General features: G+C 38.0%; 2 protein-coding genes across 4 annotated transcripts; one reads left to right on the forward strand and one right to left on the reverse strand.

Annotated features, from left to right (window-relative positions):
• Positions 1-2,668: 2,668 nt before the first annotated feature.
• WDR37 (WD repeat domain 37) lies at positions 2,669-72,944 on the reverse strand. 3 transcript variants are annotated; one of them, XM_081299641.1, is made up of 15 exons: positions 72,879-72,944; positions 72,703-72,766; positions 56,831-57,008; positions 51,876-51,972; positions 48,772-48,867; positions 48,391-48,455; positions 44,787-44,922; positions 42,902-42,973; positions 40,675-40,719; positions 38,420-38,496; positions 28,092-28,332; positions 26,561-26,702; positions 9,215-9,349; positions 8,562-8,676; positions 2,669-5,575 (listed from the first exon to the last, which is right to left on the reverse strand). In XM_081299641.1, the coding sequence occupies exons 3-15, from the start codon at positions 56,966-56,968 to the stop codon at positions 5,444-5,446; spliced, it is 1,491 nt and encodes a 496-aa protein (XP_081155767.1). In that variant the 5' UTR covers positions 56,969-57,008; positions 72,703-72,766; positions 72,879-72,944; the 3' UTR covers positions 2,669-5,443. The 3 variants fall into 3 exon arrangements, with proteins under 3 accessions (XP_081155767.1, XP_081155766.1, XP_081155765.1); XM_081299640.1 differs by having other exon boundaries at positions 72,852-72,926; XM_081299639.1 differs by lacking the exons at positions 72,703-72,766; positions 72,879-72,944 and adding an exon at positions 72,133-72,335.
• A 43,312-nt stretch (positions 72,945-116,256) lies between these two features.
• Positions 116,257-123,542, forward strand: IDI1 (isopentenyl-diphosphate delta isomerase 1). Its single transcript, XM_081299324.1, has 5 exons — positions 116,257-117,458; positions 119,221-119,393; positions 120,210-120,302; positions 120,870-121,000; positions 122,961-123,542. The coding sequence occupies exons 1-5, from the start codon at positions 117,328-117,330 to the stop codon at positions 123,276-123,278; spliced, it is 846 nt and encodes a 281-aa protein (XP_081155450.1). The 5' UTR covers positions 116,257-117,327; the 3' UTR covers positions 123,279-123,542.
• The last annotated feature ends 20,637 nt before the right edge of the window (positions 123,543-144,179 follow it).

Below are 144,179 nucleotides of genomic sequence, written 5' to 3' on the forward strand. Positions count from 1 at the left end.
CACATGACCTGCTAAAATTGAATCAAGAGAACATAGAAAATCTATATAGACTAAAAACTAACAATGAGATAGAAGCAGTAATAAAAAGTCTTCCGACAAAGAAAAGCCTATGACCAGATGGATTCTCAGTTCAATTCTACCAGACCCTAAAGGAAAACTAATGCCAATGCTCCTCAAATTATTCCATGAAATATAAAGGGATGGAATATTTCCAGATTCATTCTATGAAGCCAGAATCACTTTCAGACCAAAGCCTGATAAGGACATATCAAGGAAAGAAAACTAGAGACCAATATCCCTCATGAACTTAGATGCAAAAAATCTGTAATACTAGCAAATTGTATTCAACATATTAAGATGACTGTATATCATAACCATATTGATTTTATTCCAGGGTTGCAAAGACAGTTTGATATGTGCAAATCATAAATATACTTCACCACATAAGTACAATTAAGGACAAAAATTACAGTCATCTCAACAGATGCTGAGAAAGGCTTTGACAAAATTCAGCACCCATTCATGACAAAAACACTGAAGAAACTAGAGATAGAAGGAACTTACCGCAATATCATAATGGCTATATATGACAAACCCCAAACCAACATCAGAGTGAGTGGGGAAAAACTGAAAGCATTTCCTTTAAAATCCAGAACAAGACAAGAATATCTGCTCTCACCAGTCCTATTCAGAACTGTACTAAAAATTCTAGCCAGAGCAATTAGGCAAGAGAAGGAAATTAAAGTGATAAGAATAGGAAAGGAAAAGTCAAATTACCACTGTTGGCAGATGATATGATCCTGTACTTACAAGATCCAAAACATTCCACCAGAAGACCACTGGAACTAATAAACTAATTCAGAAAAATAAAAGGTTACAAAATCAACCTACAAAAATCAATAGTTTTACCTAGACACCAAAAATGAAACTGATTAAAAAAATCAGGAAAACAATCCCATTCCTGATAGCCTCAAAAAATAATAAACAAATAAAACAATAAATCAAACCAAGGCAAGGACCTCTACAATGAAAAACTATATATAGAACACTGCAGAAAGAAACTGAAGAAGACACAAGATGGAAAGATCTTCCACGTTCACTGATTGATAGGCAGAATTACTATTGTCAAAATGTCCATATTACCAAGAGCAAAATACAGATTCAAGGCAGTTCCCATCAAAATACCAATGACATTCTTCACAGAACTAGAGAAAAGTCCTAAAATTCATTTGGAAGAATAAAAGACCCAGAATAGCCAAAGCTTTCACCTGGATGCCTCCATGGCCTCCATATCTGATCTTCACCTTGTACAGTTCACACAGAATAAAATCCACCCTCTTCCCCAAGGCCTCTGAATGAGATGGTGCCTGTCCATCACCCCAGCCTCATTCTGGACCCTCCACCCTTCATACTATGCTCTGGCTGCACTTTTATTTCAGTACCTGCAACATGCTAAGTTCTCTCACCATTTTTGTATGCAGCTTTCCCTTTGCCTGGAATTATTCTTATTATTCCCTGCATACACCCAACAAGTTTTAGGCTTCTGTTTAACTGTCATTTCCTTCACCAAACTATATAATGCAGCTCCCTCATGATTCTCAATCTCAGCTCACAAATCGTAAATGGATCCTCCCCCAAAGTTTATCACGTCTTTCACACAAGTTCTTACAACTCCAATGATCTGCTGAGTCTGTTTTCATTTTGACCACATGCTGCTTAATTCAAAAGGTATTTTAACAAATTAATTTAAAATTACAAATTTCATCTGTGTTCACTTTCAGCTTTTTCTTACCATAATACGGACTATATATCACTTGTTGCACATAATAAATAAAATGTTTACAATTTTTAAAATATTTTTTTAAAAATACAAAATCATTAGAAAACAAAATTTATGGATAGTAAGGGAGAAATGTTTTTGCAGCATTTTGATGAAATTATAGCAATACAAGTCTTCTCTGTTTTATTCCTTATATTAATATAACATGAATTTTTAACTGAAAGTGTAAATGAAACTTGGAGAATCACATGCTATGTGAGGAATAAAAAAGAAGTTAAACGGGAGAAATTTCTCACTTTTGCCTATGTGATTTAGGCAGTGAAATCTGCCAATAAGAAAAAAAACCCAGAACCCACTAACAAGCAAGAAATATCTAGTCGTACTTCAACACCTTCTGAGGTTTCTATAACATCCACAATGCCTCATTCACTTGAATTAGAATATAACAATGTACAAGTAAACATGACCAAATCCTGATTTGCATTCTTCCAAAATGGTGTCCAACTTTCTGAAACTGCAATTTTAACTCTCACACAAGCTTACTGTAATATGAACAATAAAAGCATTTTGATACTCTGAGAAATGTCACCTAAAACTTATATTAGGTCACACTGTTAATCTTTCCAGAAGAGTTTGGGGTGGTAATGGGAACAAACAAGCATAATTATGCATCATTTAATAAGAAATGGATAGGAAACATAACTCAATTGGGTTTTTAAATCTAAAAATTTTTCAAATGGGCAATATTACAAATAACTTGCTTAAATGCTAGGCAACTGTAATTTTTATATAATTAATAATAATGATATTTCACAAAGGAAAACATGAAAAAAGTAAAAATAGTAAAGAGACTCCCAAATAAAAAAAACTGTATAATAGTAATTATGGAACATGGATGTTTTAATGAATTTCATATTGCAATGTAGACACTGAACATTTAAAAACAATTACATTGATACAATAAAAATAAATGATTCCACAGAACACTTACAGATGCATACTTTTTCCTCCAAAGAAACTTGTTTTCACAGACTTAAGTAACAAATGATTTACATAATCTTCAGATTCCAAAATATGTACAAACTTTTGACTCTACAGAAACTGATGTGCAGTGATTGAGAAAAAGAATGTTGCTTTATCCAACAACAAATCTCTTGTGATTTTTTGTATCAACACACATATTTTCCTTCCATTATTAAATGAAATCCTGGACACGTCAGCACATAATAGTGTTCCTATTTCCAAACACTATTTCAAATGAGATCCCATGTGGCTGATAACACAACTTAATTTCAGCCACATGAGCACGCGCACACACACGCACATATTAACCACCCCCAACTCCTTGAAAATAACACTTGTGGCCACAGCAGCAGTAGGATGAGATCACGTTAGAAGATGACACAGTAGTTAACAGTAAGTCACATCCTGCTCCTGAGAACTCTGCTCAAGCACCATTAGGGTCTTCTGCCCTCATGAAAATGAGTGAGGAGCCTCATTTCTGGTGTTAGAGGCTGGTTCCTCCAGTTAACAAGAGGTGAGCAGCTATTGGCAGTGAAGGTCACTAGTCTCCATAGAACTAGGTGGACATTATACATATATATTTTTAAAAGCTTCAAATCTTTTTCGTCTAGCAAAGACTGCATCTTAAATTTGATTTAGTTATTTGTGTACATTTTTCATGGTTTCTAACTATCATTCTTAGACATCTAGATTTTCAAACTAAAATATAAGAAACCCAAGAACACAGCCTGTGCAGCTCATCAATGCCCTTGCATAAGCAGATGTGAGAGGGGATCTCTCACTGTAAGGTAAAATTAGGCCACAGTGAATATTTTGTTGCAGTACTCCATCAAGCAGAATACACTCAGGATAGCACAAGGTTGAACTTGAAATTCTAACCAACCACAATGACCAGCCTGACTTCAGTTCTCAAAAACACTGTGGTCAGACTTGTGATCAGAACATGTTGGACTTTAAACAGTTCGGCTTAAAAACTCAAATCATTCTAAAACGTTTGTAGTTTGTCCCTTAATTATTGGTTATTCTTGGGTCATTCCTTCCTGGCTGTTAGTCATTTCATAATTACTCTAAATGATTCAGCTATGAAGTTCCTAAGATCAGCTCCTGTAGGACCCAAGTAAAAGGTGCCAACAATGAGGTGTTCCTCACTGTTAGTAAGCTCCACCAAAGGACACCTGAGCATCCTATGTACTATACCTTGCCAAATGGCTATCTATCCATTGCCAGCTCAGGTGTCCTCCTACATTACCACAAAACAGGGGGAAACACAAGAAATTGGGGGAGAGAACTATCTCCAGGAGAGTTTTAAATACTATCTTCCTGTGCCTCTCCAAGTGATTAGCCTCCAAAGGGCTGTATGTAAAGGATTAAAAATGTGAGGGGCAGTAACTGAGATGTCTCTTTATCAAAACTGTAACTCAATAAGAAACATAAACTTAACAAATATCAGATGAACAGTAATTTTTAAGAAGGCAAGGATAACAGGCTCACTCGTGCAGTAGTAGGATTGGCACTGAGAGGTATCCCAGCTACTCAAGACAAAAGCATCTTGTTACCTTTGAACTATTTGTTATGGTTATCATCCTATTAGCCTAACTGAAGAACCTTTTACCTTCAGGATACATTTGGTAGGATTGTCTTTCTTGCCTTCTAAATTTAATTCAGTATTCCAGCTATGAATCAAAAAGTGCTTTAGCTAGGCAACATTAAGACTCCAAAGTTTTCCAAATATTTATTTTTGAGGTAGTACTCATTTATTTGCATTGTTGGCTCTCAAATACCACCAAGGAAGTGAACCCATTTAGATATATGCAAATCAATGATGTAGAAAATAAATAAGATTCTGTTTTCAGGTAGCAGGGCCTTCTTATAAAGGTCAAGTCACATTCAATGGATAAGTCATTTGAAACTTCTAAAAACTGTTTATAACTACAGCTATAAACTAAAGTGCTTTAAATTTTGCTTAATATCTAAAATCAGTGATTAGAATCATTATATTTTAGAATTTGCTAGTATGAGACCTCAGGCGATTAAAATGATTTTCTATAAAAAGAGCAGAAACTTTTTCTTTTCAAAAGAAACTCTCTGAATGTTGCAAATCCAGGCTATTTTTACAGAACTGTAATAAAAATTAAAATTGAATTACACAATAGGACATGCCAAAACTTCACACAGAAGTAGATATGCCATCTTTGATCATTCCCGCCACTCATTAGCCAATGCAAATGCAGCTCTGTACTCCTCCCAGTACAAGGTAGATATGTATAATTATTCCAGAAAATGTAACAGACTGATTATGCCTCACACTAAGTACATAGGTTCACATTTAATTCACACAAATGTAATGCCCTACTGTTCATCTGTCAAATGTCAACAACTTACAAGCATTTTATGTACTGCATGGGAGGTGAGCTTCACTTCTACTGACCAGAGGATACCAATATATACACACGAGACAAAAATAAAAAATATGATCACACATTTTTCTGTACATTTCATGCAAGCTGGGCACAATGTGAAAAGAACATATACAAAGCACCCTTCTCAGGGTGAAACTCTCACAAAAATGGCTGATTAATATGCAGAAAAGCCTGCATGAATCAAAGGTCCATGGCAAACCACCAAACTAATAAGTTGACCTTATTTTTCTTGTAACAATGCAGGAATGTTGATGTTCCAACCGATGGCTTGCCTATCAAACCCACAGGTGAACAGGTTGCAAGTGGGGTGGTCTTCACTCCATGCTGAGCAGCATACCATTCTTCTGTGGCCCTATTAACAAACCAAAGTCAGTGTGTTATTCTTGAAACAAGATGCATACAATTCATCCAAATTCACAACTACACCACTCAAAATTATTGTAACAAAACAAGGAGCTGAGTGCAGTGGCACACGCCTGAAATCTCAGCAACTCGGGAGGCTAAGATAGGAGGATCACAAGTTCAAAGCCAGCTCAGCAACTTAATGAGGCCCTAAGCAACTTAGCAAGACCCCTCTCTAAATAAAATATAAAAAACACATCTGGAGGATGTAGCTCAGTAGTTAAGCCCCCATGGGTTCAATCCTGGTACCAAAAAAAAAAAAAAAAAGATGGAGGAGGGGATAGCTCACAGGATTAGCCCAAGTAAGAAAAAATTTTTCACATTGGCAAGAAGCTTTCAAGTGACAGACTGGTAAAGCCATGATGAATGAAGGAAGTGAGACTCACATCAGAAACACTTTATGATACTTTAAGAAAATAAAAGATTATAGTCAGAACAAATAAATAATCAAATGATCAACTTGAAATTTTTAAATGAATAAAGGAGGCTTATGTGTATGTGTGTATGTGTTAAGTGAAATTACTTCAAGTACCTACCATTTTAACAAATAATTGATTCAGATAATAAAGAAGCTAGAAAAATACACTTAGTGACAAATAAAGACAAATAAATGGCCTTTCAGGGAGATTCCTACCATCTTCAGGAATTCCAATTAAATACTGGAATATTGGGGAAATTACTGCAAAATACTTAATAATTTAGTGAATATGTATATAGATGCAAATACTTGAGATAATGCCCAATATGAGAATGTCTGAAAGCAATACCTTAGGAATCATGCATACTTTCTAAATTAACATGATAGCTCTAATTGTTATTATTATATCATCAATAAAATACAAAAATTACTATTAAGTAAAACTATAAGAGATTAAGTAGAAGAAACACTCAATGGTACAAAATATTCCTCTGCAAAACATTCACATTGAAGAGAGAAATAAAATAGTCCACCCCCCCCCCAAAAAAAAAGGCGTGGGGAAAAAAGACCATATAGCAAAGGGTTTCAATAGCTATCTTCTATTATTTCTTTGTTAATAACCCCCCCCCCCAAAAAAAACCTGTTAACTGGCAAGAAACCAAGCCTTTAAACAAGAACTATTTGAAGATAAATGCAAAGTGTTCATTGTAGAGACACTGAAATCATGTGGTTAGCAAGTGACAACATTACCCTGGACAAGCAATTCAGCTTCCTGAGGAGTTGGGGAGTTTAGAAGCGTTTGTTAATTACTTTTTGTTAGTTACTTTAATTTCATGAAGAATTTTTCTATGATGCACACTCGAAGAATAAAAAGCTCAATAATTACTGTCAAATAGTACACTGATATTCCACTGGGAAAGGGGAGTATGACTGAGTTGCAGTAAGGACAGTTAGTTTTCAGAAACTGCATGTCACTAACAGAAATGGTGTTGTTATATTAGTGGCAAATTCCCACTTCACAATCTCCATAATCACTCTTAAGACTGTAGTTTTCAAAGTGCACCTCTAGTGCAGAGATGTTCTGGGGCTTAAGAACTGTTCTGTGAGATTTTAGAATGAAATGAGACTGGTACCAACAATAAGGAGCAGCCAAAAGGCAGCAACAATGGGGAATGCTGTACAAACTGGCAGCAACGCTCAGAGATGAGTGCACACACAAGCACAGGCACGTGGACTGGTGGGACTGAGGAACAGATGGTTTGTTTATTTCTTTTTGCAGCACTGCAGATTGAACCCAGGGCCTTGCACACCCTACACAAGTACTCTGACACTGAGACACATTCCCGTCATTCAAGGAATGAATTCTTAAACAGAACCAACTGGCTTTTTCCTCACACAGATATCACAATGACCTTCAGAAAAGATCAAAAGAAAACAAAACAGTGATTGTGTTGTGGGGGCTCAATTAAACACAAAAGCTTGAATAAATGCTGCCTTCACAAGCCAGGGAGTTTTTATTTATTAACACTTATTTCTGCTACATACCAACTATTCAAGAGGCACTAACCAAAGTTATCCACAGCTAAGACTTAGGCCCCAACTTCAAAGAACCTAGAACCAACCAGGTTATTATCTAAATGCAGGCTCCTAGGTGTTGCTTTAGAATATTCTGATTTCATTGGGCTGAGCTAGTATCACAAAATCTTGACTTATACCATGCACTGCAAACAACTATGGAGGTGTTTTGATACCACCCATCTCATTCCCCTATGCACATCTGAAATCAGTGAAGAGCAATCCCTTAATTTATAAGAAAGTAACATTTAAAATGGGATTTCTTCTTCTCATGACAACCTGCCAGTGAAAGGAGTTTTTCTACTTAGAGGTAGAGGTAGGGATCCCATCTCAAAAAGCTCCTGCAGTAGATAACTAACATTGCTCCTGCCTGACTACAGTAACTACTTATCATTTCAAACATTTCCATTCTGTACAAATTCAACTGAAAAATATATAAGACTGTGCCTTTCAATATGGCAACCACTAATGCATGCTGATGAGCTTGCCAGATGTGGTTACCAAAACCAATGAACTGAACATTTGATCTTGTCTAATATTAAACCTGAAAATTTAAACTCAGGGTAATGGGAAACACTAAAGTAGGTTTAGAACAACTTGAGTATGCTGACTATTTTTTCAACTTCAAATTTTATAAACTTGAAACAGATTGCGTACTTCCAATAAAATTTAGCATCCAAAAACTTAGTAAGAAAACACAAATGTAAAACAGCTCTAATGTTTTAACAATGATTGCATGTTGCAATTATATTATTTAGGGTATAATTGATTAACGAAAATATGTTAACTTATCTTTTTTCTCTCCTTTCTTTAATGTGACTATTAGAAAATTTAAAATTATATATGTGGTTCCCATTGTAGTTCTACTGCTAGACAATAATGGTTTAAGGTGTGAAATTCCATGTTCTCCTCTAATGTGATTCATAAACATCTTAACTGTTACCTGTCGACTGCTCCGGGGAAGCCGTGCTAGTCGCACTCCTGACATATCAAACAATCGCACTTGTCGGTTGTCATGGGGGAGGGCTATGATTTTTTGGCCAACACATACATTGATCCTGCAAAAGAAGAGACAGAGAAAAAAAAAAAAGAATTGTGTTAAAATAGTTAAAACATAAATTTTTGAATTTACACATAATGATGTAGTAGGATATTGCACATTATTCACATTTCAGACAAACTAGATTAGCAAACCACAGGCACTACCTACCTATGGCATTAGAATAGAGACCAAGGTACTTACACATAGCTGCAAGACTATACACAGACCCCATACACATATGCACAACACAGGCACACTGTAATCCACAGTAGACAGAAACCCACCCAAAACCAAGATTAACTCCCTTCTCTTTTAGTAAGTAAACAAAAGCCCTACAACATCTGGTCATAAATGACCCATTCTTATTATTATAAATCTTATTATATCAATCTGACTTCATGCTAAGAAAGTTAAGTTCATATGGAATTTATGAATTTGCATTAAAGGATCAATAAAATACATTTTCCCAGCTATCAAAATCATTTTTCCCAAGGCCATATCAACTAAATCCTAAATCTATGTAAATAAGGCATTAAATTACAATCAATCCTTACCTGTTAATGGCAGAGTCTGTGCGAATAGTTGCAATTGGAGATCTCATGTTTTTTAAATCCCAGACTTTCACTGTACGGTCATCGCTGCCTGAAACAACGTTGTCTCCCACAGTGAACACGGCAGAGGTTACAGTACTACAAGTAAAGGGTAGAGGATCAGACCCTCAGTAGAATAGATACAGGATGCACATCTTCCCACACAATACAATAAACACACAGCCCTCCTTCTAGAGATGGCAAGAGGGGCAGAGAAAAGAACAGAGACATGCAGGCTTACAATGGTATTCTACTCTATAACCTGCTCCTAACTCTCCCCATAAGTGTGCTACGTAACTTACATATTTTTTCCTTAGTATAATAGAAAAATACAGTTTATTCTACCATATCAAAGCAATGGAACAAAGAGAAGTTACTAGAAAAACATGGATTAAACAGAACATTTCAAAAATCTGATCGCATCTTTGAAGAAACTCAATCAAAATCTTCAAAGTAAACTGTGTCTCTCTACTGGCTGAGGCTGTCTCAATCAGTGATGCTAACCAGTAATGTTAACCTTCCTCTCAAAGGAAAGTCACCCTCACCGGTTAGAAAATAGTTAAGGACTAAAATAATATAATAGCATTTGAAGAAGAAAGGCTGAAAATTCAATCATCTCTCTGCTCACTGGCAAAGATCAATAAGAAAATATGATAAAAATCTTACTTTTCCAGTCAACTTTGGACCAAGATAATTTGCTTATGCGTGAAAACATGATCCGCTGTAATGGAAGAACACTGAAAAGGCATACTGGATCATTTTCATTATAAGCAGATGAGTTCCCATTTTTACCATGCATCTCTTCAACAGGTCTCAAAAGGACTTGCTTCTTGCCTAGTGCAGTGCCAGGTGTCCATTTTATTCAATATGTTAATAATAAATCACCCCAGGACTCATCCACCCCAGAAGATACTGCCCAATTTCAGGCCAGAATCCGTAGACACAAAGATGTGGGGGCAAGAGCTTCTCACAGAGACACAGGCCTTAGCTTTACCACTAACTGGGGTCACTCACTCTGCACAAAGCCTTAAAACACATTTCAGTACTCACCGAAGCATCTAGAACAAGTGTATAAATTTTTACCTATCCATGAAACAAGATGTCCTCTTATCTTCACAAATCATTAATTTGCATGGGTAAAAGCTTGATTTCTACATCCTGAATTTACATCTATCAACTGCTTAGAACTTAATAAGTCCAATATAAATGCCAGTTGTTCCTGTCACTGAAGCTCTACTGTTGAGATGTGATAGTGTGTTCTATTCAGACACCTGATAATATGAACACTATCCAGTCACTATGCCCTATTCATGAAAACCCTCTTAATTTCAGACATAAGATTATGGACATAAGTAAAGTTCTAATTAAGCTCTGCTGCATTAATACAAGGTTTTTAAAAATCCATCAAAGTAGCTACTAGGAATCCAGGAGTCTCAGCAATGCCTGAAAACAAACTACGACATAACGCTGAGCCCCATGAACACAATCAGAAAAATATGATGGTGATGACATTTTCACAGACTATCTGTCTTCTCCAGACAGTCTTTGTCACAGCACACATTCTACAGCCTGAATTTGCTAATTCCCCATCTTGGAACTGACACTGGGTGAGAGCCTTCTCTGGTGGGGCCTCCTGTGCTCTGCAGGGCTTGGCAGCCTCCCTGCCTCCATTCAGCAAGTACCATCATGCACCACCTCCCCACATGTGACAACCAGCAAACCCACTGTACTGCATGTACAGGGACATAAATGAAAATACCATCCTGCACACAGCAATAAACAACAAAGGGAGAAGTGGGCAGAGACAGTAAATCTTTAAAAATGAACCCATCTGAATTCTTTATTTAAAAAAACAACAATGTATGGACATGACTATAAATTAGGTCTTACTGTTCCTTGAATGCAAAGGTTACAGTAAGGTTTCAAGAGTTCCAACTACTAGTAGACGTTTGAGAAGAGGAAGGTAAAGATGCCCACTGACTTCTCTTTGGACTTACAGTCTTCAGGAGGCTTGGGCCAAGTTAAATTTCAGCTAACACTCTGCTAAATCAATGGGGGGGAAGCCTCAACAAAAGATCATCTAACCTTATGTTAATGAAATGTTAAAAGACATTAGGTTTTAAATAAATCACAATCTTGACAGGTATTGTAGGGACATCAAAAGAATAAAAAAATTGGCACAGAGGCAGTAGTTTTAAAAGCACCCTTAGACCATGGGTCCCACAGGGAGGCTGGTGAGCTACAACTGCTCACTGGAAAAGCTTCAGACTCTGCCAAACTCCAGCAAAACTCATTTATCTTGTCGTGGAAAGCAGCAGAGCATGTACTTCCAGCCGACAGTATGGTACCTTCTCACCACACACCACTGCCCGATCTGGAACATTCTGCTCCCTCCGTGGGTCTCAATCAATGGAAATACTGTAATGCTAGCACTCCTCATTAGGACTAACAGCTGTCTTCCTAGTCACACAGAGACACAAAACTGCTTTGCATAACAATCTGCCGAAATTTCACAGCTACGAAAAAAATATATGATGTGGAAAATGCTGGACCATGAAATGCTAATGCAGTGTTTTTCTGGCATGTCAAAAATTGACTATAGAATTTCCATTTCTTATTTTTTAGATGTATATTCCTACAAAATAATCTTTTGATAACTAAAGAGCAGACCAGTGTGTTCATAGAGAGCAAGCACTCCCTAACTAGAAACAAGCATATGAGCCTTTCCTTGAGGCACAGACCTGTCGTTCAAGGTACACAGACATCATCTTTAAAAAGACTACCTATGAAGATATCATTGGGACATTATCACTTTGGCCAGTCAACTGTTACAAATATATTCCAGTACTGAAATACAAGTGCAGGTACCACACCTAGCTCCTCCAGTAGATGCTGACCTTCAAACAGCACTGTGTGGAACTGGAAACCAAAACGTGCTCCCATGGGCCAACCCAGAGCCAGCTAAAGCACCTGCACAGAGCACTGCACAATGCAAGGAAGAACGAGGCACAACTGCAATCCTTATTTCACAGTACTCAGACTGCCAAATTCTTTCCTCACTATCCTTTTCCAAACTTATATAAAACCAAACATCCAACAGACAAAACAAGTCCTCACCCTGAAGTAGCCAGACAGCCTCACTAAGCAGACATTCCTAGAATCTTGGTTCCTTTTCTGTCACATATGCTTATCAGAGTTGAAAGAACCCACACAACACCTGTATGTTAAGAATCCAGATGCCTAACTATTGAAGTCATGTCCAAATGAAATACCTTTATGAATATTCCTTGGTGGTTAACTCCTCTTAGGGGAAAAGAAAAAAAAAAAAAGATGCTGAGAAAAAAAAAAAAACACAATCAAAGGAAAGGTCAAACATAAATTTAAAATTAAACTGTTCCCTGGAAAAATAATGAATTCACCTAATGTGTGGCACTACCTCAATATCCTCACTTGGTTACAACACTCTCTAATTCTTCTTTCTCAGGAAAAATAAGAAATTCCTAATCTAAATCAATGATAAATCTGTCCTACAGAACTGTTTGCTCAACAAATATTTACTAAGCACCTACTGTGGGACTGGTCCCTTCTGTTAGAAAACATGCATCAGAGAAGATGGTAAAATTGCTGCCAATGAGCCCTCTATTACAGCAAAGAAGACAGCAATGTTCATCCTGTTTTTAATCAACTAGCCAATAAGTGACATCACACAGAACAGAGAGTAAGGGTTAGGGCCCTTGTCTCTAGACGGTGACTTGTCCCAGGGTCTGGGAAAGGTGATTTCTTCATTAGCAAAATAAAGACATTGACCTGAAATGTTTCTCAAACTTGAAAATGGGGCAACTCTACTTGTCCAACACTGGATAGCATGTGTCCAAGAGGCCTCACAGCTTGAGAACCAAGCAGGGAATAAACTCTGTCCACCATGAGAATGCCTGTCATGATATGTATTGTGTACAGTTACATATATACTTCTGTGTGAACATGATAAATAAGCCATAACTAAACCCCCACTGACAGAGAAACAGATGCTACTGAGAAAACTGTGCTAAGGAACACTGTTTATTAAAGCAGGATATACCTGATTCTGCTATTCACTGAAGGAGGATAAGAAGGGAATAGTAGATTGGCACCAGAAGGCACCCATAGTTTCCACATTTAGGTGAAGCAGGCAGAGTGAAAGTTAAATGTCACCTAAAGGTTCAGAATAAGTTGTTATCACAGTCTTCCAACATAAGGCATTTTCTTCGAGTCACCCAAGGGACAGCTTACTGCTTTTCTCCTAGGATGTATAGAAATCATGCTTTGTATATGTCTGGCCATCTGGGACTAGACATTTGAGGAGTACAGTTATATAGAACAATCAAAAGACCTCTGTACTTTACTACTCTGGGGAGGTCACAGGTAGGTCAGTGGCCCCAATGTGCTTCAGACCCCACAGAAAATCAGACTGCTAACAAAAACTACCAGAAAAACTACCCCTCAACCTGGAAAAAGAAATACACCTCCATTCACAAACCATCAGCTTCAGATTGTTATAGTAATGGTGGAGGGTTTGACTGGATGGGAAAATGGTTTTTACTGCTTAAGTTCATCAAGTGGTGGCCAATATACTCCTTCTAAACTATTGTAACATACGATTCATCAAGGTCAATCAACCCTCTAAATTCTGCCAACTTTCTTCTCTGTCATCTTCTGCATTAGACAGGTGCCCACCAGCACTACCAGGAAGGGAAAGGGAGTCATGGTACCACTGTATTCTTAACCAAAAAGTTCCTGAGCCTGGCCCATATTTAGATCAGATTCCAAGGTCAACTTAATAGTTGTAGACAATCACCACAGTCACACCCAGCAAATGTTGTCAGTGTCCTCAGGACTGCTCCGTTTCATTTGAGTCGCTTGGGAAAATATGGACCTAGCTTAGCCAACTCTGCATACTCCACACTTGCCCCTGCAAAGCTGCCCACAGCCTTGCTCTGAGCTCCAGGCCTGTACCAGGTCCCATGCTGCCCACAGTTCTCAATGCCTACATGACATCTGCTCTTTCATCTTTCACCTGAGGACACTTCCAACCTCCAGAAAAATAAAAACAAAACACTGCAGGCAGCAGAGATTTACATCCACCATCACCTGCACAAATATCTCCCCTACCTCTCTCTGTCCTTTGACCAAGGTCAATGGTCAGGATGACTATCTCCTCTCTTCTCTCCCAACACCAAGCACTCACCTCCACTGAATCCTCCCCACACCTCCCTATCTGAAAAAGAATCTCCTGGACCCTTTTCTCTAGGCCCCTCTGAAGCAAGCCTCCTCCAGAAGGCAATGCCTGCCCAGGAGTAACTTGGCAGGGGCCACTGTTCCCATCTTGCCACTAGGAAAGCTGTATGAGACCCTCCCATGATGCAGCCGCACTGATGGGACCTAACGGCTCAGGGTGACAGCTGACCTCTGGATTCCCCTCCTTCCCTAGGCTGCTCAGCTCCTCTTACCTCACTGACTATGCTTGCCCATCACATGCCAGGAGGAATTAATATTTTTGATTTATTCTTTTTAAATGGCAACTCATGATCATAACATATTCATCAAAAAAAATGTTTTTCCTTAAGAAACTATAGGTGTACACTAGATGTGAGATTATATATAGTTACATATCACATCTATTAAAAAAACTATACATGGGCTGGGGATGTGGCTCAAGCGGTAGCGCGCTCGCCTGGCATGCGTGCAGCCCGGGTTCGATCCTCAGCACCACATACCAACAAAGATGTTGTGTCCGCCGAGAACTAAAAAAAAATAAATAAATATTAAAAAATTCTCTCTCTCTCTCTCTCTCTCTCCTCTCTCACTCTCTCTAAAAAAAAAAAAAAAAAAAAAAAAAAAAAACTATACATAGTTTTGGGGTTTTTTTCTTTTCTTTTTTTTTTTTTTTTTTTTTTTTTTTTTGGTACCAGGGACGGAACTCAGGGGCACTGGACCACTGAGCCACATCCCCAGTTCTATTTTGTATTTTATTTAGAGACAGGGTCTCATTCAGTTGCTTAGTGCCTTGCTTTTGCTGAGGCTGGCTTTGACCTCGAAATCCTCCTGCCTCAGCCTCCTGAGCTGCTGGGATTACAGGCATGTGCCACCGGGCCCAGCTAGATGTGATATATATTAAACCAACTCACTTATTATAAAAGGCATTGGTGCAAAAACAGTACCTTAACTCACCATCCTATGTAGAATTAAAAACCTGGGACTCAACGGGTTCATTTTGTAAGTCTCCTTCAGCAATTGTTACTGGAAAAACTAGAATTCTAATTAACACCCTACAACATATGATGCCTTCTTTTTCAAATCATACAAACACCATTTTGAAAAAATCTTTTTTGTTGTTAACCAAGTTAAGTTGTCTTTATGAAATTGTTTATACTTGCTATTGTGGATGCCTAAAAACAAGGTTGTATGGTTGTGTCCACTGAAACTGTGGACACAATAAAAACCTCTTGACCATTATATGAAAGGAAGTGCTCACCAAAGAAATGCCAAACTCTGGTGCCTGTACTAAGTAACATAGCACTCAACTCTGTGCTCTCTACTCTAAGGCAGCACTCAGCTAAGCTCCATGTTTTCCGGACTATGTAACACAAGACTCAGCTCTGTGTTCTCTAGTCTAAGTAACCACACTCAGCTAAGCTCTGTGTTCTCTGAACTAAATCACACAGCACCAGCTCTATGCACTCTAACTAAAGCGCTCAACTAAGTTCTGTGTTCTCTAGACTAAGAAACACAGCACTGAACTCTGTATTTTCTTTATTTGCTCTGTTTCATGTGCTGGTGTTGTCCTCCCCAAAGTCAAGGCTAGTTAAGGACACATACCACTTTTTATAACTACATGCATGTGCAGGGGCTTATACATTGATGTTTACAAACGTATGCTCTTGGATTATCTTGCAATATGACCTTGCAGAATATATAAGGAAATTCCTAATTTGCATACACTCGTGTTCTTTCTTTATAAGAACGTTCTTTAGGCTTTTATTCAGGGTTAATTTTTATTTTTATATCACCTTAAAAATACCAAAAGCAGGCTGGGGTTGTGGCTCAGTGGTAGAGTGCTCGCCTAGCATGCATGAGGCACTGGGTTTGATCCTCAGAACCACATAAAAATAAAATAAAGATATTATGTCCACCTAAAACTAAAAAAATAAATATAAAAAATACAAAGAGCAATTACTTAGAAAAATTAAAGATCAACAGAGAAACACCATTAGACCCTAACATGAAATTAGGGTCTAAATTCAACAACTGACTTCTAGAGAAGCCAAAACAAAAACAAAACACAAAGCAAACACAAAACTTAATGTACAGTCTTTGGGGAACATTTAGTGTTGGCAAACAATATAACAACATACACAAGATTCCTGAAAGCATCCATATTCTCCTTTCTTTGCACACACCAACATACACAGAGCTTAGAAGAGTTAAAGTCTTTTTTTTTTTTTTAAGTTTTGGTTCTTGGGGGATTACTGGAGAACTCAGTTATGCGGAACATCTCACTCCCCGAAGATGGCAGTTAAATGAAGTGTTACTCTGCTCTATTAACGAGTGTCAGAACCCTGCAGCTCAGATGCAAAGCAGAGAATTCAGGCAGCAGCTGAGTGTGACAAGTTGTGAAAGCAGCTGCAGATGCGACCAGGTGACAGCCTCACCTCAGCTAAGCATGGAATGCCCATCCAGCATTGGCCATACTAGACTAAAACACACACCACTATTATTACCATATTTTTCAAAAATAAGCTAACCCTCCAGTAGGTTGCTTTTTCCCACTCTGCTGGTTCTATACAATACACAGTGGATTTCTGCCTACGCATGGAATCTGATGGAGAGACATCTATCATCTGTCTCAGTGAATCCATTCTGTATCTCAGAAAGTTTCTAGTCTGTGTCAATAAAATGGCTGCTGATTTTTAGGTCATCTCAGTGAAAGGGATGAATAGCCTGCAACAAACAAAGCTGTCAGGGAGAATAATTTAAATGCACAAATTTTCTTGAAGGCTTTGTTTTTATTAGTTCCTGAACAGTCCTTCTTTAACAAGGAGTTTTAAAAGCGGGGGTGGAGAGGTAAATATTAAATCTCTTTACTTTTGAAAACTATGTTATAAATTGGAAGCACTTTAAAATATATCTAGCAGGGCTATGGCTGTGGCTCAGAGGTAGAGCACTTGCCTTGCACATGTGAGACACTAGCTTTGATCCTCGGCACCACAAAAAAAAAATAAACAAAATAAAGGTGTTGTGTCCATCTACAACTAAGAGTGTGTGTGTGTATAAATATATATATATATATATATATATATATATATATATATATATATATATATATACATACACTCCGTAAATTACTGTCTATTCAAACTACAGAATAGTAAACCAAGAAGTCGGTAGCTCTGCAGAAGCTGACCAAAAAGAGGTGTCAGTGAAATCAATGATACTTGCAGAACAGTGTCCCTTCACTCTAAGAAACATCTGTGCACGCAGACTTGTGCACTGCATGCTTCCATGGCACACTCTAACAGCCCCTCAGTTGTTTCTGTAGTCACAAACTGTTCACTAATTAATACAAAAGAAACACCCAAAACACACTTGAACACAACACTGAAACATTGCATTTCTGCCAGCTACTGCCCCTTATATGCTCTATGAATCTATGCAACTTATCTGGGCTAATAGTTAATAGGGCAGTACATTAGAAGTTTACGTCATTAGTCTATTAATCCTTAGTTATCCTCAGCCTTGATTTTACGATACCCTTAGATATTGACCAACTATGGCTAGGAATATATATATGTCTATAAACTTCCTCAAAAGAAAATTACTTTTGCTGGACACAGTGGCACACACCCATAATCCCAGCAACTCAGGAGGCTGAGACAGGAGGATCACAAGTCCAAAACCAGCTTCAGCAACTTAGAGAGACCCTGTCTCAAAATTTAAAACAAAGGGTGGGGGCTGGGTAGCTCAGATTCACCTGAGGGTATGTACTCCAGGTTCACACCCCAGTACAAAAAAACATTACTTTTGCCCACCTAAATTAAAAAGAAGATAAACCATCATGTTTCAGGTAAAGCAATGCGAAACTGGGATGACGTTTTAATTCAAGGGCAGAAGATGTGGTTTTCAGGCCATTATTTTATTTCTCAAATAACCATTTCCATCCTGGGAGGCACTTCTGGAGTTACCCTTCTGTCTCCAGAAGGCAAAGCTCAGGAAATACCTCTTTTTCCTCCTCTCCCCTCCTCACAAAGGAGGGGCTTAAAACACATCACAAAAACTAAAACAGAATTATAAATCTAATGCAGTCTTCCAAAATCTCTACCCCAGCACCATCCAAGGAAAAGTTGCCCACCTCCACATGGCCTATACACAAGGATTTCCTGTATCCTGACTGACAAAGCACAAAATTTGGTTATAGCATCTAAGTTAAAAAAAAATGTCATTTTCCAAGTTTTTTCTCTTTTAAAGCATAAAGAAAATTGTTAATATTATGACATAAAATTTAATGTATTTTTTACATTGGTGAGCATATAACCTAGAATTTAGTATTTAGAACCAAATATCTCCCCTAGGTATCTGGCAATAAAAGCATATGAAAACGTTATATGTTCAAAACAATCATTATCATTTTCGAGCTGATTTTTTTTTTTGTTTTATTCTATTGAATGTGTGTTTTGTTTTCTTTAGAAGAAAGCATTAAAGTTCACATTCTGAGGACAAAGTCATAATCGTGGAAAGAAAACAAAAAAGGAGGAAACAAAAACCTTTGCATTCTCTAATATTTTATCCATGTTGAGCTAATTTCAGATTTTTTCAATGCCAAAGTTTATTCATATTTGTAAATAAATACTGTCAGCCGGGTATAAACTGGAGTCATCTGCCACCCATGGAGGAAGCTTAATGACCAGTGACTACATCAACTGTCATTTCCTTTTTATAGTAACTGAAACAAAACAAAACAAAGTAAAATGGGGAGCAGGGTTGAGGTATAGGGAGAGGAGGGGGTAAAAAACTACCAATTTCCTACTGAAGGCAGCAATGCCAAGTTGGATCAGAGAGATATGAAGGTAGGATCCTTCTGTTAAGAACAATCCAGATGCGCATCTCTCATATTCCTTTCAAAGGACAGCTAGGGAATTTAACCTAAAAATAATTTTTTTTAATGCTAAGAGACTCTTGAAAACATGTGTACTATCCATAATCCACACAGTGAGAGCCACACTGCAGGATTTGTGTGTGGAGTCCAATTTAGTCCAAGTGTGCAAGACACAGGAGAGGAGAAAGAGCTGGCATGTGGAGCAGCGGCTGAGCTTACTGAATTACACTGTCAGTAAGAAAACACATCAACATATAAGGACCTAGCTCAATTCAGGTAAAAAGCACTGAATTGTAAGTTTGAGCTCTTGATGATTAAGATAGAAATATATGAGAGATAAACTGTCAATAGGTGAAATTCCTGAGATATTCTAAAATTCTGAAACATTTCTATTATTTGCAAGAATAATACACACTACAATTTTGCATTTCTGCTATAAGACAATGTTATATAAATTGGTACACACTGGGCTAATAACACCTAGTCAAATAATAACAGCTACACAAGTAGCCAGACCAAGTAAACACTATTATGGCAGAATTCCTATTAAATGAAGAGATGTCATGAACAGAGTGAAAATAAATGAAATACATCAAAAAAGAAAAAAGCTTTAGTCCTTTCTAAAAATTTATGATAAAAGCTTTAAGCAGAGCATACATCAAGGAGCCCTATCGCTATCCAGCAAAGATAATGACAGTACAAATTTCAAGGGGACCCATTTGGCTATAGTTTTTTATCTTACACTGAAATACTGCATCTCAAGCTCTAGTTTTTTCAAAAAGGCAGAGAAGCCACGTAAAAGTATAGGGATAACAGAGAAAATGAAAAAGGGAAAAATCTCTCTCATAGTTTCTAAAGAAATTAGATTACAAAACTGAGCTAATCATCCTGAAGCCTATTCAGTTACGTCTTGTCTTAAGAAAATCCAATGTACAGAAATTCAAATTAACTGGACAGTTAAGTCAATTATTCACATAATAAAAGATATTAGATTCTAATATATTTTGCTAGAGAATTTATACTGAGTTCCCCTAAGATAAAATTTTCAAATGAGAGCTCCACGTCATGTTAATGTGAATTAAATAAAAAAGGCTTTTGTAGCCACTTACATTTAAGAAATACTACCTCTTTTTAGGCAATGATTCACTAAAATACACTTTAAATACCCGCTTCAGGGCTATACTAACAAGGACAGCACACTTCTTACTGTAGGTCTGAGTTTTAAGTTATTCAGGACAAGAACTAAATTAAAGGACTCAAGAAAATCACCTAGAAAGCCAAAGAGTTACATAGACCAGAAGGCAATGCTGTAGGTCTAATAATTAACTTCTAGGAAAAAATTTCCACTTACTCATTAAGGAGACAGACACTATGCTAGATGCTAGACATGCAGGCAGAAGGTCTACTCCCCTTAGGCCACGGGGGGGGGGGGGGGGGGGGGGGTGTGATAAAACAGGAACACAATGGGGACTCATGGCTCTCTACGAGGATGCTGTGGACCACTGCAGAAGACCCTCAAAACAGAGGACCTGTCAGAATATTTAGGATGCTGGGAAAAGGCAGGAGATCCAGGACATGTTTTCTTAAGTCACAATTAGAACTTCATAGGTAAGCCATAAAACAGAAGACACACTGCAGACATTATTGACTATTCCTCTGCTTTTAACGAGGAATTGAATCCTCATGTTTGTGTTTAATAAAAGCATGCCCTGGCATGGATACACATCTGTAAACACTTTTAGATAATGTATTCTATAGGCTTTGTCCTACAGGCTTAAACCTATAGAATTCATAACAGAGACAAAATCAAAAGTTTCTAAGAAGATTCCTCAGATAAAACCTTGTAAAAGGCATCATTTTCTGTCTTTCTAAATTTGAGGTATTTCTAGAGGCTTGCTGCCGACATATTGTATTCAAAGATGTCTACAGCTCCATCTACTGACCAAGTCCTAAGCCTGCATGATGAAGGCTAGAAGGCACATAAGACCAAGTATACTCAGGCCCTGGAGACAGAAGAGAAAACTGAGCCTCCTAACTCCTCTCACATACTGCCAATTCAGAAAGGCCTAAAAAGTTAAAACTTCCCTTATTCTGACACAGAAGGGAAATTAGTACCAAAGAAAAACCTTTCTGAAACGTGTTTTTGGATCTATACATAAATAAGACATGCTAGTTCATGTTTAAATAAGAAAAAAATGCAAATAATCTATAAAATATAGAGTGACACTTATATCTATATTCTGTTTTCATTAAAACTTTCATTTATCCTCAGGGCTAAACTGAATCTAACCATTAACTTACATCTTAGAAGGGGTGGGTAGGAGAAAGGGTTCACATGAATTACATACCATGTTAACTCTAAGCCTACTGATTACATTAAAAGAAAAAAAACCCTAGATATCGTATTTATAACTCCTCCAGTTACATTACACATATCTCTCTAAAGAAAAATGCATTATTTATCAATCAACTGTAAAAATATAACACAATTAATATTTAAATATCACAGAAATATTCCCTATTCTTCAGAATCAGGACACAAATGAGAAACAACCTATTGTTAAATACCCATAAAAGCTAAAACATGCACTTCCATCAATTCCCAGTAATACAAATATATTCTCATCTCTTTTTGCACAAAAGTAAAATTTTCAATCAAATAAAGTACTGAACACAGAATGTGGTGAAACAGGCCTTTAAATAATATCTTGAGGAAATGTAAAGGATGTAAAGTGATTGTATTTCAGAATCACTCCCCTAGAGTCAAACTCCACTGAAGACTCTAGCAGCCCTCAGCAGATCACCTGACTGTCTTATGCCTCAGTTTCTCTCTCTAGAGCAAGGACGATGCTAGCCAGGCCTTGGAGGGTCACCAAATCCAATCTGTGAGATGTTTTCAACGCACCTGGCCAGGTACAACAAGGACTTACCAAACCCTGGCCTTTCTGCACCTCTCTCTGGTCACAGTGCTCCAGTCTTCCTTGAGTCCCATTTTTACAGGTAGCAAGCACAGTAGAGGCACAATGGCTGGTCCCCCTATGCTCACATCTGTTCCATCACAGGAGGAGTACAATTACCTTGTTCTTTACACATAAAACTCTCTTTGTCCCTCAACTCTCAAAACACTGAAGAATTCTGCTTGGTCTAGAGTACAGGTTAGCAGAATCAATTCAGAGAACAACTGTTGGCACTTTTTAGTCAGGGCATCTCAATGTACTAAGACAACAATGTTCAGAGACCAGAGAGTCACATGAAAAATCGACACCCATAAACGAGTACACTAAGAGCCAATAGTAAAATGACAATAAAGCATTATGGCTATAGAAATGGGGAGGGGGGACAGACCACAATCTAAGTTAATACTCAAAAAATAAAGTGCGAACTAATGAGTGCATGAAGAAGGGCAGAATTAGAAACATAACCTTTTTGCAATACTCCCTGTACCAAGAGGCAAAGATCATCATGGGTTTTAGACCCAGCAGGAAAAAAGGCTGCTGGAAATAAGATATTCTCCTATCTCAAAGTGTCACTTCACTAACTTTAAACAGGAAAACATGCCTTCCAATGGAGAACTGTGGCAGACACCATCTTAAACAAGGGATCCAACTCAGCACCCAAGAGCAGGACATCTGTTCTGATGGGACACAAAAAGCACATGACTAGGGCTGAGAGGCACTTTGGGCAAAAAAGGAAATCAAGAGAAAAATGCAGAATGAGGGGCATTGTACAAGAGTGTTGATTGCAATGGGCCCAGTGGCACACGCCTATAACCCCAGCAATCTGGGAGGCTGAGGCAGGAGAATCACAAGTTCAAGGTTAGCCTCAGCAATTTAGCAAGACCCTGTTGGAATAACTTTCAGTTCACAGCTAGTAGCTATGAGCAGCTCAGAGTGCTAGGAAAACCTACGCTTGTACAGGCCTGACAGGAACACCTGCAGGGTGGAATGCTCTGCTCTAGCGAGCCGTCTGTGAAACCACATCCTCAGTACTTGTGGTTAGTGTTGCCAAGCTACCAGACTACCAGATCAGGAGTCTGAGAGTCAGGTGCTTCAGGGCATGAAATCCCCAACTCATAAGGCCCCTCTCTCTTAGGGACAAAGACCCTTCCAGACTGCCTTCCACCACAACAGCAACATTTAGTGCTTCCTCATAGTGCGGTTACATTAGGCATAAGATGATTGGCTTATAGATGTTAAGATGCTTATGTGTGATTGGCAGGCATGCCCTACCTGAACCCTATAACAGCTGTATGCATTAAAAAAAAAAAAAAATGAACTTGCTGAAAGTGGACTGCAGTTTCTCATCAGCCAGCTTTCTCACTAAGCTCCAGGTATCCGTGTGTTGATTTGATACTGCGTCTCTACACCTACACCACCACCACCACCACCACCGCCCTCGACAAGGTAGCAGAGTGACCATTGGCCAGAAGTGACCAGAATGCATACAATTTGTACAAGACCCTGTCTCAAAATAAAAAATAAAAAGGGATGAGGATGTAACTAAGTGGTTAAGTGCCCTTGAATTCAATCCCTCATACCAAAAGGCAGGGAAAGTTGGGGAGAGATGGTTGCCTTGTATTCTTCACAAAAATAATTAAAAAGTCATAAGATATAACAAAAAATTTGTGTGGACAACTGCCATAGAATAAGTGGCCAAAGAACATTATATCTAACTGCAGTGAGTGAATCCTTATTAAATCCTACATCTTAAATAAAGTATCAAAGACATTTAAGGGAAAGCTGGATCAATATGAAAATAATCCAGACATTAGATGGTATCAGAGAATTTCAATTAATTTTCTTAAATTGATAATATTCTGCATAGGACAACATCTTAATTCTTCAAAAGATACATGCTTGGAGGGCTCAGCCAAAGAAAATAAGTGTGCATTTTATAAATATATAGTTTGTACATGTGTGCACAAGATAGAAAGGGAAAAAAATGGAATAAAAACAATAGATGGCTGGGTACGGTGGCGCATGCCTGTGAGCCCAATGGCTCAGGAGGCTAACACAGGTGGATTGCAAGTTCAAAGCCAGTCTCAGCAACTAACCAAAGCCATGAGCAACTCAGTGAGACCCTGTCTCTAACTAAAATAGAAAAAAGGGCTGGGGATGGCTAAGTGGTTAAGTGCCCCAGGTTCAATCCCCAGTCCAAAAAAAAAAAAAAAAAAATATATATATATATATATATATACACACACACATACACACACACACGCACACACAAACAAACATTAGGTGACTAGGTGAATTCAGGGGAAGGGTTAATGGGCATTTACTTCTTATTCTTTCAACTTTAGTGTAGGCTTAAAACTTTTAAAAATAAAAAGGATAGAAAGAATCTGCAGGCTTGCAAGTTAAGACTGGTAGGAATTCTCACTCCTGTCCTCTGAACCTTGGTTTGCCTTCACTGTATGCTCCAGGGAAGAACAGCACTACAGCAGGAAGGGCCCCCACTCCTACCCCCACACCAGTGTGCAGGACTGCCAGGTGCAACCTTTGCACGTGGATCCCCTCTGCAGGTACTGCACATCAAATCCAGGCTCATTTGGTTCGGAAGCAGTTGCTGTGGCCTCATCCCCAACCCTGAGTATGGCAGATAGGACTGAAGTCCACATGAGATGGAGTCCCACATTGGAGCTCTCGGGGGGTCAGGCTGGGCTAGGTTTACTCTGCAGTGTGATAAAGTGACAACACTGTTGTGTCAGTCACTGAGAACAGGAAGATAATTTCTATTGACTACCATTACCTGAGGTACTAGAATAAAAACCCATCTCACATTAGGATTAAATAATTCAAAACAAAAGCAGCTCCTAGAACAGACCAAGTCATATGAAAAGACCTCAATACACTTTTACAATACAATTCACAATTATAAACAATTCCTACACATCCTTGTTTTCTATCTCAAGCTTCTTTAAAAACTTCGTCCTATTTTCCTTTCAAATATTTTATTATCATTTTAAACAAGAAACTACAACTTAATATTTAACACTAAATATATAAAACAGACTTTTCATATTTTTCAGTAGCCAAATGAACAAGTATTCATTCATTTAAAAAATGGCAGAGTATCAAACAGAACAAGCACTGTCATCCATGTTGGAGACAGTGACATTGTAAAGGGGGGCAGTAGTACAAGGGGGAGCAGTGGAGAGGAATACTGGGGAAGTGTGCCTGGACAGGACTCTTTTATTTTTTTTAATCAGAGCAGTTTAGTTATATGTAAATAGGTTCATTTTCACAAAATTATACAAGCATGGAATTTGATTTCATTCCCCAGCACCCACTTCTCCTCCCCTCTACTCTACTGACCTTCCTTTCACTCATTTATTTTTGATTGGAGCTTTCTACACACACACACACACACACACACACACACACACACACAAAATTCACTATGGTATATTTATACATGCACGTAGCATGATTTTGTTACATTCATTCCACATTTCTTCCCCTTTCTCAATGGACAGGGTTCTTACTAATGGGCCAGGAGCGGGGTAACATGGAAGAATGGCGAAAGAGAGATTTTTTAAGAGAATCATCAAGAAATATTTCACGGTTTATGTCACAAGGAACTGGACAGATTGTCTCCTTGCTTACTGAGAAGGATCAAACTGGAAGAATGGGTTTGTGGAAAGAAAGAGTTAAGACATCCTCATGCTCAAGATGTCTGAGAGAAATCCAAGTAGAGAGAGACACATGCTAGTCTGTGTGTGTGTGTGTGTGTGTGTGTGTGTGTGTGTATGAGACAGAATATGTCTTTTACCAGAACATACCTGAAAAACACAAGTAATAACAGAACCAGACTAGACTAAGGAAAGCTGCACTAAGACAACCTGGGAGGGTCCAGCAGGAGCTGCAGTCAGACCCTCTCAATGGAGGACGAGACTGTCCTTCCCATTACCCATGAACAAAGCCTAGAGTGCTTCCTGGTTCTTCCTTCTCCCTCTGTCTCCTCACCACCCCATTTCATTCCCATCCTATTTCTTGACAGAATATTAAAGTCTTTCTTAATCCCCTAAAAATTCCTTGAAAATGCAGCTAAATATTTAGGAAAAGCACAGACGTTTGAAAAAGAGTAGAGGTGCAATTACTGAAAAATTTCATTAGAATTAAATTTTAATGGTAATTCATAAATCTTTTTTCATAAACAGTTAAGATCTCTGAACTCACTCCGTGTGTCCTTGGAAAACATTCACAGAGTGAATGGAAGGATCCCTGAAATCCCAGAGACGGAAGGTCGTGTCACGGGAGGAGGTCACCACTAGCCGCTGAGTGGGGTGTGTACAACAGTGAGTTAACTCCTGGTCATGCCCTACAATCAAAGATGACAAAAGTTCGAGATCATCCACCTGCAGATTTGCAATTAGAGTGAAACTTTTTGAAAATACGAAAACTTAAAAATACCTCTTTATAAACACCACTGCTAACAGCCAATGGAAAAGAAAACCTAAAGGAATCACTTAGTAACGTGTGCAGTCAGGGTGGGACCAGCTTTCTCAAAGTAGCTGGGTTCACTTCAGGCAGCCACTTTAAAGGAGCATACATAGATGTACATACAACTCATTTTTCTGATCCTAACAAGATGTCAGAGAAATCACTAATGGGCTGAGTACAAAAGCTTAAATCTTAATCCTTCACTTCTAGAATAATTTCTACTGGCCTAATATTCTGTCCCTCAGTAAAAGACATGTACTGTAACAATGCCCTTACCTTGCATTTGGGCAAAATCTTTAAATGAAGTATCTCCTGGTAATTAAGATACATTATAGACAAACAAAACTTCCTGATGTAATTAAGGTCCCTAGAAGGGTTGACTTTGAGTTAATCAAAAGAAAGCTTGTCCTGGGTGGCTTCATCTAACCAGGCCCTCCCTCTCAAGAGGTGGGAGAATTCAGCGCTCCTAGTGGCCTGGAAGAAAGCAAACTGCAACGTGAGGCAAGGCCTTTAGAGGGACCCAGAGCAGCCTCCAGCTGCTCAAAGCAGTCTCTAGCTGACAGCAAAATAATGAGGGACTCAGAAGAGGATCACATGCCCCAGTGAGGTCCTGCCCCCACAACACCCTCACTTTGGTCTGCAAGTCCCTGAGCAGAGGAGCAGAAACGATCCACCCAGAAACACAGACCAGGAAGCCATGAGAGTGGATTCCTGTTGTTTTAAGTCACTATGTCTATAGAAATAGAAATTTTCACAGAGAAATAGAAAACCAATACAACTATACTTCAAACATTGAGATATTCTATGCTACAATTAATATCCTAAAGATAAAATAAATTTAGCTATCAATAAATTTAATTAGGGGCTGGGGATGTGGCTCAAGCGGTAGCGCGCTCGCCTGGCATGCGTGCGGCCCGGGTTCGATCCTCAGCACCACATACCAACAAAAGATGTTGTGTCCGCTGAGAACTAAAAAATAAATATTAAAAATTCTCTCTCTCTCTCTCTCTCTCTCTCTCTCTCTCTCTCTCTCCTCTCTCACTCTCTCTTAAAAAAAAAAAGAGGTCTATCAACAACTAAAAAAAATTTTAAAAAATAAATAAATAAATAAATAAATTTAATTAGAAATGATCTCCAAAATTTACAATGGAAGAGCCAAGAAGACTAAAAACAATTCTGGCCAAAAAGTCATTTGTACAACAAACATAAATATGCAAACACAAACTGAAAGAACCAACTAGCAAGTTAACATGATCTATTAAGGTACCTGTCAGAGAATGAACAAGTTCGGACGTCTCAACATCGTACAGGTTTGCTGTTCTGTCCCACGAGGCTGTCACTGCCTGCTTCCCTCCAACTAGCCAGTCAGCAGCTATGACCACTCCCTGGTGGCTTTTAAGAGATGTCAGCGGAACCCGAATAGTAGGGCAGTCACTAGACACGTCTCCATCGATATCAGGCTCATCTTTATCAGAGCACTCTATTTCGTCTTCTCCAGATATTTGTTGCTAAAGGTAAAAATCACAAAAGAAAGATTTCTTGGGAATCTTGAGTTTTTTTCTGTCACAGTTACACAATCAGATTGGTCTTATCTATCCTAGGTCTTATTATGACCAATACAAACATAGTATCTAATACATAATTAGTGCTCAATGAATATTTATCAATTTTATGATTGGTTGAAACTGAAAGCCAAATATTAAAAAAAAAAACTACTGACCACTATGACATCAAATGAAATACAATCCATTTCTACTGACCAAGAAAATGACAAATAAAATGATTCTTGACATTTTAACTTTTTGCCACTTATTAGTAGAAATGTAATATAAAACTAAACAAATACTATTAAACATCACTAACATCAAAAATGCATTTCAATTCTCAGGAGTTAATACAAGCTTATAATTCTAAAATAATTATAGAATTCTACTGTACACTAATATGGGAATTCACTTTATTTTCCAATGGGATCAGTGAAGAATTTGTCAAATGCTAGAGATAAAACAGTCAGTCTAAGCTTGAAGAAAATGCTTATTCATTCAGCAAATATTCATCAGGTGCTTACAACAGACCGGGCACTGTTTACATGGCAGAGAAGGGGACAAATGCCATCTATCTTATGTAAGACTACATTCATTCTAGGTGATAAGAACGTTGGAATAAACAAGAATGACAAAGTCCTTGCCCTCACAGAACTTCTATTCTGACAAGGAAGAAACACATGCGCGCGCGCGCGCACACACACACACACAGTAATATGATGGAGGGCCAACATTCCAGCATATAGGCACAGGCAACAACTACCTCAAGAGTGCCCCTAAAGCTTAGGAAATAATGATAAGAGTTAATAAGTAAGATAAGATCAAATTTTAAAAACAAAAAACCTTCTTCTACACAGCAGAGGGAACAAGAATGTGAAAAGAGAACCTACATTTTACAGAATGAAACAAAATCTTATCTTCTGACAGAGGTTAATACCTAGAATGTATAAAGAACTCAAAAAACACCAAAAAGAACAAATAACAATTAATACATGGGCAAGTAAATTAAACAGACACTTCACAAAAGAAAAAACACAAATGGCCAATAATTATATGAAAAAAAGTTTAACATCATTAACAATTAGGGAAACGCAAATCAAAACTACACTGAAATTTCACCTCACTCTAGTCAGAATGGCAGCCATCAAGAATACAAAAATAATAAATGCAGGAGAGGAAGTGGAGAAAAAGGAACACTTTTATACTGCTGGTGGGACTGTAAATAAGTACAACCACAGTGGAAATCAGTAGTCAAAAGACTAATCATAGAACCACCATATGACCCAGCTATACCAACTCCTCAGTATTTATTTATCCTAAAGAATTAAAGTCATCATACTATAGTGATACATACATACCCATATTTATAGCACAATTCACAATAGCCAAACTATGGAACCACCCTAGGTGTCCATCAATAGATGAGTGGATAAAGAAAAGGTGTGTGTGTGTGTGTGTGTGTGTGTACATACATAATTAGTGCAAATACATAGTGCTCAAGAACACACACACACACACACACACACACGAAGTTTTATTCAGCCACAAAGAAAAATAATATTATGTCATTTGCAGGAAAATGGATGGAACTTAAGACCATCATGTAAAGTGAAATAAGTCAAAGTCAGAACATCAAGGGTTGTGTGTTTTCTCTCATACGTGGAAGCTATAGAGGAAAAAGGGAAAGAAAGGGGGGGTGTGTCACATGAAAAGCAAAGGGAGAATAGAGAAAGGAGACGAGGGGTGGGAAGAAGGGATAGAGGGGAGAAGCACAGGGTAGAGATACTGGCCAAATTATATTGCTATATTGTGTGCATGTATTGATATGTAACAATAAATGCCACCATTATGTACAACTATAATGCACCAACAAAAAAAGGAAAAATAAAGTTCACACTGAAAGCAAAAACAATTTTTGTCACATGTATATACACACACTAGTATAAGAATATATGTCACATGTGCATAAATATGCAAGGAAATATGTCATATGTATGTGTACTAGTATGAGACTATTTGTTATGTACATATACACAGTCAAGTAGTGATATGTGCTGTGAAGAAAAATAAGAGGTAGATAGTCAAGGGCTGCTAATTCACTCAGAATTATTGACAAAAGACTCTGACAAGGCAACACTTGAGTCAGATTGTGAAGGAAGAAAGGGAGTAAGCCATACCAATACTGAAAGGAACTGCAGAGCAAACAGTGTAAAGTCCTGTCTGTGCTACAAAAAAAAAAAAAAATGAGGGTGTCAGTATGGGGGGCGGGGGAGTAGGCAGACATAGGTAAAGTGGTGTAAAACCTGGTGTAAGACCATGAAAAGACTTTGGTTTTATTCTGTGTATTATGGAAAATCATCACAGTTTTAAGCAGGGATGAGACAGAATCTGATCTATGCTGTGTGAACAAGGGGAAAGTGAGAAGAGGGTAGGCAGCTACTATGGTGGGCTGATTCACATGCTGAAACCCTGACCCCCAGGACCTCAGAATGTGACTGTACTCAGAAAGAGGGCCTTTGAGCAAGACCATCATGGTGAGCTCTTATCCACCATGACTGGCATTGTTAAGAGGAGAGGAGAGCACAGACACACAGGAAGCACACAGTGAGCCAAGGAGAGAGGCCGCAGAAGACCTTGAACGTGCAGGCTCCAGGACTGTGATGACATAAATTTGTTGTTGAATCTGCACAGCCTGTAGTACTTGGTTATGGCTGCCCTGGAAACAACAGGGAGAAATTCAAAGAGTACAAAGGTGCAGGTAAGAGAAGGCAGCTTGGGCTAGAACAGTGGTGACAGAGATGAGACGAATATCCTCTGGGTAGAGCTTCAGGATTTGCTGACAGATTGATATACACTATAAGAAAACACAAGAGTTTGCAGACAATTTAAAAGTGTTCAGCCCAGCTGGGTGCCACGGTGCACACCTGTAATCCCAGTGACTCAGGAGCTAAGGCAGGAGGAGGATCCAAGTTCAAGGCCAGCCTCAGCAACTTAGTGAGGCCCACAGCAGCTTACTAAGACCCTGTCTCAAAATAAAAAGTGAAAAAGGTTGAAATATGGCTCACTGGTGAAATACCCTGAGTCCAATCCCAAGTCCCAAGAAGGAGAAAAAAAAAAAGGTGTATTATCCAAACCACTGGGTAGAAGGTGACATTTCTGAGATGGGTAGCACAACGAAAGGAACAGACTGGGGACAACATCCAGAACCCAATTTCAGTAGGTTGCAGTGCTATGGGACATCCAAGGAGAGATGGAGTGAAGAATCAGATGACTACAGAATTCTGGATTTAAAAAGAGAACTACATACAGTACACACTGTTGGGATCAGCAGCAACAAATAGTTGGTAAAGCCATGGGTGCTAAATGAGATCACCTGGCACTAGTGTGGGAGGACAGCAGGTGAGCCATGGAGTGTTAGGAGAAAGGAGACCCCGACACAAAGGTGAGCAGGCAGAGCATCCAAAATGAAAAAGAGGTGTGGAGAGGAAGAGAGCCAGACAGCAAGGGTCAAAAAGAAGGGAAAAAATTAGAGAAATATAGTATGAAGTGGAGACAGGATCACAGATAAGAAATAAAATGAAGGAGGCAAAGAAGCAGCCTGTAAACGTCCACTGGGTGGACAACAGGGAGAGATGTCAAAGACAAGGCTCAACAAAGTGGCAGGGGCACAAAGCTGGCCCAAGAGAACAGTGCCTCAGGAGGGAAAGGAGCACAGGTAACACTTCTGAGGTCAGCATGAGAAGGCTAATGGAGTGGTGGTTCTGGGTAGGCTGTGGGATAGATGTGCTACTGAGAAGGACCCAAGAAAGGAAACTTCTGATGACACAGGGCAGAGGGAATCATTGCTGGAGCAACATCCAAGCAAGAAGATGAAAACGAAGAGGACCCTAATGATGGAGGCAAGGTCATGACCCCTGACTTCAGGTCAGCTGGTGCCATGACACATAAGCAGGGGGAGGTGGGTACAGAAGTTCTTTCCAACTGGTTCCATCTTCTTAGAGAACCAAGAAGCAAAAGTTTCAGTTGCAGAATGGGGGCTGGGAAAAGGAATGGTAGCAGTGCAGGGCCACAAAATCAACCCAGATTGTCCACAGGGTGCTCACTGCTCAAGTCAGGAAAGGCACCAAAAAAAAAAGTAGATTTAGCCAGAGGTGGGATTTCTCCAGGAAGAGAGGATTCATGATCTTGTGACAGAGTTCAGCATAAATGATCATACAACACATTACCCATTTTAGATTACGCTAAACACCATAAAGAAAAAGAGAAAGACGTGTTGAGAATGCACAAGGGTGATCTAACCCTTTAAGGAAGCCACATCTGAGCAACATGTGCAGGATGAGGAGTTCATGTAGGTTAGAAGGAGGCACACTAGGAAAAGGAGAGAATGTGTTAAGTGCAGGGCAGCGAGAGCCACTGAGTTCAGTTGAGGGTGCAGAGGGAAGGAGTGATAGAATAAAAGGTTAGAAAGGCTGGCAAAGGGCCATCAAACAGAAGGGATTTTGAAAGGACTTCACCTTGAAGGCAAGGGGAAGGCACTGAAGTAACAGCATGTGCATTCTAGAAAGATCATTCCTTATGGACTACCTAAAGGAAGTGTCATGGGCAGCCACACCTCAGGCAGAGAGACTAGGTAAGCCACAACCACGTGATCAGGCTGGAAAAAGATAATGGCTTGTAAAACTGGAAGAGTAAAGGGCTGACAAAACCTTTTTCCTTCAGCAGGAAATGAGTGCCTCACTCCTAGGGCATGCTGCTTAAGATAAAAATGACACCAGGTAGATAAGCTGCATCCAAGCGGGGAGGAGGAAGTCCACATCATCTTAAATTCCTACTGGGAACATCCAGCTCTCAGTCTGGTGTCTGGCTGACTCTTGTCCCTGATGCTGCCTGTGGAACCATTCAGAAGGCAATGGCCTCTAGGCTGTAAGGCTTCCCAACTCCCACAGCTGCTCCTGAGCAGTCCTATTCATCTGTACCTGCATTGTCCCTGGATGGGGACATAGCAGGTGCTAGTGGACACTTCTACAGAAGCAGTATCCCAGGAACAGAGAAATGTGGCTTTAAGAACTGTAATCAGTAAGACTCTGTGGACTGTTTAGAAGTGAAGGAGGGTGAGGATAAGAGGAGTCTAATAGAATTCCAAATTTTCTGAGTTTTGTTAACCACCAGAACCCTGACCTAGAACAGTGAACCCAAGAGGCTACTTAAGTAAATATTTTTTGATGGAAGGAAATAAACAACTAGGTATACAATAGAACTACTTCCTCACACAGGAAACATCTGAGGGGGTTTGGGAGCAAGATCATGTTAGAGGTTTGGGTCACATTTAGTGTGAGGCACTTAAAAGTTCAACTGAGGGACTGAACATGCAGAGTGGACATGTGGGAGCTTGGAAGGGAGCCCTGGAGTTCCTGGTTATCAGAATCCCCTGTTTTAAAAGGTGAAACAAAGTTAACAACTTACACAAGTAATTCTTCCACTACACAAGATACTAAAAGGTACTGTACAGTATTAAGAATAATTATAAGCTCTTTTAACCTTCATTTGACAAAGCGCAGGGGCTAGAAAGAGTAGAAATTACATACATACATACACATATATGTGTGTGTTTTTTTTAACCATCTTAGAGCTAATTAATGTGTTTAATGGTTTTACTGACAGCAATATTTTAAGAAAATGTCCAGAAATTGCCAATGTAATACTGATAAAGTATCTACTAAGTCCTCAAAATCAAAGAGTCACTGAATCTGTGTTTTAACATAGCAAAGACCACACTCGAAGCCACTTAGTTAACTCCTTTCAATTCCCACTTTGGGTTGGAAAACATTAACCCTACTACTTAATGACTGAATGTCACAAAACAAATGTGTAACACCTATCTACTTGGTAATCTAAAATCTCTTTATTCTACATACCCAAATATTTCTTAAATAAATCAACACTGTGAATAACTCACAAATAAAACTCACTGATGCAAATTTTAAAGATAACATCTGTGGGAAAACTGTATTGATTCAAGACAAACACAGATTTTAACAGAGAGTCTGTCTTAAAATCTACGTTTAGAATTGCTAAGCAAATCTGAGTCAAGACTGGCCAGCAAAAGTTTAAGAAAACAAGCTGATTTCAATTAAGAAGCATCTTCATCCAGCAATAACTACAGAAGGATACTGCCTACTACCAAGGAGGTGAGGCAGGAGCTCACTGAAGCCATCCAAATATCTGTAACGCAGGCTCATCTTTAATTCAAACTGAGCTCCTCCCACTCCAACATTAGCCCCAAATATGGAGATAGCAGTTATCCAGGGAAAAAGCTGTCATGTTAAATGCAAGCAAAATAATGAAGAGAAAACAAAGTTATTTTAGAATTCCAAGTAAACTGTTAAATGCTTTTTAAGTACTGTTCAAAAATTTTCCTCTACCAATATTGGTGTTTTTCCAAATTTTATTTGGAAAACAATCCTGCTGATATTCAGTTTGTGAGTTTTCTGAACATTAATCCTCACCCTCATTTCTTTGCCTTTGTCCCTCAACAGTGCTTAATTTTTTTTCCCCTAATGCACAATGTAAGTATGCCACATAAAAGTTGGGAATTCCACAAGGAAGAAAAAAACTGTTAAATATATAACTGTCCTACCATATCTGAGGGTGATATGTTCCAAGAGGTTCTGCAGATTCTTTAACAGACTGTACTGAACTGTATAAATACTGTGTTTTTGTTTGATAAAGTTTAATTAGCAAAAACTAATAACAAAATAGAATAACAACAATGGTATTTTTTTTAAAAAAATATTTAAAATTTAAAGTTTATTTATGTATGGATTTCTCCATTTAATATTTTCAGATTGTAGCTAACCACAGGTAACTGCAACCTCAGATAACAAAACTGTGAACTAAGGGGGACCACTACATAGTCAATTAAAAATGAACTGTTAAGACCTTTCAACTGAAAGAAGCTCATTTATTGCCGGAATTAATTGCTTAACCTGCCTCCAAATACAATGATGTTTAGAATATTTACAAAGCAGAAAAGTAAATTAATATTCAAAGACAGAAATATAAAAACTAGATTACTGACATCCTCACAACAATCACAGCCCAACACAAACTGAAACCTCACAGACTTGCACTGACTACATAAAATCATGTGCTGTCACCATTTCAACCTGCTTATGCAGCAAAGAGAGAGACTAACCATGTGATGACAACATCACTAAAATTTACAGTGCAACAGAAACTAGGAAGGATAATTTTCATTCAAAGAATAATTAAAACCATCATGTGATCATATATCTACTGACTCAGAATGAAGTGGTGCAAAAGTAATTTAAGGACAGGTGGATTATTTCTTCTCAAAGTGCAATACCTTTTGTTACCTACATTAAAATTTTACCCACATAAAAATGATGATGCCACATAAGTCATTAATTGATGTGGTAATAAAATCCACAAAAGATTAACAAGGTGTCTATTTTTACATATATAATACACTAAGAATTATAACCTAAACATAACATTTAAAAGAATGAATAATAAATGTTTAATATTTGTGGAAAGTAAGGCTAAAGTAAGCATATCTTATGAAGATACTTCTTTTTAGGTCTTGTCTTGGCTTGAACTACCATAACAAAATAAAATATGCCAGAACATAACAAAAACAAACTGAGTGGCTCAAACAGTTTATCTTCTTAAACAGTCCTGGAGAGCAGAACATGACGACGGTACCAACCAGAGCAGTTTCTCTTCCTGGTTGGCACATTCTGCTCCTTGCTGAGTCCACACATCATGAGAAAAGTGCTCTAGTTGTCCTTTCCTCTCAGGACACTAACCCTAATGGATAGGGCCCCAGCCTTATAACCTCATTCAACCTTACCTACTTCCTAATTAAAGGCCCTTCCTCCAAATACAGCCACATTGGGGGTTAAGACACAGGAATTTGGGGGCAACACAAACCTCAATCCATAACATTCTACCCCAGTCCTCCAAATTTCATAACATTCTTTTTTTTAATATTTTTTTGTTGTTGATGGACCTTTATTTTTTACTTATTTATATGCGGTGCTGAGGATCAAACCCAGTGCCTCACACATGCTAGGCAAGTGCTCTGCCACTGAGCCACAACCCCAGCCCCTACTTCATGACATTCTTACATGGCAAAATACATTCATTCCATCCCAAAAGTCCCCCAAATCTTAGCTCTAATGTTAATTCCAGCATTAGCACTAAAGTCTAAAGTCTTAATGAAGTAGCATCTAAATTAGGTATGGGTGAGACTGCAGATAAAATTCTTCTGGAGGAAAAATTTCTTTCCAGCTATGAACTATACCAAACAAGTTTTATTTTTACAAAATAAAATGGTAGACAGGCATAGGATAAACATTCCCATTCCAAAAGGGACAACAGGTTCCCAACAAGTCCAGAACTGAATAAGGCAAATTTCCACGGATCTTAAGACCCCCCCAAACAATCCTTGTTAGCTCAATGGTCTGTCCTCCAAAACCACCAAGATGGCATCAACACCCCAGTCTCCTTGGGCCTCATCTGGGCAGCCCCATCTACGGCACTGGGCAGTGTCATCCTGGACCCCAGAAACCAAAGAAGTCTCACCCTTTGAGAAGATATTAACCCTGTCCCCTGGGCCTGTGGTACGAAAGTAGTGACCCTATTAATCTCCAAATCACTTTCAGGTCTTTCTTCCTCCCTTGTCTTGAAGGATGAGGAGCAGTTTACAGCCAGACAGCTCTATTTCAACAGTTTGAGAGCCTTCACTGATTTTATCTCATTTTCTCTATTTCCTTTACTCCCAGATGGCAGTGTCTCTACTAGTATAATCTCTGCTCTATTCCTAACTATTGCTGAGGTGGCTGACTAAATTTGCAGTTCATATCTACCTTACTTCTTTATCAAACAGTTGTTCAACCATGACCTTAATTGTCTCTTCAGAAAAAACTTTCTTGATTTTTGCATAGGGATAGGCTGAGAATATTCCAAATCTTCAAGTTCTAGTTCTTTTTTTGCAAAATAATTCAATTTTTCTCTCTCCCTCTCATGTTTTACTCTAAGTACACAGAAGAAACCAGGTCATACCTTTCATCCTTTCCATACAAATCCTTTCAGCTAAATATCCAAACTGGAAAATCTACCTTCCACAAAACTCCTGGCCACAATTCAGCCAAATTCTTTAGCACTTTGTAACAAGACTGATCTTTCCTCTAGCTCCCAATAATCTGTTCCTCATTTCCTCCTGAGACCTCACCAGAAGGGCCTTTAACATTGTGTGCATGGTGATGTATATATATATATTTTTTAAGCTTTCCTCTTTTCTTCCAGCTTTCCTCTTTTCTTTCCAGCTTTCCTCTTTTCTTCCGAGCCCTCAATGGAATTATCTTTAACATCCCTATTTCTGCCAACAATCCCTTCTCAGAAATCTAGACTTCTAGCAGGTACCTCAAAATACCTCCAACCTCTACCTATTAACTAATATTTTAATATTAGTCACTTAGGTATTTCTTACATCAACATAGCACTTCTGTTGCCAAATCTTAGTTAATTCCAACTGTCATACTGAATTGCCATAAGGCTGTGTGACATACAAACAACAGAAATTTATTTTCACACAGTTCTGGAAGTCAGAAGTCTAAGATCAAGGTTCCTGCCAATTTGGTTTCTAGTAAGGGCTTTCTTCCTGGCTTTCAGATGACTTCTCTCTCCTCAAATGATGGAGGAAAAAAAAATGACAGAGCAAGGGAGAGTGTAAGAGCACACTATGCAAGCACACACATGCTCTATGGTGACCTTCTTTGAAAGATACTAATGCCCTCAGGTTAGGGCTCCATGCTCATGACTTCATTCAACCCTTAATTACTCCTTAGAGATCCCAACTGCTAATACAGCCTCATTGGAGATGAGGGCTTCGACATATGAATTTGCAGAGAGATACAAGCATTCAATCCACACCAGATACTATAAATGTATTCTAAAATTTGCAAGTGTCCAGAACTGTACATTAGTAGGACCATATTGAGTTTTATGGGCAAGTAAATGAGCTTACACTAGTGTCGGCAACAGGCTGAGGTGTCGGCAGCTGTACCACATATCTCCAAATGTGAGCAGTCTGATCTCCAGAAGCTGAAGAGAGAAATTGGGGAAAATTACCCAATGTACACATCTTACATAAAATGTGCTCTTTGCTATGCTCTGGCTAAAAAACTTCAGTCAGATTTTTCTAATTTAGTGATTACTTGGTGCAATAAATATATAGTTAATTCACAGACTACACAATTCTATTCAAAGGAGTAAATGTACAAAATCAGGATTATGATTACTTATAAAAATACTTCCCCTTTCATTTTAGGGTAGAAAGTTTTGGAGGTTCAGAGAAAATTTACAAATATGTAGATTTTATTTTCTATCTAATAGGAATTTTATTACACTATAGCTTGTGACTAAAATAGATTCTGAGATGTTTTAGCAACCTAAGACGTTTTAATGCATTCATAATTTATAGGACTTTACAATTTGCCAGGTACCTGTTACTGTTACTTATTTGTGCTGCCTCCCTATTCTTCTCTTTTCCCCAAAGTTTGGAAAGAAATGCTTTGACCAAGAGTGAAAACAAAGGGTAGAACTACAAGACCCAGAACAGGCTCTCAGATTTACCAGAATGGTGTCGTCTCACCCCTCAAAAAAATCATTTGGGCCTTCATCTTCTCCTCACTGCTGCAGAGCTTCCTAAAGAAGCTACTACATATGATGACAGTAGCATATTTTTATGGCAGAAATCAACTTACTGCCCAATTTTTCTTCAAATCAATAATATACAGAATTGCAGTCTAATGCTCTTCTCTATCCCCATTACTTTAATTATCTCCATGTTTCCATCAGTACCTTTTTTAAGCATCTCTTGGTTTCACCCCTCCTTTCTAATCCTTTGGTGTATTACATCGAGACATAGCCAACACACTGGTCTCCTTGCCACCTTACCCTTTTTTCCAATCATACAACAACCCACCAATATAAATTCCTTGCCTACTTTAGTCTTCAAATACTTATTAAGGCATAAATTAGCTATGATGGTCTAGGCCTGTGAAAATTGTTCTCAGATTAACCTTCCCACCATATTCCCCTCACCAGACTGAATGACTTGCTCCATCTCACACATTAAAAGTATTCATATGTGGGCTCCCTGCTTAAACAATTCCACCTGCATGAAGCACCCAGTCATCTCAACTTTTGGGTTGAATCTTGGGATCAGCAAAATCTGGCCTTTGTGCCAAATCCAGGTAGCCATTTTGGTAAGTAAAAGGTCATCCCTTCAACAGTGCATTGTCTCTGCTGTTTTCATACAACAGGAGGATTGAGGAGTTTCAACAGAGACCCTCTGGTTAAAAGATAAAAATATTTACTAATTGGTCCTTTATGGAAGATTTGCAGACCTCTAATCTATCAAAAGCCTACATATACCCTTCAAGATTATCTACAGTAACCCCAAAATATCTGTAGGTTTCTTGCAATTCTTTTAGGAAAAATCCTCAGAAAATAATGCTACTTTCCAAAAGCAACAAATGTAATTATAATTTTTAAACCACTATTTGAAATATGAGAAATCCAAGTTACCACAGTATAAGTAAATTGTTTAGAAAGGAATGAAAATGTGCTGAGTCTAGAAAATTGCTATCTCATTATTATTTTTTCTCATTTCTTTACTTTGGATACATATAGGATTAGGAAATAGAGCAGTAATCACAGGGTTTCAAAATACATATATTACAATTTACTGTAAATTATCAAAGGCAATAATAAAATGCTTTATAAAAAAGACTTTAAGAAGATTACAAATTGAAGCACAGCACAGTAGTATACACCTATAATTCCAGCTACTGCAGGGGCTGAGGCAGGAGAATCCCAAGTTCAAGGCCAGCCTGGGCAATTGAACAAGATCCTACCTCAAAATGTGCAAATAAAAATAAAAAATTTGGGAATATAGCTCAGTGGTAGAGTATGCTTAGAAGTCAATCTCCAGTTCTGCCAAAAAGAGAGGAGGAGGAGGAAGGAGAAGAGGAGAAAAGGAAAAAAAAAAAAAAACGAACTAATTTTAATCTCACAATAAATTCAAGTAATTGAATCTGTGATCCACTACTGGTTTTTAAAAGTACTACTCTTTATTCATTTCTCATTTAACTCATAAAATGCCTAACTTTCATAAAAGCCATGGATAATTCAGATGCTACCAATAAAAGAATATTTATAGTTGTTTTACTATTATCAATAATTTTGTTCAATTAAAGAGAAAAAAAACCAACATACCAGTTAGAGCCAACTGCTCTGAGGGATGAAATTTTATAGAATTTACTGCAAAATAAAAATATTATAAACACAAGTTTAAAGTAACAAAACAATTCATCAGTACTTATTAGCCACATATATATTTGCAAAGCTAAAATTAAAAATTAAAGGCACTATGATAGTTCAATATTAAATCCTCTCACTCAATTAAATTATAAATAAATGTATTAGAACTACCAGATTGCTAAATATAGGAAACACCAAAAAAAGAACATCAATAATCTATTTCTTTTTAGTATTTAGAGCTAAAAATAAAATCAGGGTGAAAAAAGAAAACATCATTGTGACAACAGGCAAAGGCAAACTCCAGTGTGCAGACGCTGCCTACTGGTCCCCAAATGACAGGCCCCACTCTGTTCTCCTTCCCAGCATACAGAATCCCAATCAATTCAAGACAAATGGAGACCATGAGTGAACTCCTCCAATCCAGGGAAAGAACTGGGTTAAACTGTGATGATAACCTCTACTTTTTTCTTATTCAAGAGTTCAACAACATAAAAAGGGTAGTTCAATGAAGGTTTTCTGAGGAAGCTCTCATTTTCTTAAAAAAGTAGTTGAAGCCAAAAAAGAATCTCAGCACCTCACTCCCCTTGCTTTCTTCCTTGATTGCAAATGAGATATCTCAATGGGTGGTTAACAAGATAGCAAGCATAAGGACAATAACCCAGCACACTGAGGCCACAGTCAACTTAATAGCACTGCTCAGCTCCTAAAGCAATCCTGAGTCCGCCCACCCACTTAGGATTCTCTCCTCAAATAAATCCTAGGTCTTACTACTGACTAAAACCATCGCTAGTCAGTCAAAAATGAGCTGAACTCAAGTTGCTCTGGGAAGGTCAAACCCTCACTTCCACATCTCATAAAGAAAGTACAGTCCCTTACACAGAATGTAGTGGGAGTACCACACCTCAATCAGTTATCTCTTCCAATGAAATTTTGTAGCTATGCCATTAGAATTACTTTTCTAAGAAACTAAATGAAAAATGCTAGAAGATATTTTTAATCTCAACATTAAAATACAGATAACTGGGGGAAAGAGATGTTAAAAAGTGTGTATAACTTTTAAGTAATAAATTTAAGCAATGTATTTGCTAGAAATAAACAAATATATTTAAGGAATGAATTTGAGTTGAAGACACAGAAACAGAAAACGATACTTATTCTTTTACCAGAGTTGTGTTATATTTTGAGCACCTATTATATATATCCCAGGCATTGTGTAAGAAAATTGCAGGCCATGCAATAGTGCCACAGATGTAGTATGTGGGATAGAAGGTGGAAAGGAAAACAGGTAAGGAAGCAGCATGGAGAGAAGATGTTCACTATGGGAAAGGTATGAGCCTGTCTATATGTTGAGAAGGAAAGGCCCATGGCAAGAGACAGAAGACACAGGTGACAAGAGGAAGAACTGAAAAATAAAAGATCCTACGAAGGGAAGAGATGAGGGCAGCTCACTTGGAGCCCTGGCCTGGATGGGACCACTGAAGTGGACAGAAAGGCACCCAAACAAACCCAAGTGTGTAACTTTGTACAAGCTAAAGACAATGATAACTCTGGCTCTGTAGTCTCTACAAAGATTAAGGGTACAGTGTCAGCTGGCAGAGGTGGTGAGTGAGTGGCAGCCTGCCTCTGATGGAGGCTATCGATGAGGACATTCTAAGTTAGAAAGAAACTCAAAGGGCAGTTTGGAGAAAAGTGAGAAATAAAATTTGGTTGGGACGCTGGTTCATGCCCGGTTAAAACTGAAAAGGCAGAAAAGAGTTATTGTAGATAGCATTAACTACAGACACGAAGCACAATAATAAGGTGTATCCTTTATTTAGCCTGAATATATCCAAAATATCATTAAAAGTAAACTTCTAAAACAGATACATATTTTGTAAAAATGCATATATTAAATCAATTACAAAATTTCCTACATATGGTTTATACACAATATCAGATAAAATGTAGACTAATATACGACATGTGCTTTGTTTAGGGAGCTAGTCTTTTCCCTTAATTAAGTCCAACCAAGCTAAAGGCACAAAATTTTTCATAGTCTCAATATAACACAATGTCCCTGACAACCAAAATAGTAAAACTTTCTGTCAAATACATAACTTTCTATGAATATAGTTGACTTTATCATGAAAGATTTAAAAAAACAAATCCAAAAGTAACACTGCTCATTTAGGTAAATGTTTACCTGAACCCACGTGGCCTGTATATTTGACAAGGCATTTCCCTGTCTCTATGCTCCATAGCAAAGCTGTGTGATCTGCAAAATCAAAATAAAAGTGTCATAACATAGCCATCATCAATTTTACAGTCTTTTTTGTAAAAAAAAAAAAAAAAAAAAAACATAAGATACACAAAAAATAAAAGTTACACTACTACTACTATTTCTTGCAACTATGACTCTACTACTCTAGAATATTCAATGGAATATTCAATTCTCCAAATAAAATTTCAGAAACATTAGAATCTTTTCATGTTTTATTTGTAATATCGAAAGCAACATGAAATGCTCATGTATGAACATCATTTCAAATAAGAGACAGAACTTTTCTTCACTGATATACAAGTATATCATGTTCTATTTTACCTTTAAAAAGTAAAGTCAGAGAAATGCAAATCAAATCTACTCTAAGATATCATCTCACTCCAGTCAGAATGGCAGCTATTATGAAGACAAAAAACAATAAGTGTTGGCGAGAATGTGGGGGAAAAGGTACACTCATACACTGCTGGTAGGACTGCAAATTGGTACCGCCAATATGGAAAGAAGTATGGAGATTCCCTGGAAATCTGGGAATGGAACCACCATTTGACCTAGCTATCCCTCTCCCCAGACTATACCCAAAGGACTTAACAGCATACTACAGGGACACAGCCACATCAATGTTTATAGCAGCACAATTCACAATAGCTAAACTGTGGAGCCAACCTAGATGCCCTAGTGGATGAATGGATAAAAAAAAAAAAATGTGGCATATATACACAATGGAATTTTACTCAGCACTAAAAGAGAATAAAATCATGGCACTTACAGGTAAATGGATGGCGTTGGAGAAGATAATGCTAAGTAAAGTTAGCCATTCCCAAAAAAACATATAAGGAGGTTGACTCATAGTGGGGTAGGGAGGGGGAGCATGGGAGGATTAGATGAATTCTAGATAGGGAAGAGGGGTGGGAGAAAAAGGGAGGGGGCAGGGGATTAGCAAGGACGGTGGAATGTGATGGACATCATTATCCAAAGTACATATATGAAGACACAAATTGGGTGTCAACCTACTTTATATACAAAGAGTTATGAAAAATTGTGGTATATATGTGTAATAAGAATTGTAGCGCAAAAAAAATGTACATGTATAAAGGCATGAATTGGCGTCAACATACTCTATATACAAAGATGAAAAATTGTACTCTATATGTGTAATAAGAATTGTAATGCATTCAATAAATCTAAAAAAATCAATAAAACTAAAAAAAAAGTAAAGTCTAGTGAGTATTAAATTCTCACATGCTGGAAAATCATTTTCAAAAAACTGAGTACCATTTTAAATTTTGGCAATTTTTATCTGAAGGGCTATTATGTTATACCTATACCACCTTAGCTTTCCATAAAGTCTCTTGCTATAGTGAGAAGAAAGAAGTCTCTCTCTAACACCCTACCCCATGATTCACGCAGGCAAACCCTGAGGGACACCAGTCTCCACTGCCAGCTAAGCTCCCTAGATAATGTGCATTTCCCTGAGCTCTACTTCACTAGTGAAAAAAAAAAGAAATGTCAAATCTACCTACAAATCAGAAATATATCTGGCTATGAATAACAGGAACAAAGTCAACCAAAAAATACCTAACATTTTTTAAATCCCACTTATGTAGCAGCCATAAGTGAATATTGATTCCTTAACATGACACCAAGTTAAATTCAAGTATTTCCTTCCTCAGAAATTCAAGTCCACCATTGGCTGTCATCCTACTCATTGAACACAAAAAGGCCACTGATTCCTGACAGTCACCTACCTCAGTCAATTTACAAGCAAAGTCACATCTCGATAAGCCAAATGGATCAGGGTGCAACTCACCAGCAGAGGCGGTCCCAAGTACCACTGGCTGTGTCCTTGCAACACTGACATCCCAGATACCATCCCTGTGGCCGATATACTCCTTTACAAGCTGGCAGACAGCCCTTGATGTGGTAGTCTTAAAGCTGGAGACAATCTAAAATTAAGAGGGGAAGGAGCATTTTTAAACATTTACTGAAGTGAATTTTTCTAAGTTACAAAGGAAAAACAAAAATAATCTCTTGAAAAAAGCATAAATCACTTAATCATATATTGTAAACACTAAAGGAACACAACAAAAGCATGGACAGAACTGAAACACCTTGCATAGTAAGTCAGGCTCGTTCAGCTGGGTATCACAGAGAAGGAAGACTTCCCCCACTTCACTGGAGTCAGGTAAATAATTCTTACTACAGAAGAAAGGCGTAGGTAGGCATTTTAAGTCACTCTTCCACAAATATGAAACATCAGACAAAATTTCCAAATTCTTTTAAAAAAACAAAGAGCTAGCTAGCCAACCAGACATGAAAAAGGAAGAATACCTGAACTATTAATATTATTGTGCTCCATGAAAATCTTTAATTTTTTCTGTTTTTGATCATTTACACCAATCATATTTTATCAGAAGGGAAAAAGAGCCCGTGCTGGGAGAGGAACAAAAAGACGACACTTTTAACAGATGAGCAGATTTGTTTTAAACTGTTTATTGAGCACTTGCTCAAAGCCAGGCACTGTACTAAATGGAGGAACAGAGCTGAACAACACGTGGACTCCTGGCCTTTTGGAAGCGCACAGTCTAATGGGAGTCAAACATGAAAATAATACAGACAATGAGGTACACACATAGGAAGATATTATCTCATATAATGACATACAACAAACAATTCTCGTTTCCTCTTATAAGGAAAAATAAAATGAGTAAGGAAGAAACTAAAAAAGATGTCTTTGAAATTTGGTTTTTAAAGTGCTCTTAGATAAAAGAAAACCTTCTTAGCTTTTAAATAAATCAGAATATTGTAGATTATTCAGAATAATGAAATCATAAAACCAAGTGAAAGTCAAAAATTGATGGCATCATACAACTTCAACACTAGTTTGGCAAAGCCCTAAAAATTGTGTTTGAATTTACTCTTAAATAAACATAAAAATGCACAATCCACTGTTACATCAATTCAGGTATGTGCCATTCAAAGTATTTCCCTGATACAGTGAAAGACTAAAGCAAAATACTTGAGGAAGAATCTGACATTTTTACCAATAATATACACAGATTCCGTCTGAGTTAGTTTAAATTTGACAGATAATATAAAGACTTGCTTAACTTCATTTCTTTCTGAGAGTTGTTACCTATTCAATCCAGCAAAATGATCTCTCCACAATTTAACAAAGTGTTTTTGCTTACATAAAATGTCCTTTAAATACCAAATATCACAATATTTTAGTAGAGAGTGAAGTTAAAGACCACATACAATTTTCCCCATAGTAACTTGTAGTAAATTTCATTTTCCAAGTCTCTCACCATTTCTAATACAAATAATAGTTTTATAAGAAACCACATTTTTCACTTATCCCCTTCCTACAGTAAGAATAGAGGGGTTATCACTATCACCATGAGAGTCCAACTATATTTTTAGTGTTGTTTTGCAAGCAGAAGATAATGTGCTGTTTATGAATATTGTAACATCATCTCATGTGTATCTTCCAAAATGCCCACTATATTTTGACCATCCATTAACTTTAACTCTTTCTTTAAAACATTGACTTAGTCACAATCAAAAAGAGGCAACAAAACAGACTGAATTACTTAGAAGGAACATTCAAACTTTATAGTAAAGCAGCAGAAAAGCAACTAAATGATGCCTAGGCCTATTATCCTAAATCATTTCAACTAAGATGCAATCTAAAGCACTTTTGAAAAAATCAGAAAGGGTTTTTTTTTATTATTTCTACAATGAAAGATACTTTATAAAAATACTGGTTAACAATTTCATAAGTTTCTTTAAAGTAGTTTGCAGGTTAAACTATCTTACCTCCCTCCCAATGTAGCATTAGAAATACACCATTAGCCACCCAGGAAGGGGAAAAACCTCTTCTGGGTTTACTTAATACACTTGTGTTCCCACTATCTCACCAAACATGCTACTTGCCTTTCATGGCTCTGAGTCAGAAGGAAGGAAAGTAATGAATCTAGATTGTAGCATTTTTCTTGTTGCATTCATGCTTAGCTTTAATACCAAGAATCCATGCTGTAGTACAAATCAGAATATATTCTGTTACTAAATTATTTCTTCAATTTTCAGATAATGTTATTTCTTAAGATGAGTACACACAGTGTGCAAATGCTATTAAAAATCATTAGTATAATGTTTCTTATAAATTCAGATGAATTTCTAGTCCTTAAATGACTAAGTCTCTAAATATCTCCAATATATTTTTTAAAGCAGAGTATTATTGTACATATCCTTACCTTTGTCCAAACCTTATTTTTTATTGCTCATGGTAAAGAATAACTTTTTATAATTATTTCTTCCTCTACTTCAGAAACAATCAGAAAGTTTTAGAATTCTAAGATTGCACATTGTACACATACAACTGTTAAGCACCAGAATAAGCAAAGTCATTCAAGATAATGCAACAAGAAATCAAATGAGGAAAAACATAATTTCACACTTTATTTTGAAAAAAAAGTTAAATTTATTAAAAATTTCAAAACAATGTGGGCTAGATAATATAAGACCCCCCCCCAAAAAAATTAGCAACTTACATTCTAGGTGCTATCAAAGCAAAGAGTAGAAAATGTCAGCAACACTATTCCCTTTTAAACAATAATTACCAAAAACTTCTAAATAAGAAGAAATAATAGAAACACTGATTTTTCCCTATTCATTATAAGTAATGTCACTGTAGCTGTCATGCCATACAACTTTAAGTTCAGAGAACAAATTGGAAAAATAAAAAGCTAACAGTAACTATGCAATCATAGCAAATTTCAACTTTTCCCCTCAGGGTTAGCCAAAGGAATGTACATTCACCATGAGTAGGTAATTTATCTTACACACTCAAAATATTTGAAACTAGAGATGCACACAAAATTACCTCAAAACATTGCTTCATCATAGACTGACTTCCAAACAATTAAATCCTTACCATTTCAACATCAGCACAAATACTTTAAAAGCTAAATTCCCTGAACTTATGCCCTTTATTTTCCTCAGAGACAGACCTTTACTTCCTCATCTTTCTCTTACAAGATTTTTTAAAAGATAATGGTAACTTTAGCCCAAACATAATTTTAATTATCTTATATCTATTTATTTGCTTTTTCCAACTCAGAGCCTTTATGTCAAGCCAATTAAAAACAGAAAATATATTTTTCCTCTACAGACAATATATTTACTAATACATAACATATTGATCTCAGTAAGTATTAGAGTAACTTAGTGTCTATGTGTCTACTTTCTTTAGTTTCTTAACATGATATTCTTTTAAAGATTAAGTTTTCCTAGAAACCAGACATTTATCTTTTTCTATTACACATTTCTAATTGGAAAATATGCAATTTAAAGTACACATCTGCACACCTTAAACACCACATGACTGGTTCGAGAGCCAGAGCCCTGCATACCTTGCTGGTTGAAGCCTTGTAAGTGGTCTTTAGTTTCTGAGAAAGCTGACTGGTACTGTGACTGGCTGTAGAGACAGAGAATCAACAATCAAATACAATCAAACTACCCAAGGACCACAGCATTGCAAAGTGGATCTTTGTCTTACACAGAAAGAAAGTGAAAGCAGAAGGGCCTGTTTGCCCATGATGACATGGATCTCAGAGAGGAGATGGAACAAGGACCCAAGCACCCTGGTTTATTCCTCTAGACCACACCTGAATTACATATTTTTCTAAAGTTTTGCTGAGAGCAAAAAGCAAGTGAGTAAGTATCCTTCACTAAATCCCAAATTTCCTTGGTAAATGATCTATAAGAGAATACTTCAGGAGCATTCACCTTACCTTTTGTTTTGAGCTGGCCCTTACTCAGTTCTGCTCCATCAATCGCTTGTCCTTCAGCAGCTAAACGTTCATTAAGAGTATCAATTTCTCTACGCACTAAGAATGAAAAAAAAAAATTTCAAAAATGTAAAATTTTTTTATGTTTAAATGTTCACCACTTCTAAAACTTGTACACATAAAAACCTTACATGTTATTGTTGTCTAAATAAAGAGAAATAATACTAAAAAAGCAAGATCACAAATTTCCAATAACTCAAGACATCATTCCAGATACCAGTCCAAAAAAAAATAAAAAGTTCAGGAGGTGTGGTGATGGACATCTTAATTCCAGCAACTTGGAAGACTGAGGCAGAAGAATCACAAGTTCAAGGTCAGTCTCAGCAACTTAGCAAGTCCCTAAGCAACTTAGTGAGAGACCCTGTCTCAAAAAATAAAAAAGACTTGGAATGTTGCTCAGTGGTTAAGCACCCCTGTTCAATCCCTGGTACCAAAAACAAAATAAAATAAATCTCCTACACTCTTGCTACCCCATGAAGAGACGACTCTTAAGGGTCTCTCAGCAGAGTACCTGCATTTCAACATTGTTTTTTAACATAATTCCTTTGTGCTTTATTCTGTATACTTAAAAATATTATTCTGATACTGTCTGAAATTTAATGAAATAGTCTACCTGAAGACACAGCAAATGAGGAAAAAACACAATTAACAATGTAATTGATGGTATATAACACCACATAATCTCCAAGTAACAAATCACATATAAGAAATATTAAAATTCCTGATGAACTAGGAATTACAGCATAATGGGGTGTTAGGACATTTAAAAGGCAGGACTCCAGGAATAAAGAACAGGGTAAGCAAAGAAAAAAGAAAGAAATATGGATCCTCAAGAGCAGACCTGCATGTCTACACTTTTATTCATACTGGGGAGCAGAGAAGAGACTGGGCCAGGGAAGCAAAAAGTTTAAGGACACAAAGCTACTGATGTGACACACCTGGTCCACCCATCTCAATAACCTACATCCTTGCCACAACACAATGCAGCCTCCTAGGACTCTATGAGGAGACTGGTCTGGTCAAACGTTAGCAAGAGGTAAGGTCAAAACTAAGCTAAGGGCTGAAGGCTCTATACCACACCCAGTCGGAACAACTTTATCTTAAGGATAGTAAGGAGCCACCAAAACTATTAAGTGCTACACAATGCAAACTCAAAGTGCCTTTCAGTCTCAGTAATTTGTAATCATATAGTTTGTTTTATGATTTGGGGAGGCGAACCCATGGCATTGTGCATGCTAGGCAAGTACTATAACACTGAGCTAACCAGTCCCTTTTTCTATTTTATTTTGAGACAAGGTCTCAGTAAGTTGCCCAGGCTGGCCTTGAACTTGCGCTCCTCTGCCTCAGCCTCCCAGTAGCTAGGATTATAGCAGGTGTTACCATGCCCAGCATAATCCTATAGTTCCTTGTACAAACTACATGAATTTATAAAATACATAAGGCCTTAGATCACAATGGAAACTCAATAATTTGAGTTGAGTGCTAAAACTCTATCTAAAAATCAGACAGACAAAAAAAAACTCTTAGAATTAAGATGCCATACGTGGCACCTACTTGGAATCACTTTTCCCTCTACAAATTTTCAACGTGAATTAAAAAAAAAAAAAATCCAGTATTAAAACATTATATATTTTCCAACAGCAAAGTCTGAGTGACACAGGATTATATTCTCACTACTTATCTAATCAGTTTATTTAGTTATAAAGTGAACAACAGTTTAATAATACAAATGCAGCATGTTAATATTTCATTTTTGGAATCAACTTGTAGATAAACATGAAAAAATGAATAATATTTATACTGGCATAATAAAAATTTATAAACAGAAACTCTATGAAGTTTAGTTCCTAACATTTCATAATGAAAGATTAATGCAATCAGCCTTCACTGTGCAGATCTAAAACTAGAAGTAAATAACATATGTTTATAGAAATAATCACAGAAGAATTAAAAGTGAAAAATGCAAAACACAGTTTCCTTTAAAAAGTTCAATAAGGTCAAGGAAAATGGTAGATATCTTTTTTCTCTTTTTATTGATATTTTGTATGTATATGTAGACATTACTTCCAAACTAAAAATGAAAAAATAAAGTCAAGCTAATTAAAAATGTATTTGATTTATGTTTAATAGGTTAGGTACTATATGCATTTTAGGAAATTTATAAATGATAGTATAATAAAAACATGCATCAAAGTCATCTCAATTTAAGTTTACTTGGTGAGGAAAAATAAAATGCATTTATTTCTTATGAAATCACAACTTAGATTGATAGATAGAGTAGGCTGAAAAACAGGCCAGAGGGCTCAATCTGAAAACATCTTTATGAATGGAGGACATACAGAAGGCTGGGTCAGACAGACAACAAGAGATTCCATCACTAAGGGAGAGAGGAGGTCCTGTGAGCCAAGTAATTTGGCAAGGGAACTGAATCCTGTCACATACCAACAAATAGGAAATATTCATCCCTAGAGCCTCCAGAAGGGAACACAGCTCTGCCAAGACCTTGATATTAGTGAGAATCATGTCAAACCTATATGACTCTAAAACAATAAATTTGTGTTATTTTAAGCCACTGTTTGTTATAGTAGAATAGAAAATTAATACAGTGATGAACACCTATCCACAAATTTTACTCTCAAGATTTCTACACACAGAATTGTGCACCATGATCAAGTAGAAAAAAAAAGAAAAAAAAAAAAAGATTTCTACACACAGGTACAAAGTTATAAAAGTGTATTAAGGGGCTGGGATTGTAGCTTGGTGATAGAGCACTTGCCTAGCACGTGTGAGGCACTGAGTTCAATCCTCAGCAACACATAAAAATAAATGTCTAAAATAAAGGTGGGGTGAGGTTGTGGCTCAGCAGTACAGTGCTAACCTAGCACGTGAGAGGTGCTGGGTTCAATCCTCAGCACCACATAAATAAATTAAATAAAGGTATTGTGTCCAACTACAACTAAAAAAAAATAAAATAAAAATTTAAAAAAGTATTGTCATCTATACTAGAAAAATATATTTTTAAAAGTTTTTTAAGATGAGATACTCACATTCTAAGTTTTCAATATAAAGGTTTTCAAATTCTCTTTCTATTTGACCAAACAGTTCCAGAAGTGTGGTGCGAACTGAGGAAGGTAGTTTAGAATCCTGTAGAAGAGAAAGATTTTAAAATAAATGAATGAATGAATGAATGAATGTGAAACTGTAATACCAAGTACCAACATACTTTTTTCAAAGTAAATATCTTTTATCCTAAACTCTTATTTTATATAATATTGTATTCTATTTCTTAAACATAACATGTTTACAAATTTTAAAGCGTTGCTCAGTTTTAGTGTGCATGTTTAGCATGCACGAGGCACCAGGTTCAATCCCCAGCAACAACAACAAAAAAGCTTCAAATTTCCACAGAGAAAACAATAATCAAATTGTATAAATGGCTAGGGTAATATGAGATTTTAAAATAATTGCTTCTTCAAAATAACATAATTTTTCTTTTACAAGATAAAATCCTACCTATTCAAAAATTTTCCAAATTTGTAGAGAAGGCAATACCCATAGGTGAAATTATATTACAAATAGCCTTTAAGCTCTATCATATGCTATTATCAATGTATTTTAATATGTGCTTTATCATCTCATTAACATCCATTGTATTTCAAGCAAAATCAACTAGGTATGTCCTATAACTACTTAATTCCTAAAGGACTGTTACGAAGAGGGAAAAAAGGAAAATCTCACCTATAAGAGCAAAATGTCTATTAGTTAAGTGAAAACATTAACTTTTAAGTTCCCAGTTGGGCCACATTCTTCATGCCTTTGCATATCTTCTCTCATAACTCCAGTCTCTGTCTAAAAGTCAAGGGAAGGCAATGGGAAGAAGCAACATCTCAGCTGAATTTTGAGTAGGGTCAAATGAGTGAGTAGCATCGTAGACACCAAGTTAAGTACACAAAACATTTACTTTTCCTGAACCTTGCTAATAAGTAGAAAATTGTTGGATATCGTCTACACTCTAGTCTCCAGGGTAGGGTCTACAAGGGTCCTCCACTCACCCCAGCATTCAAGAATAATTCCCCTCCAAAAATTCTCAAGAAATATTTCTAAAATAATGTTCCAATATTTAACTGCTATCAGTATGATTTTCAAAGTAACTTCTCAAATTTATGTATAGCACAGATTTTAGCAAATACGTGAGTTACAAATTTTTACAAAAGATATGCTGTTTAATAAAATTCCTTCTTGGGTTAACTTTTTGTTTGGTTTTGTTTTGTACCAGGGATTGAACCCAGAGGCGCTTAAACACTAAGCCACATCCCCAGTCCTTTTTTATACTTTTATTAAGAGACAGGGTTGCACTGAATTGCTTAGCCTAAGTTGCTGCGGCTGGCTCTGAACTCAAGATTCTCCTGCCTAAGCCTCTGGGATTCCTTGTTGGGATTATGGACATGTACCAACGTGTCTGGCTCAGGTTAACACTTTAGGAAAATAAATTTTAGGGAAAATGATAACATTTTAGCAATATGAGTTTTGTATTAATCATATATTTCTCATACAAATTTTGTAAACCACTTAAAAATATTTACATGTAAAACCACTAATTTAAAACTTGAATCTGGCAGAACTGGTAATCGCAACATCCCTCTAAAATGTAGATAAAGAACATGAAATAAACAACAACAAAAAAAACTTAAAATTACAATGGAAATGTAAACTAAGCCCAATAACCACAAAATACAAAACATATGAGCTTGTACTGAGCTGAGAAGTGCATTTAATATTTATTTGACCTGCCTCAAGGTCTCTGTGTATTCCACTCACTTCCTCTGCTGGAACAGTCCCTCCCAAATGTTACCTTAGAGAAGCCATTCTGACTCCCATTCAGGGCCATATCTATTTTACACACACCAATTTCTACTCACCTATACCCATAATGTTTTAAAACCTTTGTTATGCACAAATTCCTTGAATATCAAATCCCTCTTAATATAAAAACAATTGGTAGAGAAAACAAAGCTGAGATGCATTTTGGTAAACAAATCATTAACCCCATTTTATCAGTTCTCCTTTTTTGTGCCATTTAATATCACTATCCCTGAAATAGGTGTTCCACTTTTGGCCCCAACTGAGAAAATTCAAGACAGAAAAGCTACTATGATTAAGTAAAGCTTTTAAATGAATGTGCACTTTATCATATCAACACTGACATACACCTGAAAAAGTAGTACAGATATGCAAAAAGTAGCTCTGCAAGCCACAGGCAATGTGGCATACAGGTAGATAAAGACAGAGACTCAGCAGACCTCTGTAATGACAAGACTCCCACAGATTAGAAGGCACACTAATCACTGCCTTTTAAAATACTTCTGATTTACAAATCTAATATCTCACTCAGAATAATCTTCACTTTTTTTTTATTCTGCTCTCCAACAACTGAAAGGGCATTATTATATAAGTTGCCTACACAGTGATTACACCTACAATTCAATTTACTGGCAATCAACAGCTCTATGTTCTAATCATTCTACTTTTACCTACCATGCCTACTGCATGCACCAAACACATCACTCTCTACCCTCCTGCTGCAAAAGGAAGGTAGAGCACCTTACACTGGCCACTAACAGAACATGCTGGTTGGTCCCACTCCAAATTACTGGCACTTATTCAACAAACAAGTAGTGTCTAGGTGAGAGACATGAAGAAGGCCATAGAGCAATAGAGGACTAAGTTGTTCAGCTTGCAGAATTCTGAATTACCTTCATAAGCGTTACTGTGATATGCAATTATTTCCTTGTATTACATCACAATGGACAACAAGAACACAAGAAGGCCAGGAAAGAATGCATTTATATTTACCCTGTGTGGAAAATAACTAGAATATACCAGCAAGAAGTTGCAGAATTCTCACTGCTTAAAGTGTAAGTAAACCAAAAAAAAATAATAATAACTTTAAAACTATCTTAGACTGTTTACCTGAACTGTCCAATATAGTAGCCACCAGCTCAATTTCACTGTAAACATCAATGTAAAATCATTAAAATTTTTTAAAAAGTAAAATTTCAGGTTCTAAATCACACCAGCCACTTTTCAAGTACCCAACTGTCACAGTTAGCGTTGTTACTCCCTTATAAAATACACAGAACATTCCCACCATCACAGAAATTCTCCTACATAGCTCTGGTTTCACTCTCTTAAATGGCTGAATTATGTCCCCCAAAATTCATATGCCAAAGATCCAAGCCTAAGGACCTCAGAATGTGACAATATTTCAAGGTGGAGTCTAAAAAAAAAAAAAAACAGTTTTTATAGAAGTAACTAAGTTAAAATGCAGTCACAAAAGTGGCCCCAATCCATTATGACTGGTGTCCTTATTAAAAAAAGGAGATTAGGACATGCAGTGAGGAAAGACCACACAAGGTCACAAGAAAAAGGTGGTTATCTATAAGCCAAGGATAGAGGCTACAAGAGAAACCAATCCTCTCTACACCTTGACCTAAGATTTCAGTCTCCAGGATTGTGAGAAAATAAATTTCTGTTGTTTAAACCACCTAGTTTGTGGTACTCTGTTACAGTAGTTCTAGCAAAGTTATACAATAAGAATACCATAGTTATTTTTATGATTTTTATTTCCATCATTACATTAAAATATAATCAATTTTTATGGAAAATAGAACTTGGCATAGTTGACCCTCCACATTTGCAATTTCTAGACCCCTGGATTCAAATAACTACAGATAAAAACCATCTGAATGGAAAAAAAAAAAAACTGCATGTATATAGAATATATACAGACTCCTTTTTTTCTTGTCATTATTTTCTAAACAACACAGTGTAACAACTATTTACATAGCATCTACATTGTATTAGTTAAGTATAAGTCATCTAGAGATGATTTATTAAAGTATACAGAAGATTATATGCAAATATTGTACAACTGTAAATAAGGACCATGGATTTTGACATTCTTGGGGGGTCCTGGAACCAATCCCCCAAGAATACTGACGGATAACCACACAAAAACTAAATATGCACTGATGATTTACTTTATGGCAGTAGTTACATTGGGTTCTGTATAGACACTACTGCCCTTTTGGAGGCTGTAGCCTAGAAATCCCAATCATGAAGTTATCAGCAAGGTTTTAACAAGACCCAATATTCACAAGAACCAATTTCTCAGATGTCTTATTTTCCTGCAGCAGCGTGTCTAATGAATTAATTATAGTTGTGAAAGAATAGTTATAAAATTACTATTTATATACACACACATATAAACATATATCTCTAATAATTTATTTTCATATAATTAACATACCTTAGACTTCACAATAACAATCTTTAAAAACTCAAAACATTTGCATCATCTATAAAGAAACTAGAAATATAAGCAAAATTTATCAATATGGTATTAATGCATTTAATCAAGGACAGTATACTCACTATAGCAGAGATAAAAGTAAAGTCAAATTAAGTTACTAAAAGAACTAATTCCAGTGCTAGGGCTATAGTTCAGTGATAGGGCACTTGCCTAGCACGTGTGAGGCACTGGGTTTGATCCTCAGCACCACAAAAAAACAAACAAATAAAATAAAGGTATTGTGTCCATCTACAACCAAAAGTATTTTTTCAAATGTTAAAAAAAAAAAAAGACCTAATTCCAAAACCTCCTCAGAGAACAAAAATTGCTAAAACTATGATCTTTTCTCCAGATAAAATGCAAAACTATACTGTCAATTAACCTGCACAGAGAATAAAAACTAATTCGTACAATCACACTTACTTCTTTTTGTTAAGTATTATCAATACATTAACCCAGAAATCTAATTCTATCTCTGTGTATGCTATTGTGTTTGACAGTAATTTTAGTGGATTCATTTGGGGAGAATTTTGATAAAGTTTTGATAACCCAAATCATTTTTTAGAAGCCTATTATGTATTTGGCTATATTTATAACATTAGAAACATGATCAACATCTTTAAAATAAGGTACTGATCAATGTTAACTTACCTGTCCTTCCAGCATTTCTCTTGGTAGTCCTGTCCTCTCCTGTTCCGAGCTGTTAGTTCTTCGTATGGAAAGGCTATGTGATTTGCGCTTTTGTTTTGCTTGGCGAGCAGTTGAACAACTTCCGCTTTCTGTGGGCATTACTTCTAAAAAGTAGTATCCTGATCACTCCTGCAATAAGCTAAACAACAGCAGAAAAAATGAGTACTTTATTTCTGATAAAGAAAAAACTGAAATAAAAAACAGTGAATAAGATAATTACTAGTTTTAATTACGAAATTCCTTACAATGATTAATATTCGTATATAATTTACACCACAACAGATTAAGGTACTTTAAGGTAGAGACAACAGTCCTTGTTAAAGAGGTACTTTTAAATCAAATTTCATCAACACTTAAAAAAAATCAGATGGCAAAGGGTTTAAAATAAAAACAACTCTCCCTTAATGCAACTTCCTCCAGACTTAAGTCTACTGCCCCACAAATATAACCAACTGTAATTGCACATTCTAACCTACAGTACATTCTAGAGTAATTCAGACCAAGAGAAATATAAGCTATATACATAACTTTTAATTTTCTAATAGCCACATTCCAAAAAGTAAACACATGTGAATTTATTTTTAATGATTTATTTTTACTCAACATATCTAAAATTTACATGAAGTGGTGTGGTGTTGGCTTGTCTTTAGAGGAGGAGGGATCAGTTATAGCAAAAAATAAGTAGGTCATGTTCAAAACAGGTTAATCTATAGTAGAAAAGGGTGTAAAGTGTAAACATACTATTTGAAATATTGTTAATATGGTGATATAATTATGTTGATAGGAGGAATGGGTAATAGAATAGCAGAAAACAAGTAGAAAATGTGCAAATGGTAAATTACAATGTTCAAATTATTTAGAGATTTGAATAAATCACATGTGACTAGTTCACACTGAGATGTGCTATGAATATAAAATACACACTGAATTTTGAAGAAGTAATAATAAAAACAACATAAAATAACCCTCCTCTTCTTTTTTCTTGTGGTTCTGGGAATAGAACCCAGGGCCTACGCTACGCAAGCACTCAACCACTGAGTTCTGTTTTTAACTCCATTAATGTTTTTTATATCGACAGAAGATATTTATGCAAATTATACTATTTTAAGATCACCAACTCTCTTTTCCTTTTAAACAAACTCAATTGTTTTGAAGGGGAAAAGTTTGTTCAAACATAAAGAAATATTATAACAAAAATAGGATATATTCACAGAAAATTTTAATATCTTTGAAACTAATAACATGATCAATGAGAATCTTTCCTATTTGGTTTATTAAGCATTCTAATTACAATCCTAATTTATCAAGTATAAAAATATTTCTTTACACAGGAGAACACATTGTAAACTCAATCCATTTAGATTATTTTTAGAGTACTATCATTAAAATAGTAGAAATCAATAAAAATAACCTTAGCATATAAGGAAGATTATAATTCATTCTTCTAAACAGTACTATATGAATGTACATTGTTTGCCTTTCATCATATGCTATTTAGAACTCTCACCAATATATCATGTTATTAAAATTTTTACAGCCAATCCTAACCCAAAAATATTGTGAGAAATATAGAAAACAGTTTGCCTATTACTTATTTAAAAGTCTTTTAAAGTTTTAACTCACTCATAAAGCTTTCAATAGCTCTTCACCAAAACTTTTGTGTTAGTTTTGAAGTTACCATTTTACTATCAGGATTACCTTTTCTTAACTTTATATTTTGAAATATTTGCAGATTTGCAGAAGTTACAAAGATGGTACCAAGAAGTGTTCCATATTTCCCCAATGGTTACATCTTAAATAGAATAATTTAATGATCAATTTGTTTATCTGTTAATCCTGTAGAGGTATCAGTTTGTTACATAAATTTTTGTAAATCCTACCATAATGAAGATGCAAAACTTTCCCATCTCTATAAAGAGCACACTCATGCTACTGATCAGTCATCAACACCCCTCAGAGCAATATCCTTAACTCCTGACAACTACTAATCTCTATACCCTCCACATAATTTTGTCATTTTGAAAATGTTATGTAAATGAAATCACAGAGTTAAGTGCCCTTTTGAGATATTTTTTCCACTTGGCTTAATGCTCACAATCCATCCAATTTGTGACATGTATCAATGATTATCTTCTTTACATTGCTAGAATATATGTTTAACTGTAAGTTTGTTTAACCATTCAACTATTGTTAAAATTTTTAATTCTTTCCACTTTTTTACTATTACAACGTTGCTATAAACAATAACATATAGGTTTTTTGCATGAATTTAAGTTTTCATATCCTTTGGAAAAAGAGCCTAGGAGCCAGTCTGTTGAGTTGTAGGGTACATTTAGTTTCTAAAGATTTCTTGAAATTGCACTTACATTTCCACAACCATTCCATACAAGTCAATATGGTGGCAATCTGTTTCCACTGGATAACTTCTAACCAAATACATGCATTACAATTACTTGCCCAAAACCTGGTACTAAAAGGAGATTTTTTTTCACAATTTAGTCTTTTAGCAACTTTCTAAATTCCGTGAAATCATTTGTCAAAGGTGGGGTCATAATGTCTTTGCCATACACTGTGGTTAATGTTTAAAGATTATTTGGCTAATTAAAATTTTGCCTCTTTCTATAATTTCTTCAGCTACTGTTCACCTACCAATTCTCCAAAATTAGTTCTGTGATTTTGTAACCTCTTAAAATTTTTTTCTTTTAATCCTTCTCTTTGTCACAATTTTTGCCTACAAATTTTCCTAATTTTTATTTTATTTTACTTTTGTCTCTACATTCACACCCTCCATCTTTTTTCCAGCTGTCTGCACTGGTCCTATCATCACTTCCTTTTACACCAAATTCATCAGAAAAAGTCCCTGACCCAAGAACTATAATCTAAAGGATACAAGTACTACTGCTTTTACCTCAAGCCATGTGTATTAGAATAAAAACTTTTAATATCTGATGTCATAAGAAGTTTAGGAGTTTTTTAGATTGGTATCATAAAAAGAGAGAGGCAAGGAAGTTGCAGATGTTTTTAAAATGAATACAAATTTACCACAGAATCTGAACTAGACAATCAAGGAAGTCAAAGAAAAAAAATTAATGAGACACTGAAGGTAAGTGAATGGATTAGCAGATCTACCTGCAGTTGAAAAACTATTACAAAGGTCTCTTAGGAGACTGAAATAAAAAGTCACTAATTCTCATAATTCCCTGTCAAATAGAATTCCCAAACCTAATTAACAGTCTGATAATATCTGATATACTAAATAATTTAGTAAAAAGAAAGAAAAATTTTCCACACTAAAAATAATGTACTTGGGGCCAGGGGGTTAGGTAAGTGGCACAGCACTAAGCTTAGCATTCATAAGGATGTGGTCTGATCCCCAGGAAACAGAAAAACAAGTAAGTATGGGCTGGGGATGTGGCTCAAGTGGTAACGCTCGCCTGGCATGTGCGGGGCGCTGGGTTCGATCCTCAGCACCACGTAAAAATAAAATAGAGATGTTGTGTCCGCCAAAAACTGAAAAATAAATAGTAAAAAATTCATTCTCTCTCTCAAAAAAAAAAAAGTAAAAATACAAACAATCTACTTTAACTCTTACACACTGTTGTGCCTAAATACAAACTAAAACAGAAACTAAAATTCCAAAAGAAAATTATTCTCCCTCAAAAGTATTCACATTAATAAGCCACAGCCAGAAACTCAAAGGTCAAATGTTTTCTTTTATATATAAAAGCTAGAGTAAAATAAAGGAGGAGGGAAGGATAGAATATCATCAAGATATAGTAAAGATCAGTAATATAAAAGAAGAAGATCAAGAGGCAGAGTGGGGGGACAGAAATGCAGAAGGAATTCTTTTAAAAATCATGTTATGTGCATATGTAAATATACTAAAGGTAATTTCATATATAAGTAAAAAGAACCAATCAAAAATAAATAAATAAACGAGCAAAAGGAAGTCTAGTGGAGTTGAGGAAGGAGAAGGGGGATTGTGAACTGAAACGAAATTCCATACATGTAGGATTTTGTCAAGATGAACCCAACTACTATGTATAACTTCAATGACCTAATAAGAAAATTCACATTTGCCCAATATTATAGGATAAACCACCACATTAAGTAAAAGACTATGGAAATAAAATATCCTCCTGGTTTTTTTGTTTTTTATTATGCTGTGCTGGGGGTCGAACCCAGGGCCTCCCACATGCTAGGCAAGTGCTCTACCACTGGGCTATACCCCCAGCCCCTCCTGGATTTTACAAACACCATTAAAAAGAAAAAAAAAAAAACTATAAATAATCCCTCTGAAAATCCAACCTCTCTATCCTGTCATTCAAATAAACATACTTTAATATAAACTCTCCTTCTTAACTCTTAACTGATTTATGGTCTCATTTGTTCTTATATGCTGCCACACATCATCCCCGCTATTGTTTGTAAGCAAGACAAAAACAACAGACACACAGCTTTGATGCAGCAGCGCTATGCACACAGCAGACACAGGCCAAATATTTAATAAATTAATGAAATTCATAAGCATAACAGTATTAGTTAGCAAGCAGAATTCCCACCTTTGTAAATGCTGTAATATTAAATATCATCAATGAATGTTAGAGTCTGTAAACAAGTCAGGATGGCACCTGGCATTTTGCCAGAGAAATGTTAGGGTCTGTAAACAAGTCAAGATGGTGCCTGGCAAAATGCCAAAGGGAGTGGTTTGTGAAGTAACGCCAGCAAGCTATTAAGTGTGGTGATTCCTTATTGGTTGACTGCTGTATCAAGTTTATGTTAATTAAGATAAGCTGTGTGAAATGTATAAATACCCCTCCTGTCCTACAATAAGCGGCTCCTACTCCTGCTGTATCAATCTACACAAGTTGTTCGTCACCCCCCAGTTACTTTGCTGCAGCCGTACTCTGGCAAATGAACACTTAGCCTTCAGCTCCTTTCAAATGGCTCCTTTTTTTAGTAGTCCAGATACTAATTAAACTGCCACTACTAAATTATCAGATTCTTCTAAGTACACATAATTTGAGGACAGTAGACAGCCAAAATGGTTTTCAAAAGCTACAACAAATTACTAATTTGTGCCTTTTTATGAAATTAAAAAAAAACACAAAACAATACTTTCTACTTCATATTCAGGGGAATTTTAAACATTTTTCTTTCAAGAAGAGAAAAACAAATGGTTAATTTCACAAATGTTATTCCTGTGCAAAGCAATGGTTAATGGACATTACATGCATGTGACATTAAAAAATATAAAATGTGACTAAATTTCAAAAAGTTCAAAAATTTTAGTAATATTTTACTGTAATAGCACTTATAGGTGAATTACTAGAGAGCTGGAACACCAAACATAATATTGGGAGGGAATGGAAAGCAACCTCAGAAATCTGTCATCAGTTTTAAGATGTTTTGTGAATGCATGCCTCTCAATTCTATGGATAACGCTGAGCTGGCAGACATCAGTAGATTGGATAAACGTCACTAAAATGTTTTAAAGATTTCAATAGCTAAAAGAATTAAAACAAGGAGTTAAAAATCTCCTTGTTTTGGGTTAAAACAATGCAAAATCTTTTCCTAGAAAAATCATGATAGGAATATTAAGAAAACTCTTAGCATCACCTCTGGGAAAAGGAATGAAGTACTTATATAGCTACCCAAAAAGAAGTGCTAAAAGAGATTGAAAGGAGAAGAAATAAATATTCCAAAGACCTCCTGCATCCAGCACTTTGCAAGAATGCTTGCTTAGCAAAAACAAAACTAGGTTGATTTAAAAAAAAAAAAAAAAAAAAAACATTTTAGAAGACAGGAAATGAAGACTTACAATTTCCTTGCCCCAAAGTCATACTTTTGTTATCTGTGGCCAATGTCTGTTGCCCTGTCTCCTATGAGCAGCATTAATAGAAGAGCAGTGTCCAAAGCAAGGGACTAAAAGTGCCACTCCATTTATTCCACTTCAGTCATATTTAAATACTGTGTTCAACTAGCCTAGTGCACACCCTTAGTCCCAGTGATCCCAGAGGCTGAAACAGGAGGATCACAAGCTCCTAGCCAGCCTTGGTAACTTAGTGAGACTTTTTTTTTTTTAAAGAAAAAAAGGGCATGTAGCTCTGTGGTAGAACACCTCTAGGTTTAACCCCTAGTACCACAATAAACACATACATATATACATACAGTGTTCGAGTATGTAGACCACATTTCAAATGGAATTCAAGAATACTCGAATTTGAACAGGAAAGTAGCCAAAACAGCAAGGAGGGTAGTGTGGTAAAGCGGGGGTTCTTTCTAAGAAGAGGAGAAAATATCCTAGCAGTATATAAGAAATATCTTGAGCTATCTTTTTTATTTAGAGGTAGATAATTCCTGGAATGCTCTGATGGCCATTAACTCATAGGCCAAAATACTGAATTTAAGGGAGATCCATCTGAGCTTAAATGAAATTTCCAAACAATTAGAAGACCATGACATCAGCGTCAACCAACCTCGCCAAGCATAAGGAATGTTGTAGAGTAAAAACCTCGATGACCATAATGTTGTGGTGTATTAGTAACAAATCACAGGGTCAGTCTTTTTTTTTTTTTTAAGAGAGAGTGAGAGTGAAAGAGAGAGAGAGATAGAATTTTTTAATATTCATTTTTTAGTTTTCGGCGGACACAACATCTTTGTTTGTATGTGGTGCCGAGGATCGAACCCCGGCCACACGCATGCCAGGCGAGCGCGCTGCAACTTGAGCCACATCCCCAGCCCCAGCAGGACATGAAGTTTTACTGCCAGCAGCCAAGATGCAGAGATCTAAATCTCTTGCCACATCTCAACCCTGACTGAGGGTAAAGAGAGGTTTATAAAGCTAAAAACCAAAAATAAAGGGGAAGCAGAAAAAGGAATCATAAGCAACGACTTTCTGGTGTGGTTCACACCTGAGTTCCAGAGTCTGGTGTGGCTTATGCCTGTAATCCCAGAAGCTCCAGAAGAGGACATAGTACTGCTTTTTATCACTTAATTAGACCCTCCTCTCTGAGGAGATGCCAGATCATTAGCCCAGAGATCCTGGTAAATAGACAGTGACAATGACAGTCTGGGGTCTGGGACTGGAGAGAGGGTCTGTCCCTTGTTTTTGTTCTTTTATTTGTTCTATGTGTTCATATCCATTTCCATCTGTCCCTGACACTGTTGTCTGACTGTGCTCCTTAGTGCATACCTTCCTTTTTATTTTGAATTCTATATTTTTTTGAGCTCATAATTCTGATCCAGCACACCTAGGTTAATGTGTTTTTCTGATCAGACCCATTTTATTGAACTATAAACTATAAAGGTTTTTAATACTCTGCTTCATTCAGAGGTCAATTTACAAGGGTTAGCTCTCAATCTAATAGGTTTTTAAAAATAAGCTACAAGGCCCTTGTTTGTTTTGTATATGTATGTACACAGGTATGTTGTCATGTCTCCGTGTGTTTCGGATCAAAACTGACACATAATATGGAGTCTTGCACTAAGATTTCAACGGCCTGAAAGACCAGACGAGTGTAGCAGGTCAGATTCCCTACAGGCATACCCTGAAATGTTGATGCTTGAAGTTGCTAGAATAAGCCAAAACTAAAATAGACATCCCAGGGATAAAGAGATGATAGTAAAATGAAATGTATGTTGAGGAAAGCTGCTGGTTGTGGACAAGAGCAATCCTGAGAGATAAGAGAGGCCATGTGGACTGCAAACAGCAAGACCAAAGGGACAGGATTGCAAAAGTTCTTTGGAAATCACATCTCATCACCATGTGCCACAGGATCTAATATTTACCCAGATGGATTTTGATCTTATTTTGATCCCATCCCTTCTTTCTATGTCCTTATTCCTCCACTTGGAAATGAAAATGTTTACTCTCCACAATTATATATTGAATATGTTACCTGATTTTGATCTTTACAAAGAGAAATGTTATGGTTTGGACATGAAGTATCTCCCTAAAATTCATGTATGAGGCACAGTTAGAAGTTAAATGACTAGATTATAAAAGCTGTAACCTAATGACTGGATTGCTCCATTTGATGGATTAATAACTGGAAAGGACTACTATACTGGGTAAAAACTGTAGGCAGGTGGGTATGGCTGGAGGAAGCAGGTCGCTGGGAGCATGCCTTTGGGTTTATATTTTTGTCCCTGATATCTTATTCTCTCTCTGCTTCTGGGCTGTCATGATCTTAGTAGCTTTTCTCCATTATACCATTCTTCCATGATAGTCTGCCTTACCTTAGGCAAAGCAATAGAGCCAACTGATCATGATCTGAATTTCTGAAACTGTGAACTCAGAAGTAAACTTATTCTCTACTGTTATTCTGGTGAAGTATTTCGGTCATAGCAATACAGAGCTGAATAACACAGGTATGGACTACCATACCCTAAATAAACTTTTCTCATCAAAAAAATATTGACATATAAGCTCATAAATTTAAAAAAAAATTTAAATGGATCCAAATACTTTTGGGTCACATGATTTAAAGGGTTCAATTTAAAATTTAAATCAGGTACAAATAAAAGTAAAGATGTCTATAAAATTATTTCTAGGATTTTTCTTCAACAAGGAAGAAACAGATAATACTGTTATTGAACAGTATTGTCTAGTGTCCTGCTTTTTAAAAAATATGTAATTTAGATTGACATATCTGAGATTAATCATAAATTGTTAAAAAGACATCTGATTAATTTACAAAGTTAAAATACTAGCTGTTAAATACAATATCAAGTATGCTTAACTTCTTAAATTCTATGGGGTGATATACTTGAACATTGTTTGTTTTCACAAATTGGCAAACAGACAAAAAAAAACTAAAAGGTTCTAGGTATAAAATATATTTAGTAAAAAAAGAAAAACATATCTAGGTAAGTCTTTATGTTGGTAAAGTTGTAATACAGCTAAGTAAACAACAAGAGGGTCTAATTAAGTGATAAAAAGATCTATGTAAATAAAGAGTAAATTTTAAAAGGTTTGTGTGTAACTAAGTTGGTTATATATAAGTAACACAAACAGAGCTATTCAAGGTTATTCCCTAAAGTCAAATATTAATGTACTGATATAATCAAAGTTTGATCTATATGTTAAAATGACAAGGATTTCTTAAAACATTAATTTACTCTTAACATTCTGTCTGTTAAGTTATATTCTCTAGAGCAACTAGTCTTTTTTTAAATATTTATTTAGTTATAGATGAACACATAGTATCTTTGTTTATTTTTATGTGGTGCTGAGGATTGAACCCAGTGCCTCACACATGTGAGGCAAGCACTTTACCACTGAGCTACAGCCTCAGCCCCAAGAGCAACTAGTTAAAAAAAATAGGGTTTGTACAACTCTTGCAAACCACAACTGTTATTTAGAGTATTGTATTACATCATACAATCTAAATTTTCTTTAAAAGCTAAACTTGGTTAATATAAAACATCAACATAATTGTGGTGTTATTACTCTTCTTTTGTATACTTTGTGTGTTCGTACCTTCCAGGTATACAAGTCTTTAAAGTAAAAGGTTTAAAAGAACATTTTATTAAGCTGGTGTTCTCCAAACTGAAGTTGCCCATAATAATTATTTCAGACTTATAATGATAATAAATTTTATTGGGCATTTATTTATCATTTAAAGTTCTGTAACCAAACCTAAACCTTATGTTACCTTTTACACTGAGATAAAAATGTAAATGTTGGGGCTGGGGTATGGCTCAGTGATACAGCCCTCACCTAGCATACGTGACACACTGGGTTTGATCCTCAGCACTACATAAAAATAAAATAAAAGGTATTGTATCCACCTAAAACTAAAAAAAAATTTTAATATAAATATTGATTCTAAAAGATAACCAATTTCTGATCAGTTTAAAGGTTAATAATAGTAAAACAAAAACATTTTGCCACTTTTCCACACAAAAGAAAAACTTAAAAGCTCTCAGTCTTTCTTTGATTCATGTTTTAAAAATATTATATTATGTTAACCAATGCTCATACAGACTCAGAAAACAATATATATAAACTTTATAAAATGATATTTAAGGAAGAGATAAAAAATTAGACCTGGTAGTGTCCGGATAGCCTGCCTGTTTACGTATCATAGCAGCCCCTGCCCTTTTAGTTAAGGAGGCTGATAAGGTAACTTAGCACAATCCCTCACAGTGACAACCCAACACTTTGTAGAGACCCTCCTAAATGGTGCAGTAGATAAATGGATGACCAACAGTATTATTATTCAATACCAGAGTCTGTTGCTTGATCATTCTCAGCTCACCTCTGCCCCAGCTCCGGCCATGAACCCCACCTCATTGATGCAAGAAGATGACTCACATGAGCCCCTCCACAACCATGGAAAAATGCTTGACCAGTTGAGCTCAGGAAGGCCTGATTTGACTGATGTTCCTATGACTGAGGCAGAAACCTTTCTATTCACAGAGGGCAGCAGCCAAGTCATAAATGGAACTTGAAGGGCTGGAGCTACAGTCACCACAGAAACTGAAGTCAGTTGGGCTCAGGCACTCCAAGCAGGAACCTCAACAGAGGAACTAATTGCCCTGATACAGGTTTTAAGGTGGGCTAAAAGTAAGAAAGTAAATATTTAAACAGACAGCAAATATGCCTTTGCTACTTCACATGTGCACAGAGCCATTTATAGAGGTGGGGGTTACTAACTGCTGAAAGAAAGTTCATAAAAAAATAAAATAAAGATGAAATATTAGCCCTACTTGAGGCAATGTGGTTACCTAAATAGAGGGCTTTTATACACTGCCGGGGTTACCAAAGAGGAGATTCACCGGTTATTAGGAAAACAATTTTGCAGACAAAACAGCAGAACAGATGGCCTAAGTCTCCAAACCAGCCACCAAGGTAACCCTGTCTTTATATCCTAAAACCAGCCTTCATTCCCACCACATTATCTCCATATTATCTCCACATTATCTCTTTAGAGATGGCTAAAGCAAAGGGGGAACCAAATTGGAACTTTTCCTGATTCCAAGATTGACATGCTGCAACCCACTGGGGAAAGAACAAGTTAACTGACTTTCTGTCTAAGGCCTATTATATGCCAGGACTAAAACAAACAGCCCAAGACATCTCTGTACAATGCCCAACCTGCCAACAGGTAAATACCAAACAAGGAAGGCGAACCCACCCTGGGATCTGCAAAAAAGAACTGCCTGGAGACCACCTGGAAGTCAATTTCACTCAGGTAAGGCCTCCTTTGAATGGTTATAAATATCTCTTAGTTTTTGTGGATAGTTTCTCAGGTTGGCCAGAAGCATGTCTTACCAAAAATGAAACTGCTTGGACTGTTATAAAATTTCTTGTCAATGAAATCATACCTTACTATGAACTACCAATTGTCATAGGTCAGATAACCTATAATGGCTGCAGCATTCACTGCAGCCATATCACAAGGAATATCACAGGCTCTAAATATAAACTGGAAACTCCATGTGCTTGCGATCCCAAAGTTCTAGGCAAGTAGAGTGCATAAACCAGACCCTAAAGTGTACCCTCATAAATCTGCCTTACAGACCGGTGCTAGGTGGCCTATGCTTTTGCCTGTCACTCTCTTGCAGGCCGATGCACCCCTTATAAGGGAAATCTTTCTCCTTTTGAAATCATGTATGGGAAACATGATTTCATCTTTTGCTTCCTTGAGAAAATGACATTCATTTGGCAGAAATCAGCCACCAACTTCTTGTAAACTACTTTAAGTCTCTCCAGCAGGTTCAGGAAAAAAACTTTAAAATTCCTGCAAGAGAACCAACCCCAAGAGACCACTGATTTCCAACATCTGTTCCAGCCTGGAGACAATGTCTACATCAAGCAGTTCCAAAAGAAAAGGACTGACTCCCAGCTGGGGAGGACCCCACTCCATCCTGACTACCCCCCACCCCAACAACCAAGAAGGTAGATAAACTTTTTTTTTTTAAACAGGAACTCCTTTATTATTGGAACCCCCAGACACACCTCCCACTTGGCCCTTCCAGGAACCACCAACCAGAAATCCCTCCACTTCCCCAACCAATGCGAACTCCCGGGAGAACTCCAAAGTACTGGGCCCAGGCAGACAGCAGGGGTCTAATATATAACTGAATACACAGCTTAACATAACCATCATCATCTCAATGGCTCGCTGGTGTCAACTCTCAACCACTCCCTTCTGGCACAAATGCCTTGTGTCATTCCGACTCCCCTGTGTCTCTCAGCACTCATAACATAAGTGGATGCTAACACACAGTAAGAAATGGGGGAGGAAAGAATAGAATTTCTTTTTTTTTTAATTTTTTTTTAAGAGAGAGAGAATTTTTTTTAATATTTATTTTTTAGTTATCGGCAGATACAACATCTTGGTTTGTATGTGTTGCTGAGGATCGAACCCGGGCCGCAGGCATGCGCTACCGCTTGAGCCACATCCCCAGCCTCGAAGGTAGATAAACTTACAGAGTAGATTCATCACACCCGAGTCAAAGCAGCAAAAACATCACCCATGGAGGAATGAATGGCTCACAGAGACCTGACCATCCTCTAAAGACAAGACTAAAAAAAAAAATTGTTTTTCCTCTTGCTCGGATTGTGTTATAATGCCCAGGCTGCTCCTCATAGGTACAATTTTACCATCACTTCCAACGGAATGACAACTAATCTCTTTCAAAAGCTTCCACCCTTTTCCCTTGTACAATAGTAGGGACCCAATCTTTACCCCTTACTGCAAACTGTTCATCGGTTTATTAACCTATCATGGCCAGAATTGGCAAATGATTGCTGGCTATGCTTAAAAATCTAAGCCTCCTTACTATGTAGGGTTGGGTTCCACAGAGATGCCCACAGTATGGCCAAATACTACTTACTATACAAACTCTGGACCCAAGCTTACTTTACGGGTATATATAGAAAAAGCCACTTTTATTGGTTTTCCTAATACCAATATGCCTCCTAACTTTCCTGTGAACATTTACTCCTATAATATTTCTGGAAATTATACTATATCATACTTTGCTCCTAATGACACTTGGTTTGCCTGTGACACTGGTTTGTCTCAATGTACCTCTTTACAGCAATATCCCAACATCTGTATTGTAGTGCAGTGTGTTACTCCAGACCTACACCTACAGTAGGCCAAGAGGGGCTCCAAATCACCTATGTCCAGATAAAAAGGGCAGTTCCTCTCCGCGTTCCAGGCCCTTATGGGATTAAATGTAGCAGGAGCAATTGCAGTGGGTCCCGCAGCCTTAATAAAAGAGAACAGGGACTCACCTCTCACCCAGGAGGTAAATGACAATTTAAGCCACTTAGAGCAGGAAATCAACCATTCATATGACCAAGTCTAATATTTGGCTGACGTGGCACTTCAGAATCATAGGGACCTAGATCTCTTGTTCATGTCCCAAGGAAGGCTCTATATGACCCTAAGGGAAGCTTGGTGCTTCTGTGCAAATAAATCTGGAGTCATTAAAAGTTCCTTTGCCAAAATAAGAAAAAAGATACAAAGGAAAAATCAAGAGTTAAAACAAAATAAGTCCTGGTTCCAGAGATGGTACAAATGGAACCCCTAGTTGACTACCCTCCTCACTGCAGGGCTGGACCTGTAGTCCTAATATTCACAGGATTGCTCATTGGCTCTTGTCTTAAACTGGCTTATTAAATTTCATTGAACAACACATTTCCTCTGTTAAACTGATGTATATGTGCAGCCTCATACCCAACACAAGAATAATCAAGGATTTGATTGTCTCTAGAAGAGGGGGAATATTATGGGCTGATTTGAAAATCCTGACCAGACTTACCCCATTTTGTTCACTCACCTTACCTTATGTGAAGTTGGCCTCCTTCCATATGGTGCCCACATCTGCCCTCCTTGCCTCCTGACTGCAAGTTCCTGGTTTGGCAGTACCAATGTATAGAGACATGTCTCTTCTCCTTCCTCTAAGAATGTGATTTTTTAAAATGCAACTTTGTAACTTTTTTATAACCTGGTAATTTTCCACTTTTATGAACTGTATCTTGTGATAATGATTGCATCTTCTGCCTCCCCCGCTTTTGTGTTTCTTAGCTTTAAAAGCCTGTCCATACCCTCAATCAGGGTCAAGATGTAGTATGAGCCACACCAGATACTCCTTCATGGGCAAGGTCATATCCATTACCACAGGGGACCCAGAATCTTACAAGGCAGAGAGCTCCCACAACTAGAGAAGGAGAGTACCCGCCTCTGTGTTCAAGGCTTCAGGATCCCCGTGAGCCTGAGATCTCTCTAGGGCCTCCAAATGATGTGGCCTATAAGTAAAAAATCACCAGGTCAGTCTTGAAGCAGGACATGAAGCTTTACTGCCATCAGTTGAGATGCAGGAATCCAAATCTCTGGTCACATCTTAACCCCAACTGAGAATAAAGACAGGCTTACAAACCTAAAAACCACAAATAAAAAGGAAGCAGGAAAAGGAATCATAAGCAATCATAATCACAAAACACACTTCATAAAAAAGTGAAAAATGACTGGGTTACAAAAAGTTACAAAGTTGCATAAAGAAAAAAAATCACATTCTTAGAAGAGAGAAAGAGACACATCTTATTCATTGGTACTGCCAAACCAGGAATTTGCGGTCAGGAGCAAGGGGGGCAGGTGTGGGCACCATAAGGCAAGGGACCAACTTCACAGAGGGTGAGGTGTCTGAACAAAAATGTGTAAGTCCGGACTGATTTTTCAAATCCGCCCATAACATTCGGATGTTTCAGCTCACAAGGTGAAGGGCTTATTCATGCAACTTTGGAAGGCAGGTATATTACAGGTGCTGCTGTTTTATTCGGAGAACAGCTGCCTGGGCGGTGGCAGAGGACACGGAGGAGAGGAGAAGCCTGGAGAAGAGAAACCAAAAGCACTGCGCGGGGCAACCACCCTGGCATCCGCGCACAGCGCACTCCCGCCCCTCTCAGCTCCTTCCAAGCGGCCCTGCCAAGGCCCCCTCTTTGCAATCGTAGATCACCGTCTTCGAACAGCCTCCAAGTGGCTTCCCGCGCGACACTGGCAGCCCATGAAGGTGCCGCTCTGGGACACGAGAGGGAAAAGGACGCCGCGAACCCTCGTCCACCTCGAAAACCGGCCCATGCGACCCTGACACCGTCCCACGCCCGCCCTACCCCTGCCGAACGGCGATCCTCTTCTGCAGCATCCTCCCGTCCACCTCGACCCCTCCCCCAGACCCACTCCTCCTCCAGGTACCACGGGAAGGACAAGGAGCCCGACAGCTGGGAAGATGGCGGCACTTACCTGTCACAGCAGCTGTGCTCTCCACCGCCCGGAGCCAGCCCGGGTGGCACTCAGCCCGTAAGTCCCCACGACACGGCCCGCAGTACTGACCCGCAGACCTGCAGGACACCGGCCAACTCGGCACTGACGCGACCCGGCGACCCCAACTTTCCGTGCCCGCACTTCCGGCACCGCCGGAAGTTCCTCTTGACCACCGCCCCACATCCAGAGCCACCGGAAGCTCCGCCCAAGCGTGGCGCCGCCGGAAGTCTTGTCCTGGCTTCCGCCCCGCAGGCCTGGTTCCCCGCAGGTCTGTGCGCTTCGCTATGGTGCAGTCCCCCCGCCACCCTAACTAACCCTAGCGGGGGGCGAGCGGGGGCCGAACGAGTGACCTAGGGATGGGAGCGAGCATGGCGTCCCTGGTGACACGGGCGGGCTCGGACGCCGGAGGGCTGGAGCCTCGCGGACACGCCGGGACTTGTGCCCCAAGCGAGCCCAGCCCTACAGCCCCACGGCCACCCAGGCGCTCGGGCACCGCCTCCTAGGACCCCGGACGCCTCCAGTCGGGGAGAAATCACCCGAGCTACTCACCGCAGCAGGGGTTCCGGGGGGATTCACGGTCAGGCAGGTTTCAAATCCATCTGTCCTCTAAGAACTAGAGACGAGAAGGAAAATAGTCCTTTAAAATGTAAGGTCAAGTATACTGTTTATAACAATTTCGAAATCTTTCAAATCCACATCGTTTTATACGCTAATTTGCTGCTAACCGCTTAACTGGCAGCGCTCTGTGGTAGTCTTGTTATCTGCCTGCAGGGGAGCCTGATGGAGATAGAACTATTAATATTTCAGCTTATCTGCAGAAGATGACTCACCCAGTTTCCTTCTGAAATATTTGATCACCATTGGCTAAAAAAGAGAAAACAGAATCAGCTGTTCACTGCAAAAGGTGGGACTTAAGCTTTAATCTAGGTTGGAAAACTACATAATAGACTGGAACCATTACATAAACAGCCTTCTCTGCAAACAACTCCGGTAGAGTCTTTAAAGCTCACCTGGACTAAATCAAAAGTACGAAAGCATTACTTAAAGTATTGTTTTAAAATAATACTCGACCCCACAATATGTAGATCGGAGCCAACTTTTTCTTCTATCAGAGGCAGAGTCTCTGATTTGATATCAAGCTCCTTGATCCATTTTGAGTTAACTTTTGTGCATGGCGAGAGAAAGGGATTCAGTTTCATTTTGTTGCATATGGATTTCCAGTTTTCCCAACACCGTTTGTTGAAGATGCTATCCTTCCTCCATTGCATGCTTTTAGCCCCTTTATCAAATATAAAATAGTTGTAACTTTGTGGATTAGTCTCTGTGTCCTCTATTCTATACCATTGGTCTACCCGCCTGTTTTGGTACCAGTACCATGCTGTTTTTGTCACTATTGCTCTGTAATATAGTTTGAAATCTGGTATCGCTATACCGCCTGGTTCACACTTCCTGTTTAGAATTGCTTTTACTATTCTGGGTCTTTTATTTTTCCATATGTATGAATTTCATGATTGCTTTATCTATTTCTACAAGAAATGCCTTGGGATTTTGATTGGCATTGCATTAAACCTATAGAGAACTTTTGGTAATACCGCCATTTTGATGAGGTTAGTTCTGCCTATCCATGAACAGGGTATATTTTTCCATCTTCTAAGATCTTCTTCTACTTCTCTCTTTAGGGTTCTGTAGTTTTCATTGTATAAATCTTTCACCTCTTTTGTTAGGTTGATTCCCAAGTTTTTTTTTTTTTTTTTTGAGGATATTGTGAATGGAGTGTTTTTCCTCATTTCCATTTCAGAAGTTTTGTCGCTGATATACAGAAATGCCTTTGATTTATGCGTGTTGATTTTATATCCTGCCACTTTGCTGAATTCATTTATTAGTTCTAGTAGTTTCTTTGTAGACCCTTTTGGGTCTTCTATGTATAGAATCATGTCATCTGCAAATAGTGATAATTTAAGTTCTTCTTTTCCAATTTTTATGCCTTTAATTTCTTTCTTCTGTCTAATTGCTTATTGTGGGGTCAGGCTCCAAATTCCTTAATAGGACACCCATAGCACAAGAGTTAATAACAAGAATCAACAAATGGGACTTAATTAAACTAAAAAGTTTTTTCTCAGCAAGAGAAACAATAAGAGAGGTAAATAGGGAGCCTACATCCTGGGAACAAATCTTTACTCCTCACACTTCAGATAGAGCCCTAATATCCAGAGTATACAAAGAACTCAAAAAATTAGACAATAAGATAACAAATAACCCAATCAACAAATGGGCCAAAGACCTGAACAGACACTTCTCAGAGGAGGATATACAATCAATCAACAAGTACATGAAAAAATGCTCACCATCTCTAGCAGTCAGAGAAATGCAAATCAAAACCACCCTAAGATACCATCTCACTCCAGTAAGATTGGCAGCCACTATGAAGTGAAACAACAACAAGTGCTGGCGAGGATGTGGAGAAAAGGGTACACTTGTACATTGCTGGTGGGACTGCAAATTGGTGCGGCCAATTTGGAAAGCAGTTTGGAGATTCCTGGGAAAGCTGGGAATGGAACCACCATTTGACCCTGCTATTGCCCTTCTCGGACTATTCCCTGAAGACCTTAAAAGAGCATGCTACAGGGATACTGCCACATCGATGTTCATAACAGCACAATTCACAATAGCTAGACTGTGGAACCAACCCAGATGCCCTTCAATAGATGAATGGATTAAAAAAATGTGGCATCTATACACAGTGGAGTACTATGCAGCAATAAAAAATGACAAAATCATAGAATTTGCAGGGAAATGGATGGCACTAGAGCAGATTATGCTTAGTGAAGCTAGCCAATCCCTAAAAAACAAATACCAAATGTCTTCTTTGATATAATGAGAGCAACTATGAACAGAGCAGGGAGGAAGAGCAGGAAGAAAAGATTAACATTAAACGGAGACATGAGATGGGAGGGAAAGGGAGAGAAAAGGGAAATTGCATGGAAATGAAGGGAGACCCTCATTGCTATACAAAATTACATATAAGAGGTTGTGAGGGGAATGGGAAAATAAACAAGGAGAGAAATGAATTACAGTAGATGGGGTAGAGAGAGAAGATGGGAGGGGAGGGGAGGGGGGATAGTAGGGGATAGGAAAGGTAGCAGAATACAACAATTACTAATAGGGCATTATGTAAAATTGTGGATGTGTAACCGACATGATTCTGCAATCTGCATTTGGGGTAAAATTGGGTGTTCATAACCCACTTCAATCTAATGTATGAAATATGATATGTCAAGAGCTTTGTAATGTTGTGAACAACCAATAAAAAAATGAAAATAAAAATAAATAAATAAAATTTAAAAAAAAAAAAAGAATGACCAACCAAGTCCACCTTCCATTTTATTTGAAATACAATTATTTGTTCTATTGAATAATAAGATGAATATCCTGGCAAGTCTTTGCCATGTAGGTAGTTCTTGCTGAGCATTTCATTTTTCTTTTCTGTATTTTTTTAGAAGTTTTAAAACTATACAACTGAAATATCTGGCATACCGATTTAATACACATTTCAAAAATGCAAAAAAAAAATAAAAATAAAATAAAATAATACTCGAGATTCAGATTCAAAAAACAGTGATATGTTTTTGGAGAAGAAGCAAATTTAATGTGCTTGAGGATTCAAATAACCAAAGATATATGTAAAGTAAAACGTGAAGTTACTTCTGCAGTAAATATAAAAGCTTATCACTGGAAACAATTCTGCAAGATGAACTAAGATATGTGGATTTTTAGAGAAATCATTTCCAAACTTGGAGGTTGTCACAAATATTATTTAGCAACAAATATTATACAAGACATTCTGCTAGGCATAATAGCCCACATTATCATATTCAACTAACTCACATTCTACTAGGTGGTTTTGTTTTGCAACATAACATCCACAGTTTGTATGGCACTTAAGATACTGTTAATGATAGTAATGTTTTTCTTTGATATATTTAGGATTCCACAAAAGCCACAATTGAGTACATTATGCAGTATCACAAAACCAAAAGAAAGGAATCAAGTTTTGAGGGCCAGTCAATTCAAATAATTTGTAACTTCTTTAATCCCCAAGAACACAAAGTGGAAACTACTATTCTAAACTGAATTTTACCTAAATATGAGAACGTTGAAATGACTTCAAAAGTGAAAAAGACAGAATGCAGCACAAGGATTAAGATCCAGATGCCAAGGTCCACATTATCCCCACTGGGTATACTTTGATAGGGCTGCAGTAACAAAATCACAGAATAGGTGGCTTGAACAGAAATTTTCTCTCTTTAGAGTTCTAGAGGTTAGACCTCCAAGTTGTTGGCAAGGTTGTTTCATTCTGAGAAATATGAGAGTGAATCTATCCATGCCTGTTTCTGGAGTTTACCATCAATCCTTGGTGTTCCTTCTCTGTGGCAGTAAAAATTCAGTCTTCACATGGCATTCTCCCTGTATATGTCTGTTTCTTCATTTGGATGACTGATGAGGACATCAGTCAGTACTGACTTGCCGACCTAGGTCACCTGGACCTCATCTATGACACTGGAAGAAGAACTGATGGGTAAATGCTGCCAGTCTCTCGTTGAAAATATATTATCACATCCTCTGTGTTAAGTTTCACCCACCAAGTACTTGCCATCTTTCCTCATTCTAGTTTTCGAGTAGAGCCTTCGTTTGTGTCTTGTCCATGTGACAGACAAAAGGGAAAAGTATTCTAATCTCAACAAGTATGTTTGGTTTTCAGACTTTTTAGCAATATGTTTGGTTTGTATATAATAAAAGGAATATGCATGATTTTTGCATAAAGAAACAAATCAGCATTGTTCTCATTATCATGACACTTAGATATTTTCAAAATGAAGTAGTAATCATGGGAAAATATTGGAAAACTCTACCTAATTAATAATCAAACGTATATTGTAAACCTGTTCCAGATGGTGTTAGAAAACCATATCTCTGTTGGCAAAAGGTACATACAAATGAAAAAGAAGATACTTTAAATAACTTTATACTGGTCTCTAAGCACACAGTTAACTATCCTTTTGTTTATCAATACCACATAACTTGCAACCCATTTACATTATATAGCAATGCACAATTAATGAATGAGGTATTGTTACGCCTCTCTTATAGAAGAGTGCTTTAAGATATTTAGTAACTATCCCAAAGCAGCAGAATAAGTGGTTGAGGGGAAACCTTCTCCTGAGTCTCTTCAATTTTTATTACTGGGCTGGGGATGTGGCTCAAGCGGTAGCGCGCTCGCCTGGCATGCGTGCGGCCCGGGTTCGATCCTCAGCACCACATACCAACAAAGATGTTGTGTCCGCCAAGAACTAAAAAAAAAATAATAATAATAATAAAAGTATTAAAAAATTCTCTCTCTCTCTCTCCTCTTTCACTCTCTCTCTCTCTTTAAAAAAAATTTTTTATTACTATTAACTATATGAAAATAGCTGTATGAATCTAAATTGCATAAACAAGGCTATGTATACATAGTAAACTTTTTCTCTTTTGCATTAAGAATCCTGCATTTTTCTGTATTAAGATTACGCACAAAGATATAATGATGGAGCTATTATTGTGCCCAATCTGATGGCAACATTTTGCAGAACAAAATCTTCAAAGTAGAGTGTTGGAATACAGATATATATCCTAATACTAGGTCCATAATATTTTGTCAGGCCACTCTATATTATAAATCATAAAATCAAAGAGAAAATAAGTCTGTCTAAAAGACAAATATAAAATACAGACCTGTAATCCCACCTATTCAGGAGTCTGAAGCAGAAGGATTATAAATTTGAGGCCAACCTGTGCAACTTTACAAGACACTGTCTCAAAAAAGAAAGGATGGGGATGGAGATCAGTGGTAGAATGCTCCTGGGTCGGGGCTGGGGATGTGGCTCAAGCAGTAGCGCACTCGCCTGGCATGCGTGCGGCCCAGGTTCGATCCTCAGCACCACATACAAACAAAGATGTTATGTCCGCCGAGAACTAAAAATAAATATTAAAAATTCTCTCTCTCCTCTCTCACTCTCTCTTTAAAAAAAAAAAAAAAAAAAAAGAATGCTCCTGGGTTAAATCCACAGGACCATTAAAAAAAAGCATTGGAGATGCAGCTCAATAGTAGAGCACATACTTAGCATGTGCTAGGACCTGGTTAAATCCCCATTACCACAGAAATAAATAAAATGTAAATATAGGAATTCTTCCTTCTTGTCCCCTTTTTAAGGACTCGTGTTATTCATTGGGAGATTGGGAATTGTTTATGGGTTTTTTAAAATGGCAACAAATTTAAGGATATAATTGGCTTTTATTAGAGCTTCTAGAATTAGGAAGCATCTCATTCTAAAAAGAATGAGTGCTCCTCTGAGCATGACAAAAGAGTTGGTTTTTGTCAGGTGGAAAGAAGGAAACAATAACATAAAAAGTAGGTTGGCTAACATCAGTTTGCTACAGGTTACTTTTCTTAATAATGGTTAAAGGAGATAAGACTTCCTTATTAACATAGCTAGGGTTGACCAGGCCCTTCCAAATAGTTACTGTGAACCTCCTGTTTTCAGAAGAAACTGATATGTTCAGGAGGTTTACCTGGTTCCTTAAAACTCCAGTTTATGTGGCACTTAGCATGAGTAACACCATGTCAGTTTGATTTGTTGGGGCCTAGTATAGGAACTCAGTTCAAATGACAGCCTTCTATAAATTTTATTGAACAATGGAAAGAATGGAAGGAACTATAGAAGATATTATTGTTAAATGTTTACATGTTTCTTTGTGTGTGAAGTGTCTACTTGTGTGGTACCTTACTGGCATCATCAAGTCAAATAACAACAAAATCTTAGTTCTGAAAGCTGGAATGGTTTCTGCCTTTTCGCTGTTATACCTAATATCCTAAGTAGCCACACAAATTAAGAAAGAATCCTGGCTGGGGGTGGTGGATTGTGCCTGTAATCCCAGCAGCTTGGGAGACTGAGGCAAGAGCATAGTGAGTTCAAAGCCAGCTTCAGCAATATAATGAGTCTCTGTCTCAAAAAATAAAAAAGGTCTGGGTGGTTAAGTGCCCCTGAGTTCAATCTCTGGCACCTAAAAAAAATAAAATAAAAGGATCCTGGCACCAGTAACATTTCCACCAGGAACTATTACTTATTTAATAGGCATTCATTTTCCCATAGCTACCTTTACACTGGTGAGAAGAAACAAAATGTGATCCCAGACTTCAAAGAAATTACAAGTCACTTAAGGCAAAACTAAATATGAAACAAAATAAAGTCCATTAAGCATGAGCATGATATTAACTATAAGTACATTCATAGTATAAAAAAAATGAGTACTTTTTGTTTGAAATAGTTGAAGAATGCACAAAGGAAATTTAAACTGAACTTTCAAGGCCAAATAAGACATACTGATTGGGCGAGAAATGGATGAAGAAGTGGCACATTTTAGACAGAAATAAAAAGATGGAAAGGATGGGTATAAAAGTGACAGCAAGAAAACTGGTGAAACCAGTATGAGGGAAGATTATGTTCCAGAGAATAGTGAAAAATGATTTTAGAAGACCAGAACATGAGAAGCCTTTAACAATGGAACCCCATAGTATCAACGAAATAGGTACTGAGGAGTCATTGTACATTTCTGAGAATGGAAGCATGTAAAGAAAGAGTAGGATTCCTCTCCAGATGTGCTCTCTCTGACTTTCCTCTTACACACTGGCTCCTCAGTAATCTACATGCTGCCCTTTTCTATTCCCACTCCACACTTTCTTGTATCCACTCTTGTAGTTTCACCTATAATGTGTATTTTTATAGATACAGATATCTACTTTCAGCCCACAACTGTCTCCCAAGACTGGGACTTTTTAGTCAGTGTACAGTATACCTTTACCTGAAGAGGTAGTTGAGCACGTGGCTAGACTCAGACTAGAGCTAGATCTCCCAGATTTTAATCCTGACTTTTGCTACTTACTGGATGTGTTATCTTGAGCAAGTTGTTTAAATACTGTGTGCTAACTAGTAAAATAGGGATAAACAATCTGCCTTTTACACTTGTGTATTAATCAAATTAATGCATGCAAAATATTTATACTAGTACCTGAGGCACATTAAATATTCAAATGGTGTTCACTTGAATCAACAATTGCATATATGTCAAGGTTTTTGTGAATGCAGGAGACAGCAAGGGAACTTAAAATTGATTAAGGAAAAGAGGAATTCATTGATTCTTCAAATGAAACTGAGAAAAGGAGTCCAAGTGACCAAGAAGACAAACTGAAACCAGGGACTCATTCCACCTCTATGCTTTACTTCTCTCTGCCTACGACCTTCAATCTCTTATACTATAGACCATTTTCCACAAGGCAGATTATCATCAGCTGGCAGTTGACAGGATAACATTCTCAGTTTGACTACCAAAGAGACACTGAAACTTTTCTCATTGTTACAATTTTGAAAATCCACTGGGAGAAATACTGGATGGCCATGTTGAGGCCTTTACTCACCCAACCCTATATTCAATGGGCTAATTTCAGTATCCTTAAAAAATCATATTATTAGGACAGATGGAGGGAATATTGCCCAAAAAAGGGAAAGTGATTGTGCATATTATATAAGAGGTGCACACTGTAACTTAGATTGCCCAGGCACTATAAATAAAACATATCAGAACTGTTCATATCCTTTAAACAGTTTGTCTATTTTGGTTCTACTGGTCCTCCCCATATATGATTTATTTGCATAGCCTCACTCACTTTCTCACACCAGGAACCCAGGAGTCACCCTAGACTTATCCGTCCTTCCAATCCAAGTACCATATCTTGTCAATCAACCTAAGATGCATTTTTGTTCATGCCTTTAAATTAGAGATTTGTCTTAGAAATGTGTCAGATTGTGTGCTTAATCTTTTGTCTAGATAAGGTTCCTTAATAGTAGTCACTAGATTTATTTTGGTATCCCTAGTGCCTGACATAAAGGAAACAAATACCTTGTTGAAAAAATAAACAATAAATGAAGGACAAAAAACGCAGAATACAGGAGGATTAAGCTTTAGGACTAGTAATGGCAACAATACAGAAAACAAAAATCTTATTGATCAGCTTTCATAGTAGGCATAATTCTGAAATGACCTCCTTTTCTAAGAGGACATATAAAATAATGTTCATTTCTAGTCCCTGAAACTAGTGAATATAGGAGATGATTCCATGGTTGTCTTATATGATGCAGTGAACTTTAAGTCAGGGAGATTTTTCCAAAGGGAGCTTTTAAAAGCAGAGTTACCTCCAATAGATGGCAAAAGAAATCAGGTTGGAAGTTGGACAAGGACTTGATGTACTGCTGCTGGTTTGAAGATGTAGGAGGCCTGCATGAGAAGAAATATAGGTGGCTCTAAGGAGTTAGTAGGATCCTAAGGGCATCTACAATATATTAAACATCATGCTTGACTCTTCACTTATACATTATCTCACTTATTTTCCATGAAATGCTCTGGGAATCTGTGGTGGCACTACAAGTTCATAGGGTAAAAGTTTTCTGCTGCTGAACTAAACCCAGGCAAGAGAGAGTCTGTGCTGAGATATTAGAACACATAAATTAACATATTCAAATTAATATACTCAATCTTCAGTGATACTTTAATACAAAGTTTGGAAGAATCAAAAACCCCAAGCAAATGACCACACTCCATGTAGAAATGGCTATGAGGGATATGCCCTCCTACGGCAAAAATTAGAATTAATGCAAAGGCTGTGGATACCACACCTATGAGGTATCTAGATGACTCTAGGATACTTTGGCAAGAAAAGGCCATATCCTAAAAAAGTGCATAAATAAGAGTGAAAGAGAATCCATACCAACAGATGTATAAAACTCAACAGAAGATTACAAGAAATATTTAAAAAACAAGTTGGCATGATGCTTCCTAAAGCACAATTCACCAAAACTGACTCCAAAGATATAGAAGTGGATGAAATATCAGATATAGAATTCAAAACAATGATTATAAAAAGGATCAATGAATTCTAAGAGAACCCAGAAAAGCAACTGAATGACTTAAGGAAGTCAGTATAGGATATGAATAAGAAATTCAGCAGGAGACAGATTGAAAAAGAAAAATATAACTCTTGGAAATGAAAGATCAAATAAATGTTCCATCAAAATTCTGATAAAATGAACTGCTGAGGGCCATTGCCAAGTAGGAATGACGCATCGAAATTTCCTTGCCAGCGTACCCCATGTTGCTTAGAGGACATTCGCTGGGACATTGCATGTATGCTTTAGTAAGGTGACCTTGCTCAAGGACCAGGGCGGATCCGGGTTTAGAGCTGATCAGGTTTTAGGGAGTATCCCATCCTTGGGTTTAGGGAAGTTCCAGGTTTAAGGTGTACCCTGCGGGGGGGGGGGGGGGGGGGGAGAATAGGGCGTATCCTGCTGCCTCGATCCTTGAGTTCCCGTTGAGTTCTCCTGAGATTCAGAAGTTATTTGGAAAAAAGCCTGGTGGAGTATGTGAATTTGGGCCCAGAACTGGGATTTCCCCAGAACGTGTGTGTAGAGGCCGGTGTGAGTTCGGGAATAAAGAATTGCTGTTTGAATCTACAAGGTGTGTGGTGGCTCGTGATTCTGTGCCCAGCCAAGACTGCAGCAGTAAACCACACTGAAGACAGAATCTCAGAGCTGGAATAAAAAGTAGCTGGCCTTCAACATTCAGATATTACAAAAGAAAAGAAAATAAGTAACCATATCCAGGATATACAAGAATTCTGGGACAACAGTGCTAGACCAAATTGTAATTGAAGAGGGTTGCAAGATACAGGGTGATGGCATGGAAAACCCACCTTGAAAATGAGACAGACATCCAGATACAGGATATATTGAGAAAACCACATAGAAAAGACCACAAAAGAACTTCTCTATGACACATTATAATTAAAATGCCTAACATACAAAACAAGGATAGAATTTTAAAAATCTCAAGAAAAAATATCAGTTTACATTCAGAGGCAAGCTGATCAGAATCTCAGCACAAACTCTAACAATCTAGGATGGCTTGGAATGATGTGTTGCAAGCCCTGAAAGAAAATAATAAAAAAAAAAAACGTTCCAAAATGAGTAGAAACTAAAAGAAGTCATGATTACTAAGCCAAAACAACAGAAAATACAACAGAAAAATAACACAACGAAAAAATCAAAAACAAACTACAGAGTTCATAAATGGACAAGTCTCATTTGAAGACTAGCTAAGTAAGTGAGAAACAGGACAAAATTAAACATTAGAAATTAACCAAATGGTAGGAATTAATGGACATTTCTCTATAACATTGAATGTAATGATCTCAACAATTAAAAGACTCAGCTGGCAAAATGGATTAAAAAACATATGTTGCTTGCAAGATACTCAGCTTACAGGCACAGACAGCCACAGGATGAAAAGTAAAAGATGGAAATTGATATACCATATTAAGTAAGCCTAAAAATAAGCAGGAGTTGCTACTCTCATATATAACAAAGCAGACTTCAAGCCAAAACTAATCAGAAGAAACAAATAAGGTCACTTCATACTGATAAATGGAAAAAACCAACAAGAAGATATAACAACAATAAATATTTATGCCTCAAATTTTGTATACCAAAGTACATAAAAAAAGATACTACACAAATTAAAGACTTAAATCCAGTACAATAACACTAAGCAATTTCCATACAGCTCTCTCACCAATATGTCATCCAGGCATAAACTCAATAAACTCTTTGGACCTAAAAAGTATTCTAAATCAAATGGACTTAACAGACCTCTATAGTATATTTTATCCAATAATACACAATACACTTTCTTCTCAGTTGTTAATGGAACCTTCCTAAAAATATATTTCACTAATAAATTAATTCAGCAGAGTAGTAGGATATAAAATCAACACACATAAATCAAAGGCATTTCTGTACATCAGTGACAAGTCCTCTAAAAAAGAAACTAGGAAAACTACCCCATTTACAATAGCCTCAAAAAAAAAAAAACCCTAGGAAATCAATAAAAGCGGTGAAAGACCTCTACAATGAAAACTACAAAATGCTAAAGAAAGAAATTAAAGAAGACCTTAGAAGATGGAAAGATCTCCCTTGTTCTTGGATAGACAGAGTTAATATTGTCAAAATGACCATACTACCAAAAGCACTATACAGATTTAATGCAATTCCAATCAGAATCCCAATGACATTCCTCATAGAAATAGAAAATTCAATCTTGAAATTGATTTGGAAAAATAAGAGACCCAGAATAGCCAAAGCAATCCTTAGCAAGAAAACTGAAGCAGGAGGCATCACAATACCAGAACTTAAACTATACCACAGAGCAACACTAACAAATACAGCATGGTATTGGCACCAAAATAGACTTGTACACTAATGGTACAGAATAGAGGACACAGAGACAAACTCACATAAATACAGTTATCTCATACTATACAAAGGCACCAAAAACATATATTGGAGAAAAAAATAGCCTCTTCAACAAATGATGCTGGGAAAACTGAAAATCCACATGCAGCAAAATGAAATTAAGCCCCTGTCTCTCACCATGCATAAAACTCAAATCAAAATGGATCAAGGACCTAGGAATTAGACCAGAGACCCTACACCTAATAGAAGAAAAAGTAGGTCTAAATCTTCCTCAGGCCAGATTAGGCCCCAACTTCCTTAACAAGACTCCTATCGCACAAGAAATAAAATCAAGAATCAATGAATGGGATAAATTCAAATTGAAAGCTTCTCAGCAAAAGAAACAATCAGTGAGGTGGAGAGAAAGCCTACAGAGTGGGAGCAAATTTTTATCACATGCACATCAAATAGAGCACTAATCCCTAAGATATATAAAGAACTAAAAAAACTTAAGACCAAAAAAAAACCCAAATAACCCAATCAATAAATGGGCCAAGGAACTGTACAGATACTTCTCAGAAGAGGATATACAATTGATCAACAAATATATGTAAAAATATTAAATATCTCTAGCAATTAGAAAAATGGAAATGAAAACTAAGATTTCATCTCACTTCAGTCAGAATGGCACCTATTAAGAATACAAACAACAATAAATGATAGTGAGGATGTGGGGGAAAAGGCACACTCATACATTGCTGGTGGGATTGCAAATTGGGGCAACCAATCTGGAAAGCAGTATGAAGATTCCTTGGAAAACTTAGAATGGAACCACCATTTGACCCAGCTATCCCACTCTGCAGCATATACCCAAAGGATTTAAAATTAGCATACTATGGTGACATGGCCACATCAATGTTTATAGCAGCACAATTCACAATAGCTAAACTGTAGAACAAACCTAGATGCCCTTCAACAGATGAATGGATAAAGAAACTGTAGCATATATACACAATGAAATATTAATCAGCATGAAAAGAGAATAAAATTATGGCACTTGCAGGTAAATGGATGGAGTTGGAGAATATCATGCTATGCCGCAGTCTGGCTGGGCACAGAATCACGAGCCACTCAAGCAGGAACAAAACTTTATTTTTGAAAATGCCGCCAATACCCCCGTACACGTCCGGGAAGAAGCCAGTCCACCCATGCGGTGGTGTTCTACCAGAACCCCGGGAACACAAGTTCCTCCCCCAGAATTCCCTCCTACTGTACTTCCCCAACCAATGGGAACTCTCCAGGAGTCCTATAGCAGGCCGAGGTGAACAGCAGGAGTCCAATATACATATGAATGCAAATCTTAACATAATCATATCATCACCTTACAACCAAAAGTGCCATGCATCATATTACTTGGCTGTGGCTCTTAGCATCTGCCCCCTTCTGTTTAATTAAGCAACAGGCAATGTGGCTAGGGACCGTGCCTGTTAGGTATGTCCAATTCAACATATGGTTCTTACCCGTCATCGGAAAACTGACCTCTAGGCGTCAGCCTCCTGTCTTAGGTTGATACCACTGCAACTGAATCATACCCGTCACTGACTACCGGTCCAGTATATAGCCATACCTGTGGATAGGCCTATGCACCAGTGGGGGGGTGAGGTTCTTTGCCTCACCTCTGTTGGCCCCCAAATTTGGCCTTGGTGCCAGTGGGGGGGTGAGGTTCTTTGCCTCACCTCAGTTGGCCCCCAAAATTAGACCATCACTAGTAGAAGGGAGGAGGATACAGAAATGTCACGACATCAAGTCAATAGATGGCTCTTTAGGAAAAATTGCATCACTGGTGACACATCAGCAAAGATACGCCAGCACTACCATAGTTCGCTGTATCAACAAATAGAGCACAATGCATACAAGTGATACATAGTCCAGGCAAGTTTTGTAAGCAGTTCAAAGCAGAGGAATCTATCAATATGTCCATTTCCTCCCAAAATAAATCGACTCAGTGATTGAGCATTACTTGTTGAGTTATTATTCATTGATGCATCAGTTTGTACAGTTTGTTGTGATAATTATTGAAGAAGTTGTAGTTTGGTTTCATCTTTGTCTTCACTGGCACTGGGATGAAAATAGGGATTTTGACAATGATGTTAAGAAAAAAAAAAGTAACATTTCAACAGGTATTAAGAAAACAATTTTTAGAACAATTTACATTATCTTGAACAGAATTTTTACATATAATGAAAAGGAAAGGTGAAAGTAAACAAACAGATCTGTTAACCTGCTTATTTGTACACATATTAAAACAATCTTCAACAGCTGTTTACCCAAATTAAATTAAACCATTAAAATCACGTGAATAATAAAAAAAAATTTGGATCCATATATTTATGAGCGCTCCTCATATATGATATATGGACATACGCACATACAGACATACAACACAAAACAGAAATGTGCACACGTAACATACAACACATAAGACAATAGTAAAGGCCTTGTAGATTTACCTAGGTGAAATCTCCATTGCAATGTTTAAAAACTCCATAGTCAAAAAAATAAAACTGATCAGAAAAACATTAATCTAGGTCTGTATGAGCTCAAAAATAAAATGGAACTTTATGATGTGGGAAAAAGCAATAATAAAAGAGATATTGAAAAAAGCATCCTGGTTAATCACTGTCACAGATGTAAGAATAGCCAAGCTGGAGTTCTGGATATCAGCTGTTATGGATTTGAGTCAAATCATCTTCCTTTTGGTCTGTAGAAATTGTTTTGGTTAACCTCTCTGGAATCCAAATCAGCTGCTGTTCCTCCTGTGGAAAAACACAGACAGAGCCCCGAATCCAGACTATCACTGGGTCCGGACCTTTCCATTGTCCTGTTAGAATATCCTTCCAAAGTACCTTAGGCTTATGTACATTTTTTGGATACAAATGTCTTTCCGCAGCACTAAGCCCTGATGAATCCAAATTTTAAAAGTTTAGAGTAAAAAGGGTTATTTTAAGTTTATCTTTGGGGGATATATACCCCTTTCCAATTCCCTCCTTTTGTTTTAATAAGTACATTTTAATAGTTTGATGAGCTCTTTCAACTATGCCTTGTCCTTGTGAATTGTATGGAATTCCTGTTATGTGAGTAATGCCAAATGATGAGCAAAATTGTTTAAAAGAGGTAGAAGTATAACCAGGACCATTATCCGTTTTTAACTGTTTTGGAACGCCCACAGTGGCAAAATTTTGTAAGCAATGAGCTATAACATCTTTAGTTTTTTCTCCGGCATGAAGGGAGCCCATCAAAAATCCAGAAGAAGTATCAACTGTAACATGTAAATATTTTAATTTTCCAAATTCTGGCAAGTGTGTGACGTCCATCTGCCAAATATGGTTAGGTATCAGTCCTCTAGGATTGACTCCAAGATTAACTTGTGGTAAAAATGTCACACAATTTTGACATTGTTTTATTATATGTCTGGCTTGTTCTTTAGTTATTTTAAAATGCTTTTGTAAAGTATTAGCATTGACATGGAACCTTTTATGAAAATTTATAGCTTCTTCTATTGTGGAGAAAATATGTATGTCATGTGTAGATTTATCTGCTAGTTCATTGCCCAAACTAAGGGCTCCAGGCAATCCTGTATGTGCCCTGATATGTCCTATAAAGAATGGATCTTTTCTGTCCCAGATTAGACTTTGTATAGTGGAAAACAAAGAGAAAACAGTAGAAGAAGGGGAAATCTTACCAGCATCTTCAAGGGATACTATAGCATTAACTACATACTGACTATCAGAAAATAAATTAAATACAGAATCTTTAAACATCATAAAAGCGTGTAGTACTGCATTAAGCTCTACCTTTTGAGCTGATTGTTTGGGTACTAGAAATGTAAAAGTTTGATCAGGAGTAACTACTGCTGCTGTACCATTGTTTGACCCATCTGTGAATATATTTGGAGCGTTCATGATAGGGGTTTTTCTTGTCATTTTTGGAAAAACTACAGGATGCTTAGACCAAAAAGACAACAAAGGATTAGATGGTAAGTGATTATCAAATGAAACACTAGATTTACACATGATTATTGCCCAAGTATTTAACTCATTAGCTAACTCATCAATTTGATCCATAGTATATAGAGTAATAATTTTATTGGGAGAAATCCCAAACACCCCCTTGGCTGCTTTTATTCCTTTGAGTATTAATTGTCCTACAGCCTCAGGATATCTAGTAAGAATAGTGTTAGGAGAATAAGATAAATGTATCCACAATAATGGACCTTCTTGCCAAAATACTACTGTAGGAATATTTTTTGTTGGTAGTACAATAAATAATAAAGGCAAACTTATATCAATTCTATCCAAATGCATATTTTCCATATATGTCTCAATGATTTTTAATGCTTTTTTTGTTTTAGGCATTAACATGTGGGGTGAATTTGGATCTGATGGACCTTTTAGAATATCAAATAAAGGTCCCAACTCTCCTGTTGGTATGCCTAGATAAGGCCTTATCCAATTTATGTCTCCCAATAACTTTTGAAAGTCATTAAGTGATTTGAGTTGATCTACTCGTATTTGAATTTTTGGTGGACGGACCATGGTTGAGGATAATAGAACTCCTAAATAATTAATTGGAAGATTTAATTGTACTTTATCTATTGCTATCTCTAGATTATAATTTTTCAATAAGTTTGTAAGTGTGGCATAACCTTCTAGCAATGTGTTTTTATCTTTATGTGCCAATAACACATCATCCATATAGTGAAATATTTGTAGTTCAGGATTTTGATTTCTAAGTGGCTGGATTGCTTTATTAAGATAAATTTGACACATAGTTGGACTATTAGCCATCCCTTGAGGGAGTACTTTCCATTCATATCTCTGATCAGGACCTTCATGATTTAGTGCAGGGATAGTAAATGCAAAATGTGGACTATCCTCGGGATGAATTGGAATTGAAAAGAAACAATCTTTAATATCTATAGCTAAAACATACCAGGTTTTTGGTAAAGCAGACAATTGGGGAATCTCTGATTGAGCAGGCCCCATAATAACCATCTCATTATTAATGGCTCTTAAATCTTGCAATAATCTCCATTTACCAGATTTCTTTTTAATGACAAAAATGGGAGTATTATGGGGAGATACAGAAGGTTGTATATGTCCCTTTGCTAATTGTTGTTTGACCAGGTCATGGGCTACTTGTATCTTTTCTTTAGTCAGGGGCCACTGAGGAACCCACACTGGTCTTTCTGATTTCCAAGTAATTTTGATTGTCTCAGTGGCCCTTTCTGAAAACCCAATCCATGTTTATTTATCTCTTGATCTATTTGAATTGGTGCTGTCATACCTTGTTCTTGTTCTCTTAATCTTTTTTCTTTCCTAAAGCCTTGTCTAGCCCTAGTAGTGGGCACGTTAGGATTGATGTTATTTGTTAATGTCAATCCTAATTGATCTAGGACATCTCGTCCCCAAAAATTTATAGGAAGATGGTCCAATACATAGGGCTGTACAGTTCCTTCACATCCTTCAGGACCCTTCCAATCTAATACCATTGCAATTCTATGGGGATTAGTTGCCACTCCTAGGCCTCGAAGTGTTTGAGTGGCTTGTTGGTGCTGCTGGGTTCCTCCATTGCCCTGTATATTTGTGGTTTTGAGCCCCGGGGCATTGGGCCCTCCAGTCCGTTTTTGGCAATGGAGCCTGATGCCTTTCTCCACGATATCGTGGGTAAACACTTGGTCCTTGTCCATTTTTTGATAACAGAATACCCTCTATGGTGGTTTGAGAACGGCATTCATTAGCCCAATGTCTCCCTCTATGGCATCGTGGGCAAATACCCGGTATTCTATTCCTTTGATACCTAGCTTTGTTAAACCCTCCTCCTATGGGGCAACTCCTTTTAAAATGTCCTGTTTGATTACAATTATAGCATGTTTTTGGCCTGGCATCTAAAGCCTGTTGTACTGCTGCTAAGACTTGTCCTTGTTCATTAATGTCTCTACATAATTTAATATATGTGTTTAAATCTTCATGTCTCCATGGTCTAATGACCTCTCTGCAGCAACGATTTGCTTGGTCATAAGCCAGTTGTTTTATAAATGGCATTGCCTGTTCTGTATCTCCAAATATTCTAGAAACTGTCTGAATAAGCCTATCTACAAATTCAGCGTAAGGTTCATTAGTTCCTTGTATTACCTTAGATAATTGACCTTGTAAATCTCCATGCCCCTGTAAAGTTTTCCATGCCCTAACTGCATCTACAGCAATTTGTACGTATACGCCAGGATCATATTCAATTTGTTGTCTTTGACCCTCATAAGGTCCCTTTCCTAATAACATATCTAGATTCCTTTGAGGGTAACCGGCTGCTGCATTTCGCCTAGCTGTCTCCATGCAAATTTCTCATTGGCAACCTTCCATAACAAATATTGTCCTCCATTTAGCACAGATCGACACATGTTAGCCCAATCTGCTGGCGTCATGTCTAAGTTGGTAATGGATTCGACCATGCTCACAGTGAAGGGGGCTTGCGGGCCATAGGTTGTTACAGCCTCCTTTAATTGCTTCATTGTTTTGAAATCTAAAGCATGGTGAATTTGTTGCCCTCCTGCCTGCTCAAGTACAGGGCATGTTAATCTTTGGGGTTCTGCCTCGGGATTCCGTCTATCAACTATGGGAGTTGAGGGCCGCTCAGCTGTAGATGGAGCTGTTGGTTGAATTATGCCCTCTGGTGATAGAACGGAGTTAGTAGCAGCCTCCCCACCTGATGGCTGTTTTTCCTCTAAGCTTGCTTTCTTCAAATCTTCCTCTGTCTGACTAGCTTGAGAGACCTTCTCTTTTGCTTGACCTAACATGTTTTCTACCATAGTCTGGACCTCTAACAATTTACTTAACAGTCTTTCAGTTTGTTTTTTACTAGATTCTAATCTACTATAAAGGTAACGCAACCCAATAAGATAGCATAAAACAAAGCCAGAACAGAATGAAACAAAAATGGAACAGAGAATGGTTGTATCAATTTTCTCTTTCTCAGGGCCAAATAACTTCAAACCTTGAGCCAACCATTTTTCCAAGTTTGCCTGAGAAAATTCTAGGGCTAGGGAGCTTGAAATAAAAACAAAATAAATCAAAACAAGAACACATTGTTTTTTTGAAATGGTCACCCATTCTGTCGCCTTCCCTCAGGGGCGAGCAATTTTACTCACCTCCAAGCTTCAGGCATTCCCCGTACAGGCCACCAATTGCCACAGTCTGGCTGGGCACAGAATCACGAGCCACTCAAGCAGGAACAAACCTTTTTTTTGAAAATGCCGCCAAAACCCCGTACAAGTCCGGGAAGAAGCCAGTCCACCCACGCGGTGGTGTTCTACCAGAACCCCGGGAACACAAGTTCCTCCCCCGGAATTCCCTCCTACTGTACTTCCCCAACCAATGGGAACTCTCCAGGAGTCCTGTAGCAGGCCGAGGTGAACAGCAGGAGTCCAAAATCCATATGAATGCAAATCTTAACATAATCATATCATCACCTTACAACCAAAAGTGCCATGCATCATATTACTTGGCTGTGGCTCTTAGCAATGCTAAGTGAAGCAAGCCATCCCAAAAAACCAAAGGCTAAATGTTTTTTCTGATATGTGGGTGATGATACATAATGAGGGTGGAGGAACACATGGGAGAAATGGAGGAACTTTAGATAGGGCAAAGGGAAAGGAGGAGAAAGGAGGGGACACGTGGGTAGAAAAGATGGTGGAATGAAATGGACATCATTACCCTAAGTACATGTATGAAGACATGAATGGTGTGACTCAACATTGTTAGAACCAGAGAAATGAAAAATTATGCTCTATATGTGTATTATGAATTGAAATGCATTCTGTTATCATATATAACAAATTATAATGAATAAATAATTTTTAAGAAATATATCATATTTTAGGCCACAAAGCAATTCCTAGAAAATAAAAAAATCAGTATAATTCCTTGCATTTATCTGATAGTAATGAAATTAAATTAGGAATAAACACTAAAAAAAACTTCAGAAACTATACAAACTCATGAAGATTGAACAATAAACTTTTAAATGATAAATGAGTAAGAAGAAATTTAAAATTCTTAGAATCAAATGAGGGGCTGGGGATGTGGCTCAAGCAGTAGGGCGCTCACCTGGCATGCGTTCAATCCTCAGCACCACATACAAACAAAGATGTTGTGTCTGCTGAAAACTAAAAAATAAATATTAAAAAAAAGTCTCTCTCTCTCACTCTCTCTTTAAAAAAAAAAAAAGAATCAAATGAGAACAGTGATACAACATACCAGAACCTCTGGGACACTATGAAGACAGTTCTATGAGAGAAATTTACAGTGATAAGTACATACATGAGAAAAATAGAAAGATTCCATCCATATAAAAAAACCTAATGATGCATCTCAAGGCCAGTAGAAGGAAGGAAATAATTAAGATCAGAGCTGAATTCAACAAAATAGGAAATTTTAAAAAGCAAAAGATCAATGAAATATGAAGAACTGGTTTTTTGAAAAGATAGACAAGATTGAAAAACCCCTAGTCAAACTAACCAAAGATAAAAGAGAAGATCCAAATTAATAAAATTCAGATTAAATTAGTACCAGCATTATGGAAATCAGTATGAAGGTTCCTCAAAAGACTAGGAATGGAAATGTCATATAACACTGCCATACCACTACTCAGTATTTATCAAAGAATTAAAGTCAGCATACCCTAGTGATATATGCATGCCCATGTTTGCAGCAGCACAATTCACAATAGCCAAACTATGGAACCAAAGTAGTTGTCCATCAATGAATGAATGATTAAGGAAAATGTGGCATATACACACAACGGAGTTTTATTCATCCATAAAGGAAAATGAAATTATGTCTTTTGGAAGAAAATGAATGGAACTTGAGAACATTATATTCTACCACGCGGCCTGCGCAGTGGTTTCATTAATGAGGTTCTAGGCATAAAGTTAGTTAGAAGAGATCGAAATAAACACACAGACCAGTTACCTTATTTATATTGCTAGGTCCGAGATGGCTCACCTCTCTGGTTCCCACCTCTAGCCACCCAGCAGGGCAGCGAGGATTACTCAGGGCTAGCAGGAGAGAGAGAGAGTGAACACGCCTGGGAGTAGCCCTTTATTGGGGAACAAGAGATTCAGGGTAGAATTCCATCCAATGAAGGTTGAGGGGGGGCTGCACTCCAAGGTCAGGGTCAGTGATTGGGTCCCCGGGGTCAGTGGTCAGGCACACCCCCACACGGATGGGCTCTCTCATCAGGAAAGGGTCGGGAAAGCTTTGACAGAGCCAAAGCACCTCAGGCCCTTAACAGGAGTCACCCAATCACGTGTTAGAATGGCTTCCCACATTATATTAAGCAAAATAAGCCAAACTCAGAAAGTTGAGAGTCATGCTTTGTCTCACATGTGGAAGCTACAGAGGAAAAAGGAAAATAAAGGGGGCGGGTCTCATGAAATTCAAAGGGAGATCAGAGTTATGAAGCCAGAACAAAAGGTCAGCAATTAGTGTAGATGATGATCGGGTCAGGTTGGGAAGATGGAAGCTGATTCAAAGAGAATGAACTGTTAATACCTTCAGGACACATTCTCTTCACCTGTGGCCAAAAACACCTGCCCAGGGGATTGTTCCTCCCAGCAGGGAATTGTTCATTCGCATTCCCTGAGTGGCTCCCTTCCTGCTTCTCTGGGAAGATAATGTAAAATGGGGAGAGGTACCCCTGGATTGCCCCCTTCCCACCTTTTTGTTGCATAGGTGGGATAGAAGAACAGGGCATAAGAAGTAAGAAACCTGTAAACTATAACAAGACAAGATTCATCTCCTCCTGAGGATACCAGCTCTGGATCCCCTTTTTCCTTCCAGAAGTCTGTCTCTGTTCTATCCTGTTGGGAGCAGCAAATGACTTACAGGTTTCTTTGAACCAACACAAGGCAGAGGCCAGCCCTTCTAAGAACTCTCAGTGGAATTGCACAGATTTAAGACCACACAGATTGAGACTGGCAATGCTCTGGTCGAAGGGAAAATTCTGTGTCTCACAGAATCTATTGGTTCAAATAGCCTTGATTTCAAACATCAGCATCCAGGACCTAGAAGAGGTATGAGCATGCTCAATAGCCCCGAGGTGCCAGCTACCTAGAGGTAGTAGAGATATTGGCACAAGCTGATAAGCCCTAATTAAGCCTCTTTTTGCTCACAACTTATTTTTATTTATCTTGAAAAAGTGTTCTCACAGTAAATCCTTTTGAAGTAGAAACCTATATAATAATGGGCAGCGCCTCCTCGTAGTCATCCAATCTTGCTCCCACCAGGAGCTCTGGTGGTCCACCACGTACCACTTTCCTTTACATTTACTTGTTTGTCTTATTTCCCTTATTTTCTTTATTTCAAACCCACTCACCACCCATGTTCACACCTTGTGCTGGATCATGGCACTACCCTTTAAATAAAACTTGCCTTGGTGTTTCTCAGATAGTCAATCTTAAACATCTGGGGAAATGGAAGTCAGCCCTGATTGATTCTTTTCATCAATATCATATTTGGAGGTCCCATCAAGTTCACCACCAGGTTAAGCTCATGCATATGTGTTGAGGGCCACAACCAAGTCAAGATGGCGCCTGGCAGATTGCCAGGAGGAGTGGTTTGTGAAGTAATGCCAGCGAGCCATTAAGATGATAAGGATTCCTTAATGACTGACTGCTGTATCTAGATGATGTTAATTAAGTTAAGCTGTGTGTAATTAGTTGGGTATATATACCTCTGCTGTCCCGTAATAAAGCGGCTCCCGCTGTTTCAACCTTCACAAGTTGCTTGTCACCCCTCGGTTATTTGCCCAGCCAGACTGTGGCACATATGCACCATATATCTTTCTGAGGTGCATCTGTCTGTGTCTTTCTTTTTGAAGGACAATAATGGGCATATGTCAGCTGATTAAATGCAGTTAGTGCAAGCCACAAGACACAGTGAGAAGATTCCCAGCCTAAGGCAGTTCCAAATCACCTGTCCTGTGGGTCAGGCATGTTGGCTTCTGCTGAAGGCATTTCCCACTATCCTATCCAGGCTCAGAGAACATTTGGCATGAGTACACAGTGTCTCTAATCCAGTCTGCCATTGGATGCGTGGAGACACACAAAGGGTTGGAACAACTGCAAGGTTCTAGCATGGGTCACTCTCAGGTGAACCTCAAAGGTTCCTTCTCCTGACTTCTCTCCCTAACACCCCAATAGGGTATCCTATGGAGATTGGTTGATAAGTGGCATTGAGCAAAAGGGATAATAACACATGCCTCCGAATGGGCCATGATGCACTCTCTTGTGCTTGCTCCTCCCAAGTGCTTCCCTCCCTTTGCAGATCAGATTCCAGCTATTCAGACTATTCTACTCTTGTCATGGGAACAACTTCTTAGGTATCATCTGGTGGAAACATTGTTGATCTCTTCCAGCATGTTCGTATGCTGCTGCATTTACTGTTGCATTAATCTTATTCCTGTACTCATATCTTCTTGTTTCTCTCATAGATCACCTGCCTCTCAAATTACCTTACAGCCTATTGCTTCCAAACCAGATTTTTACTGAGGTCCCCTAGACCAACCCAGTTTCTAAGAGGGAAATCCAAATTGTTTGCCTCAGGTCACCCCCTTTCAGCTCAAAGCAGCCATAGTGTTTGTTGTCCATTTTTCCTTATAGCAGTAAGGATTCCCTAAAATTAGAGGGGATAGTGAGGCAAGAACAAAGGTCAGACAGTAAGTATAGATAGATGATCAGGTCAGGTCAGGAAGATGCATGCTGATTTGGGTTGGGAACATGGAAGCTGATTCAAAGGGAATGAAATATTAATACCTTTAGGACCAATCCCCCTCACCTGTGGTCAAAGATACCTGCCTGAGGATGGGGGAGATTTTTCCTCCCATCAGGGAACTGTTCATTAGTAATCCCTGGTGGCTCAATGTAAAATGGGGAGAGGTAAACCTGGATTGTCCCCTTCCCACCTTTTTGCTGCATAGGTGGGATAGAAAAACAGGGAATAAGAAATAAGAAGCTTGGAAACTATAACAAGACAAGATTCACCCCCTCCTGAGGATACCAGCTCTGGATCCCCTTCATCCTCCTAGGAGAAGTCTGTCTCTGTTCTATCCTTTAAATAAAACTTGCTTCCTAAAGGATATGGAAAAACAACGCCCATGGAGAAAAGGAGGACAATGGATCACAGGGAGGCAAAGAAAACAATTGGCTCTGGACTTTTCCTGTTTCTCAGCAACAACTGGCTCTTGACTTTCACAACTCTTCCCCTGACTGCCCAACTGACACATTCTGCTATGGTTCAGTCTAACTAAACCCTATAAAACTGAGATCCCATTGTGCCCAGTTGCCATTTTCTGTCTTGAAAAATTTCCCCTCTGCTGCTTATAAAGCATCACTGATCTGTCGAGGTCTGTCTCCATTTCTTTTTCTCTTTCATTTTGCTCTCATTTGGTACCAAAACCTGGGAGGGGTTTGGGTTCTTTACAACTCCCTGTCCTAATAAACCTCTACCATTTTTTCATATTTCCCTCCTATTTCTCTTTCTCTCTCTCTCTCTCTCTCTATCTCTATCTCTATCTCTATCTCTATCTCTATCTCTACCTATCTCTCTTATATTCAAAGGTTAATAATATTCATGTAAATGGTCAATAAGACCTGGAAAGTGACTGTTGATTGTTTGGCACTCTTGGCTAAATGGTGGCTGGTACGTAACCTAAAACTGACCCCATTCTTGGGCTAGGTTTTTTGCTGCCTTATGCTGCATAGACAGAGCAAGAACCTGAATCAAGTCCTTTATTCATGTTGGCGGCATCCTGCTTCTAATCCTGTTCTAATTCCTCCCTTTTTTTACGTACTTAGACCTCCAGATCAGAGGCTACATTTTGCCATTTGCTTCTGCATGAAACATCAACATCCTCATTCTTCAGAGAGGTAAGATTCTTTGTGGACTCCTGAACAGACACCCTGCCCAAGGCCCTCCACCAGCTAATCTGGACCTTGAGGGGATCCCTCACCACTGAGACTGTAGAATTCTCTGGTGGAACTCTGTCCAGTGTTGGGAAACATTCAAGGACATTTTGATCTCAACCACCCACCTGGGTGAAACCTATCCAACATAAGAGCTTCCGTCTCATGGGACTCTCCCTTACATTGTCTCATAAATAATTTTGAGAACCTTAAAATTAGATACCTCGTTAAGTCTAGTACTCAGATTTGGCCACAATATAAATTAGAAAAACTGCATCGATGGCCCAAACCCAGAACAGTTCATCCAAAATTTTTTCAGGATTTAGGCAATTTCCTCCATTGAAACAGCAAAGGGTCTGAAGTTCCTTACCTGCAAGCTTTCTTTTACCTTTGCTCAAAGCCCTCATTATGCCAGCCCTGCTCTGCTCTACAACTAATCCTCACTGACTCAACTTTTTTCCTCATTCACTGCCCCAGAAATAGAAGATGACCCCCTCCTTACAGACCCCAGGGTCCTTCTGCCCCCTCATCAACCCCCCTCTTCAAACCCCACACCCACTTCTTCTGCCTTACCTGAGGATTTCAGAACACTCTCATTCTTCCAGTATCTGAACTGACTCTAATCTGAGCCAAAAGCATACCCTGATCTGATAAAAGCTAATCTGGACCTTGAGGGGATCCCTCACCACTGAGACTGTAGAATTCTCTGGTGGAACTCTGTCCAGTGTTGGGAAACATTCAAGGACATTTTGATCTCAACCACCCACCTGGGTGAAACCTATCCAACATAAGAGCTTCCGTCTCATGGGACTCTCCCTTACATTGTCTCATAAATAATTTTGAGAACCTTAAAATTAGATACCTCGTTAAGTCTAGTACTCAGATTTGGCCACAATATAAATTAGAAAAACTGCATCGATGGCCCAAACCCAGAACAGTTCATCCAAAATTTTTTCAGGATTTAGGCAATTTCCTCCATTGAAACAGCAAAGGGTCTGAAGTTCCTTACCTGCAAGCTTTCTTTTACCTTTGCTCAAAGCCCTCATTATGCCAGCCCTGCTCTGCTCTACAACTAATCCTCACTGACTCAACTTTTTTCCTCATTCACTGCCCCAGAAATAGAAGATGACCCCCTCCTTACAGACCCCAGGGTCCTTCTGCCCCCTCATCAACCCCCCTCTTCAAACCCCACACCCACTTCTTCTGCCTTACCTGAGGATTTCAGAACACTCTCATTCTTCCGGTATCTGAACTGACTCTAATCTGAGCCAAAAGCATACCCTGATCTGATAAAAATGTTATGTGTGCTCCTTTACTAAAGTAATTACAGATCACTTTACACCTAGCATATCCAACTGCCCAGGCCTCTGTATATAATGTGAAAATCTCATAAGCTCTATTTCAATTTCTAACAGTTTAAATCTAATAGAGGCTTTAATAAACATCTGTAGCTTTGCCTCCTACCTATGGAGATTTACCTACAAACAGCTACAAGATCTCTGTTTCCTGTCTGGTTTATGTATATGTGCACACTTGTGTTTTGTTTTATTGGGTCTACATATGTGCTTGTGTCCATATATCACATACATGGTATCAAAATTGGCATATAGATAAATGAGTGTTTATAAATTAAAATTTAAAAGCGAAATGGATCCAAATACCCTTTCACATAACTTTAAAAGTTCAATTTAAATTAGGTAAACAAATGAGAGTAAAGATGTTTTTAAATTATTAGCTCACAAGTTTTTCCAGGTGGTCAGACAATTAACAGAGTGTTAGTTTCTATAAAATATCTATAATATAATATGCATTGTTTCTAGCAGTTTTTCTTCAAAAAAGAAATAGCAAGTACTGTTAACTACACTTGTCTGATACCTTTGTTTTTACAGTTAAAAATGAGTAAATTAGAATAAACATCAACATCAACAGGAATTAATCACAAATATGTTTGTTAGAGGACATGTCTGATTAATTTACAAAGTTAAATTACTTAAAAATACCAACTGCTAAATATAAAATCAAGTACTCTTGACTTCTTAAATTCCATAAGGTAATATACTTAAACATTAAATTGGCAAATTAAAAAAGAGTTTAATATTGCTTTGTTTCAGGGTCTTCACTAAGAATTAAATTTCTAACAGGTACAATTCTATATGCAAAGAGTCCAAAAAAGTTTCAGCTATATTTCAATTAAAGTACCATAAATAGAATAAAATATTTCATCTTATTAAGAGGAGTAATTGAAAAATTCAAAAATTTTATAAGAAAGTCTTTTTCCTAAGGTCAAATATTAATGTACTGATATAAGCCAAAGTTTAATCCTCTATAGGTTGAAGAAACAAGGATTTCTTAAAATATTAATCTGCTCTTATCTGCTGCCCCCAACCCATGCGGGCAGCTGAAATTAAGGTCGCTCGTGAGAATTTCCAGGGACACCAAATAAAACACACTTTAACTTTAAATAAGCTTCAGGATGGCTTCTCTTCTCTCAGCTTCAGGGTCCCCGAATGGGAAAGCAAAAGAAAGTAATGAGAGGCTAGCGAGAAAGAGCAAGCATGTTCGGAAGTGGGCTTTTATTGGGGAGAACCTTGTTCTTAGAAAGTTCCATCCAAAAAAGGCCAGAAGGGACAGGGTTACAAAGGACAAATGAGTGTAATTCAACCCAAGGGGTGTCGCCTACATCTGAAGACACGCCCTCAACTTCCTAAACCGAGACAACGCCCAGATCACTACAAAATGTAGTGATGGTCAAAGCCTCTCGCTTCAGGAAGGAAGGCGAGAGTCATTCAGAGTGGCTCCCTGCATTTATCTATCAAGATAATTTCTTATGTCTGTTAAGTTTTATTATTTAAAAAAACTAATATTAAAGAAATTTGGGGAGACTAGGGTTGTGGCTCAGTGGTAGAGTGTTTGCCTAGCACATGTGAGGCACTGGGTTTGAGCCTTAGCACCACATATAAATAAATAAAATAAAATAAAGGTATTGTATACATCCACAAATAAAAATATATTTAAGAAATTTGGGTTTGTACAACTCTGGTTAAATAGCTATTATTTTAGATTATTACTCTACACTACAGATTCTGAATTTTCCTAAATGTGTTCATATCTTCCAAGTATACAAGTCTTAAAGTATAAGGTTTAAAAGAACATTTTAACAAACTGGTGCTCTTCAAACTAAGTTTAAAATAAAGTTTTGGGATTGTAAAAATTATGTTTCTTAGTTCATGCCTATTATACAAACTATTGCCCTTGTTTTTACCCTTGTTAATTTCATCTTATATTTTCCTTATAAAAATTAACTATTAACTGTTATGTGTAGTGCCTTACAAACATACAACTTCTAATATAACACCTAAATTAATTTGAGATAATAGCCCATCATCTACATTAAAGGGAAAACCCAGTACTCTTACTTTAAAACTAATAAAATTGGCTTGCTGAATGTTTAAGACCCAAACTTGGAGACTAAAGTTAACAAATAAAAGGGCCAAGAAAAAAAATAGCCAATATTTAGCTCTTGCCCTCTGAGGTCAGCTTGAATCCAGGACTTAGAGAACAAGGGGACTTCTCTAAGGACTTTGCAAATATGGGCCATATGACATCCCAATCAGGGAGATAAGTGAGACCCTGGAAAACAGAAAGCTGACCAGTGCATACGCTGCAAAGAGGAGGGTCATTAGAGAAAGAGACATCCCTGACTTCTAGGAAAGTCATATAACCAAGGAAACCCTGACCCATCCTTGCAGATGGCATTAAAGGAACAAAGAGGCTGCTAACAAATTCCCAACAGTGACCCTCTGACCTTTTTTTTTTTTAAAGAGAGAGCAAGAGAGAGAGATTTTTTTTTTAATATTTACTTTTTAGTTTTCGGCGGACACAACATCTTTATTTGTATATTTGTATGTGGTGCTGAGGATCGAACCCAGGCCAAATGCATGCCAGGCAAGCGCACTACTGCTTGAGCCACATCCCCAGCCCTCAGCTGACTCTTAACAATAGATAGAAACAAAGTCAATTTGACCACCTTGGTCTTAAACACTTAGCAAAAACAGTTATAACCAAAATTTAGCGATTCATGAGCAATTACAGAAGAGACAGTAGTTCTTTTAACATGTGCACTTGCATCAGCCCCACAGTCCTGGTGCCCCCCAAATTCAAGCTGTTTTGCATTGTAAGGCTCATATTTACCCCTGCCTACTAAAAAATATACTGACCTCTGTACCTTAGTTTTTCCTAATCCTTAATTTGACATTTTACCTAACAACCAAAGTCTGCCTATCCCAATAAAGACATAAGAGAGTCATTCAGTTTATTCTCTTACTCATAGGGCTAGAGATATCTGCTGGGATTGGCACAGGATCAGCAGGATTGGGAACCTCAATTCATTATTATAAAAAGTTATCAAAACAGGTTATCAAAGACATCCAACAGGTTACTGACTTAGTACTGACTTTACAAAATCAATTTGACTCCCTGAAATCTGTTGTCTTGCAAAATCAGTCAGGGAAGAATGCTTTTTCTTTGAAACTAATCAAGATTGTAAGAGACAAGGTTAAACAGCTCCAGGACCACCTGGAACAGCAGAGATGAGAACTAGCTGATTCCTAGTAGTCCATATTGGGAGCTCTAAAATGATGGACCTCCTGGTTACTCCCACTTATATCTCCCTTAATATTCATCTTTTTCATAATCATCTTTCTTCCCTGTACTCTTAATTTTAGAACAGAAACAGCTTCTTAGAAAGGTGACCCATGTAGCTCAAACTGCCTCCCAGGAACATGTTAAAGTCATTCTGCTCCTGCACTCACAATCTGGTTCTCTGAAACCACAAAAAGGGGACTTTGTCTATGATGACCTTGAGATTCCTTCCATACAACTCTTTTCAGCCTCAACCACTAGGATCTTTGTATTCTCTCCCAGAAGCCTGAAAGAGGGGGATCCTTCATTGCACCCCTTCTCAGCAGAAAGCAGCCAGACATGATATCAATGCCCCTATTCATTATCCCCTTTCAGCGTCGGGAATGAGGAATATGAAAAAACAACCTCCAGGGAGTAAAGGAGAACAATGGATCCAAGAAGGGAAAGAAAACAATCAGCTCTGGGCTTTCACCATTTCCCAATAACAATGGGCTCTGGACTTTGACAATTATTCCCCTGGCTGCCCAACCGACACATTCTGTTATGATTCAGTCTAACTAAACCCTATAAAATTCAGATCACTATTGTAACCAGTTGCCATTTTCTCTATTGAAAATGTGCCCCTCCACTGCTTATAAAGCATTGTTCATCCACTGAGGTCTATCTCCATTTCTTTTCTCTTTCATTTTGTTTTCACTTTCTATTCTTGGCTTGGCCATTTCTCAGGTGTTTAATCTTCAACATCTGGGGAAATGGAACTCATCACTGATTGATTCTCATCACCATCACTGATATCAGCTAGAGGAAAGGGATCGGGGGAGGGAAAGGGGTAAGGGAAAGCAGAAGGAAAAGGGGAAATATTGGGGAATGATATTAGCCAAATTATGTTGTTATTTGATTCTGTAACAATGACTCCCACCATATGCCACTATCATGCACGAATTTTTTTTAAAAAGGGGAAAAAAAGAGAATCCTAGCTAATAGCAAGAAAATGGGGATCTTGATCCTACAACCTGAAGGAACCAAATCAATGACTCAAATGAGTTTGGAAGCAGATCTTTCCCAGTCAACCCTCCACAATACCCTGTCTTCAAGCCTAATGAGACCCTAATCAGAGAGTCAGAGCTTGTGATAATTTGCCATATAGTGATAGAAAACTAATATACCTTCAAGGTTATAAAAGCACTTATTCCAAAATCTGGTAAATAAAGCATGAAAATAAAATATCTATCCATTCTTGCAGGTGTAAACTAATTTTAAGATCACTGAATAGTTGATGAGGCAAAGACTTCCTTTCAGAAAAATCCAGTTAACAAGGTAGAATGACTGATAGCATTAGAGTGTATACTACAGATTGTAATTTATAACTAGAACAAATTTATTTCTTAGAGTTCAAGAGGGGCAGGTCCATGATCCAAGCAGGTTAGGACCAGGTCTATCTGCTTCTGAGAATACCACATCCTCTGGAAAGGAGAAACCTCATATCCTCAGATGGCAAAAGAACAGAAGAGAAAGAACTCACTCCCCAGGCACTTTTTATAGAGGCATTCATCATTGATGAGAGTGGAGCCCTCACAACCTAACCCCTTTCATTAGGCCCTACCTCCCAACATCATTGAATTGGGCACTGAGTTTCCAACACATTTAATTTGGGAGACATATTAAAACCATAGAGTGATGATATCTGATATACATTTGTGTAATATTTTATTATATGGTATATGAGTGTATATGAGTTCACACATTACAAATATTTCCAAGCTTTAAATACTATAATTGTTTTGTTTAATTTTTGTTGTTGTTGTTTTGGGTACTGGGGATTGAACTCAGGGGCATTAAACCACTGAGCCACATCCCCAGCCCTATTTTGTATTTTCTTTAGAGACAGAGTCTCACTGAGTTGCTTAGCACCTCACTGTTGATGAGGCTGGCTTTGAACTCATGATCCTCCTGTCTCAGCCTCCCGAGCTGCTGGGATTACAAGCATGCGCCACGCACCACTGCGCCTGGCTTGTTTCATTTTTGAGCTGGAGTCTATGTTGCTCAGGCTGGTTTCAAACTCCTGGGCCCAAGTGAGCCTCCTGCCTCCTCCTCTCAAGTGCTGTGACTACACCGCTGTACCAACTCATAAACACTAGGTTTTAAGTAAACATTTCAAAGACATTCTCTTTCAACCTAATAATACTCATGCTATATTTGCTCAAAGTTCCCCTCTTCCTCTAGGATCCCAAATCTTCCAAGAATATTGGGTATTAGAACATAATAATGGGTCATGCTAGTCTCTCTCCAGCTTAGTGCTTTGGTATTTTACAGTACTACTAATTAAATACTTAAGATTAAAGAAAAATCATTTCCACAGATTGGCAATTCTTTTATAAGATTTTTTGTGTGTGTGATGGTGCTGGGGATTAAACCCAGGGCCTTGTGCATGTGAGGCAAGCACTCTACCAACTGAGCTTTATCCCCAGCCCCTTTTATAAGATTTTTATAAAACTGAAGCCATTTTATTGGGTTATTGCTTTACTTTGTTTCTTCCCTTCACATAAGTGTGCAAAGCTTCTAAGCAAAACCACATATAATACAATAATATACATGGTTGAAAGTCCTTAAAAATAATGCCAAGGGTTAAACATACATGCAATCTGGTACAACTGGATAAGGAAGCTATAGGTTAATTTCCAAATCCCTGTGATTACTTATATCTGTTGCATCATTTACAAACACAGCTCTGGAGGGCTGAGTGTTCCAACCACAGCTACTGTTTAAAAAGCTGGCCATATCTTGAACCTTGCCAATGTCTTGGCTGGGCACAGAATCACGAGCCACCACACAGCTTTGTAGATTCAAAGAGCAATTCTTTATTCCCGAACTCACACCGGCCTCCACACACGTTCTGGGGCAATCCAGTTCTGCCGCCCAATTCACCTTTGAATCTCACGAGAACTCATCGGGAACAAGCAGCAGGAACACCCTAATCCCAGCAGCAATAATCTTCAACCTCCAACTTCCCTAAAACCCCTATTGTCTTAAACCGGGAACGCCCTAAACCCAAGGACCGGGATACTTCCTCAAACCTGATCAGCTCTAAACCCGGATCCGCCTTGGTCCTTGAGCAAGGTCACCTTACATGCAATGTCAACAGCGAAATCCATTTAACATGGGGTACGCTAGCAAGGAAATTTTGATGCGTCATTCCTACTTGGCAATGGCCCTCAGCAGAACCTTATACTCATTTCTCTTTGTCACCAATGATTGACTCAAATGGGATTCTGACCAAAGAACAAATGAACAAAAAGTATGCAATTATAACAAAAGCTAATTCACAAAGAGTGCAAGACTCTCCAGATTTCCACCTTCAGAAAAATTAATTAACTAAGTAAGACAAAGGGCATTTAGTAATTGGAACTAAAGTTGAAAGGACCTTATAACCTATAAGAAAACCCATGATAAGAGGGAGAATATAAAGTACAAGAAAATTGTAGAACAGTTTGCAGTAGTTAATTCCTACTGAGTTCCTAACATGTTAGAGAATCTAGAACTATCTTCCATTTTAAGCTTCAGATTTTTTAAAATTATTTTTTAGTTGTAATTGGACACAATATCTTTATTTTATTTGTTTATTTATCTATTTTTAATGTGGTGCTGAGGATGGAATCCAGGGCCTCACGCATGCTGGGCGAGTGCTCCCACCGCTGAGCCACAGCCCCAGACCTCAAGCTTCAGATTTTGAATCCTGAGAAAGTATATGTTCCTGGGCTATCAGGAGTTTTACCTCCCTTATACCTTTACAATACCTTTTGTCCTTTTCTCCAGCATTCTCTGTGAACAAATAGAAAGCAACACTATAGATTAAAATATTCTATGTCCACATGGCAAAAACAAGTCATGGTTTTAGAAACAGAAATCTTTCTGGTAAGACACGCGACCTGGTTCTCTTAAAGCAAGCATTGTATAATTTGGGGCAATGTTTCTGGAAATCCTGCCTAAAATTGTCCAGGAAAACCTAAGTAAGAATCATCTAGTAGAAGGTATTAAACATTCAGTGCTTTTGAAGATCCTAATTGCACAGGGTGAGGACATCAGAAGAGCCACCATATATGGTTGGATGATATCTTCAACAACAGTATCAATGTATGGGCATTAAGTAATTATCCACATATTGTAGTACTGAAACAAACAGCAGACAAAAAGTTATTTTAAAAGGAGGGAGTATAGCATGTAATCTCTGAACTTCAGTTTCATCATACATAAAATGGGTACAATGATTACCTCACAGGGTTATTGAAAAGATAAATAAAATATTATAATGTCCTCGCACAGTGTCTTATACAGGCAGATTTAAGGCTGAAAGACAACTTGAAGTTCATTTCACCTCTTCTCTACTGCAGATGAAGGAAATGGAAACTGGGAGTTTTGGTCTAAGATCACTCAGCAATGAGCAGCAAAGTCCAGTGTTTCAGTCTGTCCATCCTTCTGTAATAAAATATCATAAAATATTTATAAATAGAAATTTGTTCATTAAAGTGACAAAGACTGGGAAATCCAAGATCCAGGCTCCAATAGTTCAACATCCAGTGAGGGACCCAGTTTCTTCTTCCAAGATGGTGCCATGTTGCTGCACCCTCCAGAGGGGATGAACATTGTGTTCTCATGTGGTGGAAGGGACAGAAGAGCAAAATAAGAACAAGAGGCTCACCAGGCATAGAAGCACATGCCTATAATCCCAGCAACTAGGGAGGCTGAGGAAGGATGATTCCCAAGCTTGAGGCCAGCTTCAGTAATTTAGTGAGGCTCTTGGCATCTTAGCAAGAACCTGTCTCAAAAAATTTTAAAAGGGCTGATGTAGCTCAGTGGTGAAGCATCTTTAGGTTCAATCGCCAGTACCAAGTGAAAAAAAGAAAGGAAAAAAGGCTTAAGTACAAATGTCTCCGTCCCTTACAGTGCACTAATATATTCAGGAGGGCAAAGCCGTCAAGACTTCATCACGTCCCAGAAAGCCCCACCTCTTAATATCACTATCCTGGGGATTGACTTTCAACATGAATTTTATCAAGATATGAACTGAGGTCTTCTGATTCAGTGGACTTTCCACTAGTCCTGCAGTTCTCAAAAGGTGGCCTAGTAACTTGTGGCTGTTCTGAAAGCTCCTAAGGGCTTTATGAAGTTTAGAATAATTTCACAGTAATACTAAAACATCAGCTGCCTTCTTCACTCTCAATTTCTCATGAGGGTATGGTGAAATTTTCCAGAGACTGCAGGAAATGAGATGACATCTTCTTTATGAAGGTCACCGAAATGTGTGCTTGTGTGTGTGCTTTCTGGAATTTTTCAAAGTAGTAGCTTTAGAGCTCTTGTTCTCAAAAAGTGGCCAGAGATTTCAGGGAATTTTCAAGAATCTTTTAGGAGGTCTCTGATGTCAATACTATTTTCATAACAACATTAAAATGTTATTTACCCTTTACACAGTGTTGACATTTTCATCGAAGGTGAAAAAGCAAGGCTGAGAACTGAGTACAGGGAGAGGATAGGGATGGGAGAAGGAGGGTGAGGGGGATAAAACTGCCAGTATCTTGTTTTAATGAAGGCAGTGCCACCAAACTGTACAAGTCGTTATTGTGTCCACCATCAGGCACTTTTAGCAAAAAATATAAAACGTCAGTTTTACTTAACAATTGTCCTTGCTTGATTAAAAAAAAAAGCAGTAGAAAAATACTAATTTTAATAATTTCAGTCCTTGTGTGTGTGTGTGTGTGTGTGTGTGTATATATATATATATATATATATATATATATATATATATATATTGTATTTTTGTATCCGGGATTGAACCCAAGGGCACTTAACCACTGAGCCACATCCTGAGCCTTTTTTATTTTTTTTAATTTTATTTAGAAACAGGATCTCACTGAGTTGCTTTGAGACTTGCTAAGATTCTGAGCCTGGATTTGAACTCAGAATCCTCCTGCCTCAGCCTACCAAGCCACTGGGGATACTCATTTTTTTAATACAGTATAACAAAATGGGAAGTATGCATAAAGCTTTTATGCTACACACTAAATTATGATTGTTGTCCTCAGGAAAACTCTCATAAAAATTTTTGAGTTCTAAGCTTAAACAGCTGGCTGTTTTTTGTCCCCCTCCCCAAAATACCATTTTTATTGGAAAGAACTATAGACTAAATGTATTCAAACCAAAGTATCTGGCAGACATTTTCTTGAAAATAAGTGAAGTAAGCCTACCACCTCAAGGAAAATTACAGTGTGTGCTACCAATAATAAAATTTGAATTTTTGCACAAAAGAACTGGTATCTGCCACCAAGCTCTTGACAGCTTTCCATACTTAAAGGCTTTTCTGATGAGATTGCTGGTGATAATATGATTGCCTGGTATTAAATAATAAACTATGGCTGGGCGTGGTGGGGCATGCCTGTAATCCCAGCCGCTCAGGAGGCTGAGACAGGATAATAGTGACTTCAAAGCCAGCCTCAATAAAAGCAAGGTGCTAAGCAACTCAGTGAGACCAGGTCTCTAAATAAAATACAAAATAGGGCTGGGGATGTGGCTCAGTGGTCAAGAGCCCCTGCATTCAATCCCCAGTACAGCTCCTCCCCACAAATAATAATAATAATAATAATAATAATAATAATAATAATAATAATAAAAACTATGTCAATGTTTGGAAGATCTATTTAATTTAGTTAAATCTATATTTTGCAAATGACCAATGTATGATATTACAAAATAACACATAAGAAAATATGCATTCAAGGGTACAATCAAAATCAATGTATTTTAGCCACACATGGTGTCACTTGCCTGTTAATCTCCGTTACTCCATGGGCTGAGCCTGAGAAACCTGGCCAGACCCTGTCTTAAAAAAAAGGGGGGGGGGGGGCTGGGGATGTGGTTCAGTGGTAGAGCACTTACCTAGCATGTGAAAGGCTCTGTATTCAATCGCCAGTACCACAAAAGAAAAAAAAAATGAATTTTAATACAACAATATGAAATGTTCATTGTTGCAGTAATTCACTTGCAGGTCAGCATGGGAAAAGAAAGAAGAAGAAGAAGAAGCAGAGCAAGCGAAGCAGCAGCAGAAAAAAAGTCCTTTATTGTGTACAAGCAATCTTTTTACAGTATTGTGAACAAAGAAGGCAGCCTTCCAACATCAATAAATCAGGTCTTTCCGCTAATTAAACATAGCATACAGAAGTTTTACTTTCTAATCAGAAGTGACCCGCTTCTCATGGCTAATCTATTCTCCGCCTGGAGTATGTTGAGCTCTGCTCTTTGTTAAGAACAGATAATAAAATTTTTCTCAGCGCCCTCTTAGCCCACTTGGCAGAACATCCCGTTTGCAGGCAAGTCCTCCCAATGACAGCAGACACCTCATTTTCAAGCATGTCCGCTGTTACCTTATCTAAACCTTGAAGGAGCCTCTCATTTGCAAGTAGGCCCTCCCAAGGACAGCAGACACCTCGGTTTCAAGCATATCTGCTGTTACTTATCTATACCTTGACAGAATATCCCGTTTGCAGGCAGACTCCATCAAGGACAGTAATAGTAACGCAGTTACATCTGATCAGTTCATTATAATTCAGAATCCAAATAGCAAATAACCTTTAACTAACATACCTGTTTTGCTGTAGTATCAAAAAAGTTACCATGATCATTTGAGAAAGCTATTAAAATACTTCTCAATTTTCAAATTATGTATCTTTCTGAGGCCAGAAAGATTTCAACTTATACAACATATACAGCTTATACTGAAAGACCCCAGCCCCATAACCTAAGGCCCGATTATGAAAAGTAGAAAGTATGCAGTAAACAGGTGAGCTCACCACATAACCTGTTAGAAAGGGCACCCTGCCCACATCACAGGACATGCTTGAGCAAACTGGGATCATAAGCGGGAACAGGGAGGAAACAAAATGTAAACCTGTGAGATTTATGAGTTTTTCGGGAACCTATAGCGAAAAACAAGTTTATCATAGTGAAAAACAGGTTTATCATAGTGAAAAACAAGTTTACCCTTTAAGTGACATGTATGCTGGATTCAAAAACACCTGTTATTGTGCTAGGTGGAAAACAACTCCTTTTTCCCTATAAAAGATCTGTACCCCAAAGCCCGGTGTGCCAGTTCACCAAAGCTTCGGCTGAGGTTTTGCTGTGCACCCGCAGGCGCCTGTGTATTAATAAACTTGCCTCTTGCTTTTGCAGCCAGTGTGACGCTAGTTTTCTTTTGAACGGGGGATTTGAGGGTCTGGGGGTCTTTCAATACAGTATTTCAACTTATACAACATATACAGTATTTCAACTTATACTGAAAGACCCCCGGACCCTCAAATCCCCCGTCCAAAAGAACTAGCGTCACACTGGCTGCAAAAGCAAGAGGCAAGTTTATTAATACACAGGCGCCTGCGGGTGCACAGCAAAACCTCAGCCGAAGCTTTGGTGAACTGGCACACCGGGCTTTGGGGTACAGATCTTTTATAGGGAAAAAGGAGTTGTTTTCCACCTAGCACAATAACAGGTGTTTTTGAATCCAGCATACACGTCACTTAAAGGGTAAACTTGTTTTTCACTATGATAAACCTGTTTTTCACTATGATAAACTTGTTTTTCGCTATAGGTTCCCGAGAAACTCATTAATCTCACAGGTTTACATTGTGTTTCCTCCCTGTTCCCGCTTATGATCCCAGTTTGCTCAAGCATGTCCTGTGATGTGGGCAGGGTGCCCTTTCTAACAGGTCATGTGGTGAGCTCACCTGTTTACTGCATACTTTCTACTTTTCATAATCAGGCCTTAGGTTATGGGGCTGGGGTCTTTCATTCCCCCCTTTTTCTGTTACATGGATATAATCCTATATCCATTGTTCTGCCTGTTCAGATTCTTGGACTAAGTTTGTGGGTGACCCTGTCTGCTGTTGGTGTAGATGATATTGTTGAGTGAGGACCATAGTTTGAATTATAGAAAGCCTTTCTTTCATGAACTGTACTAGTCTGTTAAGTATGCAGGGCCCAAACGTCAGAATTAACAGTAAAATAACTAAAGGACCCACTAGGGTGGATAGCAAAGTAGTCAGCCATGGGGATTTATTAAACCATCGTTCAAACCATCCTTGCTGTGCTTTAAATTTTTTCTGCCTTTTTGCCAACCTTTCAGTAACCTTTTTCATGGTTTCACGGACCACCCCTGTATGGTCTGCGTAGAAGCAACATTGTTCTTTTAAAACCACACAAAGACCTCCTTCCCTACTTATTAACATTAGTGTCACCAAAGTTGGTATACAACCCCCCTAATTTGGGAACTCCTTACTGCTGTGAGGAAGGGGGACGAAGAGAATCTTTCTGGCTTCTTCAGGCTGAAAAGGGACGGCGTGGGGCAAGCAGTTTGGAGTCCCCCTTAAAAATATCAGGTCTATCGAATGGTCCATGATAAAAGTCCAATTGAGAAGTAATAGGCTGGAGGGCCATTCGAATGATAGGTGGTCTATAAGAGAAACAAGAACTCATTAGTACTGGAACCATATTGATGCAGTAATAAATGCCACAGCACAGGAATATGCCAATGAGTATAATGACCAAGACAAAGATTAACAATGTTTTCCATCAGGCAGTACCAGGAACTAGGAGCTAAGATATTGTTTTCACGACAAAGTTGTTGAGGACATGGCTTCTATCTGAGCATGTAAATCTGCCATTTGTCACATTGTCAGAAATGTCAGGGATGTAAACACAACAACTAACATTTAGGGTTACAGATGTCCTTTTTTTTTTAAGATATAATCTAATAATCTAATGCCATCTGATCCTGCAAAATCCTTTTACTAGTATGACCTGTGTCTAATAGAAATCTTTAATTCTGTTACCTAGGGCTGGATACTCATACTAGCAAACACCAAGCCTACCTGTGTAGGTTAGGAATATCTGTGGGCCTTGAGCTAAAAACTACTCTGGCAGTTTCTTTTGATAGTTATCAGGCATTCCTGTCTGAGAATCTCTTTTGTAGCCTCCAGTTTACTTATTTATGGAAGTTTTATTTAACTATCATTATTATTAAAATGTCCAGGAATAGCTCTGTTTTTGGCTTAGACTGTCTTTGCTAAGTGTTTAAGATGAAGCAAGTCAAACTGACTTTTGTTTCTACCTATTGTTAACAGTCATCTGAATTACCCTGGGAGTCCTTGGGAACTTCACAGCAGCTTCTCAGTTCTGCTAGTGCCATTTGCGCTAGGATGGGTTCAGGCCTTGCTTGACCATGTGGCTTCCTTCGGAAGCATCAGGGATGTCTCCCTTTTCTGATGACCCTCCTCTTCACAGCAAATGCACTGACTGGCTTCCTGTCCTCCACTGGTCTCATTAATCTCCCTGATCGGGAGGTTATGTGGCCTAGAGTTGCAGAGCCCTTTGAAGAAGTCCCCTATTCCCTGATTCAGACTGACTCAGAGGGCAAGAGCCAAATTTTTAATTTTAAAACTTAATCTTAAACATCCAGCAAAATAAGTCAACAGCCTTATATTAAGAGTACTGGGCTTTAGTACTTATCTCTCTATCCTGTAAGTGATAACTCCTTGCAACACATTATCTTAAATTAACCCAGGTTGTGAGTTCTTAAAGCAGTACCTCTTTAAAATATTAACATGCAATCTTAAATAATTTATAAGAAAACTACAAGATAAAATTATCAAGAGTAAAAACATTTAGTTCATATAATAACTACCTTGAATCTTGGTGGAGTACATCCCCTGTTTGAGATCCTGGAAATCGTGACAAAAACCAACTTTTGGACACAATTTTAAATGTACTGAAATCTGGCCTATTTTTTTTATAGTCACTTTCACATGAGATGGGACATGGAGCCTTATCTCAAGTAAGGTGGGGCTCTTCATAAATCTTAAATATTATAGTTCTGAAGCTGATCTTTGCTGCTTTTTTTTTTTAAACATCATTTTATAAAGTTTATATGAATTGTTGCTCAAGTTCACATGAATATTAGCTAACACAACATAATATCACATCTAAAACATGAATTAAAGAAAGGCTGAAAGCTTTTAACCTTTTGTAGAAAAGTAGCAAAGTACTTTTGTGTTTTGTAATAAAACCTTTACATAGATTAGGCTCTCATTAACTTAAAAATACATTTAAATTGTATCTCAGTGTAAAGAGTAACATGGAACTTTACATAACTTATTGATAATAAGTACAGTTATAGAACACAAATGATATAAATGAATTTCCAACATGTTTTTCTTTTAAGCCTAAAATTACCATACACTTTTAGAATACCAGCTTGATATAATGTTCTTTTTAAAGCTTCTACCTTACAGACTTGTATACCTGGAAGATATGAACACATTAATGGCACCAATTACATTGATGTTTTTATATTAATCAAGTTTAGCTTTTAAAGAAATAACATAGCACAATTCTTTAAAACGACAGCACTTGTTTAACCAGCTGCTTAATATCTTTAAGATTACTTGCTCAAAAACTTACACAGACCTTTTTATATCATTTACTTAAACTTTTTTAATTACTTAATCATATAGACTTTTATACAGAAATCTAGAACCTTTTAGTTTCTCTTTTTACCTGTTAATCTCCTTCTGTTCACATTTTGAAACAATACTTGTAAATTTTTGAATTTAAGCAGATTTAACATTTTATTAAGGCCTTTTTGAACACCTAGAAAAACTTATAAGCTTAATTTTAAAGACATCTTTACTTTTATCTGTTTACCCAATTTAAATTGAACCATTTGAATCACGTGAATCAAAGATATTTGGATCCATTTTTAAATTTTCATGAGCGCTCCTCATCTGTTAATTGTCATATCACTGCAGGATATATGGACATACATACAGACATACGGACATACAACACGCAACACAAGTGTAACACATAACACAAAAGGCAAAAGAACTCCAGTTGATCAAAAATAGAACTTATCAGAAAAACATTAGCTTGTCTGTAGAATAAAAATCATGAGCTCAAAAAAAAAACATAGAATCTAAGAAAAGGCAAAAGTCCTAGAGAAAATTGACCAGTCAGTTGAGTTCCCATAAAAAAGGACATTTTTACCTTTTTTTTTCCTTGGGCTTCAGATCTGTCTCTTACTGAGTGTTCCAGGCTTCTTTTATTTGCATATCAATTTAAGTCCTGGCTGAGGTCTGGAAGGAACTGGGAAAACTGGAATCTTGAGCAGAAACTTCATGTCTAAGGCATTCTAACCATAAGTCACAATTTTCAGGTTTGGAAGTTGAAAATATGGTAAAAGTTTAAGATACATGAATTATCTGAAATCACAAACTAAACAATTAAACCTCAATTTTTAACTGCAAGATTATATAATGTTTCAAACTCATTTAGATACCAGATGTTACAATGAAATCACATTTAGCCAAGATCATCCCCAAGAAACAATCTATAATAACATTTAAACCAGACCGGATAAGAGAAAAATCTCCAGCTTTCCCTCAGTGCCATTCATCTACCGATCACCCTAGATACCCCTGGGGGCTGTCGGGAGGGGGCTCAAGAGAAAGGACCTTAGGAATACGTCTGAGAGTAGCCCAGACGGGAATTCCGCAGTTGTTCCAAACTCTTTCCTCCACCTCCACGCATCCGAGGCAGACCGGGATTCAGGACACTGTGTACTCATGCCAATTGCTCTTCAGGCCCAGACAGAAAAGTTGGAAGCGGCTTTGGCAGAACCGGTCTGGGACAGAATTTATGACTGAAAGTTTGGCTCCTATCCCCAAAGCCAATTAATGCCAATTTAATAATGAGGACAGGGTTTTGAGAAAAGTTAAAGCGAGGTCTCAAAGTTCTTAGATCCCTAGCAGGCATTTCTATTTGCATTCAAGCCGATTACGGGAGGGAAAGAAAACATTGCTTTTCCACCGATGGTCAAGGGTGAGGCTCAAGGGAGTTGTTATAGATTGCCCCATATTAGTTTCAGTCAGAGGGAGGAAATAAAGGGATAAGACAAACACAGTTAAGAAGACTGAACAGAGTTTCAGTCAGAAGGAGGAAGTAAAGGGTTAAGACAGACACAACAGTTAAAAAGACTGAACAGAGAGAGAGAGAGAGAGAGAGAGAGAGAGAGAGAGCTGCGCGTTGCCGGCAGAAACCGAACCGAAACCGAAACCTGACAGTTCAAGGGGGAGCCGGCATTCCCCCCCTTTACTTACTTACGGAAACAGTGTTTCCCTTGGAAACACTGGGGTCCCAGAAAAGGAAAAAAAAGAAAGAAAAAAATGGACCCTACAGACCCCTGGGACGTCTCCCAGGGCGGCAGGCAGGGGAGAAGTCCGAGTTCGTCAACTCCTTCTCAAGCTGCCTCAGAATACAGAGCGATTACGCGTAATCGTACAGTCGCTGCGCAAACACAGACACAACACAACACAACACAACACAACACAATAGCTCGAGCTGGCCAGCTTACCTCCCAGTGATGCCAAGAGTTCCTCCGGACAGGGATCTGGAGGGGGGAAAGCTGATCCCGGACGAGCCCCCAAATGAAAGACCCCCGGACCCTCAAATCCCCCGTCCAAAAGAACTAGCGTCACACTGGCTGCAAAAGCAAGAGGCAAGTTTATTAATACACAGGCGCCTGCGGGTGCACAGCAAAACCTCAGCCGAAGCTTTGGTGAACTGGCACACCGGGCTTTGGGGTACAGATCTTTTATAGGGAAAAAGGAGTTGTTTTCCACCTAGCACAATAACAGGTATTTTTGAATCCAGCATACACGTCACTTAAAGGGTAAACTTGTTTTTCACTATGATAAACTTGTTTTTCACTATGATAAACTTATTTTTCACTATAGTTTCCCGAAAAACTCATTAATCTCACAGGTTTACATTGTGTTTCCTCCCTGTTCCCGCTTATGATCCCAGTTTGCTCAAGCATGTCCTGTGATGTGGTCAGGGTGCCCTTTCTAACAGGTCATGTGGTGAGCTCACCTGTTTACTACATACTTTCTACTTTTCATAATCAGGCCTTAGGTTATGGGGCTGGGGTCTTTCAATACAACATATACAGCTGTCTTCTAAGAGACCAGAAATTAAGATTTGCAAAAAAATGTACAATAAGTCTCTGAATTTTTTTGTTTGGAAAAAAAATTGCATAAAAATGCTTTTTATGATAAAATGTCACTTGTTAAATTGCAATAATGTTATTACTCCTAAGTGAATATTTTAATGTACCAATTTTAATTTTAATATAAACATGTACAAACAATAGTAAGGAAAAGCTTTGGGGGGTTCTCGATAATTTTAAGTGTAAAAGTGTCCAGAGACAAAAAAATTTGAGAACTGGTGAAACACACGTGATTAGGTGACAAATTCAATATTTTTAATTTCTCAGAACAGTAAATAAGTTTTATTTCAACTTCGTGTACATTTCATGATTGTTTTAAAATTTACAATTTCACATGTAATCCTAAATTTATTCGCATGAGAAAATGATTGCCACCTTAGGGCTTAACAGGGTGCCAAATTAATCCTACCCAGTGTAGAACGTTCCCCAACCTGCCTCTCCGTCCCTCAGCTTTGCTAAACAATTGTTCTCGAGTTGCAGAGTATCTAGGAAATATCATGTAAAACAGTGGAGAAAAATTCTTCAACGATTCCAAACTGGTCACTTGTGGGGCAGGAGGTGAGTCTTCTCAACGGACCCTGAATGGTGACTCCTGGGTTTCCCCTGACTTTCATCAACCTAGCCGGGCGGGGAAGTCCCGTGCCGCCCTCCGGTAGGAGCGGGCGCGGGCAGGACTCGGTGGCCAGCTCCGAGGCACCTGACGTCAGCAAGTACCCCAGCAGCGCCCCGGCCACGCCCTTTCCCCGCCTCCCGCCGACTGGCTTGATCTGGGGCACGATGGGCAGGCAGTCGGCGGGCGAGTGGCAGCCAGGCGCCTGCCCGCTTGCGGGGCTTCTCCTCAGCGGCGTCGCAGGGTCCAGTGACCACCTCAGCCTCCCTCCGGGGTCCGTATAACCTCAGGCTCTCCGAGAAGAGGTCCCCACGCTCCCCGAAGGCTCCGGCGCCTCTCCGGGAACCGCGGTCAGGAGAAGTGGCACCACCGCTCGACAGCCTAGCGCGGGCGTGACGTCAGGCGGGCGCGAGCTGCGATTGGCCAGAGCATGTGGTGTGGGAGGGCGCTGGTGCAAGTGGTTGGGCACGCGGCTCGGGGGCGGAGCCAGGGAGCGGCGAGCGCTGCTCTCCGGGCTCAAAAGGGGCGCGCTCCTGGGCCGGCTCGCATCTCTGGCCTGAGGTACGCGGGGATGGGTGGGAGGTTGGGGGGTGGACTGGGAGCACAGGACGGGGCGTGGGGACTCTGCGAGACGGGGAACTTGGGTCACCGCGGCAGCAGCGGCGCCCACTCTCCTTGGGCTCCGGGTGCCCCTCTGCAGGCGGGTGGGTTCTGAGGCAGGCAGCACTGCCCGCCGTGGGAGTAGACGTCGACGGGGGCGGCGGTGGGCGCGTGGACCCGGAGGTACTGGGCAGGGTCTGGTGGACCCCGCGCCGCTGCTGCGGACTCCGCCTGGGCTCCCTGTGCTGCGGGGGAGATGGTTAGAGAAATGCCGGGGCTGGTACAGGAAGTCCGGCTTCATCTACGGAACCGGCCTGAACCCCTGGTTTACTGCAGCGTGGGCGCCTTCTCTTGTCTGCCCTGGCAGGAGGAGGTCAGTCCAGCCTTGCTCCTCCAGTTGGAGGGCGGGCTTGCAGGTTTTGTGCTTTGGTGTCCGTGTGCCTGTTTTAAAGGAAAGAGAGTGTGTGTATCAGAAATTATGGAACAAGTTCTTCTAGCTTTAGGCATTTTAGACTTTGCAGGAAAGTGTAGAAGGCGCTTTAATAACTGGTTTAAGGAGAGAAGAGTTGTTCAGTGGGAGCATCCTGGTCTCATTTTAACAGTTTTAAGTTTAAATCATATGCGGGTGATTTACAATACCCTAAATGAGTCTGGATTGCCTAAGGGCAAAATCTGGCCTGCTGCCAGTTTTTGTTATGTCCCATGAGCTCAAATGTTCTCATTTTTAAATGAAGAAGAATCAAAAGAAAATATTTTGGAACACGAAATTTAAGTGCAATTCAGATATCAATGTCCATAAATGGATTGATTGGAACACAACCACTCTTAGTGTACACGTTATGTGTGTTTGGGGCATTAAATAGTTCTTGCATTGCTTAGTCTACAAAAACAGAGTTGATAATGTCTGGCCCATTATAGAAAAAAAGTGCCAAGCACTGCAATGAATATTAGTAAATTTCGCCTATTTAGAATGAAATTAGCTGTGGAAGAATTATTGAAACAGTCACACAAATTATTTTACTAATTAGGAGCTCAGATTGAAAAAGACTGAATTAAATCTCACTGGGACATTGGTAAAAAGTTTTGGAATGTTTAGCATTGAAAAGTGAATTCAGCAAACATTGGTATGCAGCATTCTTGGGCAGCTTTGTAGAGGCAGGGAATGGCAAAAATATTTGACTCTGGAAACAGGGAATCCAGAAGTCATTGTAAAAAAAAAAAAATAGGTTGGGGCTGCATCATAGATGAACAAGACTCCTTAGGAAGAGGGACATACAAAGGAAGAAAGACTGTCTATGAAGTGCTTCAGAATCTCAAGTCAAGAATTGGAGTAGAAGGCTGGGATATAGCTTAGTTGGTAGAGTGCTTGTTTCTCATGCACAAGGCCCTGGGTTCAATCCCCAGCACAAAAAAAAAAAGGAAGAAGAAGAATTGGAGTAGGATGTTGAATTGGCAGTTAAGAGAGTGATTGTGGTAAGTGATCAGCTGTGATTGTCGGTAGGAAAAATGATGGTCAAAATAGGGCTGACCAGTGGGCCAGCAGCATTCCTGCAGGAGTCCAGTGGGTATGAAGAGTGTCGAGGCTGCAGATTGGAGTCATAATTGATAATCTGTGAAATGGCTGAATTCATTATTGGGCTCAGATCTAGAACTGCTCCTTCACTAGGGTTCTGTGACATTCAGAAAAATATGATATAATGGACTTTCTTTCTCTTAATATTAGTGTTTTAGGACAGATCAGACAATTTGTTACAATGCCTGAAATAAAGAGCAATCATCTAGATGAGAAACAAGTCCAACTCCTTGCAGAGATGTGTATTCTTATTGATGAAAATGATAATAAAATTGGGGCTGACACCAAGAAGAATTGCCACTTGAATGAAAACATTGACAAAGGTATTATTTTAAAATATTCTTAGTTATAAAGTGATTTAATCTAGGCATTTCAGGTTAGCTGAGAAAAGTACTCTGGTAAAGGAGATTCATTCTTTCTTTTGTGGTGGAGAGGAAGGACCAGGGGAGTGCTGCACCACTGAGATATATTCCTAGCCCTAGGAGTTGCAATTCTTTTTTTTTTTTTTTTTTTTTTAAGAGAATTATTTATTATTTATTTTTTAGTTTTCAGCAGACACTCGGGCCGCATGCATGGTAGGCAAGCACGCTACCGCTTGAGCCACATCCCCAGCCCGGAGTTGCAATTCTTAATCCTGTATCTTATGTTTGATTCCAGTTATGTGATGTAATGAAAATCTGCCTTTCTGCCTTCCTTGGTTAATAGCTATTTCCACTTCATGTCTTTTACTATGCCTATACTGGTTTCGTGTAAAACTGGGAATAGACTAATTTATACCTGTGGAGCCTTTAAACCTTTCTTTCTAATGAATGGAGAGAGGCAGGTATTGTAAAGAGGTGCATGTGTCTTCACAACTCCCCCAATAACAGAAGACTAATGGCCTAAGCTGAATCTCTCTGAAAAAACATTTGGCCTGTAGCAAAGCTGCCAAGATCACTGTTTCTTTCACTTGGCAGCTAACTTCCTTGCTGGTATGCCAGAACTCTTCTCCATCATAGCACAAAGATTATTCAAAGGTAGAAGATTATGGGAAAAAAAGCAAAAATGGTAGCAAGTTGCTAGTAGTATTCTGAATTGCAAGGAGATAATTGGGCAAATAATTGGTATTTTTTGACTAACGGTATTTCTTTTGCTTTCAGGATTATTACATCGTGCTTTTAGTGTGTTCTTATTTAACAGTGAAAATAAGCTTCTGATACAGCAGAGATCAGATGCTAAAATTACCTTTCCAGGTTAGTACACTTAATGTACAAGGTATTTTTTTGGGAACTCTATATTTTATTCTTTATCACCAAACTTCCTGGAGCTATGTCAAAAAGGAAAATCCTGGGAATGACATAATTTAATATTCTACATAAAATAAACTTACAGAATGTGTGCAGCCTAATTAAACAGCAATAAAGAATATGTACTCAAGGGATAGGGGTGTGTGTGTGTGTGTGTGTGTGTGTGTATGTATGTATATAATGTTTTGTTTTGTTTTTGTGGTGCTGGGGATTGAACCCAGGGCCTTGTGCAGGCACTCTACCAAATGAGGTATATACCCAGCCCTGTATATATGTTTTCTAAAACTTTGAGTCTTCTACACATTTTGGTCTTTTCAGTTAAGGAGGCATTAATAAAAATCTTACCTACAGATGTCCATTTTACAAAACAATTGCTGATAGCCCATTATAACTGATTTTAAAACCCTAAAAGATCTTTTAACTTATTTACCTGTTAATTCATAAAACTTTGTCTTGATCTTTCAGACCTACCTTGAAGAAAAGTTAATTTATACCTGTATTACAATTTTCCAGGTTGTTTTACCAACACTTGTTGTAGTCATCCATTAAGTAATCCAAGGGAGCTGGAAGAAAATGGTGCCATTGGTGTAAGGCGAGCAGCACAGAGGCGTTTGAAAGCTGAATTAGGAATTCCTTTGGAAGAGGTAACCAACTTTATTGAGCAGTTATATAAGCTGAAAAATAAGTGTATAGTAAGACATTTTTTAAAAATATATGTTAAAAATTCTTTGGGGGGCTGGGGTTGTAGCTCAGTGGCTGAGCACTTGCCTTACATGCATCAGGCACTGGGTTCGATCCTCAGCACCACATACAAAAATGAAGGAATAAAACGGAGATATCGTGTCCACCTGCAACAACAACAACAAAAAAATTCTTTTGGCATCACTGGGGACTGGACCTGGGACCTTGCACATACTAGGCAAGTGCTCTACCACTGAACTACTCTTCCAGCCCAACACAATTTTTAAATTCAAGTGTGAGGGCTGTGCTGTGTAACTTGAATTATAATTATCCTCAGAAGGCACCTTGAATAAAGAACATTATTTAAATTTTGATTTCTTAACATCACTTCTCAGAATTTCACTTAGTACTGAAATCAATTGATTTATTAATCGGTCTATAAAATTGACTAATTGGTCAAAACAATGATGGAGGGGCTGGGGTTGTGGCTCAGCAGTTCTATTCCACATGTGAGACCCTGGGTTCGATCCTCAGCACCTCATAAAAAAAATAATAATAAGTGAAATAAAGGTGTTGTGTCCAACTACAACTAAAAAATAAATATTTAATTAAAAAAAAAAAAAAAAACAATGATGGAGCCCGGTATGGTGGCACATGCCTGTAATCCTAGCAACTTGGGAGGCTAAAGTCAGGAAGAGCACACCAGCCTTAGAGATTTAGCAAGGCCCTAAGCAACTTAGCAAGACCCTGTCTCAAAAAGTTAAAAGGGCTGGGGATGGAGCTCAGTGGTAAAGCACCCCTGGGTTCAATCCCAGTACCTCTCCCCCCATAGTGGCGATTTTCTTGTGGAAATTGTAGAATCTTGAACTACAAATCTGGTTGTGCAAATTGAAATAATTCAGTTGGCAGGCATGGTGGTACACACCTATAATTCCAGCTATTCAGGATGTAAAGGCAAGAGGATCACAAGTTCAAGGCCAACCATGGCAATTTAGCAGGACTATCTCAATTTTTCAAAAAAGGGACTGGGGATGTAGCTCAGTGGTATAGTGCCCAGGTTCAATCCCTAGTTCCAAAAACAAAAGCAATGGAAAAACCCTTTTTACCCCTGCTGTTGTCCTATGTATTTGTTTATTTTTACTGGTTCTTTTTAGTTATACTTGACAGTAGGATCCATTTTGATGTAATTATACAAGCGTGGAATATATTTTAATTAATGTATACCCCATTCTACTTAACAACACCTAGGTAAATAAAGAGTATGAGTATCTCATCTAGTTAAAATGGTAAATTTTTTCTCCAAAAGTAATTCTAAAACATAATGTTATTTCTAGTTTAACTACTGTTTTTTAAAGTAATTTTATTTTTAGTGCATTGTGGTTATACGTAATAGTGGGGTTCATTTTGACATACTCATAGATGCAAATAACATTTTTCTGTATTAGAATGTCTAGTACTATTCCCTCCCCTTCCCTCTCCCTCATCCTCTTCCTTTTCTCTATTGGACTTCCTCTTTTTTTTTTTTTTTAACAATACCTTTATTTGTTTATTTTTATGTGGTGCTGAGGATCGAACCCAGTGCCTCACATGTGCAAGGCTGGTACTCTACCACTGAGCCCCAGCCATTTTTAGGGCAGGGGGGCGGTACTGGGATTGAACGCAGGGGTGCTTTACCACTGAGCTCCATCCCCAGCCCTTTTAATTTTTTGAGACAGGGTCTCAGTTGCTGAGGGCCTTGTTAAATCTAAGGCTGGTGTGCTCTTCCTGTCTTAGCCTCCCAATTGGTGTGTTACACATAACATTGGAATGAATTGTGATGCTTCTAAAATTTACTGTACTGCTGTTCAAGATATTGATGAAATGTGGTGAGTTAATTTTGGATTACTTCTTGTTGAGGTTTTACTATTTCTTTTTATATCCTAGGTTCCTCCAGAAGAAATGAATTATCTAACACGAATTCACTACAAGGCACAATCTGATGGTATCTGGGGTGAACATGAAATTGATTATATTTTGTTTATGAAGAAGAATGTAACTTTGAATCCAGATCCCAATGAAATTAAAAGCTACTTTTATGTGTCCAAGGAAGAACTAAAAGAACTTATGAAAAAAGCAGCCAGTGGTGAAATTAAGGTTACTCCATGGTTTCAAATTATTGTGGACACATTTCTCTTTAAATGGTGGGATAACCTGAATCATTTGAATCAGTTTGTTGACCATGAGAAAATTCATAGACTGTGAATGTGTAAATGAATGATTATTGAAAAATTTCCTTACCTAGTAAACTTAGGATGGTTTTATTGTTGTTTTAAAATTGGATTCCCCATTAGGACAACTTTTATGATATTTGGATACATTACAACCAGAGTTTGTGTGGGGGGAAAAAATTCAGTTGGCATATAATTTTGTTACACACCCCATCTATATGCACTGTTATTTGTAAAACAAACATTTATGAGAGAATTGTAAAATGAGAGAGCAAATAAAACGTGAACTGTCCAAATACATGGTTATAACAAATTGAAGAAATAGTAAAGTTCTTCATTTTTTTTTATATTTTTAAAAATATTTTCAGAACACTCTGCTTGCTGTTGGCCTGGTGCTTTATATATAAATGAATTTGTATCACAGTCCAGAAAAATGAGCAAAGATAACTGTTTGCTTAGATCCTTTAAAATATTCCTTATTAACAGATTAAACTGTCAGAGCAGGTTTAAGGGAAACTTGTGCACAGCCACCTCTGGGTATCCACACAGGTTTTGTTTTGGGACTCCCTTCATACCAAAACCCTTAATTTGCCTATGATCTACACACATCGTCCTTTACACTTTAAAACATCTCTGGATTATTTAATAATGTAAATGCTACATAAATAGTTGTCCAATGACAAGGAAACGTTTAATACACATGTGATTTTTTTTTGAGAGAGGAGAGAGAGAGAGAGAGAGAGAATTTTTTTTCAATATTTATTTTCCAGTTCTCGGCGGACACAACATCTTTGTTGGTATGTGGTGCTGAGGATCGAACCCGGGCCGCATGCATGCCAGGCGAGCGCGCTACCGCTTGAGCCACATCCCCAGCCCATGTGATTTTTTTTTTCCCAAATATTTTTAATCTACAGTTGATTGAATCCTTGGATATGTAACACAAATGTGGAGGGCCAACTGTATATCCTAATTTCTGTCATTCTAAGTTGATTTTGTGATTCAGCCTTTCTGAAAGTATCATTTTGATACTTAGTAATGATTTTTTTTTAATAAATTTTCTTTTAAAAAGTATTTACAACTTTGCAAAGTTTTTACAGTGCAAATTTTTTACTCTCTGTTTGGAATTGAGTCATACATTATAGGGTTAAGAAAACTATAGGCACTATGGACATTTGTTCTTGATAGTTCTTTGTTGTAGCATTAAGCAGCATCTCTGGGCTCTACACACTAAATGTCATGACAACCAGAATTACACCAGATACTGCCAATCTCCACTAGGGGGCAAAGTTGCGCCTTGGTAAGAACCACGGTTCTATATCTTTAGTAGGGGAAGAATAGCTTGAAAAATCTGCATAGATTCAGATCATGCAATGGGTGTATTTTAAAAATGTACCTTGATTCATGCACTTTTTAAAACTTGCCATAGATTTCTCAAATTTGAAATCTTAAAAATAGTTTTATCTTTAAATGCTGTATAATAATAAAAAATTATTTCTTAACAAAGCTAAATGTTTTATAATTCAATTTCTTGTTAATCCTGAACAATTAACCTATAACTTAAGACTATGTAACAAGTATTTTATTGAGAAGCAAACACAATAAACAGTTACCACATTTTAATACGGTTGTCTAGTTTGTCAAATATTAATAAAATAATAGGTTAGACCTCTATTTTTTTTTTTTTTTTTGGTACCAGGGATTGAACACAGGCATTGCTTAACCATTGAGTAAAATCCCCTGGCCTTTTTATTTTTTATTTGAGTCAGTTTTGCTAAGTTGTTTAGGGCCTAAATAAGTTGCTGAGGCTGGCTTTGAATTCGCCATCCTCCTGCCTTTGTCTCCTGAGCCACTGGGATTACCGGCCTGCGCCACTGCATCCAACTCCATCTATAGTATCTTTTTTTTTTAAAATATTTTTAGTTATAGATGGACACAATGCCTTTATTTATTTTATGTGGTGCTAAGGATTGAACCCAATGCCTTACACATGCTAGGTAAGCATTCCACCACTGAGCTACAACTGCAGCCCCGTCTATAGTATCTTTTTTTTTTTTTAATGAGAGAATTTTTTTAATAATTAGTTTTCGGCAGACACAACATCTTTATTTGTATGTGGTGCTGAAGATCAAACCTAGGCCGCACACATGCCAGGCAAGTGCGCTACCGCTTGAGCCACATCCCCAGCCCCTGTCTGTAGTATCTTAAATATGATAAATGCCATAAATTTCAAATATTTCTTTAGTTTTATTTTTTAGGAAGTTTTAGACTCCTCACATGTGATTACTTTATAGCTGTATATAAGGAGTAGCTACTAAATTGAACAATGCAGTCTTAAATTGCTACCTGGTGCTTTGTAAGTACTAGCAAGTGTCAGATATTACTGTTACATAACTAGTGTGCCACTGCAGCACATATAAGCATAAATGACTTAACTCCTTTGAACCACTGCCTTTTTATGAAGAATAGTATCCTCCTGGAATATACCTACTTCTGACCCTAAAGGCAAGAATTTAGGTATGTTCGTTCTAAACTTGAAAGCTAACAGATTTTAAATTTTTTTCGTAAACTAAAATTCTTAGTCTCCAGAATATTCAATTATTTGATTCTAGACAAACCATTGCCAGCTCCCATTCGGACAAAGCAGAGGTGGTTTATGAGATTGTCTTCCATACTCATATTGTCCAGAGAATAAGGGAGGAAGGAAGGGAAGTTATTTTCTTACAGTGCCTCTCTGGAAGCTCAGGCATGTTAGCAGACAACTGGGGCATGAAAGAAAACAGGTGCAGGACTGATCACAGCCACATTCCAAGGACAGGGGCGAAAGCAGATTTATTGTTAGGCCCCTGAAAAGTTGCTCTGCAGAAAGAGGGAGAGCGGCAGGACAGGGAGAGCAACAACATCTCCCCTTTGAGCATTACGTTTTATAGTCTAGAATCATGGCTGCGCGTTAGGGGCGGGCTTAGCCCTTGTGACTGGCATAGCAAGCATCACCTGACTTTGCAGCAAGTTTCTGTTCTTTGGGAACAGACATGGTCATATCTTTTCTCTCTCAAGGAGAGACCAGTAAGTTTTTATCTCAGGCGAGTTTCTATTTCTTGAGAATAAGAACAGCATTCATAAAGTGGGGGTGAGGAAAGGAAGATGGCTGTAATTATGCCAACAGAGCATGCCCATGGTAGTTTTCAGGTGACATTTGTCCTTCCGTCCATTCCCTTGAGGATGCTTTATGAGGAATAAAACATTTCCTCAGGTGGGTCAGTCCCATATGTTGGACCTTACCATAGTGGAGTCTCCCTTGTGGGTTGAGGTATGCTGAATCCCTTGACAGGTGGGTTTGGTTTTGCCTTTTTAATTTTTTTTTTCATTTCAGCTATATCTCTTCCTTGACCCAAAACTGGATGCTTTTGCAGCCCTAACCATGTACTTATGCATTGTACAGAATGGATTTGATCATATATTTGTGTGCATTTAATCATGACAAATAATTTTATGCTTTACAATTGTCACACATTTTTTATCTTATCAGTGACATGTTTTAGACTCCCAAATTTAAATCTTAGCTCAGAATTCTTTTTATTTTCATAAAGGTGAAAGAATAAATGGCATATTCAGATAATGGAATATTAATCATTCAGTGCTATAAAGAAATGAGCTATTAAGCTACAAAAATAGATGCACAGCGCCAAGTGAAAAAAAGTCAAGGAAAAGACTGTATACTGTATGATTCCAAACAAAAGGAAAAGGAAAGGAAAAACAGGAATAATGAGTGGTTGGCAAGAGGGGAGAGGGAAGAGACAGATAAATAGGTGGGGCATGAGTGGTGAATACATGTCACTGCATAATTGTCCAGACCCATTGAATGTCCAATACCAACAGTGAACTTTGATATGAACTGGGGCTCTGGACAGTAGTGATATGTCAGTGCAGGCTCATTAGCTGTAAGAATGTACCACAGTGGAGGGTGTTGGTAATGGGGTTGGCTGTGCAGGAGCAGAAGTGGGAGGGATATGGCAATGCCCCGGACCTTAAGCACAATTTTGCTGTGAATCTGAAGTGTAAAGAAGTTTTTAAAACATTCAACTGGGCATTAAACATAAAAATGAACTTAACATCATTAATCATTGGGTAGCTACAAATTAAAACCAGAATTTAAAGGACTGACATTACCAAGTAGTGACAGGATGTAAAGTAAATGCTGCATTTAAACTGGTGAGAGTGCAAATGTGCTACGATAAAAAATTAGTATAAATTGTAGCTAACAAAGGACATATCTGGATGGTTCTTATGGCTTGTTTGATTTGCATTTTGCTAATAGCATCTAGACCTTTGGTCCTCAGTGTGCAGATGTTGGCCCTCAGTTTGCAGAACCACGGATACTGTTCCAAGCCAGGAAATGATTGACATATTCATTCTTACTTGAGAAGCTAGAGTATCCAAGGTTCTCATACTACCTTACAAATATGATGCAGTATGAGGAGGATTTGTTTTTACATAGAGCCCATTAGTGCATGTGCAGCCTGCTAGCTCCAGAAGCCCATGCAGAATAGCAATCTTTTGTACAATTGCTATACACAATATGAATAAATCTTACAGAAACAATCTAAGACCAAAATGCCAGAATCATATTGTGTGATTCCAGTGAAACAAAGTTCAAAAAACAGGCAAAGCCAAGTGAAGATGTTGTAGGCCGAATAGAGGTTATGTTTAGGGAAGTAGAGCCTGAAAGGGAACAGAGGGAGTCTTTTGAGATTTTTTCAGAAAGATTATCTGTCTTGGATGGATGTCGGTTAAACGGATGAATGAATATTTAGAATTTATTAAAGTGAAAATTGTGCATCTTACTCTATGTAAATGATAGCTCAATGTAAGTGCAAAAACATAGAATTAAAGTCACAGAGGTGGCATCTGTGGCCTCTCACCTCCTGGTGGTAGAAACCTGAGTATCTCCACTCACTACATCTCAGTATTGGAATCACCAGGAAAACATGAAGATAAGTAGAAGACTTCACTCATACAGAAAAGAGACAGCAAGCTTAGTTCCAATAGGGGGCGTCAAACCCCCACAGCTCCTCCTAGAGCTGACACAGGATATTGGTAGGCACAGTCTCATGCTATAGTAACCTTGTCCACTCCCCACAAGGAGCAGATAGAGCAATGAGGCTGACCAGGTGTCATATAAAGGATCACATGTTGCATCTGAAACGGAAAGATGCCCACACAAGGTAGCAAGTCCAATGCTGGCTGTGTGGACTCTGTCTCTTGGCTGTGTGGTATTGACCTTTTGCGTCTCAACATCTTCATTCTTTCCCTTCCACCTGGAATGTGCATTCCCTTTGTGTGCATCTGGCTGAATTTGACTTCATCTTAAACTCTTAGCTTAAATGTTATCACATGTAATCCTTCCAGAACCCATAAATCTAAATTATTGAATAATGTGGAGCCTAATAACTATTGGTTGAATAAATGTCTGAATGAATGAAATTTTATAAACATACCCTTTTGAGCTGGGCACGGTGGTACACGCCTGTAATCCCAGCAGCTTGGGAGGCTGAGACAGGAGGATAGCGAATTCAAAGCCAGCCTCAGTAAAAGCAAAGCGCTAGGCAACTCACTGAGACCCTGTCTCAAAATAAAATACAAAATAGGGCTGGGGATGTGGCTCAATGGTTGAGTGCCCTTGAGTTCAATCCCCAGTACCAAAAAATAAATCAAATTAAATAAACATACTCTTTTAAATATGCTTAAAAGAAAGGCATAATATCTTTCACAATAGCTGCTGTTCTAACAACAGTCTTACCTCTCATATCAAAGACTGTTTGCTGTTCATGCTTCACTACTGGTAGAGACAGGCCAAGCAATGGCACACAACCCAACCACCTAGAACATATGTCAAAGACTGAATGGCTCTCGAGAAAAGTATGGGGCCAAAATCCCAAGGAAGGAAATCTGGGCTACCTATTTCCATGAGTCATTGCCCAATTCAAGTAAAGGAGCAGAAAAGCTGAGAAGTCGAACAGGGTTTTTGGCAGATGGTTAAGAAAGGGAGAACAAAGACCAGGCATAGTATCCTGCTGAGAAAGGTCACTTTTTTTGGACCCTCCAAGCTTTGGATCCTCAGATGAACTAAAAATAGGCTGGTTATCATAGGAATTTAGAGCCAGCCTAGAATGGTCTAAAATAAATCATCTCTGATTTAACATCATCATCTGTGAGAATAACATCATCACAGACTCCAAATTACCCCTCTGGACTTGTTCTTCTTTAATATCAAGTCTCAATAGGAATAAATAGGAATAATAAGATATATGAGCCAAGCCAATGTGACTGATACCAAAGAAATAAGAGCTAGTTGTAGTAAACCCTTAGAGCACAGATAATGATTAGCCATAAACTATAAAAATATAAAGCTGAATATCATCACAGAAATCAAAGACATGATTGACAATTTTGAGATGAACAGGATGATATTTAGTGAGCCAAGCGGACCTAGATTTCAAAGGACACTCCGGAGAGCTCTGGGACACAGGCTGAATCAATGCTGATGAGTCAGCACCACCTCAGTCTGATATAGATAGATAGATAGATATAGATAGATAGAGATATATATAGATATATAAAGATATATAAAGATATATAGATATATAGATATAGATAGATAGAGATAGAGATATATTTTTTTTTGGAACCCAAGGAATTGAAGGGTGCTTACCACTGAGAAATATCCTTTGTTTATACTTTACGGGTGCTTAACCACTAAGCAATAGCACTTTTTAAATATTTTATTTAGAGACAGGCCTGCCGCAGTCTGGCTGGACACAAATAACTGAGCCACCACGAGGCATTTGTAGGTTCAAACAGGAACTACTTTATTGCCCGAACTCTCACCGGCACTCCACCGCACACTCCTTGGGAACTCTCCCAGCCCTCAACAGGGCTCCGCGAGAACTCAACAGGAACTCCGAGAGAACTCAAAAGTAGCGGGTGCCAGAGGCAGCAGGAGCCGCCCTATTGCCGGACAGCAGGGGTCTATATACAACTGAATACACTGCCTGTTTCAATCCAGCATCATCCAGTCACAGCAATTATACACAACTTAATTATTATCATCTTAATGGCTCGCTGGCATCACCTCTCAACTACTCCTTCTGGCAAAATGCCAGGCACCATCCCTACTCAGCTGTGGCTTCAACACAGGCCCTTGCTGAGTTGAAGCAAAGTCTGAGACAGGCCCCATCAACACAGGTGTGATTCAGGTGACTTGCAAGAGCATCATGAAGTCATTTGCAGCACTGGAAAATGGGGCTTGAGCATCTGGGGTGAAATGAAACCAAGTATGAATCACATACTGGAGAGCTCAAGTCTCAGGACGGTTGAAGGATTAATGTTGTTACTTTTTGATAGCCTCTTCAATAAATGGTGCTGGCAAAACTGGAAATCCATATGTAGCAAAATGAAATTAAATCTCTATCTCTCACCCTGCACAAAAATTAACTCAGGGGGGCTGGGATTGTGGCTCAGCGGTAGAGCACTCACCTAGCACATGTGAGCCCTGGGTTCGATCCTCAGCACCACATAAATAAAATAAAATAAAGATATTGTGTCCAACTACAACTAAAAAATAATAAATATAAAAAAAATCAAATCAGATACCCTGAGCCTAATAGAAGAAAAAATAGGCCCAAGTCTTCACCATGTAGGCTTCAGGACTGACTTCCTTAACAAGAGTCTTAAAGTGCAAGAAGTAAAATTAAGAATCAATAAATGGGATGGATTCAAACTAAAAAGCTTCTTCTCAGCAAAGGAAACAATCAATGATGTGAAAAGTCTGAAGAGAGACTGGAAAAAAAATCTTTGCCACATGCACCTCAGATAGAGCACTAATCTCCCAGATATATAAAAAACTCGAAAAACTTAACACTGAAAAAACAAATAACCCAATCATAAATGGGCTAAGGAATTGAACAGATACTTCACAGAAAAAGAAATACAACTGATCAACAAACATATGATGAAGGGGAGTGGGCCAAGCTGGTTCCAGACCGGTCTGCGGGTGCTGCGGTGAGGGCAGAGGAGTGTAGAGAGGAGTGAAGTCTCACCTAGATCTCACAGTGGCAGCCCGAGAGGTTCATAATAAAAGTGCTAAGAAATAATGTAAGGAGGGGAGGGGAAGGGGGGATAGTAGGGGATAGGAAAGGTAGCAGAATACAATTACTAATAGGGCATTATGTAAAATTGTGGATGTGTAACCGACGTGATTCTGCAATCTGCATTTGGGTAAAATTGGGGGTTCATAACCCACTTCAATCTAATGCATGAAATATGATATGTCAAGAGCTTTGTAATGTTGTGAACAACCAATAAAAAAAAAATAAAAAAAAAAAGAAATAATGTAAGACAGGAAAATAACTAAATATTTTTTCTTTTTTTTTTCTTTTTTTCTTTTTTTTTTCTTTTTTTTATTGATTATTTAAAGCATTACATAGATCATGATATATCATCTTTCATACATTTGACTCAAATTGTGTTTTGAACTCCCATTTCACCCCAAATACAGATTGCAGAATCACATCTGTTACATATTCACATTTTTACATAATGCCATATTAGTGACTGTTGTATTCTGCTACCTTTCCTATCCCCTACTATTCCCCCTCCCCTCCCCTCCCCTCCCATCTTCCCTCTCTACCTCCCCTGCTGTTGTTCAATTCTCTCCCTTTTTTCCCTCCCCCTTGCCCCTCATAACCTCTTATAATTTTGTGTATCATTGAAGGTCTCCTACCATTTCCATATGCTTTCCCTTCTCTCTCCCTTTCTCTCCCCCCATTCGTCTTTGTTTACTGTAGTCTTTTCCTCATGCTCTTCCTTCCTGTTCTGTTCTTAGTTGCTCTCTTTATATCAAAGCAGACATTTGGCATTTGTTTTTTAGGGATTGGCTAGCTTCACTTAGCATAATCTGCTCTAATGCCATCCATTTCCCTGCAAATTCTATGATTTTGTCATTTCTTAGTGCTGCATAATACTCCATTGTGTATAGATGCCACATTTTTTTTATCCATTCATCTATTGAAGGGCATCTAGGTTGGTTCCACAGTCTAGCTATTGTGAATTGTGCCGCTATAATCATTGATGCAGCCGTATCCCTATAGTGCGCTCTTTTAAGGTCCTCAGGGAATAGTCCGAGAAGGGCGATAGCTGGGTCAAATGGTGGATCCATTCCCAGCTTTCCCAGGAATCTCCATACTGCTTTCCAAATTGGCCTCACCATTTTGCAGCCCCACCAGCAGTGTACAAGTGTACCCTTTTCCCCACATCCCCGCCAACACTTATTGTTGTTTGACTTCATAATGGCTGCCAATCTTACTGGAGTGAGATGGTATCTTAGGGTGCTTTTGATTTGCATTTCTCTGATTGCTAGAGATGGTGAGCATTTTTTCATGTACTTGTTGATTGATTGTATGTCCTCCTCTGAGAAGTGTCTGTTCAGGTCCTTGGCCCATTTGTTGATTGGGTTATTTGCTATCTTATTGTTTAATTTTTTGAGTTCTTTGTACATTCTGGACATTAGGGCTCTATCTGAGGTGTGGGGGGTAAAAATTTGTTCCCAGGATGTAGGCTCTCTATTTACCTCTTTTATTGTTTCTCCTGCTGAGAAAAAACTTTTTAGTTTAAGTAAGTCCCATTTGTTGATTCTTGTTATTAACTCTTGTGCTATGGGTGTCCTATTAAGGAATTTGGAGCCTGACCCCACAATATATAGATCGTAGCCAACTTTTTCTTCTATCAGACGCAGTGTCTCTGATTTGATATCTAGGTCCATGATCCATTTTGAGTTAATTTTTGTGGATGGCGAGAGAAAGGGATTCAATATCATTTTGTTGCATATGGATTTCCAATTTTCCCAGCACCATTTGTTGAAGATGCTATCCTTCCTCCATTGCATGCTTTTAGCCCCTTTATCAAATATAAGATAGTTGTAACTTTGTGGATTAGTCTCTGTGTCTTCTATTCTGTACCATTGGTACACCTGCCTGTTTTGGTACCAGTACCATGCTGTTTGTGTTACTATTGCTTTGTAGTACAGTTTGACCTCTGGTATCGCTATACCTCCAGATTCACACTTCCTGCTTAGAATTGCTTTTGCTATTCTGGGTCTTTTGTTTTTCCATATGAATTTCATGATTGCTTTGTCTATTTCTACAAGAAATGCCGTTGGGATTTTGATTGGCATCGCATTAAACCTATAGAGAACTTTGGGTAATATCACCATTTTGATGATGTTAGTTCTGCCTATCCATGAACAGGGTACATTTTTCCATCTTCTGAGATCTTCTTCTATCTCTCTCTTTAGGGTTCTGTAGTTTTCATTGTATAAATCTTTCACCTCTTTTGTTAGGTTGATTCCCAAGTATCTTATTTTCTTTGAGGATATTGTGAATGGAGTGGTTTTCCTTATTTCCATTTCAGAGGTTTTGTTGCTGATATACAGGAATGCCTTTGATTTATGCATGTTGATTTTATAACCTGCCACTTTGCTGAATTCATTTATTAACTCTAGCAGCTTCTTTGTAGACTCTTTTGGGTCTGTTAAGTATATTATCATGTCATCCGCAAATAGCGATAATTTAATTCCTTCTTTTCCTATTTTTATGCCTTTAATTTGTTTTGTCTGTCTAATTGCTCTGGCTAGTACTTCGTGAACTAAATTGAATAGAAGTGGTGATAGAGGGCATCCCTGTCTTGTTCCAGATTTTACAGGGAATGCTTTCAGTTTTTCTCCGTTTAGGATGATGCTAGCCTAAGGTTAGCATATATAGCTTTTACAATGTTGAGGTAAGTTCCTGTTATCCCTCGTTTTTCTAGTGTTTTGAACATAAAGGGATGCTGTACTTTGTCAAATGCTTTTTCTGCATCCATCGAGATGACCATATGGTTCTTGTCTTTAAGTCTATTGATGTGGTGAATAGCATTTATTGATTTCCGTATATTGAACCAGCCTTGCATCCCAGGAATGAATCCTACTTGATCATGGTGCACAAGTTTTCTGATATGTTTTTGTATTCGATTCGCCAGAATTTTATTGAGAATTTTTGCATCCAAGTTCATTAGAGATATTGGTCTGTAGTTTTCTTTCTTTGAAGTATCTTTTTCTGGTTTTGGGATCAAAGTGATGTTGGCCTCATAGAATGAATTTGGAAGAGCTCCTTCTTTTTCTATTTCTTGAAATAGCTTGAAAAGTATGGGTATTAATTCTTCTTTGAAGGTTTTGTAGAACTCCGCTGTATACCCATCCGGTCCAGGGCTTTTCTTGGTTGGTAATCTTTTGATGGCTTCTTCTATTTCTTCCTTTGTTATTGGTCTGTTTAAATTGTGTGTGTCTTCCTGTCTCAATCTGGGCAAATCATATGCCTTAAGAAATTTATTGATATCTTCACTATCTTCTATTTTATTGGAATATAGGGTTTCAAAATACTTTCTAATTATCTTCTGTATTTCTGTAGTGTCTGTTGTGATATTGCCTTTTTCATCCCATATGTTAGTAATTTGAGTTCTCTCTCTTCTTCTTTTCATTAGCATGGCTAAGGGCTTGTCTATCTTATTTATTTTTTCAAAGAACCAACTTTTAGTTTTATCAATTTTTTCAATGGTTTCTTTTGTTTCAATTTCATTGATTTCTGCTCTAATTTTAATTATTTCTTGTCTTCTACTACATTTGCTGTTGTTTTGCTCTTCCTTTTCTAGGTTTTTGAGGTGTTGTGTGAGTTCATTTATTTGTTGGTTTTTTCTTTTCTTTTTTTTTTTTTTTTTTTTGAGGTAAGAACTCTAAGAAATGAATTTCCCTCTTAAAACTGCTTTCATTGTGTCCCATAGATTCCGGTATGTTGTGTCTGTATTATCATTTGACTCTAAGAATTTTTTCATCTCCTCCTTTATGTCTTCTATAACCCATTGATCATTCAATAACATATTGTTCATTTTCCATGTGATGTAGGATTTTTCCTTCCTTCTTTTATCATTGATTTCCAATTTCATTCCATTGTGATCAGATATAGTGCATGGTATTATCTCCACGCCTTTATACTTACTAAGAGTTGCCTTATGGCATAGTATATGGTCTATCTTTGAGTAGAATCCATGTGCTGCTGAGAAGAACGTGTATCCACTTGATGATGGTTGATATATTCTATATATGTCGGTTAAGTCTAGGTTATTGATTGTGCTGTTGAGTTCTATAGTTTCTCTATTCAGTTTTTGTCTAGAGGATCTGTCTAATGGCGAGAGCGGTGTGTTGAAGTCACCCATAATTATTGTGTTGTGGTCTATTTGACTCTTGAACTTGAGGAGAGTTTGTTTTATGAACATTGCAGCTCCATTGTTTGGTGCATACAAATTGATAATTGTTATGTCTTGTTGGTGGATGGTTCCTTTTAACAGTATATAGTGTCCTTCTTTATCCTTCTTTTTTTTTTATTTATTTATTTATTTTTTTTAATTGATTATTTAAAGCATTACATAGCTCATGATATATCATCTTTCATACATTAGACTCAAATTGTGTTTTGAACTCCCATTTTCACCCCAAATATAGATTGCAGAATCACATCTCTTCTTTATCCTTCTTGATTAACTTAGGTTTAAAGTTGATTTTATTCGATATGAGTATGGCCACTCCTGCTTGCTTCCGAGGGCCATGTGAGTGGTATGATTTTTCCCAACCTTTTACCTTCAGCCTGTGTATGTCTTTTCCTATCATATGAGTCTCCTGAAGGCAGCATATTGTTGGATTTGTTTTTTTGATCCAGGTTACTAGCCTATGTCTCTTGATTGGTGAGTTTAGGCCATTAACATTTAAGGTTACAATTGAGATATGATTTGTACTTCCAGTCATGCTTCTTTATTTATTTATTTTAGTTTGGCTGGTTTTACTTTTTGGTTATTTTCCTCCCCCTTTACTGAGATACCTCCTGCTGTTAGTTTTGGGCACTATTTTTCAATTCCTCTTCTTGTAGTATTTTGCTCAAAATGCTTTGCAGAGCTGGTTTTTTTGCTGCGAATTCTTTTAGCTTTTGTTTATCATGAAAGATTTTAATTTCATTGTCAAATCTGAAGCTTAATTTTGCTGGATATAGTATTCTTGGTTGGAATCCATTATTTTTCAGCGTTTGAAATACATTGTTCCAGGATCTTCTCACTTTCAAAGTCTATGATGAGAAATCAGTCGTTAACCTAATTGGTTTACCCCTGAATGTAATCTGCCTCTTTTCTCTCGTAGTTTTTAATATTCTCTCCTTGTTCTGTACATTGGCTATCTTCATAATTATATGTCTTGGAGTTGGTATATTATGGTTTTGAATGTTTGGGGTCCTGTAGGCTTCCAGGATTTGGCAATCCATTCCATCTTTCATCTCTGGGAAGTTTTCTAGAATTATTTCATTTAATATGCTGTCCATTCCTTTGGTTTGAGTCTCTGTGCCTTCTTCTATCCCTATGACTCTCAAATTTGTTTTTTTTATGACATCCCATATCTCTTGAATAGATTGCTCCTGGGATTTAAGCATCTTTTCTGTGTTGACTATATTCTTTTGAGGTTGATAAACCTTGTCTTCATTATCTGACGTTCTGACTTCTACTTGATCAAGTCTATTTGTAATATTCTCGTTTGAGTTTTTAATTTGGTTTATAGTTTCCTGCAATTCTAGGATTATTGTTTGATTTGTTTTAAAGATCTCTATCTCCTGGTAGAGCTCGTTCTTTGCCATTTGAATTTGTTTGTTTGATTCATTTTCAAAATATACTTTTATTGCTTGGACTTGCTGTCTCATGTCTTCTCTACTATTCCTTTCCATTCGAGTTAGGTATGCCTTGAGTTCTTTCCCTATCCCTGTTTCTGATGTTTCTATGTCCTCCTGTAGAATTGAGTTATCTTGCATTGTTTGTAATCCTTTTTTCCCTTGTTTTCTCATGTTGTCCACGTTACTTTCCAGCTCTATTTGATTGTCGTGTTTCTGCTCTCTTCTATAGATTTGTTTTGTTTCTGTATTACTCTGATGTCTCTCCTTTGTGTTGTTAAACTGTGCCTGCTAACGTGGATTCCGCTGGGAAGGAATTCCGACGTCCGAGCTCCAGTGATGACACTACTCTGCTATGACCAGCCCCAGTCTCCTTGCCGGGGTGTCCTAATGGGGGTGTGTGACTGGACTGTCTCTGTTTGGTTTCAGCTCCCGGTCGCGGCAGGCGGGCGGTCTCCAGCCGCCCAGTATCACAGGCCACGGGCAGGTGATCAGTCGCCAGCGGGCGGGCGTTCTCCTACCGCCCAGTTACGCGGGCAGTGGGTGAACTGTCTCCGGCGGGCCTGCAGTTTACAGCCGTCCAGTCGTGAGGGCCTTGCCTCTAGTCCCCTGGTTTCTCCTGCTAGTCTTGGTTTCTCCTGCTAGACCAGATTTCCCCTGAGTGATGGTTCTCAGCAGTTCAAACTGTACTCTGGGCCTGCCGTTTGTTGGGTGTGGAGGGTGTCTATTGGGAACCCCGGCACTCTATTGTTTTGTTTCCCTTGTGGGGGTTAGAACTGTACTGCTTCCTTCCCCTTCTGAAATCCCGTACTCATCCCGGGGGTCAGTGCGGGCTTGGCTGGCAGGATTCCACTGTGTCGCAGCCACTTATCTCCTTGATTGCTAGTTAATCCCTTCTCAGCGGCACCACGCCTTCTGTAGCCGCGGGGCAGGCCGCGAAAATCAGATAGCCTGGATCTCCGGGGTCACACAGTTGGCTTTTGGGATCCCCGGCACTCTATGGTTTTGATTTTTTCTGCTTGCCCCTCTCCCAGCGCTGGCTAGACAGGTTTTGTTTTGGCTGCTGATGGGAGGGGGGGTTGAAGGTCATGTGCCTCTTGTTTTCCCTTAGTCTTTATGCAGGCTCACTCTGATACTCCCTCCCCCAGAAAGCCTAGGAGAGATTTTATGCGAAATCCCCCTATGTATGGGGGATGAGCTGAGTGACACATACCTGTTTTGTTGTTGCAATCTGTCGGAGAGTGGCGGTGGATATTTCACCTCTCCAAGATGGTGGCCGCTGATTGCCTTAGTGGAGTGTCCCTTGTGGGGGATGGGATTGTACCGCTTCCTTCCCCGTCTGAAATCCCGAACTCAGCCCGGGGGTCAGTGCGGGCTTGGCTGGTGGGATTCCACCATGTGGCAGCCACTTATCTCCCTGCTTGTTAGTTAATCCCTTCTCTGCGCACACTTTGGATTTGCGGGAGTCGCCTTCCCAGATGGCTCCCCGACGGGTGCCTCCCCACCTCTTCTGATGCGAAGCAGGCAGCAAAGGATAACTAAATATTTTTATCATGTTGTCAATGGATCTTTATTTATATATGCGGTGCTGAGAATCAAACCCTGTGCTTCACACATGCCAGGAAGAAGAGAACAGGAGAGGAGTCTTTGGAGCAGACAGGAGAGTTCGGTTGTTATGAAAAGCAAGGAATCCATGTCCTCTGTTGCTGGAGATCTCCAAGTCACTTGCTGGTTTTGCTGAGCCGGGTCTGGGTGCCATCTGGAAATGGAAGAGAATATTTACAAAAGAAAATACATTCTTCAGGTCTATATTGAAAGTGATATGTGGTTGTAGTGACCATTGCCCAATGTGCTTCAATTAATTCTGCTGTGAGAAACTGCCTGTGAAAAATCCACCTGAAATTGTCAATTCAGTAATCTTTTACATTTTAAGACTTGTCTGAAAAAAAAACACTCTTGCAACCACAGTTATTCACATTTAAGATGTGAATAAAATTATGTATTAAAAAACATTTGAAAAAATGTTCATCGTCTCCAGCTGTAACAGAAATGCAAATCAAAACTAAGATTTCATCTCACCCCAGTCAGAATGGCAATTATTAAGAATATAGGCAAAAATAAGTGTCGGCAAGGATGTTGGGAAAAAAGTACACTCATACATGGCTGGACTGCAAATTGGTGCAACCACTATGAAAAGCAGTATGGAGATTCCTCAGGAAACTTTGAATGGAACCACCATTTGACCCAGTTATCCCACTCCTTAGTATATACCCAAAGGACTTAAAATCAGTATACTACAATGGTGCAGCCACATCAATTTGCAATAGCTAAACTATGAAACCAACCTAGATGCCTGTCAATAGATGAATGGATAAAGAAACTGTGGTACATATGCACAATGGAATATTACTCAGCCTTAAAGAAGAATGAAATTATGGCATTTGTAGGTAAATGGATGGAACTAGACAATATCATGCTAAGTGAAATAAGCCAATCCCCAAAAAACAAAGGCTGAATGTTTTCTCAGATAAGTGGATGCTGACCCATAGTGGGGGGGTATGTCAGAAAGGAATGAAGGAACTTTGGATTTTGCAGAGGGTAGTGAGGGAGAGGTGGGGCTGTGGAGATGGGAAGGAGGGTAGAATGAGGCAGACATTATTAGCCTATATACATGTAGGATTACACTACCAGTGTGACTCTGCTCCATGTACAGCCAGAGGAATAACTTGTGCTCCATTTGTATACAATATGTCAAAATGCATTCTATTATCATGTAAAACTAATTAGAACAAAATTTTAAAAATTTCTTAAATGCTGTTCTTTTTTCCCTAGCTGAAGAGTAGGAGAGCTTGTGTGTGGAGGGAGCACTGCCAAGTGACCCCAAGACTGTGAAGTGGAGACTGGTTGTGAGAATCAGGCCATCCTGCCATTTTCTCCAGGAGAAGGAAAACATGTACAGCAATTCCTTTATTGAACTCCTACTGGATATATGAAACGGTATCTATTTTCTGCTAAATGTGAAATTTAGAAATACCTGGACAACACTGCTTTGTGTTAAGATGTGGACTTCTAAGTTATGTTGCCAATAGATCTCCAACCTACCTTAGCCACAAGAAGCCCAAGCCAATTTTCTTTTATGAAAAGCATTCATAGGGGGCTGGGGCTGTATCTTAGTGTCAGAACACTTGCCTAGCATGCGTGAGGTGCTGGGTTCGATCCCTGCACCATGTAAACAAACTAAATAAACAAAATAAAGGTATTATGTCCATCTACAAAAAAAAAAGCATTCATAGCTGAGCATGGAACATAAGCAAAGATGGATCATCCTAAGCAAGCTGCAAATTCATTTTTAAAATATGACACATGGAGCAGACAACCATGACCCCTTCTGTATGCCTGTGCAGAAGGAGGAGGAGCAGGTGACCATGACCCTGGCCCACCACATAGTGGGAGCTTTGTCCCATCTACCAAAGCATGTGGTGGTTTTCCCCACCAGCTTCCATCTAGTGACAACAGCCAGGGCCTACAAGATCATCACCCAGGTTCCTGCAGGGATGCTACAAGATTATAAAGTAGAAACTGTAATACCTTGAATTCACACCGCTAGAGAGGAAGACATACAGACAATATAAAGAAACAAGAAAGGGCTGGGGATGTGGCTCAAGTGGTAGTGCGCTCGCCTGGGATGCGTGCGGCCCGGGTTCGATCCTCAGCACCACATACCAACAAAGATGTTGTGTCCGCCGAGAACTGAAAAATAAATATTGAAAATTCTCTCTCTCTCTCTCTCCCCTCTCTCACTCTCTCTAAAAAAAAAAAAAAGAAACAAGAAACAAGAAAGTGCCTGAAACAAACCATGCTGATACAATAATAGATTCCATTGACAACACAATAGCTGAAATGTCAGAGAAGGAGTTCAGAATTTACATAATTAAAATGGTCTACAATGCAAAGAATGAATTCAGAGAGCAAATACAGGCAAAAATTGATCACTCCAACAAAAAGAAAAGATAGCAAATACAGGTAGCAAAAGATAACTTCAAGAGAGAGCTAGAGGGGGCTAGGGATATGGCCCAATTGGTAGAGTGTTTGCCTTGCATGCACAAGGCGCTGGGTTCAATCTCCAGCACCAAAAAAAAAAAAAAAAGAAAGAAAGAAAGAAAAAAGAAAGAGAGAGAGAGAGAAACTTTGGAAAAAAAACAGAAATCCTTAAAATGAAGGAAGCAATAAATCAAATAAAAAATTCAATAGAAAGCATCAACAACAGACTAGCATTTGGAAGACAGACTCTTAGGCAATGAAGACTAAATATATCATCTTGAAAATAAAGTTGGCCACACAAGATGGTGCAAATGGTGATAAACCATGAACAGAACCTCCAGAAATTATGGAACAACATGAAAATACCAAATCTAAGAATTATCAGGATATAGGAAGGCACAGAGATACAAACCAAAGGAATGCACAATCTCTTCAATGAAATAATATCAGAAAATTTCCGAAACATAAAGAATGAATTAGCAAATCAAATACAAGAGGCTTACAGGATACCAAATGTACAAAATCACAACAGATCTGCACTAAGGCACACTATAATGAAAATGCCTAGCATACACAATAGGGATAGAATTTTAAAAGCTGCAAGATAAAAGTTTCAGATTACATATAGGGGAAAATGAGTTCAAATCTCAGCAGATTTCTCAGCCCAAACCATCAAAGCTAGGAGATCCTGGAAGAACATACACCAAACTCTTGAAAGAAAATGATGCCAACCAAGAATCTTATAGCCAGCGAAATGAAGCTTCAGGTTTGATGACAAAATAAAAACCTTCCATGATAAACAAAAACTTTTAAAAAATTAGAACAAGAAAGCCTACACTACAGAATATTCTCAGCAAAATATTCCATGAGGAAGAAATGAAAACAATAATGAAAAATCAGCAAATGGAGGAACTACACTAAAGAAAAATCTAATTAAAGGAGAAACCAACTCAAATTAAAAACCAAATGACCAGGAATATAAACCATGTCTCCATAATAACCCTGAATGTTAATGGCCTAAACTCATCAATTAAAAGATATAGCCTGGCAGATTGGATTAAAAAAAGATCCAACAATATGCTGTCTTTAAGAGACCCATAGGAAAAGACATCCACAGACTGAAGATAAATGGATGGGAAAAAAATATATCACTCACACGAGCCATGTAAACAAGCAGGGGTTTCCTTCCTAATATCAGATAAAGTGGACTTCAAACCAAAGTTAGAAGAGATAAAGAAGAACATTTCAGGGTTGGGGCTGTAGCTCAGTGGTAGACCGCCTCACTTGCATATGTGAAGCACTGGGTTTGATGTTCAGCACCACATAAAAATAAATAAATAAAGATATTGAATTCATCTACAAATATATATATATATATATTTTTTTTTTAAAGGACATTTCATACTGCTTAAGGGAACCATACATCAACAAGACATAATAATCATAAATATCTACGCCCCAAGCAATGGAGACTCTATGTATATCAAACATACCCTTCTGAATTTCAAGAAGCAAGTAGATTACAACACAATAATAATGGGTGACTTTAATATACCTCTCTCACCACTGGATAGGTCTTCCAAACAAAAACTAAACAAAGAACTATAGAATTCAATAATACAATCAATGATTTAGACTTAACAGACACATATAGAGTATTTCACCCATCATCGAGCAAATATACCTTCTTCTCAGCAGCACATGGATCCTTCTCTAAAATAGACCATATATTATGCCATAAGGCATTATCTCAGCAAATATTTAAAAAATAGAGATACTACCCTTTATTCTACCAGATCATAATGTAATGAAATTAGAAATTGATGATAAAATAAAAAAATAGAAGCTACTCCAAAACCTGGAGACTAAATAATATGATATTCAATGAGCAATGGATAGCAGAAGATATCAGGAAGGAGATAAAAAATTTATTTGAGATAAATGAGAACACTGATACAACATATTAAAATCTCTGGGACACTATGAAGGCAGTGTTAAAAAGAAAGTTCATTGCATTGAGCTCATTAATTAAAAGAGTAAAAAGTCAACAATGACCTAACATAACATCTCAAAGCCTTAGAAAAAAGAACAACAAATCAAAACCAAAAAGTAGTAGAAGACAGGAAATAATTAAAATCAGTGTTGAAATCAATGAAATTGAAACAGAAGAATCAATTCAAAAAATTGACAAAACGAAAAGTTGGTTCTTCAAAAAATAAAACTGATAAGTCCTTGGCCAACTAATGAAGAGAAGGAGAGAGAAAACTCAATAAAATTAATGATAAAAAAAGAAATTATCATGACAGACACTATTGAAATACAGAAGATCATTAGACACTATTTTGAAAATTTATACTCCAATAAAATAGAAAATCTCAATGACACCAACAAATTTCTAGAAACATAAGATCTACCAAACCAAATCAGGAGAACATACACAATTTAAAGAGATCAATTTCAAGCAAGGAAATAGAAGACGACATCAAAAGCCTACTAACCAAGTAAAACCCAGAACCATACAGATTTTTAGCCAAGTTCTACAAGACCTTCAAAAAAGAACCAATACTCCTCAAATCATTCCATGAAATAGAAAAGGAGGGAACCCTTCCAAACTGATTATATGAGGCTAGCATCACCCTGATACCAAAACCAGTCAAAGACAAAAAGGCAATAAAACTTCAGACCAATATCCCTGATGCACATAGACACAAAAATTCTCAATAAAATCCTGGCAAATTGCATATAAAAATATATTCAAAAGCTAATGCACCACAATCAAGTGGGGTTCATCCCAGGAATGCAAGGTTGGTTCAACATACAGAAATCAATAAATGTAATACATCACATCAATAGATTTAAAGACAAAAATCATATGATTATCTCAATAGATGCTGAAAAAGCATTCAATAAAATACAGCACCCCTTCATGTTCAAAACACTAGAAAAACTAGGAATAGTAGGACATACATCAACATTGTAAAAGCTGTCTATGCTAAACCCAAAGCCAAAATCATTCTAAATGGAGAAAAATTGGAAGCATTCTCTCTAAAAACTGGAACAAGACAGGTATGCCCTCTTTCATTACTTCTATTCAACATAGTCCTTGA

Source organism: Spermophilus citellus, assembly GCF_964194105.1.
Source record: "Spermophilus citellus genome assembly, chromosome: 6".
NCBI classification, from domain to species: Eukaryota; Metazoa; Chordata; class Mammalia; order Rodentia; family Sciuridae; genus Spermophilus; species Spermophilus citellus.

Excerpts from the sequence above, each read along its gene's own strand:
- WDR37 (XM_081299641.1), bottom strand. The coding sequence starts at position 56,968 with ATGCCCACAGAAAGCGGAAGTTGTTCAACTGCTCGCCAAGCAAAACAA. Across the intron at positions 51,973-56,830 it reads GAGAAATGCTGGAAGGACAG|GATTCTAAACTACCTTCCTC; the intron begins GTAAGTTAACAT and ends TCTCTTCTACAG. Across the intron at positions 38,497-40,674 it reads AGAGCAGTTGGCTCTAACTG|CTTCTGGAGATCAGACTGCT; the intron begins GTATGTTGGTTT and ends TTCTCTCTTCAG.
- IDI1 (XM_081299324.1), top strand. The coding sequence starts at position 117,328 with ATGTGGTGTGGGAGGGCGCTGGTGCAAGTGGTTGGGCACGCGGCTCGG. Across the intron at positions 117,459-119,220 it reads GCTCGCATCTCTGGCCTGAG|TGTTTTAGGACAGATCAGAC; the intron begins GTACGCGGGGAT and ends TCTTAATATTAG. Across the intron at positions 119,394-120,209 it reads GAATGAAAACATTGACAAAG|GATTATTACATCGTGCTTTT; the intron begins GTATTATTTTAA and ends TTTTGCTTTCAG.